At 39.4% G+C, this 120,441-nt stretch overlaps 1 protein-coding gene and 1 long non-coding RNA gene across 2 annotated transcripts; one reads left to right on the forward strand and one right to left on the reverse strand.

Moving 5' to 3' along the window:
- The first annotated feature begins 573 nt into the window (after nucleotides 1-573).
- On the forward strand, nucleotides 574-47,674 carry C9 (complement C9). Its single transcript, XM_055555328.1, has 10 exons — nucleotides 574-596; nucleotides 1,878-1,977; nucleotides 2,391-2,535; nucleotides 2,761-2,908; nucleotides 10,087-10,225; nucleotides 24,301-24,576; nucleotides 34,060-34,300; nucleotides 35,493-35,618; nucleotides 37,991-38,169; nucleotides 47,447-47,674. Exons 1-10 carry the CDS (start codon nucleotides 574-576, stop codon nucleotides 47,672-47,674), a joined length of 1,605 nt encoding a protein of 534 aa, XP_055411303.1.
- A 46,576-nt stretch (nucleotides 47,675-94,250) lies between these two features.
- LOC129632981 (uncharacterized) lies at nucleotides 94,251-112,456 on the reverse strand. The gene is made up of 4 exons (XR_008704783.1): nucleotides 112,276-112,456; nucleotides 111,751-111,852; nucleotides 110,911-111,078; nucleotides 94,251-94,568 (listed from the first exon to the last, which is right to left on the reverse strand). It is a non-coding gene; the product is annotated as an uncharacterized LOC129632981 (long non-coding RNA).
- Between the last annotated feature and the right edge of the window lie 7,985 nt (nucleotides 112,457-120,441).

Consider the following 120,441-nt stretch of genomic DNA (forward strand, 5'->3'; position numbering starts at 1 on the left):
GTTTGTTTGGAGAAACATTAAGTTCATGGAATCTTCCATGTAGCTCAGAAGGTAAAGAATCTGCTTTCAATGAAGGAGACCTGGGTTGGATCCCCTGGGTAGGGAAGATCATCTGGAGAAGGAAATGGCAATACACTCCAGTATTCTTGCCTGGAGAATCCCATGGACAGAGGAGCCTGGTGGGCTACAGTCCGTGGGGTCGCAAAGAGTTGAACACATAGAACACATACACTCTTAGGTTCACGAGCCATGAAGACATTCACACGTAGATGTCCAATTAGGAGTTGTATCCAAATTTAAATTCAGAAGAGATTTCTGGGCTGCAGACTTATCTCTGGGTGTCCTTAACATATACAAGGACACCAAAACCTTGGAGAAAATGTAGAGAGAAAAAGAAATCCAAGGACGGTAACTTGAGAAAAAACAGCATTTCTGAGACTGTCAAAAGACAAGGAACCTGCCCAGGAGAGTAGGAGCAAAGGACAGAGGGGAAAGAAGCAATGAAAGGGGCCTGGTGTCATTCAGTCCAAGGAAAGAGACTATCTTAAAGAGCAAGAGTGGTCAACCTCATTGATGGCTGTTAAGTGGTCAGTGAGGTAAGAACTGAAGGGGACCAAGGGAGAAGGCCTCTTGGAGTCACTGTCGACTTTGGCAAGAGCAATGACCTTAGGACAGGAGAGTTGAGCTGTGATTGGGAGGTAAGGAACAAAATACCAGAGTGCAAACTACTTTTTCCAGAAAGCGGGCCTAAAAAAGATGAGAGAATTTGGGAAGTGGTTAAAAGGAGGAACTGAGACGTATTATTATTTTGGAACAGAGAGAAACAAAAATATATCTCTAGGAATTCCTTAAAGTGTCATTGTGAAGGCCGGGGGGAAGTGGGGGTAGCTGGAAGGAAAGGTAAAGTTCAGAAAGAGTGTTCTATTTGTTCATTCACTTGTTTATGTTCATGTCAAGGACTTGAATACATTCTACTACAAATGGAAAGGAGCTGGTAGTGAAGGAGAATTTTTAATGGAAGAAATACTCAGTTAACAAGGGTTCAAAGAGATGCTGACAACTAGAGCTTTGGAGGAGGGATTGGCCTTACCATCCCTCCAAAATAAAAATTAAAAGCTGCATTATGAAAAGGACAGGTGCCACTTCAGGAAAACGGGGCAGGAAGTTTATAAGATTATTGTTTCATACCTTCTGTTCTTGGTTTTCTTTTGGCCACTGAATAAGATAGCAATTCAAGCTGGTGTTTCAACCGGAAGAGCCTGGAATGGAGAACCAAGACAGAAAGAAAAGTTCAAAGCCAGAAAAGCACAGCTAGGGGTGCGAGGGAAGGTTAAAAGTGCCCAAAAGTATACATTGAAATTCAAAAAGGATGAGGAATGAGTCCTGATGTGGAGTGTGATGCTGTAAGTTCAGGACATACAAATCGCAGGGGTGGGAAAGCTTGATTTATGAAGTGCTTGCCACAGGAATGGCTGGGTGGACTGGCTTAAATTTGCAAGGAAATAGGACAACTTGAAATTTTGCCAGACTCTCTGAGGGGCACAGAGTGAAAGATTGTTCCTAGCTTCAGTGAGTCTCTACACTTTTTGAAAAAATAAGACTAATCAGTGAGAAATTCCTGAGCTGGATGACTTACTAGTTTTCTTCAACTTAGGCCGAAGGTTAAATTATAACACAATAGAAGAATTAAACAAAAAAGTTGAGTTGAAAATAAAATACAGCATGTGATCAAGTGTCAAATGAGAGGTGGAGTAAAAGAATAAGTACTGAGGCTCAAAAGAGAGAAAGAAGTAAATAAATTAATCTGGTTTGTGAAGACTTCTTGGAAACAAGCACACATAATGGTAATTATTAACGGATATGTTTTATTATCTTAGCTACGACCCAGCAGAAAGACAAGGCACACCATTGCCCATAGACTGCAGGATGAGCTCCTGGAGTGAGTGGTCGAAATGTGACCCTTGCCTCAAACAAATGGTAAGTATTCTTTGCCATTCCCCACTGGTGTCCCCAGAGGGCAACTGTATTGCCAGGAAAATGACAAAGAGGTAGGAGCCTCACCTCCCCACCCCACCACCACCAACTGTGTTCTGAACTCAGAATTAAAGGAAAATATCTAAATGGATTAGGCTAACCTTACTGGGAAACCTGAATGCTGCCCAGCTGGCTGAACAAATGTCAGGAGGAACCATATTCTACACAAGAGCCTGCCAACCTCACCACATGAGGTGTTCCTCCAAGTGAGAGGTCAGGGACTATGTTTCAGGCTTCCATCCTAAAACCTTTGACTCAACTGGAGGTTGGAGGTTTGCAGGGGTATGGATGCAGTTTTAGATCAGAAGCCCTTTTTGGCCTTAGAAACGCCAGCATTTCCAGCTGTTTCTGTGCAGTTTCGTTCAAGGAGCATTGAGATCTTTGGACAATTTAATGGGCGAAAGTGCGTGGACGCCGTGGGAGACCGACGGCAGTGTGTACCCACCGAGGCTTGCGAAGACCCCGAGGAGGACTGTGGCAACGATTTTCAGTGCGGTACAGGTAATCCTCCCGTGGCCTGGTGAGGGCTTCTGTGTGCCTTTATAAGCGAAAAGAAGGAAATGGGCTTCCTGACCCTCATGCTTCCAAGTGTGGATACAAAAAAATCCAAATATAATGTGTGATCACTCCTCTCTAACTTTAAAGGATGTTTGATAACTTCAGAAAGAAAGAAAATTTGGCGTGAGATACACAGTGTCTTTCTGTCTTTCCTGATTTTGATTGCAGGCAGGTGCATAAAGAATCGGCTTCTGTGTAATGAAGACAATGACTGCGGAGACTATTCAGATGAGGATAACTGTGAACGGGATCCTCGTCCCCCTTGCCGCAACCGAGTGGTGGAAGAGTCAGAGCTGGCAAGGACGGCAGGATTTGGGTCTGTACTCCACTTGTATACTTGCGGATGAGGATGAGTGAAAATGATCCCCACATCTATTGCCATGCTGGAGTGGTAGATGGTTTGAGCCAGTACAGAGTGGCCTCTGGATCTGTATTCTGTCTGAATTATATTTGAGCTTGAAAGAAGTTAAGTGCTGAATCAGCATCTCAAAATAATTTGGACAAACTGCCTGGCTTCAGTAGGTGTCTACGAAATAGATTAGACTATCAGGATAATAGGTGATTACTTCTGAGGTCAATAGGAGAGGAGATCCCTTGGTTATCAACCTCTGGAAGACAATAGCAAGATTGAAACGACACATTAATTTTTGAAGTTGAATTGCCAGTATTAGGTCTGGTAATTCGATTCAAATATTTGTATGCCCAGGAAGACTGGAAAAGTTCTGTTGGAACTTTTCTTGGATCTCTACCTGGGTATAAATTCTCAGGGGGTCCCAGCATTCTGGAGTTTGCCCAAGAGGTAAAGATGAGAGGGAGCAGTTCTGATGCCATGTGGGGCTGGTGTTGAGACTCTGCTTCTCATTACAGAGCTGAAGTTTCACTCATTTCCATACAATTACTGCTTTATGTGGAATCTAAGGAAGTTTTCTCTCTGAACTAAACAAACAGGCTCCAAGCAGGGCATTACTTGTGTTATGGATTCTCATTTGCAAATCTACATCTGATTTTATAGGAAAAGGATACAGAAATCATAGCCCTCTTGGCTGAAAAACAATCATTTGCAATCTAAAGGTTTCTTTTATACATGAAGAGAAAATTCATTCTATGATATCTGCCAGGGAGTTTCCCAATGAGGCATCCCAGAGAGCATCCAAGACTCCTTAAACACCTCCCGCCTTACCTTGATCAGGGCTGGTGATGACATCATCACAGAGCTGAGCCTGCAGGACTAAGTGAGAGGGTGGGGCCCAAGCTGTGTGGAAAGTTGGCTAAGAGGTAGAAAATGAGATAGGCTCTGATAGAATCAGCCCACCAACCGTTTTAAGATCCCATTACCATGAGCAATCACCTGTAGTTAATTTAGTCTTCATAAAGCTATTGTTCTCTGACAGCTTTCATTTGCATAATACTTTGAATTTTTCCAAATCTTTTTGAGCATTCCCTCTCTTAGCTATTCATAATAATCCTGTCAGATAGTTAGGGGCGGCGTTATATTCACTTTATAGATAAGAACTAAGTAAAATCAACAAGGCCTTTTGGCATATTAGTTGCTGCTGCTGCTAAGTCGCTTCAGTCATGTCCGACTCTGCATGACCCCCATAGACGGCAGCCCACCAGGTTCCCCCGTCCCTGGGATTCTCCTGGCAAGAATACTGGAGTGGGTCGCCATTTCCTTCTCCAATGTGTGAAGGTAAAAAGTGAAAGTGAAGACACTCAGTCATGTCTGACTCTTTGCCACCCCACGGACTGCAGCCTACCAGGCTCCTCCACCCATGGGATATTCCAGGCAAAAGTACTGGTGCCATTGCCTTCTCTGATATTAGTTGCTAGCAGAACTAAAACCCAAGTTTCCCTGACCAAGAGAAAACTACGTGTTTTTTTTTCATCATGTCACCTAACCCTCTTTCTTCCCACATTCCCCTCACTACCCACATCACTCCTCCCACATCACTACAAAGCCTATAAGTCAACTCCCTAACTTCAAAGCATAACTAATCTTAGAAAATGAAACTCCTTAAGTAGTTATTTATTACCCAAATATTGGAATTAAGACTATAGAGAGTAGTATAAATCAGTAATTAATATTTAACAATCAACTTCAAAATAGCATGCTTTGTTATATCCATAATCATGGTATTCTTCAATACCATTGATGTTACATATTTATGTATCAATACTAGGTATCTCCATTATGTTTATATGGGGCTAAATAGAGATAATAGGAATAAACAAACTAATCATAGCTACATGCTTATAAACTCTCCAGTTTGGAAAACCTCACCAAGTCATATCAGTCATATACAGTCAGATTCTTTTACACATGAAAGTCACAAGTACTCATAAATTAATTAAATTTATAGTTGTTTTCATTTGAAGGACTCTCATTTAAATTCTCATGCCAGGAGAATTCACTTGTATCACAAATGTTTCAGCCTCTTGGTATCTGAGATTCTTCAGAAGTGTTTAAGGAAAATCCCCAACCCATCTTGCATCCATTGGAAAAAAAAAAAAAAAGTCCATACCAGCTGTGAATGATGTGCTATACACAAGGAGTTACTCCTGTGTGTGATCTAAGCATAACAGCACTTCTGTGGAGGGAGCCTGCTCTTCAGCTCACCTGGTAAATTGGAACTGCCTTGGATTTTAGGTGCAGGTGTGAAAACAGCCATCTCCAAATGCTGCCAAAGAACACATGCTTTTTATTTCCCAAGCGATGACATTCCATCCATGAGAAGTTTTCATGTTTCTTGGCAGAAAGAAAATTGGCTCATTCTAGACTAGACTGGCTGTCTCTGTAGTGGTGGAGCCAAGTCAAAAGTTTTGAAACATTTCTTCCCTAGCCTCCTTTAGTCTGTGGAGCAGCTTCATTGTAACTTTCCAAATGGATCCAGCCAAATGGACAATCTGCTGTTCCATAGAACAAAACCCTGCAAACTGGGGTAATCTTACTGTGGGTGCAAAAAGACTTTTCAGGGGGGGCGATAGGTGAGTTTTACAATAAGTTTCCCCAACTATTAGTTACTTAACTAATGTAACTAATAATAAATCTTCAATTCCTTACATACAGATTTTTAAGTGATAAGCTTGAAGATTCGGGATCACTCATTCAGTTGTCAAATCCATTCTCCTGTCTTACCTCTTCTTTTACAATTTAACTCCCACTTCCCAAAAGAAGAGTACATCCCTCACCCATCTCATATTTCCCTATGAGATAGAAAAACCAAGAAACAATTCCAAATTTTGTACTCAGTTGTACTTGGACTCTAAGGCCTTGTAAGTCAAGTGGTCTCAAATTCTTTTTACCAACAGCATTTAAAGGTCCTAATCAATTGTCAGGTAATGGCTATAAAAATAACAGTTAACTAAAGACTAGTCGGTGTTATTTTTTTGGCATAAAACTCAGAAGATCGAGAAATTGAGTGCCATTGCTATGACAAAATTTCTTCTATTCTTATCTACTTATTTATGTGCATAAAGTTTCTCAGCAGTTACATCTATAAAAATGAAGAGTAGAAATAAAGTCAATACTGCTATGTTTTTTCTAGCAGTAAGTAATATTCTAACACGGGTATAGTTCAGTTCAATTCAGTGGCTCAGTCGTGTCCGACTCTTTGTGACCCCATGAATCACAGCACGCCAGGCCTCCCTGTCCATCACCAACTCCCAGAGTTCACTCAGACTCACATCCGTCGAGTCAGTGATGCCATCCAGCCATCTCGTCCTCTGTCTTCCCCTTCTCCTCCTGCCCCCCAATCCCCCCCAGCATCAGAGGCTTTTCCAATGAGTCAACTCTTCGCATGAGGTGGCCAAATAGTAACTAATCAACTAATTAAAAAGAAGCCCCATTCATTTCACTGAGAGATGCTTTTCCAATAAAAATTTTATGTTTATTAAATATTGCTAAATTTTAATATGTTTAAATGTACTACTAAAAATGGTAACTCAATCCAGAGAATTTATTAAACACTTAGACCTTATGGTCAAAGAATATTTAATGTTTTTAATTAATATCTTTTGAATATAGAAAAGTGTGAAAAAGTGATCAATTAAAACTTCCATGCATAAAAATCCATTACATTAGGTTAAAATTCTATAGCAGAAATGAAATAGAAATATAGATCAAAGCATAAAACAGAGTGGGGGAATATGGGAACTCTATTATCTACTCATTTTGCCATGAACCTAAAAATGCTCTAAGAAATAAAGTTTATTTTTTTAAAAAGAAGAATCAAAAGGAATACCACAAAACAATCAGCTGTTAAAGAAATATAAACATTGTCATTACTTAATACCTGCTATCACTACAGAATTTATATGCCATTTGTTTTTAAAAGAAGCACTATAATTATATTTTAAAGTGTAAATATTTACAGCATGCTGGGAAATGTATCCTTTAGTTCAGTTCAGTCACTCAGTCGTGTCCTAATCTTTGTGACCCCCTGTGCTGCAGCACACCAGCCTCCCTGTCCATCACCAACTCCCAGAGCTTGCTCAAACTCATGTCCATTGAGTCAGTGATGCCATCCAGCCATCTCATCCTCTGTCGTCCCCTTCTCCTCCTGCCTTCAATCTTTCCCAGCATCAGGGTCTTTTCCAGTGAGTCAGTTCTTCACATCAGGTGGCCAAAGTATTGGAGTTTCAGCCTCAGCATCAGTCTTTCCAATGAACACCCAGGACTGATCTCCTTTAGAATGGACTGGTTGGATCTCCTTGCAGTCCCAGGGACTCTCAAGAGTCTTCTCCAACACCACAGTTCAAAAGCATCAATTCTTCGGTGCTCAGCTTTCTTTATAGTCCAACTCTTGCATCCATACGTGACCACTGGAAAAACCATAGCCTTGACCAGACAGACCTTTGTTGGCAAAGTAATGTCTCTGCTTTTTAATATGCCAACCTTTTCACTCTCCTCTTTCACTTTCATCAATTTATCCTTTGCAACTACTTAAAAGGAAACATTTTAGATGTCAAACTAAAACCGCACAAGGAGGCATGATTTATTAGAGTAGACAACCAAGAAATCTGAAGACTACCACCCCAAAATATGCTATATATATTTCTACCTACAGAACATTTTTTAATTTTAAATGTACTTGGCTGCAGTAGGTCTTAGTTGCAGCACTCTGAGATCTTTAGTTGTGGCACAAGAACTCTGAGTTGCAGCATGTGAAATCTAGTTCCCTGACCAGGGTTCAAACCGGGAACCTCTGCATTGAAAGTGCAGAATCTTAGCCACTGGACCACCAGAGCAGTCCCTCCACTTACAGTATTTTGTACACTCATTCCTTCTGCCCTCCAGACCCCATCTTCAAAACTCAAATAAAATCCTGATACTCCTTCTAAAACCATTTTTACGACCCTGCTATGGGGACCTCTTCCTCTTGGGAAATTTGTACATCACTTACCTGTACTACCCATTTGGTACATGCACATTCATCCTTGGACTATTGTTTGAAATTGGTAATTGTATCTAAACCCTACCTTGAATATAATGTTAATGAAATCAAAGACTATATTAACTATCTTAATATTACCCATTGCTTATTACAAACACTACACTACTCATAGATACACAGTCACCTAAGAGTTCATCACCATTGTTGTTCAGTTGCTGAATCATGTCCTACTGTTTATGAACTGCATGAACTTTGTGAACTCCATGAACTTCAGCATACCAGACTTCTCTGTTCTTTACTGTCTCCTAGAGTTTGCTCAGAGTCGGACACGACTGAAGTGACTTAGCAGCAGCAGCAGAGTTTGCTCAAGTTCATGTCCATTGAGTTGGTGATGCTATCGAACCATCTCATCCCCTGCTGCCCTCTTCTTTTGTCTTCAATATTTCCCAGCATCAGGGTCTTTTCCAATGAGTTGACTCTTTGCATCATTATAAGCCAATTCAATGTCATTATTCATTAAATACAAAGAGGTACAGGGTCATTGTTAATAAGATACATGGAAGACAAGTTCACGACAGAATAAAGTACCTGAGGTCTTGTTTAAGAAACAAACACAGATCACTTATTTTCAGTATTCTATGTATTTGTATCTAAACCTTAGCAATATTTTTTAAAATATTTATTGTTCACATGTCTGTGAAAACAGGGATGGGTGAAAAGCTGAAGACAAAATTTTAATCTCCCATCCAGCATAAGATGTTTAAGAATGTAAACTAGATATATAGAGTTTCTTTTTTCCTCTCTTCCTTGTTCAACTGACTCAGTCTACTGTTTGGCCCTTTACTAGAAATTTAAGGCCATAAGTACTTTTCATGAAAGGTACTTTTGGTGGGGCAAATAGTGAGAAGGAGTTAATTCTAACTATACAATCAGTCTTGAGAAAGATATTACTAAATCATTTCCTTAACTTGCCTTTCATTAAGTTGAGCTATAATGTTCTTCTTCTTTATAGATTCAAAGTTTATTAAGAATGTGCTGTTTATATAAAGATGTTGTTGTTAACTAACCCATTGGAAATAGGATACTTTTCCAATTATTTTTCTTGCATTAGCAATGGGTTTACTATCCAAACCCTTTGACAAATTGCTCTTGAAACCAACATCCAGATTTGTAATCCAGCTCATTGGACTCAGGGATGTGGTCCAGAGCAATAGCTTTTGCTTAGAGTTTTGCTTAGAGCATATTTATTCTTTTGTGCCAAGCTACATTATGGATATGAGAAGCAAACCTCTATTTTGGCCTCTCTGCCGTGGGGCCATTTATTCCAGATACAGTCTAGACAGCAAGGACTGTTTCACCAATTAGCACTTCACGAAGAATGAACTATTTCTTCTTCATATATTGATTTTTGGCCTACAAATCAAAGTCAATATTTTTTAGGCTAAACAGGATTCTTATTTCTGAATTAAAGTTTGCCAAATAACAATATTTTGCTAGGAGAAAAAAGGAGAACTTTTGAGAATGCCTTGCTGGATGATGACATTTTTGTGTTCCTCTTGGAAAGTGTAATAAGAGTAAAATAAGTCTGGAGGGAACAAGGTTTGTGACAAACAATGAGACAGCTGGAGGAAAATGTTTAAAGAGAATGGGGAGAGACAGAGGCCCCATGTTGATTCACAGATTAAAAAATCATATGCATATGTTATACTCCCCCCTGAGATGCTCTGTTCCCAGATAATTTTAAGAGGTGATATTGTAGCATTGGCTTATAGTTCACCAAGGGAGGTTAGCTAAGAGTTACATCAGTGAGAATTCAACTTTAACAGCCAGATGGCCCCTTGCTTCCTCCTTATTGAATTTCTTTCACTGGGCTCAACAGTGGCCTAATTGCCTATAAGAGTTTATAAGACCTTCCTAAGGTGTACTTCCCACCCCGGACACAGAGTAGAGGTGACCAGGCCCTTGCTTCTGTTCCTGATTCACACCATCACACAGGTTTTGGGGACACGGTGAGCTGAAGCTCTCCTCTCCCAGTTCCTGAGGGCTGCCTGGCATTCGCTCCAGGTATCTCCATGCCTGATGCTACTCTGTTCACTCTCAGGATCAACATCTTAGGCATGGATCCGCTCAGCACCCCTTTTGACAACCAGTACTACAATGGACTCTGTGACCGAGTTTGGGATGGCAACACCTTGACGTACTACCGCAGGCCCTGGAACGTGGCTTCGCTGACCTATGACGTAAGTCTTCTTAGAAGAAAATGCACTGTTCAGCTTTAGCTGACCAATTGGTTCCATAAGTTTCATTCTAAATGATGTGAAAAATTCAGTAGAATGAAAATTCAATGTGAACATAAGATTGACTTAAAGAAGAGGTGTAGCTTGAGTCTCTTTAGATAATATACAGCAGTCTATGATCAATCCTCAGCAGTATGCAGTTAGTGGTAGAGTTTTGACAAACACCTCATCTCTGAAAAGAATCATTTAAGATTCTGATGAAACTAAAAATTAAATTAGTGCTGACTTAAGGACTGAGTACCCTGCTGCCATGCTCTTAAGGGTCGGTTTTGGCTAACCTACCCAGAATGTCTCTAGATTTATTTTCCTTCATGTCCCCTTTGTAACACCTGCTTGACTAATGTGAGTTTTGACCTCAAAACCCTCCATCCTCAGTTCTAGTGAAATTATTTCCTAGAGTGATTTTTACTCTACAAAATGCCAGCTCAAGCCTACTGCCTTTCTGTAAGTCACCTAAATTCTCTAAAACAATCCACAAACTGTACCTGCCTCCCTTCAAAGGAACAACATTTATCACTTTTAGAGATTAGTTTTTGTTTTAAACAAGATATAATAAAGAATAATAAATAACTTACTCTGATCCAGTAACTACAATAATCTGTTTCTTTAAATGGTTCCATTCAGTTCAGTTCAGTTCAGTCGCTCAGTCGTGTCCGACTCTTTGCGACCCCATGAATCGCAGCATGCCAAGCCTCCCTGTCCATCACCAACTCCCGGAGTTCACTCAGACTCACATCCATCGAGTCAGTGATGCCATCCAGCCATCTCATCCTCTGTCGTCCCCTTCTCCTCCTGCCCCCAATCCCTCCCAGCATCAGAGTCTTTTCCAGTGAGTCAACTCTTCGCATGAGGTGGCCAAAGTACTGGAGTTTCAGCTTCAGCATCATTCCCTCCAAAGAAATCCCAGGGCTGATCTCCTTCAGAATGGACTGGTTGGATCTCCTTGCAGTTCAAGGGACTCTCAAGAGTCTTCTCCAACACCACACTTCAAAAGCATCAATTCTTTGGCGCTCAGCCTTCTTCACAGTCCAACTCTCACATCCATACATGACCACAGGAAAAACCATAGCCTTGACTAGATGAACCTTTGTTGGCAAGGTAATGTCTCTGCTTTTCAATATGCTATCTAGGTTGGTCATAACTTTCCATCCAAGGAGTAAGTGTCTTTTAATTTCATGGCTGCAGTCACCATCTGCAGTGATTTTGGAGCCCAAAAAAATAAATTCTGACACTGTTTCCACTGTTTCCCCATCTATTTCCCATGAAGTGATGGGACCGGATGCCATGATCTTTGTTTTCCGATGCATAAAATTTACCTTATTTAGTCATGACAATGTCCTTTATTATTGCTGTCAATCCCATCAGTTTGAGAAACATTACTTTTCCATAATTGTAGTTAGTATTCCTTTTATTTCTATGTTGTAAATCAGTCCCTACCCACTGCAGCCTGAAGTGATCATCCTGTCTTGTGAATGTTCAAGATGTTTAATGTCTCAAATATTTGACTGACATTCTTTCCCCCATGTGCACACTGTCATATTTCTGGTACCCGTAAGTCCAGAAAAAAATCAGTTTTCCACAAATGTCAGGGAACATTCTGGATTATTGATGTTTCCCATCATGCCAGGTTAACCTTCTTTAAGCATATTTTTTGAAGAGGAGTTCTTGTCTTTCTAAGAAGTATTACACATGTTCTACTTTCTTTGAAAGAGTATACCAAAGAAGGGAAACTTTGTCATTGCTGATGCAAGAAGTTTTATTGTGTTGTTTTATTTATTTTATTTTTGTTTAGTTCTCAGGTCTGTGCTGTTAAGGTTTTCTTTGTGTCTGTCACCAGCCTGTTAGCTTCTCTGTAAGCTTAGTAACAGGTGTGAACCAAGAGACGAGGGCTAGAGGGTTGCTCAGGACTGATCTTGAAGCTACATTTGGAAAGTAAGCAAACTGCTGTCCCTTATCTACAACTCTGGAAACAGATGTGTTTCCTAATTTGGAAGGTTTTGAATTTTACAAGGATGATGTGGTACTTATCCTATATATTACTTACACCCCAGGTGGAATTGGGAACAGCATCATAGAGTCAAACACATTCACATATCTATGGCAAAATGAACTGATATTTACAAAAGGTGGGAGAAATGAAGGCCATAAATAACTTATCATCAGTTCAGATCAGATTAATGCCTCCAAATGAGTTTTGGCATCCAGCTTATAAAAAAGTTGATAGGGATTGTGGACCTGAGTGTTTATTTTGTGCCACCTGAGGAAGGATGTTGATGGAGTTGGCTGGGGGCCTGTTAAAAAGTCCCCAAATCATCCCCCACCCTTGGTGCTAGTAATGCTAATGCTCCCAGTATCCTAATCTGTTAAGGTCCACGACTAGCTCAACATTAAAGAACTTGAGTTTATTGAATGAAAATCTCTATTTTTACTTTTTAGGAAAGGGTTATTTTCTACGCCTTCTAATCCTCTTTGGCAGATTTTACCTACTTTTTCATGTATATTCTTATTATAGTGCCTAAAGGCAGAGAATGCGCATTTTACTTCCTTATAACCTATTACCAGTTGTCACTCAATATATGTGTAGGATAAGTGCTTAACAAAATTGTACTGGATGACAATTTTTAAAATCTTGTTTTAGTTACTTACGGGCAATAATTTACTATCTTTCATTTTTTTGAAAGAATTCTATCAACCTATCATTCCATGGGGAACATTCCCTAATAATGACATCTTACTCTGACACATTCACTTTCCCTCAGTGCTGCTGCTAAGTCGCTTCAGTCGTGTCCGACTCTGTGTGACCCCATAGACGGCAGCCCACCAGGCTCCCCCGTCCCTGGGATTCTCCAGTCTTGTCTCAAATGCAGCTTTGGCTCCAGAGCACACTGCACAGTTTGGAATCCTAGCCCTTGGGAAGATTACTTCTCCTCATCATGGCTCAGTTTCCTCATCTGTAAAATAGAAATAATAATGCCTACCCTGTAAAGATAAATGAGTCTAAATAGGTGAAACATTCATGTTACTGACACACAGCAAACACTCAATAAATATTTGCTATTCTTTTTAAAAGTATAAACAGAAAAAGACTTAGTTCTGATTAAATGCAGTTCTGGTTAATTAGTAGTTACATTCTCACTCAAGGTTTATTGGTTACCATAAATCAGAAGTGATGACCAAGAACAACTGAAGGCTGCAATTATAGAGGGGGAAAAAAGTGATGATTACATGCATGAATTAGTTCCTTTTCACTTCTTTATCTTTAGTCATCTCTACTTTTGTTGTTGAAAGTAACAATTTGTAAATCAGGTTTCAGGTTTTCATTACAATTCTTTTTAAACCTGAATCTCCTTGAGAATGTAAGATTTTGGAGGTCAGCAAAGGTTTGGAAAGTGCACCTGGATTATAAGCAGCCTTTCCACCCTAAATCCTAACAAAATACTGAGTGATTTTATATTATGTGCATTGCCAGGAATTTCTTGTTGCCTCTTAACTTCCTATATCTACTTTAGTAGAGTCACTAATTTTCTAGACACATCCTTAACCTTGTATTCACCAGAACTATGCTGCCTCTGAAATCTGAAACTTATGTTTTGCCTCATCACAACTATCCAGTCGCTCAGTTCTCATCCTCCCTTGTGACCGCTAATCTAGTCTTAAACCCCATCTAGACTTGGGACCACTAATCTAGTCTTAAACACCATTTAGACCCAGTTTTGGGAAAAGGAAATGGCAACCCACACTGGTGTTCTTGCCTGGAGAACCCCAGGGACGGGGAAGCCTGGTGGGCTGCAGTCCATGGGGTCACTAAGAGTCAGACACGACTGGGCAACTTCACTTTCACTTTTCACTTTCATGCATTGGAGAAGGAAATGGCAACCCACTCCAGTGTTCTTGCCTGGAGAATCCCAGGGATGGGGGAGCCTGGTGAGCTGCCATCTATGGGGTTGCACAGAGTTGGACACGACTGAAGTGACTTAGCAGTGGCAGCAGCAGACCCAGTTTGGGGTCATCTATTTTCCTTCCAGTCTGTTTTGCTCCTCCTATGTCCAGTTTTTTCCCTCTAATCAATCTATATCCATTTTTGACCACTCTTGATAGTATTATCATTGTCTTTGCTTTCTAGTCCTTCAAGAAAAGCTCCATCTTTGGATGAACCCTGTTATTTTTCTACGTAAACTTACCTTGCTGGGCACCATAGAGAAAATCATGCTAATAATTCAGGAATGGGTAGCGTTATAACCACACCCAGGTCTTCCACCCTTCTCAACAGGTCCACACACCTCCCCACTCTCCACAGGGTAGTTTAAAATGCTAGACAACCTCCTCCAGCTCTTTACCTTATTATTCTGCCTACCTTATTAGATGGTAGGAGCTCCAACTGGACAGAGAAGATCCAAGCCACAGATAAGAATCTTCTCAGGTTTGTTTTTTTTTTCCTTCAAAGTTGTACTTATGTACAAACTTATTTGATGCTCAGTTCAACCTCTGTCTCCCTCATTTTCCACCCAGTCCTTAATACGCAAATATCTTTAAGAGTCCCATTTAAAAAACAAAAACACAGAAAGGATGCCCTCATCTCTACATACTCTTCTCATCTACATTTGCTATCTCAATTTTTGTACTTCCCATGAATTCCTCAACTGGATTTGTTTCCTAGGGCTACCATCACAAAGTACAAGTTGGATGGTTTAAACAGCAAACATTTATTTTCTCACAGTTCTGGAGGCTGAAAGTCTAAGATCAAGATGTCAATAGGGTTGGTTTCCCCTTAGGTCCCTCTCCTTGACAGTAGGGAGCTATCTCCTGTATCTCCACGTGGTCTTCCCTCCATGCTGGACTGATTCTAATCTCCCCTTCTTATAAGGTCACCGGTCATACTGGATTACAGCCCACCTAACGACCTCATTTTAACTTAATAACCTTTTTGAAGATTCTGTCTCAAAATGCCATCACATTTTGGGGTAATTGAAATCAGGAATTTCAGCATGTGGATTTTGGGGGATCACAGTTCAGCCCATAACACCAAACCTCTGTTATCTTGTTACCCAAACTGTTTTCACCAAAGTTCATCTTAAACTTCATTGAGTTCCCTTTACTTGAAACAGCCCTTAAATATTGCTGCTACCAGAGTTGCTATCTTATTTCACAGTCTCTCTCTACAGCGATTTCATTCTCTCCTGTGGGTTTAGATTTCCCCTCCATCCTGATGGCTTACAAATACTGCATTTACAGCCCAGGTCTCCCTCTGAACTAGGTATCTGTGTAACTCAGTTCAGTTGCTCAGTCATGTCCGACTCTGTGACCCCATGGACTGCAGCACGCCAAGCTTCCCTGTCCATCACCAACTCCTGGAGCTTACTCAAACTCATGTCCATCGAGTCAGTGATGCCATCCAACCATCTCATCCTCTGTCATCCCCTTCTCCTCCTGCCTTCAATCTTTCCCAACATCAGGGTCTTTTCCAAAGAGTTAGTTCTCCACACCAGGTGGCCAAAGTATTAGAGTTTCAACTTCAGCATCAGCCCTTTCAATGAATATTCAGGACTGATTTCCTTTAGGATTGACTGGTTTGATCTCCTTGCAGTCCAAGGGACTCTCAAGAGTCTTCTCCAACACCACAGTTCAAAAGCCTCAATTCTTCAGCACTCAGCTTTCTTTATGGTCCAACTCTCACATCCATACATGACTACTGGAAAAACCATAGCCTTGACTAGACCTTTGTGGGCAAAGTAATGTCTCTGCTTTTGAATATGCTGTCTAGGTTGGTCTGTGTTGTGGCTCAGCTGGTAAAGAATCTGCCTACAATGTGGGAGACCTGGGTTCGATCCCTGGGTTGTGAAGATCCCCTGGAAAAGGGAAAGGCTACCCACTCCAGTATTCTGGCCTGGAGAATTCCATGGACATGGGGTCACAAAGACAGGACTGAGCGACTTTGACTTTCACTTTCAGGTTGGTCTGGGTAGCTAGTTGACTGCAAACATCACACAGTTCACATATCCAAACCTTATATCCCATCTTATTCCTAATACTCTGTTTCTTGCTCTTGAATTCTCTACTTGGGAAATGAAACAATATCTTCCTAATCATTAAACTCAGAAGTCTGGAAATCTTCCTAAAGACCTCTACAGGTGCATCTCCCTCAAAGCCCACAACATCCAATCAGTCTGCAAGTTCCATTATTTTGTAAAGTCTGTTATCTCTGTTTCTTCTTCTCCATTCCCACTGCCTTGCCCACTGCCTTGGGCTCTCATCATTTCCATCTGGGCTACTATCAGTCCTCCCATAAGTCTGAGACCCCTAGTTTTGCTCAGTTTCAATTCATTCCACTCACTTCAGTATAAAGATATATGATAAATCTGACCTTATCACTCTGTTGCTTACATTTGGTATTGTCTCCCTATAGCCTTCCAGATAATAATCAATGTCCTTGGCAGGGAGGAAAAGGTCATTCTTCATCTGGCTTTTAATGGCCACACCACTCTCAGCTTTCTCCTCTGAATCTTTTGTTTTGAATAGATGCCTCTTCTGCAAATTATGCAATAGCCTTTGCTTTTTCTTTCTGTTCAGGTGTTGATTTTGCTGTATCCTATCTACCTTTAGTTGAGTTTCTAGTCATTTTATTTACCATGGAATCCTGAGAAACTAACATCATATATCATATATCATGCTAAATAAATAATTGTGTGTTCAGTCATTCAGTCATGTCGGACTCTTTGCAACCCCATGGACTATAGCCCACCAGGCTCCTCTGAACATGAGATTTTCCAGATAAGAATAGTTTAGTGGGTTGCATTTCCTCCTCCAGGGAAATAAATGATTACTGAATTAGTAAATAAATGCATGCAGAATACTGACACTCTTGCTTTAGAAAGCAAATGCTTTTTTTTAATGGAGGGAATAACCCATATTCAAGTGAACATATAATTGGAATTGCCATCAAAGTTGACAGGAAATGAAAACAGGCTTAATAAACATTCCAACTACTCTCTCTACAGGCAGTTTGAACCCATTTAGAAAACTTGGCAGTGAACAAATAAAATTTATTATATACTTACATGCTAGTTTATTTGTTATGTATTGATATTCTTGGGAAGCAAGTAAGACTATGCCTATAGAAGCTTCTATCTTGAAAGAAATTATAGTCTACAATGAACTTATTATGGATTCAAATTTGGAGTCATAAGTAGGAGTCAAATTATGAAGATACTCATATGCCATACTAAGTAACTTGGGCATAATCCTGAGGATGATAAAGGAACCACTGAGGAGCATCACATGGTCAGAGTTCCATTTCAAATCTTTGTGGTTTGTGGAGACAAATTTTGAGGAGACAACAACAGAGATAATAACTGAAGAAGGCTATTTTATGGTCCAAGGAGATGATGAAAAACTGAACTGCATCTGTAATACTAGAGGCAGAGAAGGAGATATGAGATGCAGCTCAGTCTTAAGAACTAACAATTCAGTAATGAATTGGAGACAGTAGAGCTTAAGGTCAAGTGCTCAGTTCTGAATAAGACTCCTTGGGTTTGAATTCTGATAAATTCCTTCACTTACCATCCACATGACTCCAGGAAACTTAATTATCTTTCCTGAATCTCAGTTTCTTATCATAAAGTGGGGTAATAATAATACATACTTCATAGAAATTTGGAAAAGGTTAAATGTGTTAATAAATGCAAAGTGCTTAGAACAGGGTCCAGCACAAAGTAAACTCACCATAGATGAAAAATATGGAGACAGAAAGTCAAAGGAGACCTCCAGTGGATGGTAGGCCATCAGAGAAGATCTGAGATATATGTGTGTGTGTGTTGGAAGGGGAGATGGGGAATCTTCCCAAAGAAGAGTCAATTCCAAGAAGATAACGATTGACTTCTGGGTAGAGTTATCTTGCCCAAAATAGATTATATAAAATATGTTAATGTGAGGGTGGAGTTTGAACTGGAGACAGAAATTTAGGTACCATCAGCATATACCAGAGCATCACTGAAGCCTTAAGAGTCCTTAAGGCCAATCCAGGAGGTGTATAATGAGAGAGGAAAGAATAGAGAGAATGGAATCCTAGAACATACCAATATTGAAGACCTAGGCAGAGAAGACCTTATGACTATACAGTGGAAGTGAGAAATAGATTTAAGGGACTAGATCTGATAGACAGAGTGCCTGATGAACTATGGATGGAAGTTCGTGACATTGTACAGGAGACAGGAATCAAGACAATCCCCAAGAAAAAGAAATGCAAAAAAGCAAAATGGCTGTCTGAGGAGGCCTTACAAATAGCTGTGAAAAAAAGGGAAGTGAAATGCAAAGGAGAAAAGGAAAGATATACCCATTTGAATGCAGAGTTCCAAAGAATAGCAAGGAAAGATAAGAAAGCCTTCCTCAGCAATCAATGCAAACAAATAGAGGAAAACAACAGAATGGGAAAGACTAGAGATGTCTTCAAGAAAATTAGAGATACCAAGGGAAGATTTCATGCAAAGATGGGCTCAATAAAGGACAGAAATGGTATGGACCTAACAGAAGCAGAAGATATTAAGAAGAGGTAGCAAGAATACACAGAAGAACTGTACAAAAAATATCTTCATGACCCAGGTAATCACGATGGTGTGATCACTCACCTAGAGCCAGACATCCTGGAATGTGAAGTCAAGTGGGCCTTAGAAAGCATCACTACGAACAAAGCTAGTGGAGGTGATGGAATTCCAGTTGAGCTATTTCAAATCCTGAAAGATGACGGTGTGAAAGTGCTGCACTCACTATGCCAGCAAATTTGGAAAACTCAGCAGTGGCCACAGGACTGGAAAAGGTCAGTTTTCATTCCAATCCCAAAGAAAGGCAATGCCAAAGAATGCTCAAACTACTGCACAATTGCACTCACCTCACACACTAGTAAAGTAATGCTCAAAATTCTCCAAGCCAGGCTTCAGCAATACATGGACCATGAACTTCCAGATGTTCAAGCTGGTTTTAGAAAAGGCAGAGGAACCAGAGATCAAATTGCCAACATCCGCTGGATCATGGAAAAATCAAGAGAGTTCCAGAAAAACATCTATTTCTGCTTTATTGTCTATGCCAAAGCCTTTGACTGTGTGGATCACGGCAAACTGTGGAAAATTCTGAAAGAGATGGGAATACCAGACCACCTGACCTGCCTCTTGAGAAACCTATATGCAGGTCAGGAAACAACAGTTAGAACTGGACATGGACCAGCAGACTGGTTTCAAATAGGAAAAGGAGTACGTCAAGGCTGTATATTGTCACCCTGCTTATTTAACTTCTATGCAGAGTACATCATGAGAAACGCTGGGCTGGAAGAAGCACAAGCTGGAATCAAGATTGCCAGGAGAAATATCAATAACCTCAGATATGCGGATGACACCACCCTTATGGCAGAAAGGAATTACTAAAGAGCCTCTTGATGAAAGTGAAAGAAGAGAGTGAAAAAGTTGGCTTAAAATTCAACATTCAGAAAACTAAGATCATGGCATCTGGTCCCATCACTTCATGGGAAATACATGGGGAAACAGTGGAAACAGTGGCTAACTTTATTTTGGGGGGCTCCAAAATCACTGCAGATGGCGATTGCAGCAATGAAATTAAGAGACGCTTACTCCTTGGAAGGAAAGTTATGACCAATCTAAACAGCATATTAAAAAGCAGAGACATTACTTTGCCAACAAAGGTCCGTCTAGTCAAGGCTATGGTTTTTCCAGCAGTCATGTATGGATGTGAGAGTTGGACTATAAAGAAAGCTGAGCGCCAAAGAATTGATGCTTTTGAACTGTGGTGTTGGAGAAGACTCTTGAGAGTCCCTTGGACTGCAAGGAGATCCAACCAGTCCATCCCAAAGGAGATCAGTCTTGGATGTTTATCGGAAGGACTGGTGAAGCTGAAATTCCAATGCTTTGGCCACCTGATGCAAAGAGCTAACTTATTTGAAAAGATCCTGATGCAGGGAAAGATTGAGGGCAGGAGGAGAAGGGGACGACAGAGGATGAGATGGTTGGATGGCATCACTGACTCGATGGACATGGGTTTGAGTGAACTCCGGGAGTTGGTGATGGACAGGGAGGCCTGGCGTTCTGTGGTTCATGGGGCGCAAAGAGTCAGACACGACTGAGCGACTGAACTGAACTGAAGGCAGAGAAGATGATCTTTTGAAGATAATAGAGAACTATATTCATTATCTACTGTTACCTTTCAAATTATCCTGAAATTTAACAGTTAAAAGGGGGTGTGGTTTGGCTGGGTACCTTAGTTGAGGATGACTCATGAGGTTTCAGGCAATCTGGTCTTTCCAGGTTCCTTTTGTCGATTAGTGAGAGATGCCCTTAATAATAATAGTAAGTCATGTATGGTTTTATTCTTTATTTGTACATACAAACTTTTAGTGAAACTTTTAATAATCTTTTCTCTTTAGTTTTTATTTCTACTCTTTCTCCAAACCTCCTCAGTTTGAACTATGGAGTGTTTTCTGAGGTGTTCTATCTCTTCCATTCCCAGGGCCAGAAGTAATGTTTATTTCTATTCAGGAAGCATCAGTTGATAAGTTTTTAGACAGGATAGATTTCTCTAACCCCTACAAAGACCTTCTGGAAGACACAGCCACACTTGCCTCCTCTCTGATTTCAGCTTCTCCAACATCTGTTTATTTGATGCTCATAAAGAAACTTACTTCCATCTTTGTGTCTTCCTACTTTCTGTAATCTTGCCTCTTGACCTCTCTTCAAAGGCTTTTGTCCTCTTCAGAATGATCCCACTTATTGGTCCATCTCTGAATGCCTATCATTGGGCTCAGACTTATTTTTGAATGGATGGATTTGGGGCTTTTCAATCTAGCTCTTGTCTCTAGGCTTTCTGGGGGTGACCCAACCCTCACTATTTCAGGCTTTACTCACTACTACCATCCTAGCATAGTGAAACAGGACCATTCAACAGCATTCTAATTGACACCCTGACTAATATTCCTTTATACCAGCAAGCAGTCCTTCACACTGCTAAGTTGATCCTTATCACAGGGCTGGTCCCTTTCTAGCCAATTCAGATGTAAGCACAAGAGCCTACAAATTATGCCACTCTAATCCTACACCCAATTAGAAGACAATGAACTAGGAAGACCTTACCTTCTAGAAGAGTTAGGGAGAGAGTTTTCTGGTGCCATTTTGTTCAGCTTTGGCACTTCTCAGCATGGAAAACTGAGTGGAATTGTCTTCAATTGCTTCCAGCCTTAGATTTCAAGGCAATAGAAATGTATTCATTTCTCTTTTTGTTAATTGAAGTATAGTTGATTAACCATGCTGAGTTAGTTTCTGGTGTACAGTAAAGTGATTCAGTTTAATATAACATAATATTATTGCATAATATATATATGTATTAATATTTCAAGGCCAAATGTTCAAGAAAATCTTTTCCATGAATCTTTTCTTCATTTACCACAGAGAATTTGTCAAGCCCTCTTTGGCAGTGTAAAATAATAATGAACAATTCTGCCCTGGAATCAGACTTCCTGGGTTTCATTGCTGACTGGGCCACTCCCTAGCTGTGTGATCTTGGATGCATTTTTTTAACCTTTATCTTCTTATCTGTAAAATGGGAATAATTTGAGAAATTAAAAGATAGGAAATTAAACATTTATGTAAAATACTTTTAGCAACTACTGACACAGAGTAAGCACTCAAAACATATGTTATGTTAGCTATATTGGAGCTGCATATTAAATTTAATAAATTTTTTCTTGTCATCCACTATTCACCAGGCAATTTACTAAATGGTGAAACTATAGTCGCATGTGGGTAAGATGGGTATGGTCCCTGAATTCTAGGAGTTTACCATCTGAAGGTCTATTAAATAAGCAGTTATAAAAGGGAAGAGTTTTTCATTTTGTAAGAAGAACCATGAGAGCTTATAGGAAACAGATTTGTTAGTCAGAGGGATGAGGAAACATCTCCCTAAAGAAGTGATGTTTAAGCTCAGACTTGAAATAGTAGTGGGGATTCACCAGACCAAGGGATATATAGTACATATTTGTGTATGAGTGTGTGTAATGGGAAGGTGGAGGAGGCAGGGGAAGTACAGAAGTTTCCAGAAAGTAAACACAACATAAAAGAGCCCTGTGATGGGAGGAAACATAGGCGGTGGAAATGGAAAGGAGATCAGCGGGCTGGAGTATAGACAGGGAGAAACTAACTTGGAACAAGACTTTATCTCAAAGGCAGGGAAGACAAAGATTTTAAGCAGGGAAGTGACATGGTTAGGTTACTCTTCCCCTTTGCATTGAGCACTTTCCTTTAAAGAAAATTATATACATTTCAATCTTTCCCATTAGATGATAACTTTGAGTTTCTTGTCTTAGTCTTCTTGGGTTGCTATAATGAAATACCAGGGACCAGGTAGCTTTGAAACAACAGAAATTTACTGCTCACAGTCCTGGAGGCTGGGCATCTGAGATCAAAGTGCTAGCAGGGTCAGGTGAGGGACCTCTTCTGGGTTACAGACTTCTTGCTGTATCCTGACATGGTTTCCAGGGACTAGGGAGTTCTGTGGAGTCACTTTTATAAAAGCACTAATCTTTTCATGAAGGCTCCTTCCACAGGCCCCACCTTCTATTAATAACACCATCCCATTGGGCATTAATGGATTTTAACATATGAATTTAAGGGGAGACATACACGATCAGACCTCACCATTCACCGTGCATAAAAGTCACTCAATGTATGCTACTAAGTCCCCTCTGTGTCAATGACTAAAGAGATTAGTGTCTTTTTCCAGACAAGAGTTGCAGCCTGCTTCAGGGGACCTCTGGAAACAGAGTTTAATTGTCGAGATTAACAGCTCTCCCACTGATGCCTGACAGTAACCAAGTTGGCAAAGAAAGTTCTGTTTTATTGAAGTATAGTCGAATTACAGTGTTATGTTAATTTCTGGTGAACAGAAAGCTGATTCAGATATATATATTCTTTTTAAAATTCTTTTCTATTATAGATTACAAGATAGTAAATATAGTTTCTTGTGCTATACAGTAAGATCTTGTTGATTACCTATTTTACGTATAGTAGTGTGTTACCTGTTAAACCCAAGCTCCTAATTTATCCCTCTCCCATCCTTTCCTCTTTGGTGGCCATAAGTTTGTTTTCTATGTCTGTGAGTCTGTTTTGTAAATAAGTTTATGTGTTTTAATTGAAAGTTTTAATTAAACAGCTAACTAAACATCTAGGTTGTTTTAGCTAAACTAGTTTTAACTAAACAACCAGGCTGTTTTAACTAAACAACTAGGTTGTTTAGTTCAGCCTTTTTCGTGCAAAAATGAGCACGGTTAAAAAAATCAAAATGTCCAAACAACATAAAAGATAATGCAAGAAAAAAGCAAGCCTGCCACTACTCCAGAGGTCTATCTATTCACAGTTCCCCTTCTCAAGGGTGAACAATCTGTGGGTTGTCTATTTTTCCAGTAATTTTCTATGCACATAGAAATTTGTTTTTTGGGGTTTTTTCCGATTAGGCAGTGAAGTGAAAAGGTTAAGAGGCAGAACAGGGCTCAAGTCTTGAAACTTCTACTTAAATTAATTAACATGTGTAAAATGCTCAAAACAGTGCCTGGTATATAAGGCTTCTGAAGGGTTAGCTTTATCATTTCTTTTCTTTCTTTTTTTAACACAAATGGGAATATATTGTACATCTGATCTGTTATGCAACTTGCTTTTTAATTATTAATATGTTAACTTTTGAAAGCTTGGTATGTTCTAAGCCCTTCGTATGCTTTATTTCATTGATTTCTCATAACAACCTTTGGGCCAGGTGTGGTGAGTATCCCTATTTTATAGACTAGGAATCAGACTGGGCACAGAGAGGTTATTGTGTAATGTTCTCAAGATTATCGAATCTGTATTTAAATACTGGCAGTCTCACTTTTGTGCCTTCACTCTTAACTTCTTTGCTCTACTCTCTTTCAAATAAATTGCCTGATTTTTGTCTTTTCCTATTTATTGTGGGTGTGTTTTTTGTGTATTTTCTCTTAGACCAAAGCTGACAAGAATTTCAGAACTGAAAATCATGAAGAAAGCATTCAGATAATCAGAACTATTATCGAAGAGAAGAAATTAAATTTTAATGCAGGTTTAACTGTAAAATATACACCTGTTGAAGCAATTGAAAAGAATAAATGTATAGATTTAGGACATTCTGACAAAGGAAGCGTCTCAAGTTCTTCCAAGTTGGCTGCTGAGGCTACATTTCGATTTGCATATTCCAGAGATGATATTTACAGACTGTTGTCATCATATTCTGCTAAGCAGGTAAGATCAAACTTTAGTATAGAAAATATAATGGAATATTTTGAAAACTAACCAAGCATGCTTTTTTAAGTTTAATTGTTTAGAAAAGATAGTGCTCATAAGATAAAGAAAAATAATACTCAACAAATCTTCAAATGTGTAGGTAGCTAGAGGGTCCGGAGGAAGACAGTTAACTGGAAAAAATCCCTTCAATTCAGTTGTAATGTGAGTGTTTGTGGTTACAAACAGAACAAGCATATTAAGAATTCAGAGCACACTTTTGGGGACTCCCCTGGCGATACAGTGGTTAAGACTTTGTGTTTCCACTATAATGGGCACGGGTTCGATTCCTAGTTAGGGGTAGCCAAGATCCCATATGCCTGTGGTGCAGCCAAAAAAAGAGAGAAGAATTCAGAACTTTCTTTTTGACTGAGATTGTGGTAGCAGACTATTTAATCTATATTCTCGTCAGAATTAACTCATGCTCAGGAGTTTTTTGGTAATTCGTTGCAACGTCTTAGAATGATGACTACTTACTGTAAAGCGTATTTCTAAAGTAACAATGCCATGAAATTATATGCATTGCATATGAAATTGTCTGCTTACTTTGTAATCATACATTTCATTTGAGACTTTGAAAATGTGTTTGTTTTTTAATATTTAATCCAGATTTAGTGGTTTGTTTCATCTTTGGAGGGCTTCCCTGGTGGCTCAGACGGTAAAGCATCTGCCTGCAATGCGGGAGACCCGGGTTCAATTCCTGGGTCAGGAAGATCCTCTGGAGAAGGAAATGGCAATCCATTCCAGCACTCTTGCCTGGAAAATCCCATGGACAGAGGATCCTGATAGGCTACAGTCCATGGGGTCACAAAGAGTTGGACACGACTGAGCGACTTCACCTTCACTTTTCACTTTCATGCATTGGAGAAGGAAATGGCAACCCACTCCAGTGTTCTTGCCTGGAGAATCCCAGGGACCGGGGAGCCTGGTGGGCTGCCGTCTATGGGGTCGCACAGAGTCGGACACGACTGAAGCGACTTAGCAGCAGCAGCAGCAGCATAGCCTATTAACAATGTTGTGATAGTTTCAAGTGAACAGCGAAGGGACTCAACCAAATATATATACATGTATCCATTCTCCCCCAAACTCCCCTGCCACATAACACTGAACAGAGTTGCATGTCCTATACACTAGGTCCTTGTTGATTATCCGTTTTAAATATAGCAGTGTATACGTGTCCATCCCAAACTCCCTAACTATCCCTTCCCGCCATCTGCCCCCAATCCCCAGCAACAATATAACTGTTTTTTATAAGTCAGTACATTGCTTCTATTCACATGCACACTCACTCAAAGAGTGCAGTTGGAAAATCCTTGAAGTCATTCAACAACTATTTAATTGTGGACTTACTATGTGGCCAGGTACTGTTCTGGGTGCTTAGAATACATTTGTGAACCAAACTAACAAAGATTCTTATTCTCATGCAGCTGAAAGTTTAGCAGGGAAGATAGATTAAAAATAAGCATAACAGCAAAAAAGGCAAGCTATAGACTATTTAAAAAATGACAGGTGCTATAGAATAAAATGAAGAGAGAGTAGAGTAGCATAAGGCAATCAGGAGTCCTGGGCAGATGGCAGTATTTAAAAAGAAACTTAGGGGACTCCACTGGCAGTTCAGTGATTGAGCATCTGCCTTCTAATGCAAAGAACTTGGGTTCAATACCTGGTCAAGAAAATAAAATCCACATGCCACTGGGCAGCTAAGTTTGCACACTACAACTACTGATCCTGTGCACCACAACTAGAGAAGCACATCTACTGCGATGAAAACCCAGCTCGGCACAAAAAATTAAAATAAAAAATTAATAAGAAGTTTAGGATAGGCTTCACTGAGAAGATAAGATCCGAATAAAGATTTGAAGGGAGGAAATAGTCAAATATAACTGGCAGAAGGATCTATTAAAGACAAGTCCCTAAGATGGGAACATATTTGCACGTTCAATTCAGTTCAGTTCAGTTCAGTCGCTCAGTCGTGTCTGACTCTTTGTGACCCCATGAATCGCAGCACGCCAGGCCTCCCTGTCCATCATCAACTCCTGGAGTTCACTCAGACTCATGTCCATTGAGTCAGTCAGTCAGATGCCATCCAGCCACCTCATCCTGTCATCCCCTTCTTCTCCTGCCCCCAATCCCTCCCAGCATCAGAGTCTTTTCCAGTGAGTCAACTCTTCGCATGAGGTGGCCAAAGTACTGGAGTTTCAGCTTCAGCATCATTCCTTCCGAAGAAATTCTAGGGCTGATCTCCTTTAGAATGGACTGGTTGGATCTCCTTGCAGTCCAAGGGACTCTCAAGAGTCTTCTCCAACACCACAGTTCAAAAGCATCAATTCTTCGGTGCTCAGCCTTCTTCACAGTCCAACTCTCACATCCATACATGACCACAGGAAAAACCATAGCCTTGACTAGACAGACCTTTGTCGGCAAAGTAATGTCTCTGCTTTTGAATATGCTGTCTAGGTTGGTCATAACTTTACTTCCAAGGAGTAAGCATCTTTTAATTTCATGGCTGCAGTCACCCTCTGCAGTTATTTTGGAGCCCCAAAAAATAAACCAGAAGGAGAAAAAGTTAGTGAGGTTACCTTGAATCAGATAATAAAGGGCCTCACAGCCTATGATAAGAGTTTGATTTTTTTCAATGAGTGACGTGAGGGACCATTGGAATGTTTTGAATAGAAGATTGACATACTTTAATATATTTTAAATGACTACTCTGGATATTGTTGGGACAAGATTATGGAAGTTAGTAGCAAAAGCAAAAAGATTTGTTAAAACCTATTGCAAGAATCTAGGTGAGAGATGATGGCATTTCAGAAAAAGACAGTTGTAGAGTCAAACATGACTCAGTTTTTGCTCTGAGCAACCAGAAGAATGGAGTTGCTATCAGCTGAGATGGAGAAAACTTCAGGTAGAGCAGGTTTGGAGAAGACCAGTAGTTAAGTTTTAGATTATGTTTGAGATGTCTATTTGACATTCCATTGGAGACATAAAGTAGTAAGTTGATGTTATGAGTCTGACGTTTGGGAAGGAGGTCTGGAATTAAGCTTTAAGTCTGAGAAAGTATGAAAGTCGCTCAGTCATGTCTGACTCTTTGAGACCCCATGGACTATGCTGCTGCCGCTGCTAAGTCACTTCAGTCGTGTCCGACTCTGTGTGACCCCATAGATGGCAGCCCACCAGGCTCCCCCGTCCCTGGGATTCTCCAGGCAAGAACACTGGAGTGGGTTGGCATTTCCTTCTCCAATGCATGAAAGTGAAAAAATAAAGTGAAGTCACTCAGTCGTGTCCTATTCCCAGTGACCCCATGGACTGCAGCCCACCAGGCCCCTCCGTCCATGGGATTTTCCAGGCAAGAGTACTGAAGTGGGGTGCCATTGCCTTCTCCACCATGGACTATACAGTCCATGAAATTCTCCAGGCCAGAATACTAGAGTGGGTAGCCTATCCCTTCTCCAGGGGATCTTCCCAACACAGGGATTGAATCCAGGTCTCCCACATTGCAGGCAGATTCTTTACCAGCTGAGTCACAAGCTGTTAATAAATATATGGTGCCTAAAGTCATAGGATTTAATATTGCATAAGGACAAGGAATGTTAGGTCCAATGAATCAAGGTAAGTTGCACGTGGTCAAACAGAAGAGGACGAGACTGAACTTTGACATCTTAGGAATCAGTGAACTAAAATGGATGGGAATGGGCAAATTTAATTCAGATGACCATTATATCTACTACTGTGGACAAGAAGCCCTTTGTAGAAATGAAGCAGACCAAATAGTCAACAAAAGAGTCTGAAATGCAGTACTTGGGTACAATCTCAAAAACAATAGAATAATCTCAGTTTGTTTCAAAGGCAAACCATTCAACCTCACAGTAATCCAAGTCTGTGCCCCAACCATTAATGCCTAAGAAACTGAAGATGACTGGTTCTATGAAGACTTACAATGCCTTCTTAGAACTGACACTTAATTTCAGATGTCCTTTTCATCATCAGTTCAGTTGCTCAGTCATGTCCAACTCTTTGCAACCCCATGAACTGCAGCACGACAGGCTTCCCTGTCCATCACCAACTCCTGGAACTTGCTCAAACTCATGTCCACTGAGTCAGTGATGCCATCCAACCATCTCATCCTCTATCATCCCCTTCTCCTCCTGCCTTCAATCTTTCCCGCTTCAGGGTCTTTTCTAATAAGTCAGTTCTTTGCATCAGTTGGCCAAAGTATTGGAGCTTCAGCTTCAGCATCAGTCTGTCCAATGAATAATCAGGACTGATTTCCTTTAGGACTGTTTGGTTTGATCTCCTTTTCATCATAGGGGTTTAGAAGGCAAAAGTAGGAAGTCAAGAGACATCCAGAATAACAGGCAAGTTTGGCCTTGGAGTACAAAATGAAGCAGGGCAAAGGCTAACAGAGTTTTGTCAAGAGAACACACTGGTCATAGCAAACACCTTTTTCCAGCAACTCAAGAGATGACTCTACACATGGACATCACCAGATGGTCAGTAACAGAATCAGATTGATTAAGTTCTTTGCAACTAAAGATAGAGAAGCTCTATGCAATCAGCAAAAACAAGACCTGGAGCTGATTGTGACTCAAATCATGAGTTCCTTATTGCAAAATTCAGGTTTAAAAAGAAGAAAGTAGAGAAAACCACTAGGCCATTCAGGTATGACCTGAATCAAATCCCTTATGATTATACAGTGGAGGTGATGAATAGATTCAAGGGATTAGATCTGATAGAGTGCCTGAAGAACTATGGATGGAGGCTCATAACACTGTACAGGAGGCAGTGACCAAAACCATTCCAAAGAAAATAAATGCAAGAAGGTGAGCTGTTTGTCTGAGGAGGCTTTACAATGCTGAGGAAGGAAAGGAAGATAAAGGCAAAGGAGAAGGGGAAAGATATATCCAACTGAATGCAGAGTTCCAGAGAATAGTAAGGTGAAATAAGAAGGCCTTAAATGAACAATGCAAAGAAATAGAGGAAAACAATAGAATGGGAAAAACTAGAGATCTATTCAGTAAAATTGGAGAAATCAAGGGTACATTTCATGCAAGGGTGGGCACAATAAAGGACAGAAATGGTAAGGACTTTACAGAAGCAGAAGAGATTAAGAAGAGGTGGCAAGAATACAGAAAAGAACTATACAAAAAAAGGCCTTAATAACCCAGATAACCATGATGGTGTTGTCACTCATCTAAGGCTGGTCATCTTGGACTGTGAAGTCAAGTAAGATTTAGGAAGCATTACTACAAAAAAGCTAGTGGAGGTGATGTAATTCCAGCTGAGCTATTTCAAGTCCTAAAAGATGTGGCTGTTAAAGTGCTGCACTCAGTATGTCAGCAAATTCAGGAAACTCAGCAGTGGCCACAGTACTGGAAAATGTCATTTTTCATTCCAATCCCAAAGAAGGACAATGCAAAAGAATGTTCAAACTACTGTAAAATAGCACTCATTTCACATGCTAGCAAGGTTATACTAAAAACCCTTCAAGCTCGGCTTCAGCAGTCCACGAACTGAGAAATTCCAGATGAACATGCTGTGTTTCAAAGAGGCAGAGGAACCAGAGATCAAATTGCCAGCATCCATTGGATCATGGAGAAAGCAAGGGAGTTCTAGAAAAATGTCTATTTCTCCTTCACTGACTATGCGAAAGCCTTTGACTGTGTAGATCACAGCAAACTGTGGGAAATTCTTATATAGTTGGAAGTAGCAGACCACCCTACCCATCTCCTGGGAAACCTGTACATGTGTCAAGCAGCAAGAGTTAGAACTTTTCATGGAACAACTGACTGGTTCAAAATTGGGAAAGGAGTACAAAAAGGCTACATATTGTCACCCTGCTTATTTAACTTATATGCAGAGTACATCATGTGAAATGCTAGGCTAGATGACTCACAAGCTGGAATTAAGATTGCTGGGAGAAATATCCACAACCTCAGATACACAGATGATACTACTGTAAGAAGAGAAAGTGAAGAGGAAATAAAGAGCTTCTTGATGGGGATGAAAAGGAAAGTAAAAAAGCTGGCTTGAAACTCGACATGAAAAAGCTAAGATCATGGCATCTGGTCCCATCACTGCATGGCAAGTAGAAGGGGAAAAGAAGAAGAAGTGATAGATTATCTTTCCTTGGGCTCCAAAATCACTGCAGAAGGTGACTGCAGCCATGAAATTAAAAGACGCTTGCTCCTTGGGAGGAAAACTATGACAAACTTAGCACAGAGACATCATTGTGCTGACAAAGATCCATATAGTCAAAGCTATGATTTTTCCAGTAGTCATGTATGGATGTGAGAGTTCGACCATAGAGGAGGCTGAGAGCCGAAGAATTGATATTTTGGAATTGTGGTGCTGCAGATGACTCTTGAGACAGCAAGAAGATCAAACCAGTCAATCCTAAAAGAAATCAATCCTGAACATACCTTGGAAGGACAGTTAGTAAAGTTGAAGCTCCAATACTTTGGCCACCTGATGCGAAGAGCCCACTTATTTCCCTGATGCTGGGAAAGATTGAGTGCAATAGGAGAAGTAGGTGGCAGAGGATGAGATGGTTAGATAGCATCCCCAACTCAATGCTCATGAATTTGACCTAACTGTGGGAGATTGTGGAAGACAGAGTGGGTCCCATAGAGTGAGACACAATTAAGCAACTGAACAGCAAAATATATAGATGGTGCTTCAAGTTGTAGGCGCTGGTGAGACCACTAAAAAATTAGTGTGGTTAGAAAAGGGAAGATCAAAGACTCAACTCAAGAAACTTCAATAGAAACTGGTCTGGGGAACAAGGAGTGAAGGAAGGAAGAATGTATCCAGGGTAATGCCATGGAACCTAATTACTCAAAGTGTGTTCTGTGACCAGTAGAAGCAATGTCTCACTGGGAAGTTTAGGATCTCAGACCCTACAACAAACCTACTGAGTCAGAACTGCATTTTTACAAGATTCTCTAGATGTTTATACTGTATGGTTTGAGAAGCACTATCCTAGATGACAAAAAAGAAAAGAGTGATGAACTGTGTCAAATGTACTAATATATGCAAGAGGATATATAGACGTGACCACTGGCTTTAGCATTGTGAAGATCACTGGCACCTTCAGAAGAGGTTTTGAATAAAAGAGAAGTTTTGTTGGGAGTTGAGAGGGCAGCAGCACGACTAGGTTAGATTTAAGAGAAAATGGAAAGAGAAGAATTGGAAACAACCAGACTAGAAAACTCTTTAAGGGAATTTTGCTTCTAATTGGGCTTCCCTGGTAGCTCAGCTGGTAAGGAATCCACCTGCAATGCAGGAGACTCCCGCATTCAGGTCTGAATGCAGGTTCAATTACTGGGCTGAGGAGATTTCCTGGAGAAGGTAGAATACTACCCACTGCAGTATTCTTGAGCTTCCCTGGTGGCTCAGATGGTAAAGAATCCACCCACAATGCAGGAGACCTGGGTTCAATATCTGGGTTGGGAAGATCCTCGGAAGAGAGCATTGCGGCCACTCCATAATTTTTGCCTGGAGAATCCTCATGGACAGAGGAGCCTGGTGGGCTACAGTCCATGGGGTCACTAAGAGTCGGACATCACTAAGAGACTAAACACAATGAGGGCAAAGAAATGGATGGCAAGTGGTCAGACAAGTAAAACCAAGAAATTACTTTTATTCCCTTAAGATGGAAGAAACAAGGATGGATTTGGATGGGAATGATCTAAGATCTATCTCTAAAATAAGCTGAACCAAATATAATGTCTTTCTGACAAGATACATCTCTCAGTTTTAGCAAATGAAAAGAAATTCAAATATGTTTTGTGCATCTTTGAGATTCTGTTAAGAATGATTATGCAATTCACCAAACGGAAAACATAAATATGGAATAAGTTTCTTTAAGATTCTTGTTAGATATTGAATCACCCAGCATCAGTTGAAGTTAAGTCCCACAGTGTAAACAGTTGTGCTTCTAAAACATAAAAAATTTGCTGTGATGTTCATACATACCAAGATTCACCTTTAAAAAAATCATAAAATGTTTTAAACTCCTATGCAATTAACACGTGTCCGCCACAACTACAGCAGGAAAATTGTAAAAGAACCTGCCACAAAATCATGGGGTCTCAATCGTGGTTTAGCTTTGCCTGGGACAGTCTATAGCATTGAATCGCATAGCTCTTTGTCACTGCCCCTGTTTTCCTTGGGAAATGTAAGCCACCATCCCTGGAAACATTTAAGTGCTGAGGTGTTTAGATTGACTTTGAAAACTGCTTCTTCAAATATTGTTCGTCTTTCCCTGTTATCAAAGATTCAGAGGACTTAGGAGAAGACACAGAAAGGCCTGAGACCCAGGTTTTCAGTATCAATCTTTGCCACAGATTTGGGGAAAATAATTTGATACCTTTGTAGCCCAGTTTCCTTGTATGTAAAATAAGATTGGGCTTCATATATAATGCCTACATATCCTTCCATTGTTAACATTTTAAGTCACCTTAGTGAGGTATAATTTACATAAAATAAAATGAAAATATTTTAGCATATAGTTCCATGAGTTTTGACTGTTATATCCACCTCCTCAAACAAATGCAAAATATTTCCATCACCTCAAGAAAATTCCCTCATGCCGTTTGAATCAATCCCCTACTACCTAGGAGGCAACCACCTAGGAGACCAGATTTCTCTGACCACAGCTTAGTTTCACCTGTTCTAGAACTTTATATAAACACAGTAGAGTCATATAGTATATGGGCTTCCCAGGTGTCACTGGTGGTAAAGTACTCTCCTGCCAACGCAGGAGCATACGAGACAGGTTCAATCCCTGGGTTGGGAAGATCCCCTGGAGGAGGGTATGACAACCCACTGCAGTATTCTTGCCTGGAGAATCCCATGGACAGAGGAGCCTTGCGGGCTTTAGTCCATAGGGTTGCAAAGAGCTGGACATGACTGAAACAACCATACACACACACACGCATACCGTATAAACTCTTTGGTGTATATTTCACTCAGGAAAATGTTATTGGGATTTATTCGTGTTGTTGCCTGTATCAGTAATTCATTCCCTTTTATTGCTAACTAGTATTCTTTTGTGTGAATAGACTACAATTTGTCTATTAATTCTCCTGTCAGTGGACTTTTGTCATTTTTCATTTTAAGCTATTCTGCTCAAAGTTGCTATAAAAGCCTCTTACAGATCTTTTTGTGAATTGCTCTTACTGATTTTATGTAGAAATGAATTTGCTGGCCATGGGAGTGTTGACTTTTTTTAAGAAACTGCCAAACAGTTCTCCAAAGTGATTGTACCATTTTACCCTTCCACCAGCAATGTGTGAGAGTTCCATTTTCTGTACATCTTCATCAACACTTTTGATAGGATTTTAAGTTTGTCATTCAAATGGGTTTTCTAAATTTTTTGTGAGTTTTAAATTTGAAATAAGGGTGATAAAATTCATGTTTCTTTTCTTCTGCTCTGCAATAAAGGAAAAAGCATTTCTGCATGTAAAAGGAAAAGTTCACCTGGGAAGATTTGTGATGAGAAGTCGGGATGTCATGCTGCAAACAACTTTCTTGGATTCTATAAATACTCTGCCGACTACTTATGAAAAGGGGGAATATTTTGCATTTTTGGAAACCTATGGAACCCACTACAGTAGCTCTGGGTCTCTTGGAGGACTCTATGAACTAATATATGTTTTGGATAAAAAGTCCATGGAGCAGAAAGGTATACTGAGAAATAGAGCTCTAGCTTCCAATGTTGTTTGAATCAAACACTATTTCTAGCACTAACCTCTTCCAGTGGTTAGCACTAAAAATAGCTGTAGAGTTCTATAACCTGCTTCTTTGAAAAAATTCATTCCCTGCCTTTTGGCCTCAAAAATCCTATCAAACAGCAAGTTGACTTCCACCTCAAACAAGATAACTTGGCCATGTACTACTCCGAAAGGCTACTGAGAAATGCACAAATTCGTATTGCAATATAATGTTATTTGGTGATGCTGCTTTTAGTGAAACGCTATTTACAAAGGGCTTCCCAGGTGGGGCTAGTGGTAAAGTACCCACCCGCCAATGCCGGAGACCTAAGAGATACAGGTTCTATCCCTGGGTTGGGAATAGACCCAAGGAAGGCATGGCAACCCACTCCAGTATTCTTGTCTAGAGAATCCCAAGAACAGAGGAGCCTGGTGGGCTACAGTCCATGGGGTCACAAAAAGTCGGACCTGACTGAAGCGACTTAGCACAGTCCACAGCACTATTTACAAGGTGAAAGAAAGTACAAGAGACATCATTTATATAACCTCTTGCTTAATCTGTAGAGTGGTTCAATTATATGTGTGCCAATTATCTTCAAAGTATTCTTGAGAATTGGAAAGGAAACGTTGTAAAGTTTCTCTCAGAGTGGAAGGAAAAACCAGTGGTAACAACATATAAGTCTAAAGCAAGAGTGGAAAATTAGTTTTACCTCATATGATACAGTTCTAACCATAGAGTGGTAGCTGAATTGGGTCCATATTGAGTAGGCTTCTGACCACAGTTGAAATCATAGAAAAGACTCTTATTGATTATCAACGTCTGCCATATGTACAGAATAAAGTGTCGTGTATTTAAATCATCTGCCCAAAGCAGGTTCCTTAACTGTTTCATGATTCTGTACCCTCATCTGTAAAATGAGGATAATGATAAAGCTTACCTCAAGAGGTTAATGTGAGGATTGAGTTAGTTAATTCCACAAAATACTTAGAATGATGCTGGACACATAATCATTCAGTACATGTTAGACATTGTCTCCCTTTTAAGTTCAGTAATAATGTCTAGGAATCTAAGTCAGTATGTTTCTTACAAAATAACAAAATTGGAATTTATTGATGATATTGACAGATATTATCAAATAATTTCCAACTAAATATATTAAACAGGTATCGAACTGAGGGACGTACAGAGATGCCTCGGGTTTGATCTGGAGTTGTCTCTGAAGGTTGGAGTTGAAGTTACAGGAAATTTTGATTCAAAACTTTGCTCAAAGAAGGGTATGGGTCAAACGGGTAAGTATGACTTAACTTACTAAGGTAAAAAGAAGGAAGAAATGTCCATGAGAACTGCCCTGTCACTATGAGTCTTCTTTATTGTCTCTCTTCTTTATGTAAAAACAAAGCAAAAAAATAAAAGTGCTTAAAGCTATTTTACTTTTTTTTTTTTTTTTTTGGCTGAGCCACGCCAGTTTGTAGGATCTTAGTTCTCTGGCCAGGGATCAAACGTGGGCCCTTGGTGGTAAAAGCATATAGTCCTCACCACTGGACTGCCAGGAAATTCCCCAAAACTATTTTATCTTTATAGTGTTTCCCAAATGGCCATGAACACAAGTAACCTGGGGACATATATTCAATGGCTGAGCCCTGAAGTGCACAACTCTGATGGTGGTCATTGCAGATTTGTATATTTACCATGACAATGGTAGAATACCAACAGTAGAAAAATATCTTGAGGAAAGTTTTCTTTATTTTCCCCTAATTTTAACAAAGCTTCTGAATGGCCTAAAGGAGGTGCTGTCTGTGTCCATCAAGAGAGAAGAAGGCCAAAGCCATCTCCTTAACACCCTAATTTTCCACCTGACTCAAAATCTCTAATTCATCCTCACCCAACTGGTCAAAAAGTACAAACTTCCGGTTATAAGATAAACACACACTGCGCATGTAATATACAACATGACGACTGTAGTTAACACTGCTGTGTGATATGTTTGAAAGTTGCTAAGAGAATAGATCCTAAAAGGTCCCATCATAAGGAAAAAATCATTTTTGTAACCATATGAGATGATGTGTTGTTAACTAAACTTTGTGACAATCATTTTGTAATATATATATGTATGTCAAGTCATTATGTTGTCCACCTTAAACTTACACAGTGTTGTATGCCAATTATATCTCAATAAAACTGGATGAAAACGGAAAAATCCCTAATCCATCCTTAACATTAAGTCAGTACATAACTTTTTAAAGAAATATAAATTGCTTGGTATAAATATTACTTCTGTTGCTAATCATTGGCAGATTTATAATCAAGAGTGGTGCTGGAGTTCTCAATTTTTCATTCTGACCAGAAATACTTGAGAGCATTCTCAGAAATACAAATGCCCAAGATTCACCTTTAAAGAGTCAGCTGATAGTGGAGAAGTAGAGGAGAGGAAAACCTAATATTTTTAAAAGCGTACCAGTCACAAACATGTGGTCATGAATGGAAACTACTGCTGAAGTGAAAAGAAAGCTGACCTTGCCATCAAATGTCATAATTTCAAATTTTGACCCTGAAGCTTACTGTGTGGTCTTGCGCTAGTCACTCCACCCCTCTGAGGTTGTTTTCTCATCTATAAAAATAAGGAAGGATAAAAATATCATCTTGAAATTAGATTTTAAGTTCAAAAAATTCACAACTCTAAATGATTCACCCAAATCTTTTTAAAAGTGGTTTGGTCTGGGAGAGACTGAGGGAGAAATATGCAAAAAAAATGTGGTGGAAAAAACTGTGCTTTTTATTTTATTCTTTTTTCATATTCTTTGATATTTTATAATATTAGAATAGTCAATGCAAATTTATACAAAATATAAAATATAATTATGAAGGTAAGTCTTCAACAAAAAATGCATGCAATCAAGATTCATGTTGGACTTCCCCAGTGGTCCAGTAATTAAGAATCCACCTGCCAGTGCAGGGGATATGGGTTTGATTCCTGGTCTGGGAAGACTTCACATGCTGTGGGGCAACTAAGCCTATGTACCACAACTGCTGAAGCCCATGTGCTCTAAAGCCCATGCTCCGCAACAAGAGAAGCCACTGATTCAGAAGCCCATGCATTGCAACTAGACATTAGCCTCTGCTCACCACAACTAGGGAACGCCCATACAGCAACGAAGACCCAGTGCAGCCAAAAATAAATAAATTTATTTTTTTTAATAAAAAGTCATGTCCCCATTTGTGCCCATGCTTAGGTGATGAACTTTAAATTATTGTGTTGTGTGTGTTCAGTCGTCCAGTCATGTCCAACTCTTTGAGACCCTGTGGACTACAGCACAGCAGGCTTCCCTGTCCCTCACCATCTCCTGGAGTTTGCCCAAGTTCCTGTTCATTTAAATTATTAATGTATCTTAAATATCATTCCATTTATATTTTCTTTTAAAAGATTGAAATCTATAATGGTCTACAAATAAAAATTATCCTTGGATCTCTTCTTGGCCTTTTGGCTAAGATCAAGTGTAAAAATTACCCTTGGAGATTTGGGGTCAAAAAATTACCTAAGTAATATTTATAAGTAAAATTCAATAAATGTACTAGAAGTATACCTTGTGAAAGGGTTCAATAAATATTTATCAAATATCACAGAACTATACACACTTTACTTATGTCTTCTTTCTCTTCTCAGAAACGAACCCAGAGGCTGACCTCTTCGATGATGTTATTACATTCATAAGAGGAGGAACCAGAAAATACGCAACTGAACTGAAAGAGAAACTTCTCAAAGGAGCCAGAATGATCAATGTGACTGACTTTGTAAATTGGGCCGCTTCCTTAAATCATGCTCCGGTGCTCATAAGCCAAAAAGTAAGAAATACTTATTTTCAAATAGAAGATTTTGTCATTTTTCTGACTAAATGTAACTTCATCTGAAAGACATGTGAGTATCAAAGTCACTCACTCACACCCCATCCCTGAAAGCAGCATGGCATAGAAGAAAGGTGGGGAATGGGCATCAGATCCTCGCAGACTGAGTCTCAGTCTCTGTTCCTCACTAGACGTGTCATATTTTCTGACTTCTGCAATGCTGAGTGCTACAGGGCTCCGTGTGTACTTTGAGACTTAGTATGATTGCTTATATAGAGACTATAGCACAGATTGGTACAAAATAGTTGCCCAGAAATTGTCAGTTCCCTTCCAACTGAGCTGGTTGTTCCTTGCCTTCAGGTGACATCATACCACCCTTTTCAACATAGGAGAATCATATTTATCAAGGGCCTGTGTGAAAGAAAAGTTCATAAGTCCTCAGAAAGTAAGACCAAGGATGAGAAATTCTCATGGTTAGGAAATCCTTTCCTTTTTGTTTCTTGATCATAATAGTCTTCAGTTTATAAACCTTTTGGGACTTTACAGTCTGGTGTTTATTCCTAAGGGGGAAAAAAATGGCATTATAACTATGAATAAAAAATATAACTGCCATTGTTATTTAGCCTCATCATTCTCTCCCCAAACTAACTAAAAAGGTATATGTTTTCCTTTACTGCTTATTTTGTTCCTGATATTGTTAGAAAGTATTTTTCCTACTTTCTTCTATGAAAGTGAAAAGTAAAAGTTGTAGTTGCTCAGTCCTGACTCTTTGCAGCCCCATGGACTGTAACCCACGAGTCTCCTCTGTCCATGGAATTCTCCAGGTAAGAATACTTGTATGGCTAGCCATTCCCTTCTCCAGGGAATCTTCCCAATCCAGGAGTCAAACCCAGGTCTCCTGCTTTGAAGGCAGATTCTTTACTGTCTGAGCTCTTTTTCCCTGTCAGTTTCACAATTGTCTTCCCTCGGGTCAAATTTATCTTTGATTGACCCATACTTCCATTTTATTAACTCGAGCTATAAACATTTTGACATTTTTGATAGGACTAGTTATTGGAGAATTGGGTTTCTTCATTCTTCATTACTGTCTTTAAAGGGAGTGAAACCAGCGAAGCTACCTCATTTATGTGATTGAGAAACTCAGAAACTGCAAAATTATGATGGAAATCTATGAAAATCTAGCCAGTTGTAAATGTGCAAACACATCCATGAAAGACTTCAAATATTTTGTTCAAAAGCTAGGATAAAGAGAAGAAAAAAGCTAACCAAAATTAAAATCAGAAGAGTTCACTTTTATTTTGTCATATTTAAATAATATTTATACTCATTATCTTGAACTCAGTGAAATAAATCTGTCAGAAGATCTTAAACAGGAAAATAATTGGTTGAGAATTCCCTGGTGGTCTAGTAGGTTAGAACTCTGTACTCTCACTGCCAAGGGTCTACATCTGATCTCTGGTGTGGGAACTAAGATCCCACAAGCTGAGTGGCCAAACAAACAAAAGAATTGATTTAGGTAGAAGTTTAGATTCAGTTCATGCATTCATTCATGCTCAGTCATGTCTGACTCTGTGACCCTATGGACTGTAGTTCACCAGACTCCACTGTCCATGGAATTCTCCAGGCAAGAATACTGCAACAAGTTGCCATTTCCTCCTCCAGGGGATCTTCCCAACCCAGGGATCAAACCTGTCTCTTGCGTCTCCTACATTGGCAGATGAAGTCTTTCCCACTGCGCTACCTGTGAAGCCCTTACATTCAGATGGACATCTAAAGTGACTTGTCTTCTCATCTCTACAAAAAAAGTTCAACTGTTCTTGTATGGATCCAAGATTGTTCTCTGAGGAGGTCTTAATAATAATTTATCATATTCTATTACTGTTGTTGTTCAGTCACTAAGTCATGTCCAATTCTTTGCAACCCCATGGACTGCAGCGTGCCACGCTCCCCTGTCCTCCATTATCTCCCGGAATTTGCTCAGTTTCATGTTCGTTGAGTCAGTGATGCTATCCAACCATCTCATCTTCTACCACCCGCTTCTCCTTCTGCTTTCAATCTTTTCTAGCATCAGGATCTTTCCCAATGAGTTGGCTGATCACATTAGATGTCCAAAGTATTGGAGTTACAACATCAGTCCTTCCAGTAAATATTCAGAATTGATTTCCTTCAGGATTGACTCGTTTGATTTCCTTGCTCTCCAAGGGAGTTTCAAGAGTCTTCTCCAGCACCACAGTTCAAAAGCATCAATTTTTTCAACACTCAGCCTTCTTTATGGTCCAGCTCTCACATCCATACATGACTACTGGAAAAACCATAGCTTTGACTCTATGGACATTTGTTGGTTAAAGTGATGTCTCTGCTTTTTAATATGCTGTCTAGGTTTGTCATAGCTTTCCTTCCAAGGAGCAAGTGTCTTTTAATTTCATGGCTGCAGTCACCATCTGCAGTGATTTTGGAGCCCGAGGAAAGAAAATCTGTCACTGCTTCCACTTTTCCCCCTTCTACTTGCCATTAAGTGACGGGACCAGATGCCATAATCTTAGTTTTTTTCATATTGAGTTTCAAGCCAGCTTTTTTACTCTCCTTTTTCACTCTCATCAAGAGACTCTATTAATTCCTCTTCACATTCTGCCATTAGAGTGGTATCATCTGTATATCTGAGGTTGCTAATATTCCCTCTGGCAGTCTTGATTTCAGCTTGTGAGTCATCCAGTCTGGTATTTTACAACATGTACTCTGCATATAAGTTAAAAAAGCAGGGTGACACTATACAGTCTTGTCATACTCCTTTACAATATTGAACCAGTCCATTGTTCCATGTCTACTTCTAACTGTTGCTTCTTGACAGGCATACAGGTTTCTCAGGAGACAGGTAAGGTGGTCTGGTACTGCCAGTTCTTTAAGAATTTTCCAGTTTGTTGTGATCCACACAAAGGCTTTACATACTCAAAGAAGCAGAAGGAGATGTTTTTCTGGAACTCCCTTGCTTTCTATATGATCTAACAAGTGTTAGCAATTTGATCTCTGGTTCCTCTGCCTCTTTGAAATCCAACTTGCACATCTGGAAGTTCTCACTCCATGTACTGCTGAAGCCTGGCTTGAAGGATTTTGAGCATAGCCTTGCTAGCATGTGAGATGAGAGCAATTGCACAGTAGTTTGAACATTTTTTTGTACTACCCTTCTTTGGGTTTGAAATGAAAACTGACCTTTTCTACTCCTGTGGCCACTGCTGTGTTTTCCAATTTTGCTGACATATTGAGTGCAGCACTTTAACAGCATCATCTTTGGGATTTTAAATAGTTCAGCTGGAATTCCATCATCTCCAATGGCTTTGTTCGTAGTAATGCTTCCTAAGGCCTACTTGACATCACACTCCAGAATGTCCTAGAGCTGCTGCTTTTTTAAATCTCAAGTCAATAAAGTACCTGCTGAAGACTTACTACTGAATTTACTAGAATTATTCAAAGACCTTCATCAACTCTGTCGGCTCAGTACTACTGTCTGGATGCAAAATACAGTTTATTCTATTTTTAAGGACAACTATTGACTCCCATATTTTTAGACTAGTAGGCATTTCATCTTCCTGATAGCTCAGTTGGTAAAGAATCCACCTGCAATGTGGGAGACCTGGATTTGATCCCTGGGTTGGGAAGATCCCCTGGAGAAGGGAAAAGCTACCCACTCTGGTATTCTGGCCTGGAATATTCTATGGACTGTATAGTTCATGGGGTCGCAAAGAGTCAGACATGACTGAGTGACTTTCACTTTCACTCAGGCATTTTATCTAAAATATCTGTATGTTTCTTTCTTCAAGAATTGGAAGCTTGGATTTTTCATATTAATGTTCTCCCTGAGAAAAAGTCAACCATAATGAGCCCACCATGAACCATTCTTAAACTCATCTTATTATAGAACAAATTCAGAAAATAGTAAAATAATATGAACTCTTTGACTCTATATGGCTTTTAAACCTCTAAAGAGACTTGAGATAAAGCTTAATTTAATCTTGAAATAGATTCCAAGTTATTTTTCTCTTATAAATGTAAGGTCCTTTGGTTAACTGGCATTTCCATGAGATAATTGAACAATCTATAGTCATGGATTTATTCTTTGGTAATTGAAGCACTCTATTGTCTGTGTATTATGACACGTCCAAATACTGGGATGACCATAATAAAATAATTGGCCTTTCTATTCAGTTATGCAAAAAATGGAAAAGCCCCTCCCTACCCATATTAAACTGGTTTATATTTAATTCTCCGTAGCAATCTACATCAATTATCTAGGTATTTATGTTGCAAAGAGTTTCTCTTGGAGGAAACATGAGGAAGTTACATCAGTCTAAATTAAAAGCTGCTTAAATATATTACTGAGATTTTCTAAGCAAAGCACTTGGTTTTATTTATATTTATTTTCCACACTAAAGTAACTATGACCATGCTATATTGGGTATAATACTGTGACTTTGATTACCCTTTTGTTTGTGTGTGCTTCAGCAGACCCCAGATCACTTCTTGAGCAGTGTCTTGGCCCAGCCCAAGAATTGTCCTTCAGCCCTTCTCTGAAGAGGAGATAAGCTAGGTCACCCTTCCAGTACTGGCTTTGTCATAGTCTTCAGCTTTCATGAAAATATACTCTTCCCATTTCCCGCTTGCCTGAATGTTAACATAAATGGCCCTACATTTTGCCTCAATAGAATACCTGAACTTTGGTTTCTTTAGCTTACTGCCACAAACTAGGTATTAAAATGTCAGCTGAGTGAAATTACATTTAGTAAGGATTGCCTGAGAGATATAAAGTTTATGATTTCCTCTAGAGCAGTAGTAGTAGAGATGGATCAGTATAGGTAGCATATAGCATATTGACTTCCTGCAGAGTTTTATTTTTGCATTATAAAAGCGAATTTATGCTTGCTTTATTTACTGAAAGGATATTACATAATACAACATCCCCTTTATGAGAACTCATGGGAGATACTACTCTTCATTCTCAGTTTCAAGGATCATTTTGTTTCTCTTGAGAATCAAGTGAGCTTTTCTTACATGCATGCAATTTAAAATTCAGTTGTCTTATTCAACTTGCTAGAAATATAACCAAATTCATGACTCACTTTGTGCACTGATGGGTCCTCCTGCATGACTTTTGTGCATTTTTTTGCTTTTGCCTTCATCTTGCCTTCGCCATGCACTCTCAATTCTCCTTTCCCTCATTTCCCTCAGCAGCTCTTATCCACCTACATATCAAGTTCTATTAAGCTCTTTCTGGAGCAACTTTGAGTGAGAATGAGTTAATTGATCTACCATTTTTGCTTATCATGCAACTCTTAGAACGATGCACCCGATGTTAAAAAAACATCAGAAGAATTTTAAAGAGCTGTGGTGCCAGCGTTCTACGCTAGAGTCATTGCAGCTCTGGTGATGTCATCCCTAACTCCCTTGCATAGCACTTGAAAACAAAACACTTTTTCAACAAACTACATTTGGTTCATATAGTTTCATTAAGTGGGCATCAAGAAACTTAAGTGTAGTTAACATCAAACTGTATTGTGAATTCATTGTATTTTAGCATGTCACATGATAGATTACATCTACTGAAAATTCATAAATTTTATGAATTAGCAGTAGGATTCAGATTTTCACTATGACATCCTTACTTGGGAGAAAGATACTTCTACTGAAAATGGTAGAAAGAGAACAGTTAGCCAGTATGGGAGAGCAATGAAAACTGTTTTCTTACTTAACAGAAGGCCAAAGTTCATCGAGGGGGAAAAAATGTGGCTCTTAAAGCAAACTTCAAGAAGTGCATTTTCACTGTTCTTTGTCTTCTTTTGGGATTCTTGACTCCAGGGGCTCCTCTAAAACTATTTACCAGTGCACATCCTTCCTTTTTATCTCTTTGAACACTGTTTATGAATTTCATCCAAACTGTATTTTCTCTGTATCTTCAGTTATCTGGCCTTGACTTTCCTTTGAAGGGTAAAAACAAGATGGATTTCTTTTCTTGAAAATCAAAATAACTCCACCACATACTTATGCTGTTTGTGCTAATGTGGCAACACTGTTAAGAGGTTTCTTTCTTCCAATTGAATATGTCAGAGTTGGAATCTGAATCCTACGTGCTAATTCATAAAAGACTCTACTGAGGGACAGTTGTGGGGACTTTGTAGGAGTTCTTGATGTGTTCAGGATATGAGCCTATTCCAACAGTGTTACAGACGTCTTCTTTCACTGCAGGACTCTCACCCTCCAGTGGCATTCTTTTTTGTTAGTTTGTTTTTATTGGCTGTGCCATGTGGCATGTGGGGATCTTTGTTCCCCAATCAGGGATCAAGCCTGCATTTCCTGCAGTAGAAGCTCAGCCCACCAGGGAAGCCCATTTTCTAGTTTTTTATTTTATTTTTTATTTACTTATTTTGGGCTGTGTCAAGTCTCAGTTGCAGCATGCAGGAACTTTCATTGTGGCATTCAGGCTTCTCTGTAACTGAGGCACAAAAGCCCCATGGCATGTGGAATCTTAATTCCCTGACCAGATATCCAACTCATATCTCCCACATTGCCAGGGATTCTATCAGAGTAGCTTGAGGCTTGAGGTGATTTTATTTTCTTCCAAAGAAAATACATATTTATATTTAAAAAGCTTCTGGGGTACTGGCTCAGGATTATGCTTAAACTGGCTGCAGTCTTTGCCAGGGCTTCCTCAGTTCCAATTCCCGCTTACTTCTGGGGCTCTAGTCCTTGAGTCTCAACCAAAAACACAATTTGTTTACTTTTGTTGTTTCTGAATTCCAATCTTTTTCCCAGCCCGGTAACATGCTGCCCTACCTCTTAGCTCCTCTTCCTGATTTAGGAAATGTGTCAAGGGGACTGTTAACCCAAGAGTACTGATCTCACCTCACTGAATTTCCACCACCTCCCTGGTCTTAGCTTAGTCATTTTTTGTTATCTTGTTAGTTCTCCGGGGTCTTCAAGTGGATTTTTAAACTTCACTTTTATTTACTTGTTCAGCTTTTCTCATTGTCCTCAGAAAAAGGATTCATTAACATTATTTAATCTATCATTACTCTTCTGCAGGAATTTGTGATTATATATATATATATTTTAAGGTGGAACCAGGGTTTTAGTTCTTTCTTTTTTTTTTTTTTTTTTTAACTTTACAATATTGTATTGATTTTGCCAAATATCGAAATGAATCTGCCACAGGTATACATGTGTTCCCCATCCTGAACCCTCCTCCCTCCTCCCTCCCCATTCCATCCCTCTGGGTCGTCCCAGTGCACCAGCCCCAAGCATCCAGTATCCTGCATCGAACCTGGACTGGCGACTCATTTCATATACGATATTATACGTATTTCAATGCCATTCTCCCAAATCATCCCACCCTCTCCCTCTCCCACAGAGTCCAAAAGACTGTTCTATACATCAGTGTCTCTTTTGCTGTCTCGTATACAGGGTTATTGTTACCATCTTTCTAAATTCCATATATATGCGTTAGTATATTTTTTAATCTCATCTTTCTTGAGTCTTTAGATTCTAATTTCTTCTAAATTTTGCTATCTCATTTCAAAGTACTAAGCCACCAAAGAGTCTCATTTGCGACTCTATGGACTGTAGCCTGACAGGCTTCTCAGTCCATGGGATTCTCCAGGCAAGATTACTGGAGTAGGTTGCCATGCCCTCCTCCAGGGAATCTTCCCAATCCAGGGATTGAACCCAAGTCTCATGTCTCCTGCATTGGCAGGTGGGTTCTTTACCTCTAGTGCCACCTGGGAAGCCCATATATGGTTTATATAGATTTATAAAACATAACTCTATATATTCTATATGTGTTACATATGTAACAGTACTGTAAGAATTTTTTTTTAATTCTGCACTGTATTACCAAAGTAATCTTTTTGTCTTTACACTCTCAAATCTCAACTTCATAGTCATTTTCTCAGGAAAGCTTTTCCAAACTTCCCTGATTCAATTGTGGCAACTATGTACCTTACTTCAGGAATTTAAGGGTACAAAATAAATCACTTTGCTTCATTTATTTAAGTATAATTAAATATGACATTTCCACCCTTCCATGCTGCTGGAAAATTCATCCGTCATTCATTTGTTGGATGGGTTCATGGTGGTTCTTGTTTGTCCAGATGTTTCTCTTTGGTAAGTAAGGATAGGATATATGTAAGTATTTAGTCCATTGTGGTCACCCTGATGACCTCATGGTTCAAGTTTACAAGTTTACTCGACATCAAGTGGTTTCAAACTTTCCATGCCAAGATTGTGCATTGGAGACATTGACAAATCTGTAGCCTGGTCCCTGATAGCCACCTTCCCTAGGGGCCCTTCAAAGATTTCACTACTTGCCAAAACAGCTGTTAGAGATCTAGTTATGGTTCCTGCTACTTGAAGTATATGCTAACTCTATCCCCTTCCTGGACTGGAGGAAAGCTCTCCCTCAAAGGTAATAAAAAATTTGTTTTTAGAGACATTCTGGACTTGGCATCACACATAAACCTCTTCTTAGACAAGAGATCGCAAGCACTTGTCTACCTTCTGGAAAGGGGAGACAGACAAAAAGCAGCAAAAAGGATTCACAATAAATATGTCACTAAATTATCCTGCAGTATCAGTCTCCTTTCCTCAGTAATGGGCTTCCCTGGTGGCTCAGACAGTAAAGAATCCACCTGCAATGCAGAAGACCCAGGTTTGATCCATGGATTGGGAAGACCCCCCCAGAGAAGAAAATGGCAACCCACTCCAGTATTCTTGCCTGGACAGAGGAGCCTGGCAGGCTACAGTCCATGGGGGTCACACAGAGTCGGACATGACTGAGTGACTAACACACTTTATCTCTATAATGGGATCTCCATGGTTACAGAGATCATGGCTACTTTTGATCACTAGTATAGGCTTAAAAACTAACATCATGTTGTTGTCAGTCGCTCAGTTGTGTCCAACTCTTTGTGACCCCATCAACCATTGCCTGTCATGCTCCTCCATCCATGGGATTTTCCAGGCAAGAATTCTGGAGTGGATTGCCATTTACTTCTCCAGGGGATCTACCTAACCCAGGGATTGAACCCAGGTTTCCCGCATTGCAGGCAGGCTCTTTACCATCTGAGCCACCAGGTCTTAAAAGCTAACATTATAGCTGGCAATAGTAATCATTCAACAAGCCTTTGTTGAATTAATGAATCAAAGAATAAATAATTTAGTCAAAAATATTACATAAACTAAAATATTAGTCAATAGGAAAAGACCTAAAATTAAACATTTTTCTCTCTTGTAGCTGGCTCCGATATATGATCTGATTCCAGTGAAAATGAAAGATGCACACCTCAAGAAACAAAATTTGGAAAGAGCCATTGAAGACTACATCAATGAATTCAGTGTAAGAAAATGCCATCCGTGCCAAAATGGAGGGACTGCGGTTCTGCTGGACGGAGAATGTGTGTGTTCCTGCCCAAAAGAGTTCAAGGGAGTTGCCTGTGAAATAAAAAAAATAGAAAATGTATAAAGGTGAGAACAACCTCTTTAACATCATTAAGGACAAAAATATGCATTTGGGAGCTATTTAATTTGAAAGCTAGTTCTTCAGTTAATTTGCACTTCTAGATTAGCCATATAAACAAAGGATAAAAATGGAATGAATAGTGGAAATGGACAAATCAGCCTTTATGTGTCATTTAGCACACAGTTAACCTCTACCTCTTCCTGTAAATAGAGCTATAGACAATAAATTGTAACGATTGCGTTACTTTTCTACTTATAAAAATTTTACATAAAGGGAAAAGTTTACAGAAGTATAACAAACATCCAGAAACTCACCATGTGAATATATGTGTGTGTGTATATGTAAATATATATATACAATAAATACTTCAGAACCCCTTTATAAGAAAAATAATCACAGATACAATAGAGTACTTTGTACCACATCATCTCCCTGCAAAAAGCCCAAGTTGATTCTTGTCTCCCACACAACTCAGATACAGTTACTGTCTTCTTCTTCCCGTTTTATTGATATAGAATTGATGTACAGCACTGTATGAATTTGAGTATAGCATAATTATTTGACTTACATTTCACTTACCAGATTATCACAGTAAGTTAGATGAACACCCATCATCTCATCTATTAATACAAGATTAAAGAATTAGAAAAAAAATATGTTTTCCTTATGATGAGAACTCAGGATTTTCTCCATTAACAACTTGCATATAACATGTAGCAGTATTAATTATATTTACCATGTTGTACCTTATATCCCGAGGTCCTCCCTGTAGCTCAAAAGGTAAAGAAGCTGCCTGCAATGCAGGAGACCTGGATTTGATCCATGGGTTAGGAAGATCCCCTGGAGAAGGAAATGGAAACCCAAAGTAGTTATTTATCTTCTAATTGGAAGTTTTTACCTTTTTGACCATCTTCATTCAATTTCCCCTCTTCTTATCCCCATCTTCTGGTCACCACAAATGTGATATCTTTTCCTATGAGTTTGTTTGTTTATTTGGTTGGTTTTGAAGTGTGCAGCTGCTGCTGCTAAGTCACTTCAGTCGTGTCCGACTCTGTGCGACCCCATAGACGGCAGCCCACCAGGCTCCCCCGTCCCTGGGATTCTCCAGGCAAGAACACTGGAGTGGTTTGCCATTTCCTCCTCCAATGGTTTTGAAGTGTAATCAACCTATAACACTATGTTAGTTCTTGTTACACAACATAGTTATTCGATATTTCTATAAGTTTCAAAAGAATCACCATGATATGTCTAGTTATCATCAGTCACCATACAAAGATTAAATAGTTATTGACTGCATCCCTTACACTGTACATTCTGTACCCCTGACTCATGCTTTGTACTCCTTAATCTCCCTCACCTATTCCTCACCTTCTTTTACCCTCCTCCCCTTACAGTCACTTTCATTAAGTTAGGAGTATTTCCTTCTGGTCCATATTTTTCACTTTTTCCAAATACATCTGTGCCAATGGGAAAATATCCAATGTTGTTTGGGATGGTTTTTTAATTTATATACATGGTGTTCACTGAGTTTTAATTTTTTAATTTTAACTTTACTATCCTCCCTGGTGGCTCAGATGGTAGAGTTGGCCTGCAATGCAGGAGACTCAGGTTCGATCCCTGGGTTGGGAAGATTCCCCTGGAGAAGGAAATGTCAACCACTCCAGTATTCTTGCCTGGAGAATCCCATGGACAGAGAAGTCTGGAGGGCTCCAGATGAAGAAAACTGAGATTCTTCACTTTTTACAGCTAATCATCTGAAATTATATTTCAATATTTTGCTTTCTTCAAGGACAACAACTTTAGCCATCTTTCTAAAACTGAGGATTTACTAGGTCTTTCATTCTGGTAGAATTAATTAGAATCCTAATATATAAGTAAGATTTAGTTCAACTGTTAATTATCACAAGATTAGCTACTTAGATTAATTTCTTTTGAAAATCATAACTTACTTTTTTATTGAATAAGCAGTTTCCTACAACAAAATGTCTGAAACAATTATTCAGTTTCCTCAAAGATTTCACGGCTTCAAGTTTATCATTCAACCATACTTTCAACCAAGGTCCATCTAGTCAAAGCTATGGTTGTTCCAGTAGTCATATATGGATGTGAGAGTTGGACTATACAGAAAGCTGAGCACCAAAGAATTGATGCTTTTGAACTGTGGTGTTGGAGAAAACTCTTAAGAATCCCTTGGACTACAAGGAGAACCCACCAGTCCATCCTAAAGGAAATCAGTCCTGAATATTCATTGGAAGGACTGATGCTGAAGTTGAAACTCCAATACTTTTGGCCACCTGATGCAAAGAACTGACTCATTTGAAAAGATCCTGACGATGGGAAAGATTGAAAGTGGGAGGAGAAGGGGATGACAGAGGATAAGATGGTTGGATGGCATCACTGACTCAATAGACATGAGTTTGAGTAAGCTCCCAGAGTTGGGGATGGACAGGGAGGCTGGCGTGCTGCAGTCCATGGAGTCACAAAGAGTCGGACATGACTGAACTGACAGAAATTTTTTTTGTATTTACAAAGAAAATTTAAAATTTTTCATATTACAAGTGTCTTTTGCCCTTCTTAGCAAACACAGAAACTCAGGAATATGCTGACATTATACATGTTAATATTTCTCAGAAATTTTAGTATAACTGATTTATCCTATATACTAACTCTGTCTCTCACCTATCTAAAGTGTCAATCCTATGTTCTGTATTCCAAGCAGCATTTGTAGCAAAAAATTCATACTCAGGACCTCTGTTTTCTACCTGTTTCTCTATATGTGGAATATTCTTCAGCTTTCTGTAATTTCTTCAGCTCTGTCTTCTAATTTTTCAGTTATTTTTTTTTCAGCTACATATAGACTATATCCTATAACCAATGAGCATTTTCTCAAATTTATTGTAAATATAAACTAATTATAAATAAATTTAATTTCTATTTGTTTGAGTGGGGTTTTTTTTTTTAAGTCTATTTTTTTCTTTGCTGGCCTACTAGATGTTTCCTACTTCTCTTTCTCTGAATGTGCTGGTGGTGGTTTGGTCACTAAGTCATGTCCAGCTCTGTGACCTCATGGACTATAGCCTGCCAGGCTCCTTTGTCCACAGAATTTTCCAGGCAAGAATACTGGAGTGGGTTGTCATTTCCTTCTCCAGAGGATCTTCCCGACCCAGGGATCAAACCTGGATCTCCTGCATTGCAAGCAGAATCTTTACCTACTGAGCTACCAGGGAAGCCCTTTGAACATGCTAAACATGTTCATATAAAAGTCTCTCTCAGATTGACCTAGAATATATAGTTTCTACACATACTCATTCTCATGGCATTTTTTTCTTCCTTGAGTATTAATAGTTTTTTTATCTCAGGCCTAGTCTTCAGTGAAATTTGTTTCCTGTGGGAACCTTGTGTATCTGGGTAGAGATGGTAATCCTAGGGTTGTTTGTCTCTCGGGATATCCTGTTGTTTCTATCACTTTGCACCAGTTTTTCATGTAAATTTCTTGATTTGGATTCTACATTTTGTATTCATGGACAATGACAATCAAGGCCCCTCCTCCTATAGGGACATGCTTATATCACATGCTTGAAAACACTGGTGTCTTCTGGCTGACTTTTCACACCTGACCATGAGTTCCTCACTGAGACCACAGGGAAACCTTTCTTGCTGACTCTTTCCCTCATGGAAGCACTTCTAGGCATCCAGTTTTCTACAGAACGTTCCATTCCACATTTCCACATACACTGGACTGACCCCCATCATGAGGCTGAAAACCTTAGGACATCATCTTTCTTTTTGCATACTATTTTCTTAGGGTGGAAGACTCTGCAACTTTATCCTCCTTAAACTAATCCAACCTCCCTCTCCTTATGTGTTTCTACTTCTCCCAGACCAATGGCTCTCAATCTAGTTGTTAATTGTATCAATATTAACCCGATATTAACCTATTAGCTTTTTTAAAGGGCAAAATAGAAATATAACAAAACAGATGTCTACCCCCAAATCAATTAAACTGGAACCTGTGTGGTGGATCCTGGGTTGCCATGGTTCTTTTTTCCTTCTTTCTCTCCCTCTCTAACTTTGCTTTTCTTTCTCTCTTCTTTTAAATCCTCTGGTTATTCTAATCTATTTAGCCAAGGTTAAAAACCTCTATTCTGGACCCAGGTCAATTAACACCTCTGATGAAATCTCCTCCAGCATCTCCAGGCATCCGTTCTCTATCTACGTGCTGAGCACATCCACCCTGCTCTTTTAGCGCTAATCACATTTACTCTCCCAACACCAGATGAACATCCCCTCTAGTTTGGAAATGCATCTTACATCTTAAACCTCACTGTCTTCCCAGCACCTGAACAGTATCTGGTATATCATAGTTCAACAGGATAAAAGGATGAGTAAATGGATGGGTGGATTGACCCAACATTGAAGCTCTATTAATCATTAAGATTTGATAATCCTTTTGTTTTTCTCTAGGATTGCAGTTGAAAAAAAAAAAACACAGAGTTGTTGGTTTCCCTGGGATCATATGGAAAGAAAAACACCAGCACCTTCCAGAGATAGTTCTTGCTGCCAAATGAAAAGCAACATGCTTCATGAAAATCCTACCAACCTCTGAAGTCTCTCTCTTAAATCCACAATGCTTCTTTTTCTCCTTCAATTCCCATGATGTTTCCATTTGTTATTCCCTAATGAGGAGAGTCAGCAGTGAGGTACGCCAGGACTTCTTTCCCACACAGCTAATGCCAATCTCTGGCTAGCAAAACAAAATTGAATTAAAAAGAGAATGTTGGGAGAATGGCATTGAAACATGTAAAATATCATGTATGAAATGAGTTGCCAGTCCAGGTTCGATGCACGATACTGGATGCTTGGGGCTGGTGCACTGGGACGACCCAGAGGGATGGAATGGGGAGGGAGGAGGGAGGAGGGTTCAGGATGGGGAACACATGTAAACCTGTGGCGGATTCATTTTGATATTTGGCAAATCTAATACAGTTATGTAAAGTTTAAAAATAAAATAAAATTAAAAAAAAAAATAAATAAAAAAAAAAAAAAAAAGAGAATGTTGGTTAAAAAGACTTTAAAGTAATTGTCACAGTTCTTCATATGATGAATATGTTCTGCCAGTTCCATTACCACGAGTCTGAACCATGCAATTTTGCTCTTGTTTACATTCCTGTGTCTTGTTCAGTCATTCGTGAATACGAGCACGCATTCATTCTGCAAATACTTGCCGAACACCTACCACGAGCACCGAACTCTGCTTTTTAAGTCTTAGCTTTGTGATTTAACTCTACACCTCCAGAGGTTTGTAAGCAAAACCATTAACTTAAATCATGTGAAATTGTCTCTATTCGGTCATATTTTACCAAAAACAAAACCCAGGAATTTCATATGGCCAAACTTAATATGTAGCCTTATGAATTGTGTAAGATAAGTCAACCTACATAATAAGCTAATCAACAGAGCTGATTGTACACTTTTATTCATTAGATAGCATGGTGCTTAAGATCTGAGAGTTTTTGAAAAAGTCTGACAATCCTTAAATAAAAAGAAAGAGGAGAAGAAGGAAAAGGAGAAGCAGAAGGAGAAGAAAAAGAAGAGAGCTCAAACTACAAGAGAAAAATGCAAACTCAAAATTGATAAATTTGTAATTGTCAATAATTAAATGTCAATTTAATTATTAAAATGCTAATTTATAATTAATAAATTCAATTAAATGTCAATTCTCATGCCTTCACTAATTTTTATTCTTTTTATTAATAAACTTTTCACACTTTTGTAAACAAATTTTAGTTTTCCTCAACAGAAATTCTCAAGAATGTACATGATTGTTGAGAGATCACAATACAAATAATTTCAAAAGCAAATTTTTTCACTGCTTCATTTATTGTTTTATTGGAGAATAATCAACACAATGTTGTGTTCATTTCTGCCATACATCAACATGAATCAGCCATTGATATACATATGCCTCTTCCCTCTTGAACCTCCCTCCCAGCCCTCTAGGTTGTCACACAGCACCAAATTGAGCTCCCTGCATTATATAGCAAATTCCCACTATCTATTTTCCATATGGTAATGTCTGTGTTTAAATGCTACTCTCTCAATTTGTCCACCCTCTCCTTCCCCCACTTTGTCCAAAATCTGTTCTCTATGTGTGTCTCTCCATTGCTACTCTGCAAATAGTTTCGTCAGTACTATTTTCCTACATCCCATATATATGCATTAATATAAGATATTTGTCTTTCTCTTTTTGACTTACTTCACTCTGTATAACAGGCTCTAGATTCACCCACCTCACTAGAACTGACTCAAATTTATTCTTTTCTATGGCTGAGTAATATTCCATTATATATGTTTACAACTTCTTTGTCCATTTGTCTCTCAAGGGACATCTAGGTTGTTTCCATGTCCTGGCTATTGTAAATAGTGCTGCAATGAACACTGCAGTACATGTGTCTTTTAGTATTGTGGTTTTCTCAAGGTATATGCCCAGTAGTGGGATTGCTGGGTCCTATGGTAGTTTAATTCCTAGTTTTTAAAGAAATCTCTGCACTGTTCTCCACAGTGGCTGTATCATTTTCATTCCCACCAACAGTTCGAGAGGGTTTTCTTTTCTCCACACCCTCTCCAGAATTTATTGTCTGTGGATTTTTTTGATGATGGCCATTCTCACCAGTGTGAAGTGATACCTCATTGCATTTCTCTAATAATAAGCTGTGCTGAGCATCTTGTCATGTGTTCATTGGCCATCTGTATGCCTTCTTTGGATGTTTGTTTAGGTTTTCTGTCCGTTTTTTGATTGAGTTGTTTGGGTTTTTGATATTGAACTGCATGAGCTGTTTGTGTATTTTGGAGATTAATACTTTGTCAGTGGCTTTATTTGCAATCAATTTCTCCCATTCTGAGAGTTGTCTTTTAATCTCAATTATGGTTTCTTTTGCTATGCAAAAGCTTTTAAATTTAATTAGGTCCCATTTGTTTATTTTCATTTTTATTTCCATTACTTGTAGGAGGCAAGTCATAGAGGATCTTGCTGTGATTTATGTCAAAGAGGTTCTGCCTATGTTTTCCTCCAAGATTTTTATATTTTCTGGTCTTATATATAGGTCTTTAATCCATTTTGAGTTCATTTTTATGTATGGTGTTAGGAAGTGTTTTAATTTCTTTCTTTTACATGTAGAAGTCCAGTTTTCCCAGAACAACTTATTGAAGAGGCTGTCCTTTCTCCATTATGTATTCTTGCATCTTTTGTCAAAGATTAGGTGCCCACAGGGGCATGGGTTTTTCTCTGGGCTTTCTATCTTATTCCATTGGTCTATATTTTTGCTTTGTGTCAGTACCATACTGTCTTAATGACTGTAGCTTTGTAGTTAACCTGAAGACAGGAAGATTGATTCCTCCAGCTCCATTTTTCTCTCTCAGGACTTTTTTTTTTTCCTATTTGGGGATCTTTAGTGTATCCACACAAATTGTGATTTTTTTAAATTCTAGTTCTGTGAAAAATGCCATTGGTAACTTGATAGGGATTGCACTGAATCTGTAGATTATTTGAGTAGTATAGTCATTTTCACAATATTAATTTTTCCAATCCAAGAACATGGTATATCTCTCCATCTGATTATGTTGTCTTTGATTTCATTCATCAGTGTCATAGTTTTGTGTATACATGTCTTTTGTCTTCTTAGGTAGGTTTATTCCTAGCTATTTTATTCTTTTAGTTGCAATGATGAATTGAATTGATTTCTTAATTTCTCTGATTTCTTATTGTTACTGTACAGGAATGCAAGGGATTTCTATGTATTGATTTTGTATCCTGAAACATTACTAAATTCACTGATAAGCTCTAGTAATTTTTTGATAGCATCTTTAGAATTTTCTATGTATAGTATCATGTTGTCTGCAAACAGTGAGAATTTTACTTCATTATCAATCTGAATTCCTTCTATTTCTTTTTCTTCTTTGATTGCCATCGTTAGGACTTCCAAAACTATGTTGAATAATAGTGGCAAGAGTGAGCACCCTCGTCTTTTTCCTGATCTCAGAGGAAATGCTTTCAGTTTTTCACCATTGAGAAAATGTTTGTTGTGGGTTTGTTATATATGCCCTTTATTATGTTGAGGTAGGTTCCTTCTATGCCTATTTTCTGAAGAGTTTTCTTTTTTTATAAATGGGTGTTGAATTTTGTTGAGAGCTTTTTCTGAATCTATTGAGATTTTCATATGATTTTTATCTTTTAGTTTGTTAATATGAAGTATCACACCATTTGTGATTGATTTGCAAATATTGAAAAGTCCTTGCATCCCTGGGATAAGCTCAGCTTGAACATGGTGTATGATCCTTTTAATGTGTTGTTGGATTCTGTTTGATAGAATTTTGTGGAGGATTTTTGCATTTATTTTCATCAGCGATATTGGCCTATAATTTTCTTTTTTGTGTGTGATGTCTTTAGCTTTGGTATCAGGGTGATGGTGGCCTTGTAGAACGAATTTGGAAGGGTTCCTGCATCTGCAATTTTTTTGAAAGTATTTGAGAAGAACAGTCATTGTCTCTTCTCTAAAGATTCTTTGATAGAATTCTATCAAAAATTATTTGATATAATTCACCTGTGAAGCCCTGGGCTTTTGTTTTGGGGGAGCCTTTTTTCTATCACAGTTTTGATTTCAGTGATTGTGATTGGTCTGTTCAAAATTTCTATTTCTTCCTGATTCAGTCTTGGAAGGTTGAACTTTTCTAGGAATCTGTCCATTTCTTTCAGGTTGTCCATTTTATTGGCATATAGTTGCTCATAATAGTCTCTTATTTTGTATTTCTTTATTGTCTATTGAAACTTCTCCTTTTGCATTTCTAATTTTGTTTGAGTCTTTTCTTTTTTCTTCTTCATGAGTCTGGCTAATGGTTTGTCAATTTTTTTTTATCTTCTCAGAGAACCAGCTTTTAGATTTATTGATCATTACTATTGTTTCTTTCATTTCTTTTTCATTTATTTCTGATCTGATTTTTATGATTTCTTTCCTTCTACTGACTTTGGGGCTTTTTTGTTCTTTTTTCAGTTGATTTAGGTGTAAGTTTAGATTGTCTTTCCAATGTCTTTATTGTATCTGGAGATAGGATTGTATTACTATAAACTTCCCTCTTAGAACTGCATCCAATATGTTTTCAGTCATCATGCTTCATTGTCATTTATTCTAGGTATTTTTCATCTCCTCTTTGATTTCTTCAGTAACCTGCTGGTTATTTAGGAGTATATTATTTAATCTCCATGTGTTTGTGTTTTTTACAGTTTTTTTTTCCTATAATTGATATCTAGTCTCATAACATTATGGTCAGAAAAGATGCTTGATATGATTTCAGTTTTCTTAAGTTTACTGAGGCTTGATTTGTGACCCAAGATGTGATCTATCATGGAGAATATTCCATGTGAACCTGAGAAAAAAAGTGTATTCTTCTGCATTTGGATGTACTATCCTGAAGATATCAACTGGTCCACCTAAGGCAATGTGTCATTTAAGGCTTGTGTTCCCTTATTAATTTCCTGTCCTGATGCTCTGTCCATTGGTGTTAGTGGAGTGTTAAAGTTCCTACTATTATTGTGTTACTGTCAATTTCCCCTTCTATGTCTGGAAGTGTTTGCCCTATGTATTGAGGTGCCCCAATGTACATAAATATTTACAATTGTTGTGTCTTCCTCTTGGATGAGGCTTCCCTGGTGGTTCAGTGGTAAAGAATCCACCTGCAATGCAGGGGACACAGGAGATACAGGTTCAATCCCTGGGTCAGGAAGATGCCCTGAAATAGGAAATAGCAACCCATTTCGGTATTCCTGCTCGGAAAATCCCATGGACAGAGGATCCTGGCAGGCTACAGTCTGTGGGATCGCAGAGTCAGACACATGTAAGCATGCATATGGCACAAATTGGTTCTACTCACCTCTTTCAATTTTCCCTCTTATTTCTGCTAGTGTTCACCTTATTTGTTGAGGTGCCTCTATGTTGGGTGCATAAATATTTACAATTGTCATGTCTTCTTGTATTGATCCCTTGACTACTATGTAGTGTCCTTCCTTATCTCTTGTAAGTCTCTATTTTTAAGGTCTATTTTGTCTGACATGAGAATTGCTTCTCCAACTTTCTTTTGATTTCTATTTGCATGGAATTTCTTTTCCCATCTTCTCAGTTTCAGTATGTGTATGTCTCTAGATATGAAGTGGGTCTCTTGTAGATAGCATAAATATAGGTCTTATTTTTGTATCCATTCAGCCAGTCTCTGTCTTTTGGTTAGAGCGTTTAACCCATTTACATTAAAAACAATTACTCACATGTATGTTCATATTGGCCTTTTCTTAATTATTTTGGATTTGTTTTTGTTAGTCTTTTCCTTCTCTTATGTTTCCTACTTAAAGAAATTCCTTTAGCATTTGTTCTAAAGCTGATTTGATGGTGCTGAATTCTGTTAACTTTTACTTGTCTGTAAAGCTTTTGATTCTTCCATCAATTTTGAATGAGATCGTTGCTGAGTGGTAGATTTTTGGTTTGTTGTTGTTATTGTTCAGTCACTAAGTCATGTCTGACTCTTTGTCACTCCCTGCAGCACATCCTGCTGCTCCTTTCTGGCCTGTAGAGTTTCTGCTGAAAGATCAGCTGTTAAGCTTATGGGGTTTCCCTTGAATGTTACTTGCTGCTTTCCTCTTGCTGCTTTTAATATTTTTTCTTTGTGTTTAATTTTTGTTAGTTTGATTAATATGTGTCTTGGTTTGTTTCTCCTTGGTTTTATTCTGATGGGACTCTCTGAGCTTCTTGGACTTGATTGACTACTCTCCCATGTTAGGAAAGTTTTCAACTATAATCTCTTCAAATATTTTCTCAGACCCTATCTTTTTCTCTCCTTCTGAGCCCCGTATAATTCTCATGTTGGTGCACTTAATGTTATCCTAGAGGTGTCTGAAACTATCCTCAATATTTTAAATTCATTTTTCTTTATTCTGCTCTTCAGCAGTTATTTTCATCATTCTATCTTCCAGCTCACTTATCCATTCCTCTGCCTCAGTTATTCTGCTCTTGATTCCATCCACAGTATTTTTAATTTCAGTCATTGTGCTGTTCATCACTGTTTGCTTTTTTCTTTATTTCTTCTTGGTCCTTGTTAAATGTGTTAAGTATTCTTGCATTTTCTCCATTCTGTTTTCAAGATTTTGGATCTTTACTATTATTACTTTGCGTTCTTTCTCAGATGGTTTGCCTATTTCATTTATTGATCTTGTGGATTTTTACCTTGTTCCTTCACTTGCACAATACTTCTGTGTCTTTCCATTTTCTTAACTTACTGTCTTTGAAGTCTCTTTCCCCAGGCTATAGGGTCATAGTTCCCTTTGTTTTTGGTCTCTGCCCTCAGTGAGTGAGGTTGGTCCAGTGGCTTAAGAAGGCTTCATGTTGGGAGGGACTTGTGTCTGCGTTCTGGTGGGAGGAGGTGAGTTTATCCCCCTCTGATGGGCAGGGTTGTGTGAGGTGGTGTGTTTTGGGATATCTGTTGATGATTGATTCAGTTTGTGTTCTTATATTGCTTGTTGTTTGGGTGAGGCATCTTGAGATGGGTGCTGCCAGCAATTGGGGTGGTGCCAGGTCTTGGATCAGAGAAGGCAATGGCACCCCACTCCAGTACTCTTGCCTGGAAAATCCCATGGATGGAGGAGCCTGGAAGGCTGCAGTCTATGGGGTTGCTGAGGGTCGGATACAACTGAGCACCTTCACTTTCACTTTTCACTTTCATGCATTGGAGAAGGAAATGGCAACCCACTCCAGTGTTCTTGCCTGGAGAATCCCAGGGACGGGGGAGCCTGGTGGGCTGCCGTCTATGGGGTCACACAGAGTCGGACATGACTGAAGTGACTTAGCAGCAGCAGCAGCAGCATGTCTTGGATACAGATAAAAGTCTTTGTGGGAGTTCTCATTGATTAATACTCCTGAGGTCAGTATTTCTTCAGAAGCCTAGTGTCCTGAATTCAATGCTCCCATCCCAGAATCTCAAGCCCAACCTCTGGTCAGAGAATGAAGACCCAACAAGCCATTTGTTATGGCAATAAAGGGTATTAAAACAAACAAAAAACTAATAAACAAACAAAATAACAAGAAACAAAAAACAAACCCCAGACAAATGGTAAAAGCAAATTCAGACAAATAACAACAAAAACAAAGGAACACACACACACACACAAACAAAACCAAAACAGACCAAAGAAAACAAAAGTACAAGAGAGTGACCCAGTGAACAAAGGAAACCAAAAATATCAAACAATTAAAAACGAACTAAAACAGAAGAAAAGGCTAGAGCAGAATGCCAGGTAAGGAATAAAGCAAAGGAAAGAAAAGAAACAAACATGGTGAAGAAAAGAAGAGTGGAAAAGCAAAGTTAAATAAAAATATATTTTAAAAGATTTATATATGTTTTTATATATATATATAATAACAAGGAAAAAACAGGAACAAAATAAAAAGAAACATAAAAATGCAGAACTGTAGAAAGCCAAAGTTGAAGTAGAAATATAAAAGGAAAATAAAAAGTGTGCTTAAAAAAAAAACACACACACAAGAAAAAGCTCTCAAATGCACAAATAGAGATAACAGTAATAAATCAGCAATCGCAGCAACAGAGAAAAAAATCCAGAACTACAGGACAAATCAAAATATAAGAATACTAATAACTGTCTTTTCTGTGTTCCATAAAAGGACAGTCCATGTCCTTTTCCCAGCTGTGAGCCATAGCGCACTACCGTCTATCTAGGAAGCCCTCCAATATGGCGTTGGAGGTCTGGTCTTTGAACCTGCTGTGGGACTAATTAGCTCAAACTAATCTGACCCTACTCCTGCGTGTTCTAGCCTCCAGTGTCCACAGCTGCCAGAGCGAGGGTACTTTCTTCTCTGGGAATGCTCATTATCCTTATATATATGACATAGACACAGAGTCTGCCTAGGTGATTGTGTGGATTTAATCTTCAGCTTGTACAGCTGGTGGAAAGGTTTTCAAACCTCTTCCTTAGCCATTCTATCCCTGGATCTCAATCGTGGGGGTGCTTCCTTCATGGATCATATAGTAACGAATCTGTCTGCAATGCAGGAGACTCAGGTTTAATCCCTGGGTTATCAAAGTCCCTGGAGAAGAGAATGGCAACCCACAGTAGTATTCTAACTTGGAAAATTCCATGGAAAGAGGAGGCTGGAGGGCTACAGTCCATGGGGTTACAAAGACTCAGACCAACTGGGCAACTAACACTTTTACTTTCCCTTTCTATATGTGGGTCATGCACAGAAGTTTGCTCCTGAGGCTGCCCTGGAGGACTTGGGTCTGCTCCAGTGAGGACCGTTTGTGAAGGTGGCGTGGCTGCTTGTATAGTGGGGATCCCAGTGGCACCAAGTGCTCAGGGAGGCGAGCAACCACAGGCACAGGAGATCTGCTATAAGGATTCTTTTCTAGCCTCTGGCAGCTCTGCCCCAGTGAAGACCTAGCGTGGAGGTGGTGCCACTGCTTGTATTGCAGGGATCCCAGTAGCTCTAGGTGTATCGGGAAGCCATCAGTAACAAGTGCAGAAGATAGAGCACTGTTAGAATTCTCTTCTAGTCTCTGGTAGGCGGTGTTTAAAGGGCCTCCCTGACTGGTCCTTCTCTATTGCTCAGCACAGGAGGCACTCAAAAGGCACCCTGGCTGGGGTCCTTTACTATTGCTCAGCATGTTAGGCGTTCAAAGGGCCACCCTTGCTGAGGTCTTTTTCTATTGGTCGCTAGTGTGTGGGGAGAGAGAGGTGACCATGATGGCTCCACCCCTTGCGATGACTCAACACCCTGCCTCCATAGCTGCCCAGCATTCCTCCAAAGGCACTCCTCACCACGGACTTCCTCGCTCCCATCCCCTCTGGTCATCTTCCCACAGTCAACAGCTGTCCTTGCCTTGGGATTGCTCTCCAATCCCCATGCTCCTGCTCTCAGCCACGGTGCATTTCAGTGGACTTGCCTCCCTGTTCAGGGTACGTAGGACCACAGCATGAATTGTTTCTGTGATTCTCAATCCATTCAGACGGTCACAGATCAGCTGCTTCACTCTCTAACAGCCTCAAATGCTTCCCTTTCTGTCCCAACTGATTGACCTGCATGCAAGTGTCTCTCCTGCTTCAGCTCACCCACCCCCCAGGTACAGATCAGGTGCCACTCACTCTTCTGCTCCCCCACCCCCACTTCCTTCCTTCATCCTACCAAGTTTTGCATGAAACTGTATTTTCCTTTCTGATGGTCAGGGACTCCTGCCAGTACTCAGCTGGTTCTCTGTGAGATCCTCCGCATCTGAAGATATATTCCTGACATCTTTGTGGAGAGACATGTACTCAGTTTCTACCTACTCCTCTGCCATCTTGTCTCCCCTCAAAAGAAAAATTTAAGAAGCAATTTTCAAGTGTTTTTTTTCCTAGCAAAGAAAAAACCTGTTGGATATGACATGTATTTTAATATTAGGTAGGACACAGAGATGGTATTCTAAAAATAACAATGTCCAACCCTTTAGAGTATAAAATAGCATTGACACTCAAGAGAGTACCTATTTCCTTCCCCCAGAAGTCTGAGTCAATCAGAAAGAATTAGGATGTTCAATGCATAGAAATACTACACTCTGTTCCTAGACAAGCCACTGTTGAAAGAATTTCTAATGTAGAGCCTTTGAATCAAGGAAGAGTTACCATACTAACTACTGAGAATTCCTTGCATCCTTGTGAATTATAAATGTCAAACAAGAAAAGAGCTGAGCCTTGATGAGATCCCTGAGGGTCAGCATAATCATTTATCAGAGTCCCTTTACTGGAAATGGGGGGAACAGTATAGGTTGACTGACTGTTGTCAATGAGACTCTCCAACTTCCTGCAGAGGTGGCGTTTCTGGTAGAGCATTTCCAGCAGGGTGCACCATTGAGACACCAGAAACTGCCCAACAGCAATCAGCACAGAGGATGAATCACCAGAAACTGGGGGAGAGGAAGACCTCTGGAGGCTAAGGCTTACATGGTTCGCCTTGGATTGAGGTTTCCTAAGAAGGGAAGTCCTCACTTTTCCTGCCAGACTGAGCACAGTATAACCGGCCCTCTGAGAGGCCACCCTATAAATTCAAAGAGAAGGATGTGGTGGGGGGAATAGTCCTCTGACACTCAGGCTTTACATTCAGTTCATTTTACTGAGCTCCAGCCATTACCAAAGGACCTGGGGAAGTTGGATGGGCATTCATGTTTCCTTGCCTAATGGGCAAGAAAGCTTCAGAGAATCACTACGTTTTTATTGTTTTCCTTTTTCATACTTAAAACTTAGGTTGCTTATTTGCTCTACTTATGACACAAGAGACATATGCCTGTATCACTGCCAAGAGATATATCTTGCTTTACATCATTATCTCCCCAAGGCCTTTTGAGTGTGTATTTGATTGTAAACACAGCAGAATACTGCATCCAAAACCCCACAAGAGCAGCTCCTGAGTTAGTGTCTCAATATTTATGAAAAACTGTCCCAAGTGGTGAATAAAGACTAGACTCAGCTTAAGTTTAGTTTAAAAGAAAATAAAACTTTTTGTCTCTCTGTCTCTGTTTGTGGATGTGTGTCTCTCTCATACACAAACACACACAAGTAATTTATAGAACAACCGTCTATCCTTCTGTTCACCAGTCCCCCTCCCAGCCCCTCCACCCTCACCTCATGTTCAGTTCAGTTCAGTCGCTCAGTCGTGTCAGACTCCTTGCGACCCCATGAATCGCAGCACGCCAGGCCTCCCTGTCCATCACCATCTCCCAGAGTTCACTCAAACCCACATCCATTGAGTCAGTGATGCCATCCAGCCATCTCATCCTCTGTCGTCCCCTTCTCCTCCTGCCCCCAATCCCTCCCAGCATCAGAGTCTTTTCCAATGAGTCAACTCTTCGCATGAGGTGGCCAAAGTACTGGAGTTTCATTACCAACTACTATACTGAGAGCAGTGAAACGGTTCAAGAGAATAGAATGGTGTGGCTTTTTAATAGATAAGTTACTGAACCCTTAAACCCCAAGACACACCCAGGGATAATAATATCTCCTTCATAGAATTGTTAGGTTGATTCATTGAGATAATGCATATAAAGACGTTGGCACCAAAGAACAATAAGTGGTTGCTGTTGTTATGTTATCATGCAAGGTTATTGATATAAATCTTTTCAAATTTGACTCTAATGTATGTGACATTAGGCAGCCAAGAGGATTAAACCTGAAAATGGAGGATAACAATATATGGCAGAGTGGCTTAGTACTCTCCTTTATCTAATTGGTGGATTCAGTGATTTTTTTTTTTTTTTAAGGGAGGCTTTTTTGTGTGTGTGAGGCAAAATATACATTATACAAGATTTACCATTTGATCAATTTTTGACAATACAGTTTAGTGGCATTAAGTACATTCATATTGTGCAACCATCACCACTATTCATCTGCAGATATTTTTCATCATCCCAAACTGAAACTCTCATTAAACAGTAACTTTCCATTCCCTGCCACCCCAACCATGGTAGCCACTATTTTACTTTCTATCTGTGACTTTGACTTTGTTTTAAAATAATAGCCATCCTAGTACAGTATGAAGTGGTATCTCATTGTGGTTTCAATTTACACATCCCTAATTAATTATTAATGATGTTGAGCATCTCTTCGTGCGGTTATTGATCTTTAGTATATTTTCCTTGGAGAAATTTCTGTTTAAGTCCTTTGCCTGTTTGCTGTTATGATCGCTGTTGAGTTGTATGAGTTCTTTATATACCCTGGAAAGTAATTCCTTATCAGATATATGATTTGCAAGAAGTTTTTAAAGTTGAAGTCTAAGTCACCTACTTTTCCTTTTGTTGCCTGTGCTTTTGGTGTCATTGAATCCAAAGTCAATGTCACATGAAGCTTTCCCCTATGTTTTCTTCTGAGAGTCTTATACTTATGTTTAGGTCTTTGCTTCATTTTGAGTTAATTTTTGTATATGGTATAAGGGAAGGTTCTAATCTCATTCTTTTGCAATGTGAATATCCCAGTATCATTTGTTGATCAATGATCTTTTTTAACCATGTGCTAGCCTACTAAAGTCAATCTGCTTGGAAAGGACAAGAGAAAAGAGGATCAGGATGACACTGAATCATTTCACAGATTGTGTTCTAATATGTTTGTCTTCATAGCTATATTATAGATATTCCTACATCCTCCATATAGCATTATGAAGTAGTAGTATTTTGTTCCAAAAAGTACTATAGAATTGAAAATAGAAATATTACTATCCTTCTGACCAAAAAGAAAATTGTCACTAGTTTAACTCAGGTATGGCCAATTTTGAATTAAGTCATAAATAATTTTGTATTTAGGAAGATTTCTTGTCTGACAAATCTTGATTTGAGCAATAGGGTGCAAAAAAGACTAAGGTTGAATAATCTTTCAAATGGAGAGAATAGAGTAATTTTAAAGTTAAAAAAAGGAGAAAAGAAAGAAACTCAAGGAAAAAAAGTATAAACTGGAGATGCTATTAAATCAACTATTATATAAATATATATAATATATATTTTTGTGTACACACATATAATATATATATGTGTGTACCCTCTTAGAATATATTTCAAATATAAATTTGAATAAATTCTAAGACTGTACACACACAAAAAAGCTGTATGGCTTCATCATTATTTATCCCATACTAAAATGGAAATATTTCTGTTTTAAAATTGAACAGGGAGGATGCGAGGGAGGCTCAAAAGGGAGGGAATAAATGTATACTTATGGTTGATTCATGTTGTTATATGGCAGAAATCAACACAATATTGTAAAGCAATTATCCTCCAATTAAAAATAAATTTAAAAAGTTAAACAACAGACTAAGAAAATGAGAATATTCACACCTGCAGTTAATCGACAGTGGGACAGGATAACAACTCTAGAATGGGATAGTGATTCATTTTCCCCTGTGTCATCATCTCTGAGTCTATTCATTCCCGAAGCCCATCAACTTATTTTCCAAATCTTTCTGGCTTCACTTTTCTGTTGGGAAGGAAAATGGGAACAAATGAATGAATGGGGAAGGACGAAAAGGAAAACAGATCTATTTTCATGTAGGACCTTTTCTTTCTTTTATTCGTCAAACTGCAATAGTCATTAACACATTTTCAAAGGTAATGATCAACCCAATGAAGGTGTATATTTTGATGGTGCCAGTTAAATGTTTTCTTAGAGACCCAGTGAGATAAAAGGATTACAAAACTCAGCAGAATCCTACAGAGCTGTGTATTTGTTAGTCGCTTAGTTGTGTCCAACTCTTTGTGACCCCACGGACTGTAGCTCACCAGACTCCTCTGTCCATGGAATTCTCCTGGCAAGAACCCTAGAGTGGGTTGCCATTTTCTTTTCCAGGGGCTCTTCCGGACCCAGGGATCAAACCCGGGTGTCTCACATGGCAGGCAGATTCTTTACCATCTGAGCCACCAAGGAAGCCCCTGCAAAACTTTAGGAGTTCCCAAATCTCAAGAGAGGGTAAGATACAAATTATATACAAAATAGGAAAGTTGTAAGTAAATTAATATATAACATAGAATTCTTCCAGGGGCTTCCCAGGTGGCACTAGTGGTAAAGAACCCACCTGCCAATGAAGGAGAGCTAAGAGGTGCAAGTTCAACCCTGGGTTGGGAAGTTCCCCTGGAGGAGGGCATGGCAACACACTCTAGAATTCTAGTCTGGAGAATCCCATGGACAGAGAAGCCTGGCAGGACAGGAAGCCTGGTGTGCTGCAGTCCATGGGGTCACACAGAGTCAGACACGACTGAAGCAACTTAGCACGCTATATGACTTTCTTGACACAAGAGAAGTCATCTTCTGCCTTAACCATTTTGTGCTCTAAGCTTGGCCACAATGTTTGTCCTTGAACAGGTCTCAGTAATTAATGATCTTAAAGGAACAAAAGAATGCAGTTCAGTGGGAGTCTTTCACTGGGAGTGGTAAAGATTAGCCTGAAGCCCTCAACCACCAGATCATCTAAGAGGGACTCTTGAGAGTTCCTTAGATAGCAAGGAGATCAAACAAGTCAATCCCAAATAAAATCAACCCTGAATATTCATTGGAAGGACTGATGCTGAAGCTCCAATACTTTGTCCAACTGATGCGGAGTCAACTCATCGGTAAAGACTCTGATGCTGGGAAAGATTCAAGGCAGGAGAAGAGGGGGATGACAGAGGATGAGATAGTTGGATGGCATCACCGATTCAATGGACATGCGTTTGAACAAACTCCAAGAGATTGTGAAGGACAGGGAAGCCTGGCGTGCTGCAGTCCTTGGGGTTGCAAAGAGTTGGACATGACTGAGCGACTGAACAACAAGAGATGATGATGTTGACCTTTGATGACTCTCGTGACTTCAGCCAACTAAAGCTTAGACTGTTAACAGTCCAAGCCGCTTCATGAATATGTATAAACCCTTAACTTAAAACTTCCCCAATGTTGTGTTCCAGCTGATACTGCTTTGGGAAAGATCCCTAGTGTTCTCCTTGTTGCAAGTAAAAAATCCTTCTTTCTCCTATACTTTGGCTTGGTGTGTCTTTTGGCTCGACACTTACCAAGAGGCAAACCCAGTTTTCAGGTAATGATCCTATTGAAATATGGGATTTCTCTTTCTATTGAAAGAGAAATTGATTTTTCACTGGTGTAACAAGTTATTTCTTCCCAGTGCATGGATATTCTGAAAGGGTTAAGGCCTCCTTTCATCAAAAATAGAAAGTATAAGAGTGGAAAAAAAAATTTTGTTTTTCAAAACGAAAAGTGAAAGAGAAATAAGCCAAATCAAGGAGCTACCCATTTCCTCCTGCACAATTTTTTAAAGCGTGCCTGTTCTTATCCTGCTTTTTTCCTGTTACTTTTCATTTGGCTACTCCATATCTCCACACACAGGGAGACTAGAACTTCCTTGAATTTCTATGAATCTATTTTGTGAGTTTGAGTTGTTCTTTCCTGGCAAGGTTCAAATGCATGTTGATAAAAGGAGACAAGTTTACAAAGTAATGAATTTTCAGCTGACCAGTTCCCTAATTTGGAAACTTAAGGGATCACTGAACATTTCTGTGCTTTCATTTCATCATCGAAAAGCATCAATATAGTAATTATCTCCTAGCATTTGAAGATAATTTAGCCAAGAGTTCTCCTACAGCTTCCCAGAAATGATGGGCTTCAAGGAAGGCTGTGCACATGCATAATTAGTGTGCAAACTATATACTGCTTTTATCAGATTCTGAAAGGAACCCATAAGCCAAAAAAAGCTTTAAAAAGAGTAAAAGCTACTCTATGCTCTTAGGGTGACAGAAGGAAGTACAAAAATTAATTCACACTGGAGGAATTTCAGATCTGGTTAGGGAGCCAAACTTGATGCAGCCAATACAATGGGAGCACCATAAAAGGCAAACATATCAAAGAGCTTCATTTCCAGGTTCACTCTGCAGGAGTCCAGGAAAAGGGGGAGATGAATGAGCCAGCAGCAGAGAAAGCTTCCTGGAAGAGGTGAGACTCAACATCCTCTTGTTCTCCTATCTCAGGGGTCTTGTCCAGTCCTGTGAATGTTGAGCAGTAAAGTAGATGATCATTTGTTTCTTTTCTAAAATGTTAGCCATTCAGGTTACAAAGCTGAAATCAATCATGTAAGAGTTTCTAAGTATTTCTAACCCTCTAATGCTCACAACTGCAACCATGCTCCTTTTAAAACCTGATAGATACAACAACGCCAGTGTTTTCAAATAAGGAGCATAAGCAGTGTGACTTACATTGTTATTAGTGGTCCCTGCCTCCATCTTGTAAACTGACTTAAAAAAAATGAAGCTGGATTTGCCAGCCCCTCCACCCCCAACTTTGTCTCTGAGCCTCACAGTCTCCATCTAGCTGTCACTTTGTACCAGGGACACAGCTTAATTTTACCACTGCCTGAACGTAAATAGTTCTCCAGAATGCAAATTTATGAAAAGAGATTTGAAGAATTATAACCACATTTGCATTCTCTAAGGTACTTCACCCTTCTGCTAGCAGGAATAATTTCAGTGCCTATACCACACACACACACAAAAAAAAAAAAAAAAAAAAAACTTTATCTTCTTCAGATGGTATCATTATATTGTGTCAGCTTTCTTGCATTTCCTGTTTCATCTTCCTGCTCAAGGATTTGCATACTTAATTGACTTCACAGGAAATGTACTCACGTAAGTGATAATTGAAATACATGTTTTTTGAAGTGAAATGATTATGCTCCAAAAACTAAACACTTATTGGTGGATTATGAGTTATGGATGGGAGCTTTAGCCTGTTTCTTCTTAGCCAAAATACCTCTCTTAAATATACTACATTTAGAAATATTAAACACAAACTGAAATGGAACTCGAATAAATTGAAACTTAGTGTTCATTTAACCAGAGACTTGTACTACATTGTGAACAGAAAGTGCTCAGTTTTTGTTTATCATGTGATTTTTGTACAACTGACTGGCCCAGAGAGGAAAGTCATGGAAGATCAAGAAAAAGTAATTATTATGTAATGCATGGTGAAACTATGTTGATAAACTTAATAGTAAACAGTGTCAGAACACCAGGATTATTTCCACTGGCAAATCTCGCGTGCTAATCTGTTTGTCATCTCCCTAGTATGTCACTTGCTCCTCCTCTTAGAGCCCAGGCTTGCCTGTACCTTGAAACTACCTGGGGAACTGTGTTAAAGAACACTGATGCCTGGGGCTCAAAACTAGAGATCTTTATTTAATGGTCTCAGGTTAAACCTGAAAACTTGGATTTTTTTAAAACTTCCCAGGTGATTTTAATGGGCTGCCAGGTGAAAAGCTTCTGCCTTAGAACCTAATTTGTATTATTGTTTCAACAGTAGATGAGAGGCTTTCTGGTTATGCTAAAGAATGTCTCCCTTTCAAGGTCTTCTGGCAATGTCTTATTGTCTAAAAAAAATGCCTAGTTTTCTCACGCCTGCCTTGCCTTGATCTTCCTCCTCCATTCATTCATTGAGTACTTATGATGTGCCAGAGACAGTATAATTTCTGACTACTCTCCTAGCGCCTGAGTATCCTCAAGCCCCATTTTAAAAATACCTACAGTTTCAAGGCAATCTCAAATTCCTTTCTACCTCTGGGAACTGACCCCTGCTCTGCCTTTCTATCTTGTCCTGGCAATGGTTGTATCCATATTTCTAACCACATCTCAATTTTGAAAAACATTTTTGTTTAAGAAATAAATAAAAGGAAACATCCACTTACTAAAGAATTTTTATTGTCATGATAGTAATTAGTATTAGTTCAGGATCAAACAAAAAAAACTGATGCCCCTCTACTAGGTTAATGTGGTAATACACACAAGATTTAGAAATTTGCAACCCCAAATTAAGATGTCAGTTGCTAACAAATATTACCAAAAAATTAACTCATGAACCTAGACTGTTATGTACTTTATATTTTTAACGAAATGAATAACATCCTATGATAAGGTTAAAACATGTCCTGTATTTAAATATTGATGAGATAGATTTAAATGCATTGAACTTGATGATTAAAATTATTATCATTTTATTCTTTTTAAGATTATAGTTCTGTTTTAAACAAGTATTATATACTCAAAATTGAAAAGTCAAAAAGTCAGCAAAGCACAAAACAAGGATTATTTATAATAATGTCGCCACCGAAGTCAATCACTGTTAACACGTTAATATGAATCCTCTACAAACTCATTTTATATATAAAACGGGTTAATAACATACACAGAATTTACTATTCAGACACTTTTTAAAACTTCTGTGTCAATCTTTAAGCTCTACCTGTAGCTGTTTTCATATCAGTAAGGCATAGTAACTGGATAAACCTGGCCAGTTACACAAATGTTCTGAGGGCTGAGATAACATGCAAATAAACCTTATATATCAATGTGTGAAAACTGGACAGACCACAGGGTTCAAAAAAGGAAGTACTGTCTGCATAGCTAACTTGCACATTCACTGTCCGAGTTACAGCATCTTCGGAGTCGCTGTGTGCCACACACATCAACTCTTTCACAAAAAAATGGTAAGTAATAGATTTTATGACTCTCCTTGGTCTCCTAGCAAACATCTGATCTTGTCTACATAGAGCAGAGAGGGCCGGGTGTGCCTCATGGGCAGGTTCTCCAAGCCTCTGGAATTTTTGCTTATCTCATCGTCGTTCCCTTTGTTAATCAAGTTGCTAAGGCGTTATACCAGTTGAGAGACTGTGGCTGCAGGAGTTCCCTTTTCTGATTCTAGCTTCCGAACAGAGGAAGAGTTATGCCTTAAAGAAAGAAAAGCTACATTCTTTGTCTTTGCTTCTTAAAATCGTTGGTTTAGAGCCACAGTGCAGTCAAGTTTCCTTTCATGAGCACTTTGGAAACCTGAAGAAAACTCCGGTGATATACATTGGGCAATATTGCTAAAGATGAGTGTCGTTTTGACAACATAGTGAAGTTTTACAAGAGGAGTTCTTTTGTTTAGAAAAATGCAGTTTAGGGGCTTTCCCTGGTGGTCCAGGTGTAAGACTACGCACTCCAAAGTGCACGTTCAATCCCTGGTCTGGGAACGAAGAGCCCACATGCTCCTACAACATGGTCAAAAAACAAAATTTAAAAAAAGAAAGAGAAAAAAATGAATTTGATTATTTTAATTAAGAGAAGCTAACAAAATCCAAATAGTCCAAGTCTTAGGGACAGTTTGTGTTCCAAATTTAATAGAAAATCCTAATGTGGAGCACACTTAAAATCATGACTGGGTTCCCAGTGTACCATAAAAACTAGCTTAACCCATAAGGAACCTAAACTACAACATTAATATTCTGCTAGTTTCCTATTATTTCTCTGTATAATTGACTGTGTTCTCATACATGTGGTGTTCTTAGGCTCCCAAAGTCCAGAAGAGAGATAACTTTTTAATTCCACACAACTTTCCCCAACTCTCCAGCTCGTACAAGACGAAATGGAGAAGGAAACGGCAACCCACTCCAGTATTCTTGCCTAGAGAATTCCATGGACAGAGGAGCCTGGAGGGCTACAGTCCATGGGATCACAGAGTCTAACACAACTTTGTGACTGAAAAATCCCTCCGTATGGAGAAGATGACAGCCTTTGCCACCTCCCAGTGGGAAAATGGGGACGAGGCGATGATCCCTACAGGTACTTGGTTGGGGTTGAGAGTGCACTCTGTAGGCACTGGAATGAACAGGGTAAAGAATTCATGGCACGAGTTTGTAGTCTGAAATCTTGTGAGCCAAAATGCGGAAAGTGCAGAGGTGGCTCAGATGGTAAAGAATCTGCCTGCAATGCAAGAGACCTGGGTTTGATCCCTGGGAAGGGAAGATCCTCTGGAAAAGAGAATGGCCACCCACTCCAGTATTCTTGCCTGGGAAATGCTATGGACAGAGGAGCCTGGTGGGCTTCAGTCCATGGGGTTGCAAAGAGTCAGATACTACTAGCGACTATCACTTTCACTAATGTTTCCAAACTCTGTCTGCAGATCTAGGATTCTTAGAAAAGATCTTGACCTTAATTGCCATATTCTCTTCAAAAATAAGTGAGGGCCTTGTGGTTTACAGGATTATTTGAATTTTCTTAGGGAACACAAGATGGTGATAGAAGAAAAAAAGAAAGATTTAATTGGATAGTGTGTTTGATGTCTTACATAATGTTTTCTTAAGAGAGTACAATCTTATTGTAAAAGTAACACATTATTAAAGAAAATTTCTTAGAAATATAGACATGCAGAAATGACACAATACATATTTTCTATAGTTCTATCACCTGGGGCAATCATTGCTAAATTAGTATAGATCCTTCTGAAAGTGAAAGTGAAAGTGAAGTTGCTCAGTCGTGTCCAACTCTTTGTGACCCCATGGACTGTAGCTCACCAGGCTTCTCCATCCATGGAATTTTCCAGGCACAAGTACTGGGAGTGGGTTGCCATTTCCTTCTCAAGAGGATCTTCCCTACCCAAGGATTGAACCCGGGTCTCATGCATTGCAGGCAGACGCTTTACCATCCTTCTAGAATTTTGCATTTAAAATGTATCTTATAAATTTTCTGTAAGTACTATCATACTTTATAAACCATTCCCTTATCTGCTTTTTAATTTAAAATATCTTGAATAATATCTGAGTTATGAAAGCATTTTTAATAATGAATCATTTTTAATGACTGCACTGTATTCTGTAATTTATTTTAATTGGTTCCATATAGTTGGACATTGAGATTGTTTTTTGTTTTATTTTACTTTCTTTATGGTCATACAGATAAGACTATCATAAACATTCATTTATGTTAGTTGCCTAATTATTTTCCATTGCAAGAAATGCTAAAAGAATAAGTAGATTAAAAAAAACAGATATATTTTGACTTTTAACCAAGTTACCCTCTTGTAAAACAACATATTTTAATTTTACCTGCTATATAGTGAAGGCTTCCCTAGTGACTCAGTGGTAAAGAATCCACCTGCCAATGCTGGGGATGCAGGTTCAATCCCTGGGTCAGGAAGATCCCCTGTAGAAGGAAATGGCAATCCACTCCAATATTCTTGCCTGGGAAATCCCATGGACAGAGAAAACTGATGGGCTACAGTCCATGGAGCTGCAAAAGAGTTGGACACAACTTAGCAACTAAACAACAAAAACAACAAAACTATATAGTGGCATGGTGCATGGATTTCCCAGTTGCAATAATGATGTATGATGCCTATCCTTGTAGCTTATCAGTTCAGTTCAGTTCAGTTCAGTCGCTCAGTCGTGTCCGGCTCTTTGTGACCCCGTGAATCGCAGCAAGCCAGGCCTCCCTGTCCATCACCAACTCCCAGAGTTCACTCAGACTCACGCCATCGAGTCAGTGATGCCATCCAGCCATCTCATCCTCTGTCATCCCCTTCTTCTCCTGCCCCCAATCCCTCCCAGCATCAGAGTCTTTTCCAATGAGTCAACTCTTCTCATGAGGTGGCCAAAGTACTGGAGTTTCAGCTTTAGCATCATTCCTTCCAAAGAACACCCAGGGCTGATCTCCTTCAGAATGGACTTATCAAGGTTATACTTAAAAAGAAAGTAGATTTCCTTTAGTTTCCCTCTCCCCAACATTGCCTCTGACATTCTATAACAAGTTGCAGAAAGACAGGTAGTATATAAAAGGAAGGAAAAAAACTCTACTTTTTCTCCTTGGGAGACATCATAGATCAGTCAAAGGCTGTATTTCTACCTACCTATTCTCCGCTTTCTTGTTGCATGGTTTTTTCATAAGTCACTTAAGCTCTGAGTTTGTTTCCTTATCCAACAATGATGAAGATGATGATGATAGTATCTTGAAGGGTTGTTTTAAAGAGTAAATAAGATTGTAATTATAAAGCACCCATTAAAGTGCAGGCAGCCGCCAGACACTGAATGAATGTTGGTTTCTTTCTTTCCAGCCCCAAATAAATGATTTCCTAAGGAGGTATAAAGACTCCTAGTGAACACAGGAAGATGATAATAATGCCCATTAACATTTGTGAGCCTTGGCATGAAAAAGTAGTGAAAGCGTTAATCACTCAGTCGTGTCTGACTCTTTGTGACCCCATAGACTATAGCCCACCAGGCTCCTCTGCCCATGGATTTCTCCAGGCAAGAATACTGGAGTTGGTTGCCATTCCCTTCTCCAGAGGATCTTCCCAACCCAGGGATCAAATACAGGTCTCCTGCATTGCAGCTAGATTCTTTACCATCTGAGCCACCAGGGAAGCCCAGGCCTTGGCATCCACCATCTCATTAAATCCCTAACAGTTCAGTTCAGTTCAGTTCAGTTCAGTTGCTCAGTCGCATCCGACTCTTTGTGACCCAGTGGACTGCAGCATGCCAGGCCTCCCTGTCCATCATCATCTCCCGGAGTTTACTCAAACTCATGTCCATTGAGTTGGTGATGCCATCCAACCATCTCATCCTCTGTCCTCCCCTTCTCCCTCCTTCAATCTTTCCCAGCATCAGGGTCTTTTCAGATGAGTCAGTTCTTCATATCAGGTAGCCAAAGTATTGGAGTTTCTGCTTCAGCATCAGTCCTTCCAATGAATATTCAGGACTGATTTCCTTTAGGATGGACTGGTTTGATCTCCTTGCAGTCCAAGGGTCTCTCAAGAGTCTTCTCCAAAACCACAGTTCAAAAGCATCAATACTTCAGTGCTCAGCTTTCTTTATAGTCCAACTCTCACATCCATACATGACCACTGGAAAAACCATAGCCTTGACTAGACGGACCTTTGTTGGCAAAGTAATGTCTCTGCTTTTTAATATGATGTCTAGGTTGGTCATAACTTTCCTTCCAAGGAGTAAGCGTCTTTTAATTTCATGGCTGCAGTCATCATCTGCAGAGACTTTGGAGCCCCCCAAAATAAAGTCTGCCAGTGTTTCCACTGTTTCCCCATCTATTTTCCATGAAGTGATGGGACTGGATGCCATGATCTTAGTTTTCTGAATGTTGAGTTTTTTTTTTTATTTAAATTTATTTATTTTAATTGGAGGCTAGTTACTTTACAATATTGTATTGGTTTTGCCATACATCAACATGAATCCGCCATGGGTGTACACATGTTCCCCATCCTGAACCCCCCACCCACCTCCCTCCCTGTACCATCCCTCTGGGTCATCCCAGTGCACCAACCTCAAGCATCCTGTATCCTGCATCGAACCTGGACTGGCAATTCGTTTCTTATATGATACTATACATGTTTCAATGCCATTCTCCCAAATTTAGTTCTTCTTCACTTTCTGCCATAAAATCCCTATCATCTCCTTGCAAACAGTTACTGCTATTGTTCCTGTTCTCTGAGAAAACTGACTCTTGGGAAGGGTGACTCCCTGACTCACAGCCACACAGCTGCTGAATGCTGGGACTGGAATTTGAGCACAATTCTGTCTGCTCTCAAGGCCTGAGCTTTTCTGTATTATGCTGCATCTGAGGAAAAGTAGGTACCAAGGAAGATAGTGGTTTAAGAAAAGCCCAGGACTGGTTTTTAGGAGTGCCAAGGACCTTTCCTCAGGCTGGTGACCACCTCTGTTAGATCTGGGAGGCATTGCTTGTAACTTCTGCTAGTACCATTATGAATTATCCTATTTTCAGAATGATCACTTTACAGAAATCTTCTTGCAGAGCTGTTGGGGTGGGAGACTGAAGGGGTCACTGGCTTTGTGGCTCTCCACCCCAGGGCTCAGAAAAACGGTTTCAATGATCAAATACTTAGCCTTTCTCTAAGCTCTCTGTTACTGGTGTAACTAAGCCCGCCTCTTCCAGGTTAAGTGCCGGAAACAGGTATTAGAAAGTGGAACCACATGGTGGCCCAAGTGGTTATTGAGAAATTCCCCTGTTATCACCCTCTTCCTATAACTTACTGGTAGAGGAACTGTAGAAACTTGTGGGAATTAGGTGGAAAAGTACATGGGGTTTTGTGAGGACAAGGACATAAGCTATAATGAACAATGGATTTCAGCTACCTGGTGGCAGGGAGTGCTGGCTTTGCAGTGGGATCTTGACTCGGTCTTGCCAGCTCTTTCTCAAGTCGCTTAGTAAGGGTGAAGGATTGGCTACGGATTCCTTGATGTTCTTTATAATATGATTCTACATTTTAGAAGCAGAAGGACAAAAAAGTAAGATTCTACTTCTTAAATATCTGATCCTGTGGAAATTAACTTAATTTGAAACTTTAAACAAATTATCTCACTTCACAGCCCGAAATGGAAATAATAGAATGATAACTGTCCACATGACAAATACTTTTAGGCACATTTCAAGTCATAGATTACCTGAAAAAGAGTGAGGAGAAAATAGTGAATCACGCACAGATTTTTGTAAGTTCACAGTTAATGAGGGGAAACATCTTTTACCAATAAACCTTAGAATGTTTAAGAAATGAAGTATAAAATTGGTTTGAGGGTTTTATTCATTGGTTTTGCTCCTTTCAGTCAGCTCGCAATTTGCACGTGAGCTATTTACAGAAGAAATGTGTTACCACTCTTTATTTAATGAAGGCTTATTGAGCCCTTGTTCCTTGTTGGACTCTGCTGGACAAGAATGCAGGGTGAAAAAGATGGTGAGGGCCTGACTTCTTGGAGCTCACACTGAATGTGGTGGGTCTAACTTTAGTACACATCTGAATATCCGGAAGGGTCGGAGATGGAGCCTGAAAATTTGCACTTCTAGGTGATATTTTCAGGTGATGCTGATGCTGCTAGTCCGGGGACCACACTTGGAGGACCACTGTTCCCTGGAAGATGGAAAGCTAATTCAAGTCAAGTCAAGTGAAAGTGCTAGTTACTCAGTCACGTCTGACTCTTTGTGACGCCACAGACTGTAGCCTACCAGGCTCCTCTGTCCATGGAATTCTCCAGGCAAGAATACTGGAGTGAGTAGTCATTCCAGGGGATCTTCCCAACCCAGGGATCAAACCCAGGTCTCCTGCATTGCAGGCAGATTCTTTACCATCCAAGCCACCAATTCGAGTAAACATATAAGTAAAATACCAGGTAGTGAGCTCTGAAGGGGATAAATAAGGAGCTAAGGCAGAACATAAGAAGGAAACATCCTCTTTAGATACCAGTCTGGTCTTTGATGAAAGGGAAGGGAAGTCGCTCAGTCGTGTCCAACTCTTCATGACGCCATGGGCTGCAGCCTACCAGGCTGCTCCGTCCATAGGATTTTCCAGGCAAGAGTACTAGAGTGGGGTGCCATTGCCTTCTCCAACGCATGAAAGTGAAAAGTGAAAGGGAAGTCGCTCAGTCGTATCCAACTCTTCGCGACCCCATGGACTTCAGCCTACCAGGCTCCTCCGTCCGTGGGATTTTCCAGGCAAGAGTACTGGAGTGGGGTGCCATCACCTTCTCCGGGTCTTTGATGCAGTGATGTTTAAACTAAAGCCCTGGTTCTCAACCCTGGTTGCACATTGAAATCACGTGATTACCTTATAAATCATACCTATTCTCAAGGCCCCAGCCTAGAGTGGTTAAATCGAAACCTTAATTATATAAAGTGGGGCCTGGTGCAGGTTGAGAATTATGGCACCGAAGATTGAGAATAAGCTTGGCGCAGGGAATGTGGCAGAAAAGACCATTTCAGGCACAGGAAATGGCAGGTACAAAAGATAAGAGGTAGGAGAGAGTTTGGATCTGCAAGAATACATGAGGCAGGAGGAGAGGAGAGGGGCAAAGAGGTGGCTTCTAGAAAGAGGCAACTGTCACAATTTGCTGGATTTCCAGGGCCATGACAAGGAATTTGATCGTACTTTGTTCCCCTCTGGCAGCCACTGGAGACTCCCAAGTAAAGGAGTCCGTGTCATTGTCTGATTCACATTTTGAGAGGAGGGTTTTTTCTGAACCAATGCACATCCTTTCCGGATGTCCTTGACCACGATAGGGGGCTTCATTAATTCAACTTTTCGAATTGACTTCAAAAAGTCAATACTGACTTTTTCTCTCTCATACTTTAAAACTGTGAGCCCCAGATTTAAACACAGCCAAGAGTTTAAATTGTGAGTTTAAAAGGATTTCTGAGGGGAATTAGTTTGTGACCCCACAAATAATTTGAGGGGCTACAATGGAGGCTCAGATGAGAGCTGGTATCCCAGGCAAATTAGAGTATGAAATCTGAGCTACAAGAATCCCTCTGGGAACTAGGGTTCCTACCCAGTTCTTTCATGGAGAGGGAGAGCAGTGGTTCTTGTCTTTATCATGTAAGTTGGAGAGGGTCAGTCACAGTTCAGAATGATAGGCTACTGTCCCCAAATAGAAGTCCACATACCTCCACACACTCCCTTCACATGCACACCTACTCTCTACTCTTGATCTGTATATCCTCTGCTTCTGCAAAACAGACTACCTCCCTTTTGCTGCAAGATCTGTACCAACGTGTTAAAAAAAAAAAAAAAAAAACCTCCTCTGTTATGACAAGCAAGTTTTGAGCCAAGATTGAAAAGTTCAAATTATATGAGATCTCATTCATCACAGGTCAATGCATGGAGGAGGAAATGAGAGGCACTTTAGAGCACATTTGTGCAGACACTAAATGCTCAGCAGCTTGCTCTTGAAACAAATGGGTGGGGGCTCTAGCTCCAGGTTTGGTAACTTCAATATAATATCACTTCCCTAATTCTTGGAGATGCATTTCATCTGCCCTTTCTTTCCTCCTGTACCCTTCTCTTCTTAAAATACTGTAGCATATTAAGAAACAGCGTGACAAAAGTTCACATACTCACACCCAGAGTTCATGCATATTATTGTACCATTTTGTCATATTATTGCCATTTTGCCATCTTTTCAAAAAATAAAAAAGGCAAAGTTGAAGCGCTCATTTTACCCTCCCCAGTTCCTTGCCCCTCCCTCTACAGGTAGAGGAATGTCGGCTCTGAGAGTGACACCTCACCTTCCCTAACATGTTTTTATATTTTTATTTAATCTGCCTGTATCCATAAGATACCATATAAGAGTGATTGCCCACTTTGCTTTTCTATGATTTCCGCATTTGCATTCTTTTATCTTGACATTGGCATGTTTTCCGTATATATGCATTTGGACACATGCAGCTCTAGTTCCACCTATTTTATTTCTGTGTAATTATATTATTTATTTAGTCATCTATTATCCGATGTTGAATTTGTTGTCATTATTTTCCATCTCAAACAGTACTAGAATAAATATTCTTTTGCATAAGGGATCTGGGCACCTTTAAATTTACTGAATTTAGCAAAATTTTCTCTGAAATCATTGTAACAATTTATCTCTTGCTCAACTTTTATGAGATTTCCCATTTCTCTACATCATCCCTAAAACTTGGTATTGCCAGATTTACTGATAGAGTTTTGAGAATTTATTATTATATGCAAAACTTGATTCATTTAAAAAATTTTAAATTGAACTGTACTTGATTTACAATACTGTCATTTCAGGTGTGCAGCACAGTGATATATCTATATATATTCTTTTTCAGATTGTTGTACATTATAGGTCATCTCAAGATATTGAGTATAGTTCCCTGTGCTATATGGTAAATCCTTATTGTCTATCAATTTTATACATCGTGGTGTATATCTGTTCATCCCAAACTCCTAGTTTATTTCTTCCCCTCCTTTCCCCTTATAGTAACCATAAGTTTCCTTTCTATGTAAATAAGTTGATTTGCATTATTTTTTTAGATTTTTTAGATTTCACATGTAAATTACATCACATAATAATTGTCTTTCTTTCGCTGACTTTCTTCACTTAGTATAATAATCTCTAGGTCCATCCATGTTGCTGTAAATGGCATTGTTTAATTCTTTTTTTGTTACTGAGTAATATTCTATTAAATATAAATATAGATACAAATATATCACATCTTCATTGTCGACTCATCTGTCCATGGACATTTATGCTGTTCCCATGTCTTGGCTATTGCAAATAGTGCTACTATGAACGTTGGTTTTTATGCATGCTTTTTTAACTAGAGTTTTTGTCTTTTCTGGATATTTGCCCAGGAATGGGGCTGCTGGATGATATGGTAACTCTATTTTTAGTTTTTAAACATGTGTAATATCATGTATGAAACGAGTTGCCAGTCCAGGTTCGATGCACGATACTGGATGCTTGGGGCTGGTGCACTGGGACGACCCAGAGGGATGGTGTGGGGAGGGAGGAGGGTTCAGGATGGGGAGCGTATGTATACCTGTGGCGGATTCGTTTTGATGTTTGGCAAAACTAATACAGTGTTTCAGGTTTAAAAATAAAATAAAATTAAAAAAAAAACAAAACCACCTCCATACTGTTTTTCATAGTGGCAGCACCAACAGTGTAGGAGGGCTCCCTTCTCTCCACAGCCTTTCCAGCATGCTTTCTTTGTAGACACTTTTTCTCTGTTTATTCATGTATCTTGGCTGTGCTCTGTAGTCATTGCTATGTGCAGGCTTTCTCCAATTGTGGTGCACATTCCTCTCTAGTTGTCTCTCTCAGGCTTAGTTGCCCTGTGGAATGTGAGATCTTAGATTCCTGACCAGGGATCAAATTTGTGTCTCCTGCATTAGAAGGTGGATTCTCAACCACTGGACCACCAGAGAACTCCCCTGTAGACTTGATGATGGCCATTCTGATCCGTATGAGGTGATTCCTCATTATAGTTTTGATGTGCATTTCTTTAATAATTATTGATATTGAGCATCTTTTCACATGCTTGTTGATCATCTGAATATCTTCTTTGGAGAAATGTCTGTTTAGGCCTTCTGCTCATTTTTTGATTGAATTGTTCATTTTTTATATTGACTTGTATGAGCTGTCTGTATATTCTGGAAACTAAACTCTTGTTGGCATAGCAAAACTCATTTTTATTTCAATTTTCCTGATTACTACTAAGATGGAATATGTTTTTGTAAGTTTATTGACCATTCAGGTAACCTATTCTATAAATTCTCCTCATGTGCTTTGTTCATTTCTTATGGATTATCTTTTCATGTTGATTTATAGTAATTCCTTATATATTCTAGGCATTAACTCTATGTCATTTATGAAGGGAACGTGTTAGTCACCCAGTCACGTCCAACTCTTTGCAAACCCATTGACTCACTGTAGCCCACCAGGCTCCTCTGTCCATGGAATTTCCCAGGCAAGAATACTGGAGTAGGTTGCCATTTCCTTCTCCAGGAAATCTTCCCAACCCAGGTGTTGGGTCTCCTGTATTGCAGGCAGATTCTTTACCATCTGAGCCACCAGGGAAGCTCATGTCAGTTACATGCATTGCTAATTTTATGCTTTGAATCTATGGCTTCTTTTTTATTTTATTTTTAGTGTCGCTGCTTTATATGCAAGTTTTAAATCTTAATGCTGTCAAATTTTAAAATACGTCTATCATTTCTGCTTTGATGTCAGTTTTAAACAGTTATTCCCTACTCTCAAATATTAAAGCTATTTTCCTCACCTTTCCTCTAAATATTTTAAAGATTTTATTTTCACCTTTAGGTCTTTAATAATCAGGTCTTTATACCTGTGAATGACTGATTGTAAGTACTATCTAGTTCAGTCTCTTTTTTCACCTACTTCCTTCTGTTGCTTCCTTTGTCGTATGTCCAGTTCCCATATATGTGTGACTCTGTTTCTAAGCTCTTAACTCTCATATATTGTTCGATCTGTATACTTCGTAAAACTCCATATATAGCATTATTCCTCACATCTTACTCTTGGGCTCTGGATTCATATATCTTCTTACCCAAGTACACTTGCTCTTACTTATTGTTTAACAATTTCTACGGCTTTTTAGTATTTCTGTTTTTATTCTCTCAAACACAACAAGAATCTTAATACAATGCAATTACCCATTGAATATAAACTTCCAATACAATTTCTAGTTCTTAACACGTTTACTTGGAAGAAATGTACTCCACTTTTATTCACATTTAATCAGCCAGAATAAACTGCGTAGTCATGACTCAGCTAAAAAGGACAGAGATGTAGGGATGTATAATCTTTATGCATTCAGGGTAATGGCAGAGATGGGTACCCATTTGAAAGAAGAATAATATTATATACTACAATGTATATTGAGTTTTGTATGACTGAAAACTGTTTCATTTTAATTTCAATCTTAAATGATAGCTTAGCCATATATAAATATTCTAAACTGATATTACTTTTCCTCAACACTTTACAGACTTGCCGCATTGACTTCCAGTGTTGCTGAATCATGTGCTATATAAGTCTAACTGTCTTACCCTGTAGGTAAAATTCTGTCATTCCTTTCAAGATGTTTCTTTGTCTTTATGTTTCACAGCTTTACTGTGCTTCATAGACATGTGAACTGATTTTTATTTATCCTTCTTGATACTCAGAGTTGCAAGTTAAAGCAAGGATCTACAATATTTCTGTGACGAGCCAATAGTAAATATTTTAGGCTTTTTAGGTTTTATGGTCTCTGTTCCAACTATTCAGCTCTATCATTGTAGCATGAAAGCAGCTGAAGACAATTCATAAACAAATGGCTGTGGCTGCATTCCAATAAAACTTTATTCACAAACATTGGTGGCAGGCTGGCTTTGGTCCATGGGCTATAGTTGTCAACCCCTGATGTAAAGCCTAATGATTTTCTTTAACTCTATAAGATTCCAAGCTATTATTTCTTCAGAAACTATTACTCTATCATTTCCTCCTTCCTAGATTTTTTTTTCTCTAGTATCCCTGTTACTCTAGTGAAAGCTGGATAGATTCAATCTATCCTATGTGATTATAACTGCTCTTTCACATTTTTTTATCTCTGTGCCTCTGTGATCAGTTTATCAACTTCATCTTCCCATTCACTTCATCTATGTCTAGCGTGACCAACAGTCTCAGTTTGCCCAGCACTTTTCCAGTTTTAGCACTGAAGTCCCATGTCCCAGAAACTTCTCAGTCCCAGACAGACCAAGATACGTGTTCACCTTACCTGTGTCCAAGCCATAGTTCATCCCATATACTGAATTTATGTTTCAATGATTAAAGTTTTTATTTCTAATTTTTAAAATTGGTTCTTTTTGGTAATCACCTGTTCTTATCTAATGTCTGCCCATTTTTGTTTCAAGTATTCTCATACTCTCCTACAGATATTATTCATTTATTTTTTTACTTGATGTATCCTTAAGGTTACTTTCAGATTGTCCTATTATTTTAGCTTAAATTGAGGCAAATCCATCTTTCAGTTGATTTTGTTGGGTTTTGATTTTTTGTTTAAAGTCTTCTTTCTGTATTTTGGAACTATGTGGTAACCCATTTGAGATGGTTCTGTTGGTAGATTGCTTAGTTTTTGTTATTTGCTGTCTCCAATGTTGTGCTTACTTCTACTTCCTGAGGTTCCTCCAGCCCAGAAACAGGTCTATATTGATAGCTGATTCAGGCCCCCAATAATTTTGCACATTTAGTATATTCCTTACTAAGTCAACTGGCACCTTGGCCCAGATTCTGGTTCTAGGACTGTGTCTAGCCCAGCATCTCTCAACTTTAGCAATGGTGTACATTGCAGGAGGTTTCGCAGCATCTCCGGTCCCAGCCCTCTAGCTAGTAGCACCTCTGTCCCCCTCATTGTGACAACACAAAGCATTTCCAGACGTTACAAAATGTGCTTCCTGCTCCCCTTACCAACTTCACATCCCCAGTTGAGAACTGCTGGTCTATTCCCAGGCAGTTCTTAGCGTTGATCATTTGGTCATCTTTCATGGCACTGAGGATGGGAAAAAGCATATCTGTCCCCTTGGTTTCAAAGATCAGCCAGAGCTCAGATTCTCAGATTACCTATAAGAGCTGAATCAATAAATACTTCTGTACCCTAAACCAACAGCCCACCTGACCACCCCTCCAGTCTTGCTCTCACTCAGTTCTGTTCTGTTTCTGACACAGAAAAGAGCATTTCTTCTTGAGGGTTGCTATTGTTAAATTTTCTCAATTCATATTCTGTCATTGACATGTGGTTAGGCCAGTAATTCCTCTTCTCTATCTCACGTCCCTCACTTCCCTTTAGTGTCATATCTTTCCTTTTACTTTTCTCTCTCATCCTCAATCAATGTTATTGCGTAAATCAACAAACTAGAGGAAAAGTGTCAGCATCAGGGTTAATGAGATACTTGGAGAATTAGTCCAGTTTCTTCTAGGTCTCTATTACCACCCTTATCCCTGTCCCAACTTATTAAGACAGTATTTTTCAAAATGTGGTCATTAAACCAGCAACATCAACTTCATTGAACTGGATCCTTAATGAAAATTCTTGGGCTCCACCCAAGACTAACTGAATATGTTCTGGGAGTTGGACCCAGCCACTTGTACATTAAACACACCCTCCATGTGATGCTGATGCCTGCTCAAATTTGAGATTCCCTATAATAAGATGGCTAGAAACTTGAACCAGTGGCTCTCAACCTGGTAGCACATTGGAACTGGCTGTTTAACTTTCAAATATACCGTTGCCTGAGCCCCACCCCCAGAGATATTGATTCAGCTGGTCTGGTCTGGGGCTCAGGTACTTTTTTCTTGTAAGCTCCCCCAAAGAATTCAAACATCCAAAGTTTGCTTTAGTTATTTGTTTACTGCTTAACCCATTTTGCTGATCATGTACACCAAGTCTAACCCAGTATAACAGGAACCCTAAGTGAAAAATGGTAAATTTTTAGTGAATAGAGTTTAAAGTGAGTGTGGTTTGGGGTTGGACTTCCTGGATTTGAATCTCAGTGCTGCCCATTTTCAGCCATGCGATTTTGATCAGTTTACCCTCTCTGTGCCTAAGTTTCCCTGTGTGTAAAAAGAGATGAATAACTACCTACTACTTATTAAGGTTGTTATAAGGCTTATGTAGTTTTACATATGATAGAGTAATGCCTGTTGCATAACAAAAACTATACAAAATTTTTCTAAAACGATTATCTGTCTCATAAATAAAATGTACAAAGAACTTGCAAAACAAAATTCAGTCAAAATAAGTGTTTTGAGAATGGGAATTTTAAAAGCATTCAAATTTTTTTCTCCTTTTTTCATATTAGGATCTTTTACTTTATATGACTAATTTCCCCAAAAAAATACTATATGCTCTTTAAAATATTAATTCAGTAAAAACTAATTTTATTAACATTTTTCAGAATTTTACTATATACCTTTTAAAACCAGCTAGTGGAACTGTAAAACCAGAGCTCAGAATCACTAGTTTCTAGTCAGATTTTAACTACAAAAACTGATAAGCCAACAATAAATTGAATCCTTATGTAAGTACTGGCAGAGATCAAAAGAAGTTGAAATAAACATCTGCTAAATTTGATCTATGACAGACATTTAGTTGAAAGAATTCATGTGAAATCTAGTAAAAACTCTCTAATGGGAGGTTTAGGAGGCTTAACTTACATTAATACATTTTGGTTTGTCAGTGTACAGGCATACTCCAAAAGAACTACTGGCAATTTTATTCATTATAACTTTGAAAGTAGTTGAGTTGACTTTATCACAAAAGGACATTCACCCGAAAGAACCTAATTTTATCACATGTACTCACAACTGCATGAGACAGCATTTCAGGCCTGGGTGGATTCTTTTTTTTTTTTAATAGCAGAACTAGCTATCCCAACACAGTAAGGCTGAGATACACACTGTTTAATAAATTAGTTCCCTAAGGGATGGGGTTGGGGGAGGGGTGAGTTTCCAAACTATCTGTCCTTAATTATCAAGCATACAAAGGAAAGACTGTGAAGGCGGATTTGTTGTACCTTCTGATTTCTAAGCAAAGTCCACCTGTAGCTACTGCACAAATGAAAAGTAGATGGTTTCAATTCTCCATAGATGTAAAAGTTAGCTAACCTGAGCAAACATTGATTGAATTTGATAAGCAGGTCAAGGAGAGAGAAAGTTTCAGAAAGCAGGCGAAATAACCACATCTAGGTGGCTAATGGGCATGAAAAAGCAGACATAATATCTATACATCCTGACCCTCCTACATCCCCTTTTTCTCCCCTTCCACACAGTAACTCCTGCTATTTAATTTGCAAGCCACACAGACCAAAAAGAAAGGAAAAAAAGAAATCTGCAGGCACATTCCTGAGAAATGACGCTACATTTACCCTTTGATCAGTGAGAAAACTGGTTGTTCTCTTCTGTTTCATTATGGACACACGGACAGGTAGTTAATCCACCAGAGATGAAGGAATATTCCCTTTTGGGGCAAGCAATGTGGAAAAACTAGAAATATATCACATCTTTACATTTGCAATACGTGTGCTACTGTTTGCACTGTTAAGATCTGTATTTAACTGCAGCTATAAAGTCTGCATCCGTAAGTAATTTTAATTAAAGGAAGATTCTACTTAACAGTGTACTCTTTTCAGTTATTCTAACAAATGTGTTTCTTTAAGTGTGCTAGACCCACAGAGGAGACAAAAAGAGCTGTGGTTAAAATGCCGGGCCATTAGAACCGTAGGCTGAGGCTGGGAGTCTTGCCCCAGGGTCAGTTCTGTTTTCTCAAGCTCCCTGGGTAGTTCTGTTTCTTCTTGTGGCTTCCCCACAGTGAGTCTCCATTACTAAATCCACTGGATTATTTTACAGGAGACACCCACTTTTTAAGCTACCTGCTTAATTCCTGGAAACATTGGAGTTGGTGAGCCCAGATCAGGTAGTTTCCTTTCTGGCTTTATTATTCTGTGAGTTGAATAAATTCCATAGTTCTGGGTATATAGAATCAGGGTAAAGTTTGGTAAATGGTCTTCTGGGTAAGCAGCTGATACAGGATGTGTTTGGATTGGAAGCAGTATCTAGATAAGGGAAGTGCGATCAGATTTCAGTGCATAACAGCCAGCTGAAAGTTCTGGACTAGTGTGTGTGTGTGTGTACAGAGGAAACTGGTGAGTGGTTAAAATTTACTATCAAAAAGGGTATTGATGTCTGCAACTCACTTTGAAATGCATCCAAAAAAAAAAGATGAATGGATAAATAAATAGAAAGCAAAAACAAGAGTGGAAAAATGCTAACAAATGTAGACTCTGAGGAGAGGGGGTGTATTTTGGTATTCACTTTCAAAAAACTTTCAGATATGCTTGTAATATTTCATAAGGAAAAGTGGGGTAAAAAGTTTAAGTGTCAAATAGACTGAGCAAACAGAGCTGGGAATTTTAGTACAATACTCCATGTTCTATATTCTTAACCAGTGTGTTTATTTATACAGCTTCCATTTATCTACTGAGATATCAGCAAAAAGTATTTTCCCCTGTAAATGTATATAGCATTATTGTTCTCCCCTCTTATAAAAATGATATGCATGATGATGAATATTTTTAAAAAATATGAGAAAGTAAAATGTACAGACAGTAATAGTTCCACTATCTGAAGAAAATCACAGTTAACATTTTAGTAATAATTTTTCAAGACATACCACTAGAGAGTGTTTAAGATCTATGTATGCCTCTTGTAGCTAAGCTGTTGCTGCTGCTGCTAAGTCGCTTCAGTCGTGTCCGACTCTGTGTGACCCCATAGACGGCAGCCCACCAGGCTCCTCCGTCCATGGGATTTTCCAGGCAAGAGTGCTGGAGTGGGGTGCCATTGCCTTCTCCATTTTCTTCTCTGCCCACCCAGCTCTGGCCCTTCCTTTAATGCATGGCTCTAATTTTTTTCCTTTGAGAAACCTTCCACTTTTCACTCTTGCCCCACTCTTACACCCCCTTGACTTGCCAAGTCCTACCTTCAGCATTTCTCTTGTCAATGCCTTGAAATTCTCATCAAGCACCTCTAATACCCAAATGCGTTTTCTCCCAATTATTCTGTATCCTACCATGCTATCTTGCATACCCCAAGCTGCCAATACATGTTTGCTGTCAGACTCATAATTTTACTGGAGCTTAATCTGATTAAGGCAAACTGTCCTCCTGATTTAATGAGTAACTTCGTAGTTTAAAACAAAATTCTCACTTGATTCAAAAATAAGGATAACTGTGCCAATCCATTTCAGCTAAATCATGGAAAACACAGAGATTATAACACATAGAATTATTTCCGAAAATATAAGCCAACCTCTCTGCAAGTTTTATCTTAGATTTTGTCATTGACATTTCCCAAGGGCTTAAAATGAATGATTGGTACAATCTCTAACAGAGCAGGGGAAGGTTCAGGCTCCCTAGATGGTTATTGGCAGTTTTTATGGCTATTTTTATTTCATGGAAATAAAACTAGATTTTTGCTTCTTTAAAAGCAAAAAGAAATATTCTTTTCTCATATTTGAAAATTGTCTTTAGTAAATCTACTTCAAGGAGTTTCCTTGAGTTCACCTTTTTGCACTGTAAATTTTTAAATGGTTTCCCATTTTATAGAAACATCTTAATCCTATTAAAAACTTTCAGGGAATCTCAAATAATAGATTAATAGGCTAGATAATCTGGGTGATAAAAAGTATACTTTTCTTTAAAACTATAAAAATAGATTTTTTTCTATCTCCCTCCTTTTAGTATAGCACTGTCCTGAGCTATATGGATATCTGAATCACTTTTCAAACTTTGTACTACGGAAATAAGGAACATAATAACAATGGCTAACATTTTACTACGTGCTTCCTATATACCAGACAGTGGTATGTTTTAAAAATATCAGTTCAGTAAATTCTTACAATTCTGTGAGATATACTACTCTACCCCATTTTATGGATCTGGAAACCAAAGGCTAAATAACTCACAACCAGTAAAGGAGTGGCAGAACTAAGGTCCAAACCCAGACTTTCTCCAGAGCCTGTGCTTGAACTATTCCACTTGACTGACTCTAGACTACAAAGAAATGGCACTAGAACAGCCTAGAGGCAGAGCATGATGGAACTTAATTGTTTCATGAATTAAAATGTTTATCTTTCTCTAGGTGGGTGTTACTCGGTTAGTATCAGATTACTAGTTAACTGTGCTAAATGGATGTTGTGAGCCCTTCTTTTAAGACATATGCTTTAACCTTCTATTAAAAAATGCTTTAACCTTTTATGAAAAACATCAAGTTGACTTCTGCTTCCCTCCCTCTTCTGTGCACAATAGATTTTTTTTTCTTTTTGTGTCTGTTAAGCAAAATATATTAAAGGAAATTCAAAAAGAAAAATAATCCACAGTCAAAACTATTTCCCTCATGTTGTATGACCATTCATTCTTTATCTACAAGTAAATATATAAATATTCTAATATAATTTTCATAGCATTTTTTCACCTAAGGTTAATTCATGAGCATTCTTCCATGCTGTTACCTGCTGCTCATAGTTCTTTTAATGATTTAAGTTAAGATATCATAATTTACTTAGACATTTTATTTACTGCCAGGATTTTTCCAATTAGAAAACTGTAATAAACATTTTCTTGCATATAATAATGTTGGTTATTTTCTTAATTTGTATGATTTCCTTAAAGTCATAAAGGTAATTCAAAAAATTAATTTTTTGGTAGTTAATGGATATAGAAACACTGAAAGAATAAGAGTCCTAATTTTTTCATGTTAATTACTTAATAGTAAGACAATATTAAAGAACCATTTTAAATACATTTTCCTTAGTTGCTGTTGAACACTTTCAATTACATTAGATTACTGTTTCCTCTCACAGAGGATTTATAGGTATACAGGGAGTGAGGGGCTATCTATTGACATTTAATGATATCTTCATATTTAAATTCTTAATTTAGAACGTATTAAATTTTGATCACATTTGTGCAAATAATTTATATATTTTGTTTTCTATTTATTTTATTGCTGTTGTCCATTGTCACATGGCAGGTTTATCTCCTTTATAACCTGGTCGCCTTTGCTGTAAATTCTCTAGAAGTCAACAACTTTCTGGATAAAAACTGTAATCGATACTCTGCTGATTTTCCTTTTAACTCTACTCTCTATTTTCAGTCTACTATGGAGAAGGCAATGGCACCCGACTCCAGTACTCTTGCCTGGAAAATCCCATGGACGGAGGAGCCTTAGTGGGCTGTAGTCCATGGGGTCGCTAGGAGTCGGACATGACTGAACAACTTCACTTTCACTTTTCACTTTCCTGCATTGGAGAAGGCAATGGCAACCCACTCCAGTGTTCTTGCCTGGAGAATCCCAGGGACCGGGGAGCCTGGTGGGCTGCCGTCTGTGGGGTCGCACAGAGTCGGACATGACTGAAGCGACTTAGCAGCAGCATGACTTAGAGATGAAATTCAGTGTGAAGTTAAAATAATATTTATGTGGATATTCTATTTCCCTGTTTTTGTTATTTTTAGGTTATCACATATTATGGCTTTCTTTTGAGCCATCTATATCTATGCTTGTATTATTATACCTTTCCAATTATTATTGTATAATATATTCTAATATCTAATAGAGCTAATCTCCTTCATGCCCTCCATCATTGCTCTTTTGTCACAGTATTCATTGATGTTTATACCCATGTATTTTTCTAAGTAAAGTTTATAATTAAGTTCTTCAAACATTACTGTTGTGATTCTGTCACTCTTTCAGTATCCAAAAAAAAAAAAAAATAGTGTACAGTATCCAGCTTTCCTTTTCAATGTAGTTCTGTATAGAGTTCAATTTGCTTTTCATATATCACACTTGAGAGATGTTCTTGTCTATTCAAGTAGCTCCACATATTCTCAGAATGACTTTTCAGTTCAAGGCAGAGTCTTGCCAAAGAATACAGAGCAGTCTGAACAGAGAATAAAGTTAGCCTTCAGTAAAACTCTAGTGCTAGATAAAACTGTACTCCAGGGACTTCCCTGGTGATCCAGTGGTTAGGACTCAGCACTTCCACTGCAGGGGGCATGGGTTCCATCTTTGGTCAAGGAACTAAGATCCCGCAAGCTGCCTAATGCAACCTAAAAAAAAATGATGAAACTGTATTTCCGTCTACCCTGTGAGCCAACTAGTCACTGGTGATGAAGAGGCTCCTTCTTTTATTTGTGTTGTTATTGTTATTATTATTGTATTATCATCATTTCACTTCACTTTTCCCTTGCTGAGAGGTAAAAGTCATTTAAAGCAAAGAGAAATGTGTGTTCCTTAGATTTTCATGCTCTTTAAAGCAATTCCTTCAGGAACAAATACCAACTCTTATTCTCTCATGAAATACTCTTAAAAACCACAAGCATGTTTTTGTCAGTTTTTCCATATTTTAAGACAAAATTTTAAACAACAAATCATGCAAAGCTTGAGTGAGTTATATTCATCCACTAGGCATGTAAAATATTTTCCTAATATAAACCTCTTTGAGGTGGCTATAAATCATCATTTGACACTCCTCCATTGAAGGGGTGACTAATTCTTTGACCATTAAATTGTGAAATGGAGCACTCCCAAATCATATGATTCTGTCTTAAAACTGTTATTTCATTTTTTAATTATTATTATATGTACCATGTGTTTATTACATAAAACTCCAGGGTCCCTTGTGAACACACACATGCACGCACACACACACGAAAACCAAGAACATGAGAAGTCACAGCTATTATCCCACTTAATCATATTTAAAAGGAGTTTCCTTATTATTGGGGGTAATAAGAAATAAGATATGTTGGATTGGGATTTTCCCATAACATCTTATGGAAAAACTGAAATGAACTTTTTGGCCAACCTAATATATCTTATTTCTGAAATCTATTCTGGAAAGCACTTGAAAAATAACTCTCTAGTTGCCAAACGTAATGGAATCTTTTTAATCTTCTCAATAGCACCTGAAAGTCTTCCCTTGATTTCTGCAATACCATCCTTCCCTGGTTTTCCTCCCTGTGCCAGTAACAATTCCTTCTCAATTCCCTTTGAACGTGTCTTCCATTTTGGTAACATTCAAGGTACCATCATTTGCAAGCACTCTGCCTGCCTCCTGGGTATTTTCTGTCACTTTCAAAGCTTCAGCTACTACCCTCTGCTAATGACTCACATGTGTGGCATCTCAAATGCCACCTGACCCAGTCTGAAGTCATCACCTCTCCCCAAATCTGTTCTTCTTCTTATATTGTATAATTTGGTGCAGCCAAGATGGTGTACCACCATCTACTTAACCACCCCTGCCTTATATTTCTATGTTATTTAATATCTCTCCACTGCCACCTAACTTAAAAGCACATGCACATTCCCTTCTCTCCAACCACGGTCCATAGGCTGCATTCGGAATTCAGGCCCTTATCCTTTTGGACCGGACTATTAGTCTTGCATCTCACACTCCTTAAATCCTTCTTTACTCTGCTACTAGAATGGTCTTTCTAAAGCACACATCTAATTATGCAACTCTCTGGCTTCAAACCCCTCAAGGGGTTTCCTAATGCCATAGTGCAGGGTCAGCAAACTGTGGTCTGTGGGCTGAATACAGCCCATTTTCAGTTTTCATAAATCAAGTGTTATTGGAACATGGTCACACTCGTTCATTTCTCTATTGACTGTGGTTGATCTCAGGCGACAACAGTAGAGTTATACAGTTTCAACAAATGCGATGTGGTCCCGGGAGCCAATAATATTTACAATCTGGCCCTTTACAGAAAATTTTGCTCATGCCTAACCCAGTGGGTACAGACTGAACTGTGAGATATAACATGTGAGACCTCCATCTTTTCCCTGCAACCCCTACCTCCAGGCTTAGCTCTTGCCACACACCCCTTAAAATTGACCCTCCAGCAGTGCCTGTCTGCTTTGTTTCCCAGCACTGAAAGTAGACATTTCTGCAGTGATGGAGACATTTCTGCGGTGATGGCAGGTGTGCCTGCACTCTCCAATGTGATAGCCACTAGCCACGTGTGGGTACTGAGTGCTTAAAATGTGGCTAGGGAAACTAAAGAACTAAAGGTTACACTGTATTCCACTGTAATCAATGTAAGTTTAAGCAAAGCCACATGTGACTAGTGTCTACTACGTCAGACAGAGTTACTCTAGACAATGTCACCAGCAATATCTTCGTTCACTGTAACGGGAATATTTAAAATACTTAGAATATCCTATCTGGGAGACACATTTCAACAGTAAATTAAGGCTCACCTTTTCTGAGGAGGCTTTTCTGACTTCTAAGCCCTGGTCTCTTCACAAAGAACTGAGGGTTGGTACTGTGTCCTCATATTTATTCATAAGATCAGGAAAAAAAAAATTCTTAACTCTAATCTATCTCCCCTAACCAGAGTAACAGTCCCTGAATGCAGAGCCTGGCCCAACTCATCTTTGTCTGCTTAAAAAGCCCTTAATCCAATGGCTAGTGTGTGCCAGAAACTTAATTAATACTGGTCAAATAGATTAATTCCACATTCAAACTTCTTTTTCAACATGCCAGTCTCTTTTCTTCATTGATAGCTCTTTGACAAGTGAAGAATGGCTGCTTGTACAAGTGCTAAAATATCCTAGTAACCCCTCCCCACTCCATGACATGTTGACTTCTTTCTGGGAAAAATAGCTGATTACAATCCCCTCAGCCACCTGACTTTGTTTACACATTTTAAAGTTCACTTTCATAATAGCATCTTTGAGACTTAGAGTCAGAAATGCCACATTCTTCTAAAAGTAGTAATGAACAATCCAGACCGTTCCGCCAACCTACTTGTTTGACCTCTATGAAATCTGTTCATTGGGCCTTTTTTGAGAACACACTGGTTACTTGTGGCTTCTGTGACCCCTTAGCTACTGTAGCTAACTGGTTTTTTATTTAGTCGTAGCAAATTTTAACATGATCTAAACTAAGGATGTCAAGAAGCTCTAGAGTTTGAGTTTTCTACCAACGTGAGCCCAGTGTGTTGAGTTGTGCGTGTGAGACAAATAACAATCACATTCAACAGTCCTTAAAAGGAGCAGCCAAAAAATGTCAGTGTCGGTTCTGAGAGTGTTGGAGAATATAGCCCAGACAGGTGGATTTCAAAGTCAGCCAAAAATCTACAACTCCACACATTCGCAGGGTTCAGAATATCAAAGCAAAGCTTCCATACACTTCTTTTTGAAGCTCCACCATAAATACTGATAATTTTAGGAACTCCTTTTGGCTTGTGTAGAATTAAGAATGCTTTAAGACAAATTACTTCAAGGTGCTTTACGCTTTCTCAACACTGACGTGTTTTGATTTGTTGAGGTTTAAAATAAGATTTTAATCCATTTCAAATGGTTTTTAAGGTTCTACTATCTTTTTTATAGTCTAATGTCTTATCCCCGTAGGATCAAGAATATAGAGAAAAAAGATAAAGTAATGCATGATGAGGGCGCGGTTTGTTTAGCAGATCACTCCTCTTTTTATCCTCTCACCAAGTAGTCAGTGTTGCCCATACGCACTCCTAGGGATCGTCTGCCTCCTGGATCAGCGCAGTGAATGGTCTCCAGGGCCCAGTCTGTGTACAAATCCAAGCGTTATCTTCTGCTACCTCCTTCCCCTTTTGCAAACTGCTTCACCCTCCATGGTCCAGTTTCACCTTCTGTAAAATAGTGGCAAGGATAGCCTTCCCTGTGGATGCCAGTGAACATCAAATGAGCCAACACCGCAAAAGCACTTAGCACTGAGCCTACCCCAGAACGGGCGCTTATGGGACGTTTGATATTTTGTCTTGTTTAAAATGCTTCAAACCTCAAATGCAAATACTTTGACAACCTTAAAGTCAGAAAGTTCTTGATTCCCTTCAAAATGGTTTTGAAGGTTCAAAATTCTTATTAAAAAGATCAGTAGCATACTTTCTAATAATGCTCAGAAACAACTGGGATTTCTTGGGGGATGTGGAAGACAGAACCAAATATTATCAGTGAACTTGAGTAGGAGGCTTTGAGTTTTAGAAAATGAATTATTGCCGTGGCATGTTTCTACTTGACTCCTGATCTACCCAGAGAGTGGCCACAGAGTAGGGACCCCCTTAAACAGGAACAGTTTTCCTCCTGCTACACAGGAGCTACCAAAGAGGTATGCTTTGACTACTTCTAAGTTGCCAGACCAAATTCCCAAAACCTCAGAAGAGGGACGATAGTCTCTCTAAAAAAATATAGGAAAGTACACCCAGAGCTTAGAAAAGGACACATTGCTAGTGGATCAAACTTTCAAATGTTTCTAAGTACTCTTTGAGACCCTATGGACTGTAGCGCACCAGGCTTCTCTGTCTATGGGATTTTCCAGGCAAGAATACTGCAGTGGGTTGCCATTTCCTCTCCAGGGGATCTTCCCGACCCAGGGATCAAACTCAGGTCTCCTGCAGGCAGACTCTACCATCTGAGCCACCAGGGAATCCCAAGTACAAACTTTACTAAAAGCACAGTATGACTCTAGCATATGTGATACGTGCTAAGTCACTTCAGTCATGTCCAACTCTTTGTGACCCTAAGTACTGTAGCCCTCCAGGCTCATCTGTCCATGGGATTCTCCAGACAATGGAGAATGGAGTGGGTTGCCGTTCTCTTCTCCTGAGAATCTTTCCAACCCAGGGATTGAACCCAGGTCTCCTGCAAAGCAGGCAGATTCTTTACCATCTTAGCCACCAGGGAAACCCCTGTAGCATCTTCTTAATAGACAAATAATATTCCCTTATCTCGATAATACTATATGTTGTTTAACCTTTTCCCTCTATGTGGATTTTGAATTTTATGTTTTTCACTATTTTTAACTCTCAGAACAATTGCTTGTGTGACATAAGAGAGGAAACAAGTGAAAAGAGTATGTGGACAGTGTAACCTGGAGCTCTCCTAGGAGGAAATGATATTTTGTGTGACAGGAACTTAGCAGGGTTAGAATACTGATGTGAAAAAATTGCCTGATCATTTGAAGTTATCATTATGATAAAAATGAAACTGGCAGACAACAGACCTAAGCTGATTTGTAATCATACAATTAAGTTTATTATATACTATATTCCCACACATTTATTTGGTTATCATACAAGGGGAAAGATAGTTCTTATATTTGGGCTTTTACAAATGACAATTTTGGGGAATTCTCTGGTGGTCCAGTGGTTAGGACTCTGTGCTCTCACTGTCAAGGGTCCAGGTTCAATCCCTAGTCAAGGAACTAAGGATCCCACAAGCCACGCAGCACAGCCAGGAAAGAACGAAAAATAAAAATGACAGCTTTGTGATTTGGGAGACACAGTGATGTGCTCATGGAAGAGTTCTGAGGTTAAGGTCTCTCTTTCCGACAGGAATCCTTTTCCATTTGCCTTTAAGCTTCATCCTTTAATTTAGGGTTTTCTCATGCTTATTATTTGAGCCACCTGTCCACCCCAAAGAGAGGTACACCGCTGTATTTTTTCTCTGTATATTAGGCATGGACAAAACAAAACAGAGGGGAAAAATGTTTTCTTTATCCCTTTGACATACAGAGTTGCTGTGAAATTTCTAAAGAAGAAATTAGAATTCTAGTGGAAGTAAACAAAACGGCCCCTTCCGAGTCTTATATGCGGTGTTCTTTGAAGAAGGATAGTCTAGGAGCTAAGAGACTTGCTTGTGAAGCTCTATGAAAGCCTGTCCCTCCTCCTCCTGCTGGGACATCCCAGTCAAGGAAGCCTCTTCTCTCAAGTGTTCCTAAATGCAACTCCAAGCTCTGCTGTCTCTGGTCTAAGGAGCTGTTGCAGGGGACTTCCCTTGTGGCCCAGTGGATAAGACCACCAGGGTTTGATCCTTAGTGGTTGGGAAGCTAAGATCCCATAAGCCTTGCAGCACAGCCAAAAAAATAAGGAGCTGGTGGGTCATGAAAGACCATAGAGAATTCTCAGCTAGAATTCTCTCATCTAACCATCATCTTATTCTTGCTTCTTTCTCAAAAAAACCTGATAAATTATGTTTTCCATCTCCTTCACCTCACTCTTCCAAACACACACACATCCACACACACACATCCACACATCCACTGACAAATATAATTACTAACAACTTTAGTGCAGAAATTTATAGCTATTATGATCACATGTCTCATTTTGAGTTGGGAAAATATTTCTGTACAAATTAGACACATCCCCTCCCCCAATTCATGCACACACATTACCCTTTTTAAAAATTAATTTTTAAGGAAATTAACTCTGGATTCCAGCATTTGACAGCTTTGAGAAAATTGTTGAAGTCTATTGAAAAGAAAAACTTAGAGGCAACCTAGGAGAGTTGGGATTATTTGAACCAGAGTGGGGTGAAAAATCAATAGGGAAATGATTTAACGATTTCTGGAGTACAAAAAAACAACCTGTAAGCGACCTGAAAGATCTTAGCAGCATAACCTCAGGATGAGTAAAAAAGTAGGGGGCTGGGGGTGAATTACAGCCAAAAGGGAGCATAATGCAAAATTCATGGCCTGATAAAACTTCCTTTGGGGTTTTAATGTAAATTTACAAGAGAATTGCACTTTAAATAACATTCTCTGAACAGAATTATAAACAGATACCCTCCAGCAGTTAAATGTAGAAGAAACAAATCAGATGAGCCAAAATGATAAGTCTCCTTTTCATTCTCACTGGCAAGTGCTTCGTATTGCACGCCACGCTATGAATGGTGCTCCCTGAGGTTGTACAGAGCACAATCAGCTGAACTATACCCGGTGCTTTGCCTGCACAGAGCCACCCTTAGAAATGAGACAAAAAGGGAAATAAGGTGGAAACCCCACCAAACCTCATTCCCCTTCCTTTTTACCACCTCTTTATCACTCTAGCAGCAGCAGTAGCAGCATCATTCTAGGTTTTGAGGAACAAGAATAAAGGGGAAGTGGAAGAGAAGGAGGTGGAAATAAATGGGAAATTGGAGGGGCATACTGTGAGCTGAGAACACATAGCTCCAAAGCCCAGGAGCAAAACTGAAGCCCATGTCCCTTCTACTTTGCTCATCTCCCCACGTCAAGCCTCTGAGAACCCCCAGCTGATGACACTTCCGGTAGAGTAACTCCACTTATGCCCAAGGCTCCGTAAAAAAGTTGGGCTGACCAACAAGACACATTGGCATTGCAGAAATCTCCAGCATGATCTAACAGAACAAAGAAGTTTTTACGTGTTAGAGGGGAAGTGGTTTGAAAGCCTAGTTGTTGGAGCAAGAAGTAAACAAAACTCAAAGCCTCATTCTGATATACTCTGACCTTTGCCATGTTCTTAATAAAAGTTTCTCAGCTACGCTCCTTCATTTTTGTTTGTTTATTATCCTGGAGGAGTCGCTAGACATACTTTCTGCCGATTGGATGGAGGCTGCTGTAGACATCAGAGACATCGGAGAAGGCAATTTCAACCCACTCCAGTACTCTCACCTGGAAAATCCCATGGACGGAGGAGCCTGGTGGGCTGCAGTCCATGGGGTCGCTGAGAGTCGGACACGACTGAAGCGACTTAGCAGCAGTAGCACAGATAATTAGAGGGCTTGAGAACTCTTTTTTTTTCTCTTCCTGAGCCCTGGTAAGAGTTCTGTGTCTGACCACAGAGAGAGCATTGTCCTTGTCCAGCTTTCTGCTCACACAATAGCTGCTGTTTATTGCCCCTTCTTCAGGAGGCAGGTGGACTGGCCCACAGTAGTGATGCAAACAAGTTGCTGCTGCTGCTGCTGCTCATTAGCTTCAGTCATATCTGACTTTTTGCGATCCCGTGGACTGCAGCCCACCAGACTCCTCTGTCCATGGGATTCTCTAGGCAAGAACACTGGAGTGGGTTGCCATGCCTTCCTCCAGGGTATCCTCCCGACCGGGGATTGAACTAAGGTCTCCTGCATTGCAGGCAGGTTCTTTTACCTCTGAGTCACCAGGGAGGCCCTGAAAACAAATTGATCTTGGCTTAATTAAATATTGTGGTCTTTGTCAAATTAGGAGTGACTTATTTAAGGGAGATCCAAAGGAAGAAACTAAAATATTTACCTAGCAAAGGACAAAGCATTCTCATTTTCTTCTAAGGCTTCCTTATGACTTACATTCCCCACCCCACCCCCAACCACAGTAATTTTATATGTATACATACAGTTCAGTAGCATCAAGTACATTTGCATTGTTGGGTGTACTGGTTTTATTTTTATCTTCTTCGTTTAGGGTCTATAAATCATTCCAAATCTTGATTATATCAACCACTGTTTTTAGCTAGTTCTCCCATATTTGTATGATTTGTAAATAGCAGAATCCTTCCATATCTGTGCCTAAACATGAAGATTAAAATAAATAATAGAACAAACCTAAAGACAATGGAGATTGAGACAAGTTGATAGCAAACTATTAATTCACATCCGATGAGTAGGGTTTTAAACAAATGCAATGGACTATATGCCATTATCAATTGCATTTGGTTAAAACCCTACTCAGAGGATGTCAATTAATGGTTTGCTATCAACCTATTTCAATCTCCTTTGTCTTTCAGTTCAGTTGCTGTGTCTTTGAAAGTGAAAGTGAAAGTGAAGTTGCTCAGTTGTGTCTGACTCTTTTTGACCCCAGGGACTGTAACCTACCAGGCTTCTCCGTCCATGGGATTCTCCAGGCAAGAGTACTGGAGTGGGTTGCCATTTTCCTTCTCCAGGGGATCTTCCTGACCCAGGGATCGAACCCTGGTGTCCCACATTCCAGGCAGATGCTTTAACCTCTGAGCTGTCTTTAGGTCCATTCTATCAATGCAATTGACTATATTCCATTATCAATGGGGGCTTTCCTGGTGGCTCAGTCTTTAAAGAATCTGCCTGCAATTCAGGAGACCTGGGTTTGATCCCTGGGTTGGGAAGATCCTCTGGAGAAGAAAAATAACAACCCACTCCAATATTCTTGCCTATGGACAGAGCCTAGTGGGCTACAGTCTGTGGGGTCGCAAGAGTCAGACACAACTTAGTGACTAAACCACCACCACATTATCAATTCAAATAATTTCTGTCTGTCAGATAGGTCTCAGGACTTCCCTGGGAGTCCAGTGATTAAGATTCTGTACTTCCACTGCAGGGGGCATGGGTTCAATCCCTGGTGGGGGAAATAAGATTCCATATGCTGTGCTGTGTGGCCAAAAAAAAGATAAGTCTCATCTTTGTTCTAATCCTGTTTTCCCAACAACCTATTCACACAAATGTTTCACACGCACAGCCCCTGAAATACCCAAAACAAAATTCCCTAAACCAGTTCCCTTCCTTACTTATGCCATTTTCATCAACACCTCCCCATCTTGTCTTGGAGAATGAAAAGTGCTATAGTCATTTTAACTCTCTCTTCCCTTCTTTCCCTATATCCTGACTTGCACTAAGCATTTTAGTTCAGAAATGTGTATGTCATGTCCCACACGGGAGATGACGATGCTAGATTGGTTGGGTAAACAAAAGAGGCTGCTTGTGCCTGAAAGTCATTGGCTGCTGATGGATAAGGGGTGCCCCACAGGCCCCAAGGCTTTGTGCACCAGTATCTCAACTGACCTGTAACACCTTGGCACATACAGCTGGGAAGTTCAAAATGTCTTCATAATGTTTTCATTATGTCTTTCTTCAAAGACATAATCTTTTCTTCAAAATGTCTCATATTTGGCCTTTTACTTCCATTTCTGCAGCTACCATCTTAGTCAATCCAGGTCATTATCTCACATTTGGATTATTGTTAACATCCTCTTCGGAGAAGGCAATGGCACCCCACTCCAGTACTCTTGCCTGGAAAATCCCAGGGACGGCGGAGCCTGGTGGGCTGCCGTCTATGGGGTCACACAGAGTTGGACACGACTGAAGCGACTTAGCAGCAGCAGCAGCAGCTAGGCAATGGCACCCCACTCCAGTACTCTTGCCTGGAGAATCCCATGGACGGAGGGGCCTGGTGGGCTGCAGTCCATAGGGTCCTGAAGGGTCGGACACGACTGAGCGACTTCACTTTCACTTTCACTAACATCCTCTTAACTGCTTTCCTTGCCTTTCCCCCAAGTTTGTCGTTGGTGGTGTCACTGACTAATCTATTTCCCCACTGCGTCTGGCATGAACCTGTAATTGTTTCCCATCACCAATGACAGTCAAACCTAAATTCTTTTGTCAATATTTCATTAAGGAAAAGAAATAATTTAGACCCATCTTACCTGTTAACCTTATCCCTTACAAATTCTTCCAACAACCTCAATTCAAGTTAAAATCACATATTCACTGCCTATCACCAACAGCATCAGATTTATTATATTTGTTCTACCTCCAGAAGATCCTGGTGGTAGTAGCGAATTCATAATTCCTTTAGAAGTTTGGTAGTCTTGAGGACCTACTATGTGTTACGCCCTGTGCTGGCTTTCACAGCAGTCTTTCCTGTTAGCTAATATTTTTTCAATTTTTTAAATAAGAAAGTTGAAACATAATCAACTTGGTCAAAAAGAAAAAATGATCATTAAGTGAGGAGCTAAGCCTTCAAATTTCAGCCTAACTTGAGACAACACATTCTTTCTACTGCCTTTGTCCAATGTGAGTTTAGCTTATGCTGAACCCACAACATTTCTTTCCAAACTACCAATTGGGCAATTAAAATTTTGCTATCATGTGATAATCTTTTGACTGTTTTTTGTTAGTCTCTGATTCTTACAATTTTATGTAGCTGTCTGCCTGTTTGTCTTCTGTCATCTGTCCAACTGTGCTGAGAAACTTTGACTGCAAAACCTGTGTCCCTTATAGATCTTAGGTGTCACTTGTCTCTGTGGATATGACATATCAGTTTCTGAATTTTTGCCAAAGCATCATAGTACCTTTGGCCCGCCTGTGCTATGTAACACTGAGTCCAAGTAATCGAATTTACATTAATAGCCTTTATTTTCTGCATTTGCCTTTACTCTTTTGCCCAGTTACTTAATAGCTTAATTTTTCAGTTCATAGATTATAATATCAAAAAGCCCCAATGCTTCCTTTAGCTTATGATAGTCCAGGCTGTCTGGCAGATTTTACAAAAAAATTGGTCACTTTAAATGAGAGATCTAGTTCCATAAATCTTCTAGTAATTATTTCCAAATCTATTCTTAACTTCTGAGCAAAGTAAGTAGTAAGCTAAGTTCTCATTAACCCAAATTTGGGCCTTCATAACAATATGACTAATATAATTTCATATAAAAGTATCTTTTAAAATTCCATTACATGCCCAGAATTTATGATGCTGAGATGTTTAGAAAACAAAGGTATGGTGTGTGATTCTGGCCCTCTAGAATGGCACTACCCAATTATGTAGCCACTAGCCACATGTGGCTCTTTAAATTTTAATTAGTGAGATGTAAATAAAATTTAAAATTCAGTTCCTTGGCTGAACTAGCCACATTTTAGCGCTCAGTAGTGGAATATGGTTAACCCACTCCAGTACTCTTGCCTGGAAAATCCCATGGACTGAGGAGCCTGGTGGGCTGCAGTCCATGGGGTCGCTAAGAGTCAGACACAACTGAGCGACTTCACTTTCACTTTTCACTTTCATGCATTGGAGAAGGAAATGGCAACCCACTCCAGTGTTCTTGCCTGGAGAACCCCAGGGACCGGAGAGCCTTGGTGGGCTGCCGTCTATGGGGTCGCACAGAGTCGGACACGACTGATGCGACTTAGCAGCAGCAGTGGAATATGGTTAATGGCTACACATAAGATAGCACAGGTATAGAGCATTTCTACATTACGAAAAAAAAAATAAAACCTATTAGCACTCCTCTAAAAGTTTATAAGTAGTTCTGTTGAAAAATATATGTTTGATGCAATTCATACCAACTGATGATATATTATGGAGAAGGAAATGGCAACCCACTCCAGTATTCTCGCCTGGAGAATCCCAGGGATGGGGCAGTCATAGGCTGTCGTCTATGGGGTCGCACAGGGTTGGACACGACTGAAGCGACTTAGCAGCAGCAGCAGCAACAAATGATATGTTAACTACAAGTTCTGAAAAATAAGCTAATTTAGGGCTTTATTCGCCACTTTATTCAACACCTGGTGCATAAGAAGTGCTCAGAAGTGTTTAACAAGTGTGTGTAGAATAAAGATGGCAGCTCCTATAGGGACACTCAGTTGTCTGCCACAAAAATATTATAAAAAAAAACCTAAATATTTAAGTGGCTTATGAGTAAGCAGGCTTTTCTATACACAAATAATCTACATTTCATGAATTCTACCAAATTCTAAATGCAGATTTGTGGCAAATTGTTGACAATCCCTGTGCCCTACTGGGACAGCTGTAAAGGACATCTGCATCAAATCACCCCGGAGTTATTTATTTTCGAAATGTGCACTGACCCACTTCTAAGCCCAAAGGGTAGAAATGTCACCTTTGTTCACATCTCAAGAAAAATATTTTTAAGATCCAGTGCTGACTGGGAAAGAAAAAGCTGTTCTTTGGGGTCTTATCCATAATTCCCTCTTCATTTCAAGCTTTCTGACAGTCATCACTTCTTGCCTCCATTCTAGTCGTAAAACAAACAGGAAAGCAATTCCATTGCTTCACCAGCCAATTGGCCTCTTTTCTGCCATAGAATTTAAATTGATTATTCAATTTGTGTTTATGAACTCTGTGGTTTTGTTATTACTTGTTCATATTTCAAGGACTATGAGCTTCTTGGCACAATAGGACTGTTTGATTCAGTTTTATAATCCCATTTCCTGGGACAAGGCCCCACAGGAGATAACCATTAAGTTCGTTTGTTTATCAATAAATATTTTAAAATACATAAACTAAGCTAATATATGTGCTAATTATCAAATGTATCTAAGATTAATATTTCTCCTTACCTGAAATTAAGTCTAAGACAATCATATTAATAATAAAACATAACTAATTAAAAACAAAACAACCTCTATGAGTGACCTTTTTTCAAATTCCTCCTTACTTCAGTTCAGTTCAGTTGCTCAGTCATGTCCAACTCTTTGTGACCCCATTGACTGCAGTAAGCCAGGCTTCCCTGTCCATCACCAACTCCCGCAGCTTACTCAAACTCATGTCCATTGAGTCGGTGCTGCCATCCAACCATCTTATCCTCTGTCCTCCTCTTCTCTTCCCACCTTCAATCTTTCCCAGCATTGGGGTATTTTCCAACGAGTCAGTTCTTCGTATCAGGTGGCCAAACTATTGGAGTTTCAGCTTCAGCATCAGTCCTTCCAATGAACATTCAGGACTGATTTCCCTTAGGATGGACTGGCTGGATCTCCATGCTGTCCAACGGACTCTCAAGAGTCTTCTCCAACACCACAGTTCGAAATCATCAATACTTCGGCACTCAGCTTTCTTTATAGTCCAACTCTCACATCCATACATGACTACTGCAAAAACCGTAGCCTTGACTAGACGGATCTTTGTTGGCAAAGTAATGTCTCTGCTTTTTAATATGATGTCTAGGTTGGTCAAAGCTTTTCTTCCAAGGACTAAATGTCTTTTAATTTCATGGCTGCAGTCACCATCTGCAGTGGTTTTGGAGCTCCCAAAAATAAAGTCTTTCACTGTTTCCCCATCTATTTGCCATGAAGTGATAGGATCAGATGCCATGATCTTAGTTTTCTGAAAGTTGAGTTTTAAGCCAACTTTTTCACTCTCCTCTTTCACTTTCATCAAGAGGTTCTTTAGTTCTTCTTCACTTTCTGCAGGGTGGTACCATCTGCATATCTAAGGTAATTGATATTTCTCCTGGCAATCTTGATTCCAGCTTGTGCTTCATTAATCACTGGATCATTGAATGATCACAGGATCATTCAATCCAATCCAACATTTCTCATGATGTACTGTGCATATAAGTTAAATAAGCAGAGTAACAACATACATCCTTCATGTAGTCCTTTCCCTATTTGGAACCAGTCTGTTTTTCCATGTCTAGCCCTAACTGTCGCTTCTTGACCTGCATACAGATTTCTCAGGAGGCAGGTTGGGTAGTCTGGTATTCCCATCTCTTTCAGAATTTTCAATAGTTTGTTATGATCCACACAGTCAAAGGCTTTGGCATAATCAATAAAGCAGAAGTGGATGTTTTTTGGGAACTCCCTTGCTTTTTCAATGATCCAACAGATATTGGCAATTTGACCTCTGCCTTTTCTAAATCCAGCTTGAACATCTGGAAGTTCACAGTTCACATACTGTTGAAGCCTGTCTTGGAGAATTTTGAGCATTACTTTGCTAGCATGTGAGATGTGTGCAATTGTATGGTAGTTTGAGCATTCTTTGGCATTGCCTTTCTTTGGGATTGGAATGAAAACTGACATTTTCCAGTCTTGGGACCACTGCTGAGCTTTCCAAATTTGCTGGCATATTGAGTGCAGCACTTTCACAGCATCATCTTTTAGGATTTGAAATAGCTCAACTGGAATCCCATCACCTCTGCTAGCTTTGTTCATAGTGATGCTTCCTAAAGCCAACTTGACTTCACATTCCAAGATGTCTGGCTCTAGGTGAGTGATCACACCATTGTGATTATCTGGGTCATGAAGATCTTTTTTGTATATTTCTTCCATGTTTTTTTGCCACCTCTTCTTAATATCTTCTGCTTCTGTCAGGTCCATACCATTTCTGTCCTTTATAGTGCCCATCTTTGCATGAAATGTTCCCTTGGTATCTCTAATTTTCTTGAAGAGATCTCTAGTCTTTTCCATTCTATTGTTTTCCTCTATTTCTTTCTTTCTTCCCCTTCTTCAGGGGATCTTCCCAACCCAGGCATCAAACCCAGATCTCCCACATTGCAGGTGGATTCTTTACCAGCTGAGCCACAGGGGAAGCCCATAATTGAAAGTTGCTCAGTCATGTCTGACTCTTTGCAACCCCACAGACTATAGAGTCGATGGAATTCTCTAGGCCAGAATATTGGAGTGGGTAGCTTTTCCCTTCTCCAGGCGATCTTCCCAACCCAAGGATCAAACCCAGGTCTCCCACATTGCAGGTGGATTCTTTACCAGCTGAGCCACAAGGGAAGCCCAAGAATACTGGAATGGATAGCCCATCCCTTCTCCAGTGGATCTTCCCAACCCAGGAATTGAACCGGGGTCTATGGGGTTGCACAGAGTCGGACGCGACTGAAGCGACTTAGCAGCAGCAGCAGTCCTACATTGCAGGCAGATTCTTTACCAACTGAGCTATCAGGGAAGCCCAGATTCCTCCTAGCTCTCTGCAAAATCAGACTATCTGACATATGTGTGCTGTGATCATGGGGACTTTATAATGGAACTAGGTAAAAGATTCTGTTAGAATACCTAGAAACAAGCCAGGAAGCCTGGATATCATACATTTGTCTATTTAGTTAACCTGAAGAATCATCTATAGATAACAGGAAACCCCACATCCCCTGGAAATACATCTGCCCCACATAAAGCCAGAGAAAGGCTAGAGCAGAGATTCTCAATGTATGGTCTGAAGACCCCTGGGAATCACCAACTCCTTTTCATGGACTCCACAGGATCGATGCTATCTACATAATACTAAGATGTTATTTGCCTTTTTTATTCTCATTCTCTCATGAATGTTCAGTGAAATTTTTCAGAGACCCCAAAATTATATGAAAAAGCTAATGTTATACTTCCCTTTTCCATATATATATCTATATGAGGCCATATTTCACATATTTCACCCCCCAAAAAAAGAATATGTCACCACAGATTGAATGTAGGCCAAATAGGAGAATATAGCTGTTTTCTACTACCCATACATTGAAGACATTTACAAAAATGTAAAACAGTGCTATGCTTCTCATTAAATTTTTTGTTTTAGAAAACATATTTTTCATAAAAGTGTTATCTATGCTAATATGTAATAATTTACTATTGTCATTTTAAATGAATTAATAAATGAAAATGTTCTCAGCTACTATCCACATTAGTCAAAACTATTTAGGATCTTCCAATATTTCTTTTTATTTTTTAAAGTATAGTTGATTTACAATGTCGTATTACTTTCAGGTATATGAGCTCAGTGATTCAGCTGTGTGTGTGTATATATATATATATATTCTTTTTCAGCTTCTTTTCTTTTACAGGTTATTACAAAATATTAAGTATAGTTCTCTGTGCTGTGCAGTAGGTCCTTGTTGGTTATGTATTTTATGTATAGTGTATAGTATGTATGTGTTAGTCCCAAACTCCTAGTTTATCCCTACTCACCCCTTTCCTCTTTGGTAACCATAAGTTTGTTTTCTATGTCTGTGAGTTTATTTCTGTTTTGTAAATAGGTTCATTTGTATATATACATATGTATATATATTTAGATTCCACATATATGTGATATCATATGACATTTGTCTCATTTGTCTTTCCCTGGCTTACTTCACTGAGTATGATAATCTCTGTGTCCATCCATGTTGCTGCAAATTGCATTATTTCATTCTATTTTATGGTTGAATAGTATTCCATTATATATATGTACCAGATTTTTATCCATTATCCACTCATCTGTTGATGGACATTTAGGTCGCTTCCATGTCTTAAGTATTGTAAATAGTGTTGCAATGAACATTTTTAGGTGTGCAATGTAGTTTTGAAATCAAAAGCTTGAGAATCTTTGTACTAGAATATGGTGAGTATAAACAAAATTAATGGCCTCTGGATAATGATTAACTGAAGAAAGAAAAGAGCAAATTGAACCCTGTTTCTAAGCAGTCTTGACTAGAAAACTTTGCTAAAAATGCTGACCACTGTTATTTATCTAATCAACTAATTACCCATAGCTCTTTGGAGGTTGCATCTAAGTCTTTACTCTTTTCTCATAAACCAAACCATTCATTTGACAAATAGTTGCCAACCCTTTCCAGTTGCATACAAATTGTTTTATTTCATAAAATATTTAAAATGTCATACCTACAATGGTTTTAAATTACAATTCAGTTTTTAAATTGATTTTTATTGGAGTGTAGTTGATTTATAATGAAGTGTTACTTTCTGCTATATAATAAAGTGAATCAGTTCTACATATACATATATTCATTCTTTTTAAAATTCTTTTTCCATATAGATCATTACAGAGTACTGAGTAGAGTTCCCTGTGCCTTACAGTAGGGAATGACAATTCAATATTAATTTGAGAACATGGCATGTCTGTTTGCAACTTGGGCTGAGTGTGGTCACAGCATATGATTGCTACTTGTGAGACTTGCTGCAAATGTGAGTTATTGCAAAGAGAATGGATAGACTGATGTCCAAATTAACCCTGACTATCTTTCCAATGGCTTACTAGTCTGTTTAGCTTCACAGGATGTACTTTTAGGTAATATAGGCTATTAGGAACATTTATATTAAATTGATCCCTTTTATACAAGAATGCAATGTTCATTTTAATAAAAACTGACTATTGAAGAGCACTGGTATTCATCTACATGTGCCTGTGTGTGCATGTGGGTGCATGCACACGTGTGTGTATGTATGTGCATGTTCTCAAATAGATATCTTTCAGACTCCTTCTTTCAATCAGTCTTATCTTAGGCTCAGAGAAGGTTTGCCACCGCTAATTGCTCTACACGAATCCATGTCCCAAGATTCCAGACTAAGTCAAACTGTTTAATGATGTACTTCTCTGCTTCCTGAAGCTTGTCTTCTGGCTTGTCTCCTGCTTATAACCACTTTTAAAGTCTCATCACCTAAGTAAAAAATCTGTTATTATTTTGGTGATCCAACCTTGCCTTACCCGCCTTCAAAGACCACACCGACAGTCATGTGGTCTAATGACTGCCACCCAGCCGGACAGGGTGCAGCTGGGAATTGCTGACTCTGTGAGACTATAGACTTCTCTGTCTCAGTTCCCCACTCAGTGGAGAGAAATACTTATCTGTTTGTCTGCTCATCTCCCAGAATTATGTAGCCTCTGAGATCCTCCTTATTAGCATGCTTTCTCCCGTTGTTTCCACCATTCTCATCTTTCACCCCGCCAAACCCTGCCTGCTCCTCAGGCAGTATTTCAGGATCACTCCAAGTGCACAATAATTTTTCTTGTCTGGACTTCTTATTTGGTGCTTGAAATACACTGCCTGTAACAATCATTATACTACAAATTTTCAAAAAATGTGTTGTTCTTCCCCAAATAGCCTTGAGTTTCTTGAGAGTGGAGATTTTGCCTTATTCATCTTTGATTATAGAATTCCTTGTAGCCTAAAAAGTACTCAGTACAGATGCAAAAGACTGACTCAACATTTAGTCCATACATTCCATGTGCCAAGCACCGTGCTAAGTGCCTTTGCAAAAATCATCTAATTTAATCCTTGAACTTGAGGCTCAAAATTAAGAAAGGACACATCCAAGATAACACAGAAATCCAAGAGCAACAACATTTGTGGCTGGAAACTAGAGCTGTTTGGCTCTGAGCCAAACTCTATTGTCTATTTCATCATACTGTCTCCCTTAGTAAATATTTCTTGATTAATAGCTCTCACTCCTCCTCATCTTTATCTTCCTCCTCTCCCTAATCAATATCGATCAATATCATGATATAAAATGAGTATATTTTCCTCTTAAAATGAAAATATATTTGTACAAGATTATGTTGCATTCTTAGTATGGCTAGCCTGGGGCAAGCAGGAATCCCTGTCCTTCCGCTGACTCTATAGCAAAGTAATTTCAGATTGCTCTGAGGAGTCTTGGGAATTTCAAGGAGATGAATCCATAGGTTAGAGTAGGAGAAATGAGTTTCTGACACCCCAGCCTCTACTAGAGTGATTTTAACTTATGTCTACTATTAACACAAATTTCATTTAAAAGAAAGTCTTCTACAGCTTTTAAAACTTTTAAAATCAGCTATAGTCCAATCTTGGGCTTCCCTGGTGGCTCAGACAGTAAAGCGTCTGCCTGCAATGCGGGAGACCCCGATTCGATTCCTGGGTCGGGAAGATCCCCTGGAGAAGGAAATGGCAATCCACTCCAGCACTCTTGCCTGGAAAATCCCATGGATGGAGAAGCCTGATAGGCTGCAGTCCATGGGGTCACAAAGAGTCGGACACGACTGAGAGGCTTCACTTTCACTTCACTTTCATAGTCCAATCTCAGACCTTGGGTGCTGTGCTGTTACAGGCACCAGTCTCAGAAAGTGGTCAAAATATGGCCTAATCATTGCTAGGTGTCCCATGCTGTAGAGGTCGGAGCAAACACTGATCTAGGCAGGACTACCCCAGAGCCAGCCATATAGCTGTGAAGGGCAAATTCACTTCACCAACTTTATAACTTGAAAGATGCTACAGAAATTGACATGCGCCAAAATATTTCTGCTTTAGATCAGCGATGCCCGTATCTGAATGCTTATCCACAGGGCTTGAAAGTGAAAGTCACTCAGTTGTGTCTGACTCTGCAAACCCATGGACTATACAGTCCATGGAATTCTCCAGGCCAGATTACTGGAATAGGTGGCCTTTCCCTTCTCCAGGGGATCTTCCCAACCCAGGGATTGAACCCAGGTCTCCCACATTGCAGGTAGATTCTTTGCCAGTTGAGCCACAAGGGAAGCCCTTGAGATATTACCTTGAGGTATTACCCATATACCTGTTTGGAGAGGATCTCTTCAGCCCTTAGATCACTCACTTTGTATTTCTAAACCTGAGTGCTCTTATCTATAAGATCGACGTAATAATCATTCTTGCACTCATGCTCAGTCGTGTCTTGACTCTGTGCAACCCTATGAACTATAGCCCACAAGGCTCCTCTGTCCATGGGATTCTCCAGGCAAGAATACCTGGAGTGGGTTGCCATTTCCTTCTCCAGGAGATCGTCCCGACCTGGGGATCTAACCCATGTCTCCTGCATTGCGGGTGGATTCTTTACCTGCTGAGCCATCAGGGAAGACATAGCAGTCATATAAGGACTAAATTAGATAATATATAGGAAGTCTCATCTGCCTTGCCTGAAATATGTTAATCCTTCAATAAAACGTAGCCATAATTATCAATTTTACAAAGCAGGCCAAACATAAATTTAAAAAGTGCATCTCCAAGAATATACCTCAAACTCACTCCTCTTCGTCAGACTTTAAAGAGTTTAGGGTTCCAGCTGATTCTGCTGAGATTGCTGGTAAACTGATAGGAGAGTTCATAGTTTCTGGTGTCCTTTCATTTGGTTCTGAGTGATGGCTGGTTCCTCCTTGGGCTTTCTCCATTCACACTGCAGAGCCTGCGGGACAAATCAGCTTAGCATCTTGTGCACACATCCAGCCATCCCATATGGGAAAGCATAAACTCAGGCCCATCCCAATAAGGCTCATTGTCCTGCTAGTGTTTTAAGTTCTGCCATTAGTAAAAGAGTATCAGTCCTCATCTTCTAAAAGACTCAGCTCCCCATGCCTGAGATCCTAAACCCCAGATTATTTCCATCAGCCCCAGCTGCATACAAGCCCATGAAGCAGGATATTCAGTCCAAACTGAGCCCAGTCTTGTGTGGCAGCCATACCCTTCCTCACAGAGAGATGAGACCCTCTGCATGATGTCACCACAAGATAAAACCTCTTTACTATCCTGCTTTATTTTCATGCATTACTAAGGATTAGAATGGGCCAAAAGAACCTACCTAATTTCATAGTGAGAAAAGGCTGTGTTTAGCTAAAATCCCCAAAGACTCATCAATTGTAGTACTAGAACTGTGTTTTAAAATTTTATTAGCTTCCAAAATAAAAAAAGAGGGAACATTACATCATAAGGGAGGGATCTTGCTTTATTAGCTTCCAGAGTCAGAAAAAAGAAAAGGGAAATTATATCATACATAAGAAAGATCTCACACATTTTCTGCCTTGTATTTTCCTTTCATAACCTCTTTATTTAACTACTGGGAAATTAAGGGGAAACTCACCATATCAAAAAACATTGACTCTAGTGACTTAAAATTAAAATCTGTGGTTTTTCATCTTCAGGAAAATGAGAGCTTATACTTCTACTTCTGCTTTCTTCAGTTCTGTAGGCAACAACAATTCCAAAGTTTTCATGTCCAGGACATGGAACACTTTCGGGAGGTAGAAGTAATATTTTGCTTTGTTTATTTTTGAGAAATGTTTAAAATAGGGGGAGGGGGGAAGCACAAAGAAGTATACAACAAACACCAATGGATCCATAACCAAGACTTTTGTTACATTTGCTTGAAGTCTTTTTTAATATGTAAAGAGTAAACTGTATACAGAAAGTTGAAATCAGTCATCATTCCTCCTCAGGCCAATTTCCCACCATGGCTTCCCAAAGACAGTCTCCATCATGATTTCACTGTGATTCTCTACCCACCAAGGTCAGTGCTGGCTTGTCCTGACTTGTGTGGCCAGGATCCCAAATCTCAGAAGATGGAGATGATAATTCCTCCAGTTAAGAGTCACCCACTGCTACTCACTGGATCTTTCACCTCATATCCTGATCTGGTCACTCTAGGCTCTGTGTGTATCAAGAACAGACACAGCCTACATGGCAAGTCCAAGCCTTCTGTTCCCTACTTCCCATTTGGCCTCCTCAAGGTGAAAGGTGAAAGCTTTCCCCAACAAAAGACACTGTAGGTCAGTCTTGTTGGATTTAAGAGACACAAACCTGCAAGAGAATCCAGGAGAATTTCAAGAGTTCTTGACCTCCATCTCATGAATTGCAAATAAAACGACTCCTCTGGCTAGGGAGGTGATTTAAATGATTAAGTATGCATGCCTGCATGGTAAGTCACTTCAGTCATGACTGATTCTTTGTGACCCTATGGTCGGTAGCCTGCCAGGCTCCACAGTCCATGGGATTCTCCAGGCAAGAGTAGTGGAGTGGGTTGCCATGCCCTCCTCCAGGGGAATTTTCCTAACCCAGGGATCGAACCTGTGTCTCTTGTGTCTCCTGCATTGGCAGGTGGGTTTTCTTTACCACTAGCGCTACCTTGGAAGCCCCACCTAAGTGTGAGCTGTGTGTGAGTGCTCAGTTAGCTTCAGCTGTGTCCGACTCTTTGCAACTTTATGGACTATAGCTTGCCAGGCTCCTCAGTCCATGAGATTCTCCAGGCAAGAGTTCTGGAGTGGGTTGCCATGCCCTCCTCCAGGGGATCTTCCCAACCCAAGGATAAAGCCTGGATCTCCTGCATTACAGGCAGATTCTTTACCACTGAACTACCAGGGAAGCCTTCTGAGTATAGTTATAGCAAATCACAGCTCAGTGAAACTTCAGTTAATTTTTGAATCAGGTTTTCAGACTTTTCAAGGAAAGCCATAAATCTGAATAATTATGTGAAATCACTCTAGTTTTTACATGTTCCTCTTCAGCTAGACTCACCCAGTTGTTAACTTTTTGCCATGTTTTATGTATATGTATACTACCTCCCATGTAGCTCAGTTGATAAAGCATCTGCCAGCAGTGTGGGAGACTTGGGTTCAATTCTTGGGTCAGGAAGTTCCCCTGGAGAAGGAAATGGCAACCCACTCCAGTATGGGATCGCAAGACTCGGACATGACTTAGCACTATCTTTCTTTCTTTCTGTGTATATGTATAAATGATTTCCTGAACCAACGAAAGTAAGTTATGCAAATCATGACAATTCATCTCTAGAAATTTAACCATGTATCTCCTAAGAATAAGCGCCTTCTCCATTTTTAACTATAATCACACCTAAGAAAAGTAGCAATTTCTTTATCATTTAACTGCCCATATGAAAATTTCTCCAATTACCCCTGCATTATTTTATACATTGTTTTGTTCAAATCAGAATCCAGTCAAGATTTACATATTGTATTTCATTGTTATGTCTCTTTGGTATTTTTAATCTAGAAGAGTTCTCCTACCCTCTTTTTTTTTAAATTTTTATTGGAGCATAGTTGCTTTACAATGTTTTGTTATTTTATGAACACTCTTGTACGTAAATTGCAGCAAGATCTTTTTTGACTCACCTTCTAGAGTAATGAAAGTAAAAACAAAAATAAACAAATGGAACCTAATTAAACCTAAAAGCTTTTACACAGCAAAGGAAACTGTAAACAAGATAAGACAACCCTCTGAACAGGAGAAAATGTATGCAAATGATAAGGGATTAATTTCCAAAATAAACAAACAGCTCATGCAGCTTAATATCAGGAGCTTCCCCGGTGGCTCAGTAGTAAAGACTCTGCCTGTAATGTGGGATACCAGGGTTCAATCCCTGGGTCAGGAAGGTCCCCTGGAGGAGGCCAAACCCATTCCAGTACTCTTGCCTAGAAAATCCCATGGATTGAGGAGCCTAGCAGGCTACAGTCCATAGGGTCATAGGACACGACTGAAGCGACTTAGCATGCACACATGCACAGCTCAATATCAAAAATACAAACAACCCAATCCAAAAAATGGGTGGAAGACCTAAATAGATACTTCTCCAAATAAGACATACAGATGGCTAAGAGGCACATGGAAAGATCCTCTTGTGTCTTTTTAAACTATTTTTAATTGTTAGTAACAAATATGATTTATATAAATTTGTGTATGTGTGTGTACACACCCACACACTCACTCATAGGCAACAAAAGCAGGTCCACAAGTCAGCTTCATACTGTGTGTGTGGGGGGTGGGGGAAGGGGGTGCATCTCTGTACCCAGGTATAGTCTGTCAAAGGTCCCACTTCCAAAAGCAGAGTCAATATGGTCTGTCTTGGCCCATATTATGGGCCTCCCTGGTGGCTCAGTGGTTAAGAATCTGCATGCAATGCAGAAGACCCAGATTTGATCCCTAGGTTGGGAAGAACCCTTGGAGAAGGGAATGGCAACCCACTCCAGCATTCTTGCCTGGAAAATCCCATGGACAGAGGAGCCTGGCGGGCTACAGTCTATGGGCTGCCAAGAGTCAGACACGTCTGAGCGACTAACACTGGTCCATGTTAGTGCATTCGATTATCAGGTACAGAAAGACAAAAAAAAGGAAATAGAATTCCTTTTCTCACTGCTATTACTGGAAGGTCTTAGCACCGCCTCTGTGCTAAACTCTGAGGAGGAGGTGGATGAGAAACACTTGGAAGAAGAATCTAGTTACAAATGCCCGTGGCTGGGCTCTACCCCAAACCTACTCAATCTGGAATTTCACTTATTTTAAAAACACCTCCAGCTATTAGTCTGAATATTAAAGTGTGAGGACGACTATTCTATAAACAGATAAATTAAGAATTGGACCCTAGCCCTGGAAAATTCTAGTGAAACTAAACCATAAAATGTTATCACTGACGCAATAAATCCTCTTGAAGCCCAGAGGGAAGATCAGAAAAGGCTTCATCGGGGAACATGGATTCTGAGTGGAGTTCAATGACGATATGGGTTAATCAATGAAGGAGGGGGGAACCTATGGAAATGAGAGAAGCAGATGCTCTGCCATGTGACGTCCTGCAGATTTGGCAAAGAGGATGAAGGAGAGTCTCATCTCATCCATGGTGAAGGGTTTCCATTTTTTTTTTTTTTCCTGAAGGATTGGAGAGCCACTGAAGGGCCTTAAGCAACCATGATCCAGTGGATCAAGGAAGAGCATGTTCAACAGGCCTGAGAAGAGAGGATTGGAGGCAGAGAAATTCCATAAGAGGCCACTGAAGCTACAGAGGCAGGAAGTGAGGGAGGCAATGCACTGGGGCAGGAGCCGAAGTGCTCAGGATAGCGAAGCACCAGGATGTTCGGGGAAATGTGGACCTGGGAGTCAGAGAAAGGAGGCTAAAGCTGTTTCTGGGCTCTCGATTCAGTCTCCTGTGAATCGGTGACTGTGGTGCCTGTTGGACATTTAGGTAATAACGTTCCTTAGGTGGTTACCTGGTCAGGAGAGCCGTGGTGAGAGCCTCAGACCCAGGAAAGGCGATGCAGTGAGCTCAGAAGGGGGTGAGGAGATGGCTGTGGATCAGACAGAGGGCGTGGCTGGATTTGCCTGTTAAAGAAAGCAAGTGGTTAACCCATTTGAATGGGTGGAACCAACCACAGGGGATGCAGGTTTTGCTGCTGCTCTGGGTCCTTGGCCAACATCCTCTCTCCAGTGGTCTCTCTCCTCTTCTCCAGTGGTCTTCTAAGTGGAGGACCCTCCAAAGGAGGGTTCAAGACAGTTTGTTGAAAATGAAGAGAAATTGTTATACATACTATACTTTTTTTAAAATCTCATATTTTTTACTTTTGTTTACATTTCATAATGGATAAAGTGTATTCCCAAAGTAATGTAGATGGATGGATGGATAGATAGATAGATATCACTAATAAATACCCAGATATTAGGAGCACACGCTCAAATATATACTTTTTGCTACCTACAACAGTGAAAAATCTTTAATGACCACTTTTCTGCATGACACAGCTCAGGAAAGGACTCAAGAAGGAGATGAGGGAACACGGGTAAAGGTCTTGCCGGCCCACTGCTCAGAGACCATTGGCCTCTTTCAAACAGTTCTGCTCACTGATAGAACCCCAAGTGACAGAAAAACTTGGAAGGTGTTCAAGTCCCCTGTCTTTTCCTGTTTTGAACATATGTTTAGAATCTTAGACACTCAGTGTTGGTAGAATCTTTGAGGTTGATTAACTCGTTTTCTGCTTTCCTGAGAAGCAAAAAGAAAAAGGCAGGTTTGAGAAGAAATTTGGGGTCTGAGGGAGAAAAAGGAGAAGAAAGTGGAGAAAAGCCACCCTTTCTTCACACATTAACCTAGAACTGGTCCTGAATCTTGCAGGTTATATTGTTTTTCTGGTTCTCTGACCTGTGTGCAGGCGTTTTGGGGGGTGGGGAGGAAGGGTGGGGTTGGGAGTTAGCTGTTAAAGTCAAGAAAAATAAGCAGAACCTGTTTCTTGACTTGCCTGCTACATGATCCGCTGTCATCCTAACTGCCAGTGTGTCTGGGAGTAGAGTGGTTTCTGACGGCAGGCGATGAACTCACTCCAGGAATACCCACCTTTGACCACCTGTGATCGTACGTCATTGGCTCAGGGACAGAACTCCTGGTGCCCAGGCGTATGTTATTAGCAGGGCAGCCCCGAGCTTTGGATTCATTTGTGCTTCATCTTGTGCTCCTCAGTGTGGAGCAGAGCGAGGCTCGGGCTCTCCTGCCAAAGGCACTCATGTGCTGAGCAAGCAGAAGGTAGAAGCCTGGGCCATCTGTCTTCACACTACACCCAGACCCTCCTGGGAAAGGAAGCCTTGGGATTGTGCGAAAGCCCAGCTTCAGGCCAAATCGTTTTCACTCCCAAACACGTTCTGACTTGTGTTCTGAGTAAATCTCAAGAGGCTTTAAAAGACACAGCAGAGTCAACACAGACATCAGAACCAGAATACCTCTCCTTGAGACACAGCAGGACTGGCCCTTGGCTTTGTGTCACTCACTCTTCTCAGAACTAGACTGTGGAGTTCATCATTTTTTATTTATTTTTATTTATTTTTAATTGGAGGATAATTGCTTTATAATGTTGCATTGGTTTCTATTGTGAAAAGTGAAAGTGTTAGTCATGTTAGACATGACATTCAGTCATGTCCGATTCTTTGCAATACCATGGACTGTACCTCTGTCCATGGGATTCTCTGGGCAAGAATACTGGAGTGGGTTGCCATTTCATTCTCCAGAGAATCTTCCTGACCCAGAGATCGAACCCAGGTCTCCTGAATTGCAGGCAGATTCTTTACTGTCTGAGCCATTTTTATTAATTCTGCACAAAAACATGAATCAGCCATAACTATATATATTTATATATGCCCTCTCTCTGTAGCCTCCCACCCTCCTCCCATCCCATCCCTCTAGGTCATCACAGAGCATCAGGCTGGGCTCCCTATGTTAAATAGCAGATTCCCACTGGCTACCTATTTTACACATGATAATGTATATATGTCAATGCTACTCTCTCAATTAGTCCTAACCTCTCTTTCCCCTGCTGTGTCCATAAGTCCATTCTCTATGTCTACGTCTCTATTCCTTCCCTGCAAATAAGTTCATCAGTATTATTTTTCTAGATGCCATAAATATGCATTAATATACAATACATCATTTTTTTTTAACTGAGGGACAATAAGAGTCATAATTGCTAAAGTGTAACAACAAAAATACACACAGTATTTTAAAGTATTTAGGGGACTTTCCTGGTGGCTCAGTGGTAAAGAATCTGCCTGCCAATACAGGAAACATGGGCTCCATCCCTGGGTTGGGGAGGTCCCCTGGAGAAGGAAATGATAACCCCCTCCAATCTTCTTACCTGGGAAATCCCATGGACAGAGGAGCTTGGCAGGCTACAGTTCATGGGGTCTCAAAAGAGTCGGACATGACTTAGCAACCAAACAACAAGAAAAACATTTTAATTTAGAATCAGAAAAGCAAGCTTGCTCACAGGCTATACGTATAAACAGGCCAATGCTATAGGCGGTGATTACCAAATGGGAGATAGGGTAAGATTGCTCAGCCTGGGGTAGAGGTGAGGATGGGATGAGAGGGATAGCAGAAGAATGTGCCTGGATTACAAAGACAGAAATTCTGATATCCTAACTAGGTATTGCTGCTGCTGCTGCTGCTGCTTCTAAGTCACTTCAGTTGTGTGCAACTCTGTGCAATCCCATAGATGGCAGCCCACCAGGCTCCTCTGTCCCTGGGATTCTCCAGGCAAGAATACTGCAGTGGGTTGCCATTTCCTTCTCCGAACTAGGTACTGCTACTAGAAATAATGAGTTGAAAAAGCTGAATTCCTCCATTCTCATCACATTACCTCCCAACTCACTAATTTTCCTCCTCTAGTATTTAATTTCCTTGTGTTGCACAACAAAATTGCCCAGGATGGGGAAGAAAAAGCCTGGTATTCAAGTGCACAAAGAATGAGCTATTCATTGAATCCTTCATCATTTGCTTAGAATTGTTCTTGCTGGGGGAGGAGCAGAGGGCTAAACATGTATTATAACATCCAGAAGCACTGAGGTGTTAGCTATGTTTCTGTAGCAGATGTAATATAAGAGAAAACATATGATTTAAGAAATTTTTAAATGATTGTAATTTATGGGAAGCTTTAGGGAGTAGGTACAAAAATAAGGAAAAATAGATATTCAAATACAAACCCCATGTTACATTACTGATTTCTTTTTTTTTTTTAGTTTTATTTATTTATTTATTTATTTATTTATTTTTAATAGAAGGATAATTGCTTTACAGTATTGTGCTGGTTTCTGCCAAACATCAACATGTCATTATTGGTTTCTTAAAAAAAAGAAAATTGTACAACGAATTCTTTCAAACTCTACTTTCTGTTAATGCCATTTCAAGAAGGACTATATGTGAAGAAAAATAGGCACCTCTTATCTTGTATTATTTCCTCTAAATGAAGAGGAAAAATACTACTGCTATATGATGTCGTGAAAGCCTTATATTAATTTTCTGGCTCAGAAAATTAGCTACATATACCAAGAGCATATGGTAAAAGAGGTTTACACCAAAAGCAGTGGTCTTTGCTTTTGCACTTACTGATTACAAGCTACATAAGATAGAGGGGGAAAAGGAGACACAAACAACATTTTTATCATCATTATTATGTTATTGTTAGAAAATAATAATATATTCTTGTACATATTTTCCTTTATAAGGACTTTATAAAAACATTAGGGAAATTGAGTGTTTATTATTACATAATGATAAGCTCATCTCAAATAAGATAGATTTGAGTAAGTATCTATACTTCCCTGATTTCAGGAACAAATCATCATGTTACTAAACTGACTTCATGGCTTTTTATTATGAAATCTTCAAACCTATTCACACACTATCAGCAAGCACAGTTACCCTCCAAATCCAATCAAACATTCAATTTTTAAAATATAATCTTTCTAAATGTGTATATTTCTTCTCATTTGGAAAGCTAAATTTATGTCTACCCCTCAGAGGCAGACACTGCTACACATCTTTTCCTGAGATAAATGCATTAAAAAAGCATCCGCCCCAAAAAGCCATCCTTGGCCTCTAATAAATTAATTCATTTCACAATATTTATAAAGTGCCTTCTGTGTGACAGACATGTATATACCAGAAACTTGGATTCAAAGACAAAGAAGCCACAGTCCACCCTCAAAGAGCTCAAGGTCTAGAGGGAGAAACAGATTCCAATTAAAAGCACTGAAGACAAAGGAAAGCCAGCCGCCTTCTCCAGCCTTTAGGGACTGAGGTTAGACGTGATCAATCTACACGGGGCTTTGGAGCACCAGCAGGAGTGAACCAGAAAGAAAAGAGAGGGCGTATCTTCCAAGAAGACAGGGCACATTCTGGGTCATGGCAGATTTTGTTTCATTTTGCATATCGGGAAGAAGTTGTTGGGGAGAGGAAACATAAGACTGATTTTTAAAAGTTAACATTTTGGGAGACTTCCCAGGTGGTCCAGCGATTGAGACTCTGTGCTTCCAAGGCAGGGGACTTAGGTTTGATTCCTGGTCAGGGAACTAAGATCCCACATGCCATGCAGGGTAGCCCAAAATAAATAAACTAATTCAAAAGTTAACATTTTTCTCCTCTCTCTTTCTCTCCTTCGTAACCATCCCATAAAATCCAAGGATGGTCAAGGTGCTCCCTAGTGCCAGGATCCAGCCTCCTTCACCTCTGGCTCTG

Source organism: Bubalus kerabau, chromosome 18 (assembly GCF_029407905.1).
Source record: "Bubalus kerabau isolate K-KA32 ecotype Philippines breed swamp buffalo chromosome 18, PCC_UOA_SB_1v2, whole genome shotgun sequence".
NCBI classification, from domain to species: Eukaryota; Metazoa; Chordata; class Mammalia; order Artiodactyla; family Bovidae; genus Bubalus; species Bubalus kerabau.

Bases quoted from the DNA above. Each gene is read 5' to 3' on its own strand.
- C9 (XM_055555328.1), top strand. From the start codon at position 574: ATGGCTGTTAAGTGGTCAGTGAG. The intron at 2,909-10,086 runs GTCTGTACTCCA...GTTCACTCTCAG, and splicing joins GCAAGGACGGCAGGATTTGG to GATCAACATCTTAGGCATGG. The intron at 38,170-47,446 runs GTAAGAAATACT...TCTCTCTTGTAG, and splicing joins CGGTGCTCATAAGCCAAAAA to CTGGCTCCGATATATGATCT.